Genomic DNA, 141,468 nt, shown 5'->3' on the forward strand with positions numbered 1-141,468 from the left:
ATATGAAACTCGGACTGCAATTAAAGCCCAGTGCCTCGCCGACTTCATTGCAGAATACGCAGGTGAACAAGAGGAAAAACCGACTACATGGGAACTCTATGTAGACGGATCCTCCAACAAAACAGGAAGCGGCGCAGGCATAATATTAGTAGATAAAAAAGGAACCCAGGTAGAGGTTTCCTTAAAATTTGAATTTCCGGCTTCAAACAATCAGGCAGAATATGAAGCCTTGATTGCCGGATTAAAGTTAGCAGAAGAAGTTGGCGCTACAAAGGTGATGATCTACAGCGATTCACAAGTGGTGACTTCCCAAATAAGTGGAGAATATCAGGCGAAGGACCCCAATATGAAGAAATACTTGGAAAAAACCTTGGAACATCTGGGGTACTTTGCGGAAACCGAGGTCAGGCACATAACTCGGGATCTAAATAGCAGAGCTGACGCCCTATCCAAGTTAGCAAGTACCAAACCCGGAGGGAACAATAGAAGCCTGATCCAAGAAACCCTCCAAGAGCCCTCGGTATCAAAAACAGGAGAGGAACAAGAGATACTTGAGGTAGTCGGCCTAGACCTCGGATGGATGAGCCCCTTAGTCGAATACCTGAAATTCGACATCCTCCCTAAAGAGGAGAAAGAAGCTAAAAAGATCCGAAGGGAAGCACAACATTATACTTTGGTGAGAAATGTCCTTTACAGAAGAGGGATATCAACGCCATTGCTGAAGTGCGTACCGACCTCAAGAACCACCGAGGTGTTGGAGGAAGTACATAGTGGGATCTGCGGAAACCATCTTGGAGCAAGGTCGCTGGCCAGAAAAATAATCCGAGCAGGGTTCTACTGGCCGACCTTGCAGAAAGACGCAACAGACTTTGTGAAAAAATGCCAGCCATGCCAGATGCATGCAAATTTCCACGTGGCTCCACCAGAAGAGCTCATCAGTATAACGTCCCCCTGGCCTTTCGCAAAATGGGGAATGGATTTGTTAGGTCCTTTTCCCCAAGCACCAGGGCAAGTCAAATACTTGATCGTGGGAATAGACTACTTCACGAAGTGGATAGAAGTAGAACCATTAGCCACTATCACCGCTCAAAGAAGTCGCAGGTTCCTCTACAAAAACATCATCACAAGGTATGGAATACCTTATTCCATCACCACGGATAATGGAACCCAATTCACTGACGCCACCTTCAGAAGTCTGGTAGCCAGTATGAAAATCAAGCACCAGTTCACCTCGGTAGAACACCCACAAGCCAATGGGCAAGCTGAGGCAGCTAACAAAGTTATACTGGCAGGATTGAAGAAGAGATTACAGGAAGCAAAGGGAGCTTGGGCGGAAGAGCTCCCCCAAGTGCTTTGGGCTTATAGGACGACCCCCCAATCCGCCACAGGAGAAACACCCTTCCGACTAGTCTACGGCGTAGAAGCCATGATTCCTATCGAAATCAGTGAGCAAAGCCCAAGGGTAATTCTCCATGATGAGATCGGAAATGTACAGGGGCACAAAGAGGAGCTCGACTTGCTCCCCGAAGTCCGAGAGAACGCCCAGATAAGAGAAGCGGCATTAAACCAAAGGATGACTACCAGATACAACAAGAAAGTCATTCGAAGAACATTCACCGTAGATGACCTGGTCCTAATTAGAAACGACATTGGGGTCAACAAATCAGGAGATGGAAAGCTAGCCGCAAATTGGAAAGGGCCATACAAAATCAAGGAAGTGTTAGGGAAAGGTTATTATAAAGTAACCGACCTGGAGGGCACTGAGTTACCAAGGTCGTGGCATGCTTGTAATATGAAAAGGTACTACAGTTAGAAGCAAACTCTACTCCCTGATGTACTCTTTTCCCAACTTCATGATTTTTTCCCAAAAGAAAAGGGTTTTTTCTGGAGAAGGGTTTTTAACGAGGCATCATAGTAGAGGCTAAGGGAAAATATACTGTCAAGACCCTTAGTAGCAAAAAGGTACCTTCCCGATTAATAAAGATCTTTTTTCATTCATAATATCTCTTATAATATCCTCCTTTATTTTTCTAAGTCTTTCTACGAAACGCGCCGACTTAAGCTCGACAAAGCGTGAAAATCCCATGAACCGACCTAGATGGTCGTCAGGATAAAACGACGAGGTACAAGTCGGTGTAAAGAGGTTATATAAGTCGATCGTAAAAAACTCGGGAACCAACCCGACTCATAAGTCGGAAAGTGATCCCGAGTAGGGAAACTTGGAAAACTTCGATCCACAGATCGGAGTATAACACCGAGTAGAAGAAAAACGCATCGCAAAAATAACCTAAGTCATAAAAACTCACTAAAGCAAAGTCGAGTATAAAGGATAACAAAAGAGATATGACAACCTGAAAAATTTAAAGCTTGCATACAAGCCTTTTCGCGAAAAAGGCTCGAGAAAATAATACAAGCTAGCAAAAAAGTTTTTTCGAAAAGATCAAACATATTTCAAAATAGAAAAGCATGTGCACGCGCAAAGTAACTTAAACCCTTATCCAAAAAAGGGCACCTACTTCGATTAGGGAAAAACGCTTTGCTAGGTTTTCTAATCGAAGTAGGTGCCCTTTTTTGGATAAGGGTTTAAGTTACTTTGCGCGTGCACATGCTTTTCTATTTTGAAATATGTTTGATCTTTTCGAAAAAACTTTTTTGCTAGCTTGTATTATTTTCTCGAGCCTTTTTCGCGAAAAGGCTTGTATGCAAGCTTTAAATTTTTCAGGTTGTCATATCTCTTTTGTTATCCTTTATACTCGACTTTGCTTTAGTGAGTTTTTATGACTTAGGTTATTTTTGCGATGCGTTTTTCTTCTACTCGGTGTTATACTCCGATCTGTGGATCGAAGTTTTCCAAGTTTCCCTACTCGGGATCACTTTTCGACTTATGAGTCGGGTTGGTTCCCGAGTTTTTTACGATCGACTTATATAACCTCTTTACACCGACTTGTACCTCGTCGTTTTATCCTGACGACCATCTAGGTCGGTTCATGGGATTTTCACGCTTTGTCGAGCTTAAGTCGGCGCGTTTCATAGAAAGACTTAGAAAAATAAAGGAGGATATTATAAGAGATATTATGAATGAAAAAAGATCTTTATTAATCGGGAAGGTACCTTTTTGCTACTAAGGGTCTTGACAGTATATTTTCCCTTAGCCTCTACTATGATGCCTCGTTAAAAACCCTTCTCCAGAAAAAACCCTTTTCTTTTGGGAAAAAATCATGAAGTTGGGAAAAGAGTACATCAGGGAGTAGAGTTCGCTTCTAACTGTAGTACCTTTTCATATTACAAGCATGCCACGACCTTGGTAACTCAGTGCCCTCCAGGTCGGTTACTTTATAATAACCTTTCCCTAACACTTCCTTGATTTTGTATGGCCCTTTCCAATTTGCGGCTAGCTTTCCATCTCCTGATTTGTTGACCCCAATGTCGTTTCTAATTAGGACCAGGTCATCTACGGCGAATGTTCTTCGAATGACTTTCTTGTTGTATCTGGTAGTCATCCTTTGCTTTAATGCCGCTTCTCTTATCTGGGCGTTCTCTCGGACTTCGGGGAGCAAGTCGAGCTCCTCTTTGTGCCCCTGTACATTTCCGATCTCATCATGGAGAATTACCCTTGGGCTTTGCTCACTGATTTCTATAGGAATCATGGCTTCTACGCCGTAGACTAGTTGGAAGGGTGTTTCTCCTGTGGCGGATTGGGGGGTCGTCCTATAAGCCCAAAGCACTTGGGGGAGCTCTTCCGCCCAAGCTCCCTTTGCTTCCTGTAATCTCTTCTTCAATCCTGCCAGTATAACTTTGTTAGCTGCCTCAGCTTGCCCATTGGCTTGTGGGTGTTCTACCGAGGTGAACTGGTGCTTGATTTTCATACTGGCTACCAGACTTCTGAAGGTGGCGTCAGTGAATTGGGTTCCATTATCCGTGGTGATGGAATAAGGTATTCCATACCTTGTGATGATGTTTTTGTAGAGGAACCTGCGACTTCTTTGAGCGGTGATAGTGGCTAATGGTTCTGCTTCTATCCACTTCGTGAAGTAGTCTATTCCCACGATCAAGTATTTGACTTGCCCTGGTGCTTGGGGAAAAGGACCTAACAAATCCATTCCCCATTTTGCGAAAGGCTAGGGGGACGTTATACTGATGAGCTCTTCTGGTGGAGCCACGTGGAAATTTGCATGCATCTGGCATGGCTGGCATTTTTTCACAAAGTCTGTTGCGTCTTTCTGCAAGGTCGGCCAGTAGAACCCTGCTCGGATTATTTTTCTGGCCAGCGACCTTGCTCCAAGATGGTTTCCGCAGATCCCACTATGTACTTCCTCCAACACCTCGGTGGTTCTTGAGGTCGGTACGCACTTCAGCAATGGCGTTGATATCCCTCTTCTGTAAAGGACATTTCTCACCAAAGTATAATGTTGTGCTTCCCTTCGGATCTTTTTAGCTTCTTTCTCCTCTTTAGGGAGGATGTCGAATTTCAGGTATTCGACTAAGGGGCTCATCCATCCGAGGTCTAGGCCGACTACCTCAAGTATCTCTTGTTCCTCTCCTGTTTTTGATACCGAGGGCTCTTGGAGGGTTTCTTGGATCAGGCTTCTATTGTTCCCTCCGGGTTTGGTACTTGCTAACTTGGATAGGGCGTCAGCTCTGCTATTTAGATCCCGAGTTATGTGCCTGACCTCGGTTTCCGCAAAGTGCCCCAGATGTTCCAAGGTTTTTTCCAAGTATTTCTTCATATTGGGGTCCTTCGCCTGATATTCTCCACTTATTTGGGAAGTCACCACTTGTGAATCGCTGTAGATCATCACCTTTGTAGCGCCAACTTCTTCTGCTAACTTTAATCCGGCAATCAAGGCTTCATATTCTGCCTGATTGTTTGAAGCCGGAAATTCAAATTTTAAGGAAACCTCTACCTGGGTTCCTTTTTCATCTACTAATATTATGCATGCGCCGCTTCCTGTTTTGTTGGAGGATCCGTCTACATAGAGTTCCCATGTAGTCGGTTTTTCCTCTTGTTCACCTGCGTATTCTGCAATGAAGTCGGCGAGGCACTGGGCTTTAATTGCAGTCCGAGTTTCATATCTCAAATCGAACTCGGAGAGCTCTGTCGCCCATTGAACCATTCTCCCTGCAACATCCGTTTTTTGAAGGATTTGCTTCATGGGCTGGTTTGTACGGACTCTTATTGTGTGAGTCTGGAAGTAGGGTCGTAGCCTTCGTGAGGCTATTACTAAGGAGTAAACAAACTTCTCTAGTTTGTGGTACCTTAGCTCAGGACCTTGTAGAACCTTACTGGTGAAATAGACCGGGTGTTGCCCGACCTCGTCTTCTCTGATCAGGGCTGATGAGACAGCCCTGTTTGCGACGGATAGGTATATGACGAGGTCCTCTCCCGGTACTGGTCGAGTTAATATAGGAGGTTGGCTTAAGAATTTTTTGAACTCTTGGAATGCCTCCTCACATTCCGGAGTCCATTCAAACTGGCATCCCTTCCTTAATAAGGAGAATAGTGGAAGGGATTTTAGTGCCGATCCTGCCAAAAATCTGGAGAGGGCTGCAAGTCGGCCATTGAGCTGTTGAACCTCTCTTAAACAAGTCGGGCTCTTCATTTCTAGGATGGCTCTGCATTTTTCGGGATTGGCCTCAATCCCTCTTTGTGTTAGCATGAAGCCTAGAAATTTTCCTGCTTCTACTGCGAAGGTGCATTTTGCGGGATTTAGTCTCATCCCATGCAACCTTATAGTGTTGAAGACTTGTGAGAGGTCGGTTAAGAGGTCGACTTCTTGCTTGGTTTTTACTAACATGTCGTCGACGTATACCTCCATTAAGTTCCCTAAATGGGGGGAAAACACTTTGTTCATCAGCCTTTGGTACGTGGCTCCTGCATTCTTCAGTCCGAATGGCATGACCACGTAGCAATAGTTGGCTTTTGGTGTGATGAACGATGTTTTCTCCTGGCCGGGTTCATGCATCGGGATTTGGTTATATCCCGAGTAGGCGTCCATGAATGATAGGTATTGGTACCCTGAGCTGGAGTCTACCAGGGCATCAATACTTGGTAGAGGATAAGGGTCCTTAGGACATGCCTTATTCAAGTCGGTATAGTCGACGCACATTCTCCATTTACCATTCTGTTTTTTGACTAGCACTACATTGGCTAGCCATGTTGGGTATTTGACCTCTCTGATAAAGCCGGCTTCCAGGAGCGCCTGTACTTGCTCTTCTACTATGGAGGTCCTCTCTGGGCCGAGCTTGCGTCTTCTTTGCTGTACAGGTCGGGACCCTGGGTAAACCGAGAGCCTATGGGACATGAGCTCGGGATCAATCCCGGGCATGTCGGAAGCCTTCCAAGCGAAGAGGTCGGAATTAGCTCTTAGGAGTTCACCCAACCTTTGTTTCAGGGCTTCCCCCAGGTTGGCTCCTATGTAGGTGTTTTTTCCTTCCTCCTCACCGACTTGTATCTCCTCGGTTTTTCCACCCGGCTGGGGTCGTAGCTCTTCTCTGGTCCTTGTGCCGCCCAGTTCTATGGTGTGGACTTCTTTGCCCTTTCCTCTCAGATTTAGGCTTTCGTTATAGCACTTCCTTGCCAATTTTTGATCTCCTCTCACCGTTGCTATTCCTCCTGGAGTCGGGAATTTCATGCAGAGGTGAGGAGTTGATACCACTGCTCCGAGTCGATTAAGGGTAGTCCTGCCAATTAAGGCATTGTAGGCTGACCCTTCATCGATGACTATGAAATCTATGCTCAAAGTCCTCGATTTTTCCCCTTTTCCGAAAGTTGTGTGAAGGGGCAAAAATCCCAGTGGCTTTATTGGCGTATCCCCTAACCCGTATAGAGTGTCGGGGTAAGCTCTCAACTCTTTTTCATCTAACCCTAGCTTGTCGAAGGCGGGCTTGAAAAGGATGTCCGCCGAGCTTCCCTGGTCTACTAGGGTTCTGTGGAGATGGGCGTTGGCTAGGATCATAGTTATCACCACAGGATCGTCATGCCCGGGGATTATCCCTTGCCCATCCTCCTTTGTGAATGATATAGTGGGGAGGTCGGGTGTCTCATCCCCGACCTGATAGACTCTTTTGAGATGTCTTTTGCGAGAAGATTTGGTGATTCCTCCTCCCGCAAATCCTCCTGAGATCATGTGGATGTGCCTCTCAGGGGTCTGGGGTGGAGGATCTCTCCTGTCCATATCATCTCGCTTTCTCTTTCCATGGGTGTCCGACCTCTCCATGAGATATCTATCAAGCCGACCTTCTCTAGCCAGCTTTTCTATCACATTTTTGAGGTCGTAACATTCGTTGGTGGAGTGACCATATATTTTATGGTACTCGCAATACTCGCTGCGACTTCCCCCTTTTTTATTTTTAATGGGTCTTGGGGGTGGCAGCCTTTCAGTGTTGCAAATCTCTCTGTATACGTCCACTATAGAGGTCTTTAGAGGAGTATAAGAGTGATATTTCCTGGGCCTCTCGAGACTGGGTTCTTCCTTCTTCCTGACTTCCCTTTCCCTCTCCTTAGAGGAGGAAGTAGGTCCCGGTCGTGAACTCAGGTCTCTAAGTTTTGCGTTCTCTTCCATGTTGATGTACTTCTCGGCCCTTTCTTGTACATCACTTAGAGAAACGGGGTGTCTTTTAGATATGGACTGTGAGAAAGGGCCTTCTCTGAGTCCGTTGACTAACCCCATTATCACTGCCTCTGTGGGCAGGTCTTGGATCTCTAAACATGCCTTGTTGAACCTTTCCATATAGGCTCGTAAAGATTCTCCGACCTCCTGTTTTATTCCCAGGAGGCTCGGTGCATGTTTTACCTTATCTTTTTGGATTGAGAACCTCATCAAGAATTTCCTCGAGAGGTCTTCAAAACTAGTGATGGATCTTGGGGGAAGGCTATCAAACCACTTCATCGCTGCTTTCGATAAAGTGGTCGGGAAAGCCTTGCATCTCGTAGCATCGGAGGCGTCAGCCAGATACATCCGACTTTTAAAATTGCTAAGATGATGCTTTGGATCCGTAGTTCTATCATAGAGGTCCATATCAGGGCTTTTGAAGTTCCTTGGAACTTTTGCCCTCATTATGTCCTCGCTGAAGGGATCTTCTCCGCCTGGGAGTTGATCTTCTCCTTCATCGCGGGAGTTCTTGAGAGAGGATTCTAGCTGCAAGAGTTTTCTTTCTAACTCTTTTCGCCGTTCCATCTCTTCTTTAAGGTACCTTTCGGTTTCCTTTTGCCTCTCCCGTTCTTGTTCCAATTGCTCCAGGCGGCTATGGACCAATCCCATTAGTTCAGCTACGTGAGCTAGTCCGCCCTTTTCTGATTCACGCCCATCTGAGGAATTTACCTTCGGATTCTTTACTCCGGAGGTACCCTCTCTGTGTTGATCATTGTCTTGATGTTGGGCTGTGTCTTCATTGTCATTGCCCATGTCTAGATTCTCTTGCTCAGAGTCCGTTTCGACATGGCCTTCTTCATGGGATCTTTCTGCCATCGAGGGATGATCTAGCGGGTCCCCGGCAACGGCGCCAATGTTACGGTAGGTAACCGGAGATTAGCCCAATGGATAGCGTTTGGCGGCCCAAGTGTGTGATGGAGGAGAACTCCGGGTAGGTCCGCAACTCGGGAGGCTCCGTCCGACTTGTGCTCGCGTGAGAATGGGGGGTGGTACCTGCAAAGACACTCCGATGCCTAAGTTAGCAAAGATGTAAGCAGGTCTTAGAGAGTATTGGACTTAGTGATACCTGAGGGGTGTCAGTGTATTTATAGTGGTGAGCCAATAACCACCGTTGGAGTAGTGCCGTATCTTTAGGATGGTAACCGTCCCATTATCTTAGGGAGGTTAAGATACGGCTTTATGAAGTGGTTAGAGAGATTTTAGGGGCGGTTACTCATTTGAATGAGTATTTATCTACCAGCTAATCTCACAACCGACTTCTTCGTACCAAGTCGGGGTTGTCACCGACCTCTTGAGTGGAGGTGGGCGCTTTGCTAGGTTTAATCTATTGGATCAGGCCTTTCGATTGGACCTGGGCCCTTAGCATTGGGCCAGGGTATGAACAGTTATATATTTTAATGTCCATCAAATCGTATTTTTATCGATAATTTTTTATATAATACAATAATACAAAAAAAAAGAAATATTTAAAAATAATGAAAATAATGAAAATATAGGTATTTTGTAGGAAATAATTTTAAGAAAATCAAGGTAAAATAATGAAAATATTTAATTGTATTTATCCGATTATAGGTTGTAGATGGGGTATTTTATTTATACAGAAAAGAGGGGCAATTACGATAAATTATGTCTATGGATTTAAAAAAAATCAACACTAAATTGTCGATTTTACAAATTAGAAAAAATATAGGTAAATAATGAAAATATTAAATAATGTGAATAATGGATATATTGGATGTTTATTTTATTAGATGTATGGATGGTTATTCTAATATTAAGATTTAGGTGGATAATTTTAAAGTGTAGTATGTTTTAATTTGATTGGTGGTTATCTAACATTACTCTACAAATTACTGAGTTTTTGAGATTAGTATTTAATCAATAAAATAATTTTGATTAATAATATCTAGGGGTGGAAACAGGTTACGCGAGGTCAGATTTTGCTTTTAACAAGCTTGATTTGTCATGCAGTTAATTGGTTTGAATTGCTATAGATTTTTTTTAAAGTATTAAGTCTGGCCTGTTATTCCGACTAACCTGACTTAAAGTCTGTTAAAAGGTCTGATAATTTTTTTTTTTACAAAAATAAAAATATTATTTAAAAAATTATTTTTTAATAAACATATTTATATATAATATGTCATATTTAATATTTATAAAAAAATTATTTATATATGTAATTATGTATTAACAAGTCTAGGCAAGTTTGACAGGCTAATAAGGCTAATTAATTAATTTAGATCTGGCCTATTAACACAATAAATCTTTTATAAGAGTTTAAACTTGTGCCTATTTTATAATAAGTTAGACCAGACCAAACAAAGGTCAGACTACAGTAATCTTTTTCCACCCCTAATAATATCAAATGCTTTTATATGGATGGTGTATTAACTTTGTCTTTGATCTCAAAGTTAATTGAAAAGTTTTAAAAGTTATTTTTTGAGGCTTTTACTTATGAAAAGTATTAATATTAATATCTGGTATAACTTTTAAAATTAAATTGTAGTTTTTTAAAAAATTATTTAAATATTTATACAAAAATTAAAAAAATAACTTCTCTTATAATAAATTTTTTTATTATATTTTTTTTAAAATAAATATTTTTAAAATTAAAAAATTAAATAATTTATTTATAAATTTATTTTAATAAAAATATTTATTATTTAAATTATTTTTTTAAAATCAATTTAATTAAGCTATTTTACGAAATTGGCTCTATCTAATGTTAATTAACTTTTCACTTTTTGCCAATCTCTTACAGAAAAATTGGGCCTACGTAATCTTTACCTGGAGATATTGGCACTTGATGAGTTGCCCCTATATTTTATTTTATTTTATTTTATTTTTTTCCTTTTTTAAAAATTATTAACATGCCCTTCTTTTGAGTGAGAGCAATGGCATTTTTAAATAAGTAATAAAAGTGCGAAATGCTATTCAACGCGGAAGTAGAGATTTCAATGGTTGGTAGATTAATTCTCTATCAAAGACCAATTAAGCAAGAACACACCGGATGTAACATCAACCCCAGGTCTACTTAATTTGTAAGGTAATCTAGAACTATATAATTAATTAACAATTGGAGGAAAAGTCCATGTATGGCGTTACCCAAATTTAAGTAATATATATTTGGTAGTTACAAAGAATTTGCAATCCACTTTCCAGCCAGGTTCCAGCGTAACGACGGAGTTTCTCGACTTACATTTTTCAAATATGTGAATCTACTCAATCTAGAATTCCTCCTGTTTTTTATTTTATGCTGTTGGCGCCAAATCATGACTCTCATAGTAAGTACTATTGAAATGTATTATTTGTATTTTGGGTTACCGAGTTAATATATGCCCTGCTCAATTTAACGATAAAATCATAAAATAGAGTATTTAAAATTTTAAATTGTATACAATAACTATTATAACAACAAAGTTTTGTATCACTGAGTGAGGTAGGTGGGGTTAGATATATGAATTATACGATGTCATTGAATTTTATCATATATTATGTCTATATTGACTGTTTATATGTAAATCTTGTTTGACCATTTCATGGATAATCTTCTTAGTCTTCATCTGTCTTTTATCCTTTGTCTATATTCCATCTCATCCCTCCTGACTAAGTGATCTGTCGGTCCCTTTCTCACATGTTCAAACCACCTTATAGCATCTTTTTCATAATAAATGCTATTCCAACTCTCTCTTATATTTTCGTTCTTTTTCGTATGATCACTCATTCATCTCAACATCCTTATCAAAGCCACACTTAACTTATGTTCGTGCTTTTTGGCCGCCCAATACTTTGTACCATAAAGTATAGTTAGTCTGGTAGTAGTATGATAGAATTTATTTTTTTAAGTTTTAAAGGTATTTTTTTATCACATACAAAACCAGACATACTCCACTATTTTAACCAACTTGCTTGAATCCTATAATTTACATACTTAAAGCATTTAATTTTTTATAGGATATTTTCTCCAATTTTTACTAAAAATTTTAAATTGTATATAAAGTAAAAATTATATATATTTCACAAATAACAATCTTGTTAGTAAAATTTAAACAGAGATGAGTAAAAGATATAATTTTTAACAAAAAAAATATGATTAAGATAACTGGATGGGAAGGTAAAATAAAAGAAATTATAAACTATATTAAGTATTTCATAATGATAGATAAATTTGTTGGTTATCATAAAAATAGATTTGCATCTTTTAAATTTTGAATTTTATTTTTTCATGTGAAATTCAAAAATTAGAGGATTTAAATTCATAAAAATATATTGACATAAAAACAATTAAAAAAGATAACATATAATATAACGTTTAAATTTAATTAAGATGAAAACTCATATGCAGTTAAATTTACAAAAAAATAATAATTAAGAATCGCTAAATAACTTAACATATTTAACTAAATTATCAATTTTGGAGAGAGTTTTCACCCATAATTAAACATATAATCATATTATAAAATGAAATGAAGGGCCTTACCGTCTGCTGGTGATTGGTTGACGGGTTGACTGACTTTGGAGTCTACTCTGGAAAAGTCCCCAAAAAATTATGTAAAGTAAGTTGTAACTCCCAAACCCACGTCGATGGCAAAGCCTAATAATATATAAACAGAGAGATGGCCACAACCACAACGCACTTCATAGCACGATGGAGTATCCAAACCCGAGAGGCAAGATAATGATGATGAAGCCTCTGCTTTCTTTTTGTCTTGTCAGTCTTTTGCTTTCCTTGCTTCTCTTCATCTTCTACTCCTTGAAGCCCTTCCTCCTCCAGCAGTTCTCCAAGACCTGCATCTTCCTTCTCTGCAATGGACTCATGTTCTTCATAGCCATCAACTCTGGTCTCAATGCATCCCCGCCAGAAGAAGAAAACACTTTGATGATAGTGGAACGTGAGAATTCATTGCAAGACACTCTTGAACAAGAAGACTTCGAAGACAAGATTGTAACCATGGTAGAACAACAAGTTGAGAGAGAGGGAGAGCCAAATAATTCTATAGTGATCGTTGATGGACATGGTGCAGTGGACACAGAGGAGTTAAACAAGAAATGCGAAGAATTCATTAAGAAGATGAAAGCAGCATTCAACTCTGAAGCAAGAGATAACCGGTGGCTGGTCCCTGCATATTATCCTCCTCTTTCTCTTCTAACTTAAAAAAAACTGATAAGGTGTCATAGTTGTAGAAATTTTTGGTCACTTTTTTTTTTTTGCATGTTTGCGGCTGCTTCTGCCAGAGTATGTATTATTAATCTCTTCTCTCCTGTTCTATGGATCATGTCATGAATGAAGATGTTAACTCTCCTTAATTAGTATTGTTTCTGAAATGTTTACCTTCCATAATGGAAGCAGCATTCACTGAACATCCTTAGGATCATCAATGCGATTCTGGATTTCTATCACGTCATAGGAAGGATTTGTTTTGTTTCCGAACAACCAACTATTCAGCATTTATTTTGTTCTAATTTAGCAAAGTATAGCGTTTGTTTGACTTGTCATAGGATCCCCAACGGAGCTTAATGCAATAAACATAATTTACTTTGTTTGACTTGTCACGCAAGGAGTGTTCAGAGCGTAAGCAAGGTTGGAAAAGCAAAAAGACAAAACAGGATATTTAATCATCATTGAATTAAAATAATAAAATCATACATATTATTTGAATTTTTTTACCAATATCTTGGATATAGACTTCTAGAGATTTTTTCGCCCTACAAAAGGGTTCTGGTTCTGCCTTTACCAATACCAAAAATGTGTTAACACTTAACACACGATTTGAAATGTCTTGTGCAATTCTAACTGGATCAAAATCAAACGAACAATCATTGCTTTGTTTGCTTTGTCACTTGTATATATGTTCAGAAAGTAAAAGAAGGCATATTATAATATTGCAAACATGGAATAGAATGAAGAGTCCTGCCTTGTAGCTTCCTTTATCAAAATTCAAGAGTAAATATATTAATATATATAAGGTTGAAATATTCGTCGCGGAGTCACGTGGCATCTTCCTTTCTGTTCGCAATGGGACATACGAAGCAACTACGTATTGACCAGGTCACCACACACAGACGCACTGGACGAATGTGTGGGCCTACACTCTGTCCATTTTCCTCCTTGACACGAACAGGAACATATAAGTAAGAATCGCTTTCAGGGCAGAAGTTGATTATCCTTCAAAGGACGGCGACATCCAACAACTTTGATTTCTAGGCCTTATTATTCCCATGCATATCCAACAATCATAGTGTTTCCCAATAATCAAAATCAAATTATATTATTAACTCTCTAACTTAAATTGTTAGCGAATAACATTTTTATTTTGGACTCATGGTCCCTACCCCACAAACAGATTGGTGTAAGCAAATTAGATATAGAAACTGAAAGCATAACCTGTTAACTGTCCTTGAGGACACTCTCCTTTCTTATTACTCAGTTTCCGAAAATGGCATCTTATTGCCTATTTCTATATTTCTTAAAGCAGTGTGACAATCCCCACAAACCCAAAGGTTCTTGATTATCCTGAATTACTGATTGGTAGTTCAGAGTTTCAAGTGAGAACAAAAGCAATTGCCAACTTTTCACTATGATAGCTCAGTAGCTCTTGTTTGTTTTCAAGTTCAAGATCATAGAGTGCGTATTTGCTTTCAGGCACATATCCAGCATTCCTTATTTTTGAAAGTAGAACATAGTTCACACCATTCTGGGGCTCAATAAGCATCTTGGCAACATGCTCCTAAAACTGTTCTCCATCCATTGGCATTGTTTTGATAAAGTCATCTAGCTTGTTGACATCACCCGCTCGTCCAAGGAGGTCTGCCATACAAGACAAGTGCTCTATTCGAGTCTCTAGTCATACCTGATCTGGCAATTGCCCTTGACGTGTATAGCCTGATATCATTGAATTCCAAGAATACATGTTCCGCACATGATCCAACCCAAGCTTGCAGAAGAACTCAAAGTGCTAATAACTGAGAAATTTGAGGGCACCATTCCATGTCTCCTCATTGTATTAAAACAGGCAACTGCTTCCTCAAATTGTTCATTGTGGTCAAGGCCAGAGATCATAGAATTCCACGAGACAAGAACACGAGGAGCATCATCATACATGGGCATGTCTGAAGAGAATGGAGACTTAGAGGCATGAATATCCATGCCGAGTTTAAGCCTTCCGTCTTGGCAAGCTCGAAGAGCACTACCAATGGCATAGTGATTTGTGCATATCCTGAAATCAAACAAGACCAGGAAACAGTATTCCTTTGGGGCATTTCAGCAAACAGCTTCCGTGCGCTGATATAATACATCATCGTCTTTGGTATGTCAACAAACTCCTACCACTTGAGAACCCTTGGATTGCTTCCTAACCAATTGTAGCATGTAAAATTAACAAGGTATTTTCATTCCTTTCTTATTGTAACAGATGAATCATACAAAGTGTTTTGATGATGACACTTGATAGGTGTTTATGCAAGAGAGGAGTAGGCATTAGGCTGAACATCAGTGTATGTGCCGTTTAACCATTGCCAATTCTAGAACATGAGATGAATATATATTGTATTTGTGTATATAAATAAATAAATAATATTCCCTTCAGTTTTTAAGAGGGGAATACATTGCTGATTGCTGAATGCTCATTACCTACTGTACTACATTACTGACCTTAACAAACAAATAAATGGTCCCATCAGCCCAGCATAGTTCAAACACAATACACAAACTCAAAAATCTTTCATCATCTTTCCCTTGGAAGGGACTTGTACAACACCATGCTAACATATTTCTGTCCAAACTTCTCCGTCGAACGCAGGGCGGCGAAGTCACCCCCATCGGTTTTGTGGATGTATAGATGATTGAGTTCCAGATGGGAGGGTCTAGGGACAACCGTGGATGAAGAAGAAGGGTCATCTCTTGTTGTGAGTGGTAGTTGTGGTGGTAACTCGGGCGGAGGCCTGCCAAACTCATCGTCGTTTAAGAGCATGTTATCATAAGTCCATGGTGGGGATGGAGGATCTTGGGCATCACCTAACCTTGCAGCCGTTTCTGGAATATAATCCTGCAAATATGGTTAAGCATTAGGTAGATATTAGAGGAAAAGTAGTCCAACAAGTGTACAAGAATTGGAAAGAAAAGAAGTACCTGCAAATCCAAGATGTTGTAGGGGAAACCAGAATGATCAAAAGCCCAGGGGAATTCTGGAGCATGGGTGAGATATCCATCTACAATGAAACGGTAATGATAGATACCTGTTGGGAGTGCTTTAACAATGGCATAAGCATGAGGATGAGGGGGAGACTGCAAGTGCAGGGTGTCTCTGGTTTCCCAGTTGTCCCATGATCCTATAACAGCAACATCCCTGCTTACTGGATGGTTCCAAGTAATATTCACACGTTTCAATCTCTGATGTACCACTCTTTCTACATATCCATCTTGCATTTGCCGCTGGGCCATGCACCACCAGTTACACTAGCTTAGCTTTGCTTTTTAATTTCATTTTTTCATACATTAACTAACAATCACAAAATTAAATGCAACATACACTTGAGCAAGCAGTATCCCTTTGTCCTGTCACAAAACACAATAACAAGAGCTGACACAGATTTAAAAGGGATCATCTGACCTGTGGTGCTGCTGCTGTTGGGGTATGGAATCTCAATTGTGGTTCATACTTGTCATCATCTTTAAGTCCAGAAGTGCCTTCGCCGTCTTTTCCTTTGCCGTGACTTCCCATCACCCAAAACGGAACAAGTTGATTGCAATCAAAGTGATGTAAACAAGATGATCAAGGGAAGCTACAGCTGCCAGCGACACAGCACGAATCGAATCCATTAGATACATCACAGCATACATGATACAACAAACAAACAAACAATAAGAAAGCAATATATAGTCACTTTCACACCCATTTCCCTACAGTCTACATAACATACAACAAACCCTTTCAAGAAGCAACCCAACCTCCCTAACTGCCATTCTTCCTACACAACATACATACCCACTTTTCTTTTGAATCTTTGATCATCAACCTCTCTCTCTCCCTCTATAGACAAGGTCTATGTTATGTAATGTTATATTCTCCAACGAGTTTGGAAGATTCTGCTCAGGACTGTGACCCGGTTTAAGGGGGAGAATGTTCCCCTGCCATCAGGAACAACTTAACAACCACACACTGTACTGTGTCATCAACTGTGCACATCATTCGTTTTTGTAAAGAAAAATCAAAGGGTACAAATAAAACTGGTTGAATTTATATACCATGATGATGGGGGTGCAGCAGGTGAGTGAAGTTGTTTTTCATCCAACAAGTGGAAGGTGAAGTCAAAAGGAAAAGCAAAGCGAGGTTGCTCTAAAAGGTGAGATCACACTAAAAAAAATAGCTATTACTCTAAAAATAACATTGTGGTTACACTCTACACAGGAAATCATGAGTTGTTAATTAGATTTTGACGCCTTCAACTTTGTCCTTACTCTCTCTCTCTTTTCTTCTTATTATTAAACTTTAATGATTTTCAATGCTACAGCACTTCTTTTACCAATAACAACACTGCTGCAATTCAACAACCAATAAATACTACCTAACAAAATTGTTATGTATTATAAATCCTAAGTTTTTTTTTTTTTTTTTGTCTGGTCATATAATTGAACTGTTGACATAATTGGAGTTCTATTATTAGGAATACATCTAATTTGGCCATTCATTAAAAGATGGTAATCAACAATTATTTCATTTTGAAACTTCAATTCCATTGCTTCTATATATAAAATAAATTCTTTGTTAGGCATATTTTGTGTTGAAATGAAAGGGACTGATACCTCTAAACCAAACAAGAAGCGGCACACTGCATCTCCTATTCAATAATATTCATGGCTGTAGGGTTTGGTTGAAATTAAATTAAAGCAGAGATTATTATTTAAATAAGTAGCATTTGATACCGGGCAATAACTTATACCAGCCTATACTATATTTTATGTTATCTTTGGCGTCATGTCAAATAAACAACAACACACCAAGAGGACTTTCTTTTGATACAAGACACTAGGTTCGTGTTATCGAATTAATCGAGGATTCTTTAATTTTTCTCTTATGCCTCTGCTCCCATGAAACCAACAAGAACTTGCGCCATCAGGTGGTGACAAAATCCCTTGTTGGATGTTATGGCTAATTTCGGTTACATTATAGTAGTTTAAAGAAAAAAGATTAGTTCCTTTGACACATTTTTATGTTCTAGAATTTCGTAGCTGTGCCAATTAATTATATAATTAAGATGACAAAGACACGCAACCAAAGAAATATTATCAGGATAGCTTTTAGTAATCCTATGTTATTTTGACAAATTTTTTAGTCTCGAATAATGTAATAAACGGCGTTATATCTCCGTCCTGAAGCAAGCATATAGGCATAATAATGAAGGTGGTGCCAAACTGAAATTAAAAAAAATTCTCCAACGACGAAAAGCAGAGATACTTATGGACCTTTTGAAGCATATATAAGATGCAAGAATTAATAGCATCCCAAGATTCCAAAACAAGCACGTGAAAAAGCAAAGAGTTAAAGCAAGATAGATTCTTGTTTAGGCCACATAAGTAGCTCCAAATAAGGCTTAATCAATTATTCGACCCAACTTTAGCATAAGCATAGCTCCCAAATAATAAAGATCTCTCTTTGTATGTTCAATGTTCCCATGTGGTTTGTTTTTTATATTTGTTGTGAAGGGGGGTCAGCAAGCATAATAGGTGCTACTTGAGCATTGTCTTATTAGTCCACTAAAGTTTGTGAGAGCAAATTATGGAGCAAGTGCGTGGGTATCTCCTTTTAAGCATCCAATCAATCATCACAACAGACCCTCAAAGTGATTCAGATGGTAGCCAGATTATGTTTTGCTAATCTCACGCTTCATTTCCTTCCTCTGCTAATAAATAAATAAATTTAATTATTCAAAGAGGCTAGGAATCACTACATATAGCCGTTGGTATATATAGGTGTTTGATGTATATGTTCTTTGTGTTAGTGTTGCAAGTGTGAGGAGTGTTGAAATTAGTCGCACATCAAAGAAAGTAAGAAAGAGTGAGGAATTTATAAGATAAGAGACCCATTAACTTGACACCTTAAAGTTTTGAGTTGGATGTGTTATCTTCTCATCTTATATTCTCTTACTTTTGTGTTATATTTTCTTGGGAAAAGCTTATGTATGTGGATGTAATAATATCCTTAATAATTTTTCTCTAAATCATGTTGAGGTAGTATAATAAGGAACCACCAAAGGGATCAGTGAAGAGTTATAATTTGGTTTTCTTCTCTAATTATATTTATATTATGGCTGATGATGCATGTTAGATAGTATAAGAAGATATAAAAATTAAAATAAAAAAGGGTAAAAATGGGGTAAGGCCATCACTATCTTAACTTAAGGAATAAGCAGCTTAATAAGTAGCTGTCAGTTTGCTGGCAAAGTGATGAAGGCTTTTGTTATTAAAATATTCTCCCTCCTCTTTTCGTTTATTGTTAAAGTCTTCAAAGCGCATTTGTATGGTAAAGAAAAAATATATATGGTAGAAATGTGACAGGAAATAAAATATGGTTTTGCTCCATGGGATGGGTCAAATAAAAGAAACCCACTGATTGCGATGGCCAAGACAAATATGAATATGAATAAGATGAAGAAGCAAGCAAGTTGAGAACCATACATATATATGCTTGTCTCGTAGCCCTCCCAAGGGTTATTTTATTATGTGTATAGTATTACTCTACCATTGGCTCTCCTATTTCTTCTTAGTATTTTCAACATTATTTATCACTTATTGGAAATAAGAATTAACCTCCAAATCAATGAAGAGTATGTTTCTTTACTTTGAATTTTCAGTCCATGTGTGAATGTAATATTGAGATGTGTGTATGTATAACTGTATATATACTTTTTTTTTCCCCTCTTAGAACGGTTGTATGGTTAGTGATCAGTTTTCTCTAACAATCTACTTCATTGTTATCTCCAAGGTAAACAATGCAGAATCATATTAGCTTATATATATGTGTGTGTTTTTCTTTTTCTGAAATAGAATTATTTATAGTAGAATTGAGGAATTGAGTTGAAGAGCCACTGATTATTAGTTATAATCTCTGACTCCAATGAGAGAAAAAGATATATTTATAGAAACTCTAAAATCTAAAAAAATACTGTGGTTAAGGTTAAAAATAACTTTGGAGGCTCTTACCGCACTATTTAATATTTATAGCCTAGAAGAAAATTGAGAAAATATAAGAAGTGAATGGAATATTTATACGATGTGTACAATGGAGGTTGAAAGTATTAGAGATATAACCATGCGTAGTGGTATCATGACATGGTATCAGATTTCTAGATTCCAAAATCAACTTAAGTTTTTGGGATGAGTGGTTTTATGGCATGAGATGTTTATTATCCTTAGTATTCAGATGGTTATTTTGGATATTATGAGTAATATTTATTTTGTAACTCATATAACCCATTATATATATTGTACAAATATTTCATTGGCTTCTTAGTAAGGCTCAAGAAAATTTTATCGTATCCTCCATTATTTATTTATTTATTTTGGTATTATCATTTCCTTTTTTTTTTTTGGGTAATTTCTCATATCCCCTTTTATTATTATGGGTTATGATTTGATTTTATTGGTGTGGCCCTTTGTTGGGCCAGTGTGATAGCTGGAGCTGGTCCGTATATATAGGACCCCCACCCACACAAACTATTACTGTAAAAAATATTCGCATAAAATAATGCTAAGATTACTACCAAAAAAAATGCTAACATTAGAGATCAGATATACATAAAAAGATTTTATTATATTATCAATCCTCTAAGCAATATAAATAAATAAAAGGATTCATAAAACTTTATCCAAGATGAACCGACTAAAGTTGTAGGAGACAAAAGCTAAAAAAATAGGATTTTTGTAGGTAAAAAATACTAAATAATAATTTTTAATTATTATTTTTATATGAAAGAATTTAATTTTTTATTCAAAATTAATTTTAATATTTATTATCTAAGTCTTGAAAAAATTTAATGTTTATATTTTTATATTTAATTAAATATTAATTATATTACATAAATAAAAATAATTAATTTTTATTCTTATTATTTAAAATATATATGTTCTCTTTGTTTATATATATATAGATTTTAGTATAAAAAAATTAATATTAATAGTTATAAAATTAATTTAAAATTAATTTTTTTGAAATAATTGAATCTTAATTTTAATTATTAATCACAATATTAGTATTCTCTCCAAATTATATGTAATAAATATTTGAAGGAAGAGAAGTGAAAATATAAATTAAAAAGATAAGTAATAAAAATTAAAAAATATGTATATAATAATATATTTTTTATGTAAAATAATATTATGAGATATTTTTTAATTATATTTAAATATAAATTTAATGTATTTTTTAGAATTTTATGAATTTATTTAAATTATATTATTTTATTTTTGATATAACAAAAATGTAGAGAGAGATAGAAAATGAGAGAGAAAAGAGAGAGAGAAAGATAAAGAAAAAGAAGAAGAGCGAGAGAGAGAATTTGTTAATTTTAGAGAGAAATATTTTATTTTAATTCTAATAAAAAATATTTCGTGACATATTTTAGTTTATTAAATTATAAGTTATATATAGAGTGAGAAGGATAGAGAAAAATAGAGAATGGAAGAGAGTTGAGGTAGATAAAATGACGGATAAAGAAAGTTTATTGGTTTTGGAAAAAAATATTTCAACTTTTTAATAAGAGATCAGATTGTCATATAACATATCTTGATTATTAATTAAATTAATGATATAATATAATTGTATTGCAATTTTAATTTTAAATATTTTAATTTTAATTTTAATTACCATAAGAAAATGTCATGTTACATATTTTAATTGTTAAATTTATAATTATTAATTAGCTATTAATAATGATATATAAGAGAGTTAGAGTAGGTAAAAGAACGAGAGAGATAGAAAAGGAGAGAGAGGAAGAGAGAAATTATTAATTTTTCAAAAAAAAATTTAATTTTAATTGCAATGAAAGAATAATATATGATATATTTTGGTTGTAAAATTAATAATATATAATAGATATATTTTAGAAGTAGCAAGTGTTAACACAAAGAGTTATGCTAGATAACCAATGACTTTTTTGAATAATATGAATAACTATCAATCAAATCAAAACACATTATACCTCTAAATTACCTACCTAAATCTTAATATTAGAATAATCATTCGCATACCTAGTAAAATAAACATCCGATATATTTATTATTTACATTGTTTAATATTTTTATTGTTCACCTATACTTTTCCTAACAAATATAATTTACCTCTTGCAAGAAGAAGAGAGCAACAGCCATATATAGCATATTCTATAGTATATACTAATATACATGATGAGTATAGTCCTAATAAGTATTTATAAAGGTTGGCAGAGAAATATATATATGAACAGTATATTAACTTGCATTGCTCTCTTCCGATCCACTGTTTCCACTGCAGTACTGTCATTATAATTGCAAATGCTAAAAAAGGAAGATATATGGTTGTTATCGATTTTATTATATAGGATTACATGTGTCAGCTCTGAATTCAAAAACGAGTATTAGAGGGAAGGGTGAAAGGAAACGTTGATCAATGCAGAGAGGCATGGAGCATTATTATTATTATTATTGTGATTATAGTATGGTCCCCTCACATATATAAGCTAAGCTTGTAATGAATGGAATTGAAAGTCACAATGAATTACTAGGAAACATTCCCTAGCCAGTCTACTTGCAATCTCTTGCCTTTTCCAAGAATAATGAATAAACCTATCTCATCGAATTATTCATTAAGCAAGTAGCTAGCTGTATGTACGTAGTACTTATAAATCATTTATGTATTTTCTACTTTAGTCACTCCTAAATGTTTGGATATATGGTCCAATTCCAGGAAAGCATTTGATGTAATATTGAGTAGGGAGTGGACAAAAACTCGCATTTATTTATAGGAGGAGGCAAGGTCCCCGTAAAAAAAACATTTTTTATTTTGTGGTGCCATCCAAAGCGGAGGTTGCTGGTTGTACTATGCTGCAATAAAGAGAAGCATTAGTACTATAGCTATGCTTCAACTTTCATTAACTATCCAATCATCAACTAAACCCTAAACATTTTAAATCCATTTCTGTTTGTATGATGGACGATGAAACTAATAATGCAAAAATATCAATAAAACTTGTTTTTAATATCTTGGGAAAAAGAAGAAGTATATATTCCCTTACTTGATGGAAATTGAAGAGACGACAGAGAGTATTGGAGATGCAACTATGTCACCATTTGCAACCCTTATAATAGTAATTTCTAGCTAGCTAGCTAATTGGGTTACAGAAGATTAGGTTACATTTTAATTTGTAGCATTGGAATATGGAGAAGAGATGCCATGTGGTGAGCTCAGATGTTAGCACATGGCTTCTCACATTCCAACCTCCTAAACACCAATACAATATTGCTTAGTATTTCAGTATTAGTAGATGTGCTTAATTAGCCCTCTTTTGTGTTTCTCATCCTCAGCTTTGAATTCCATATTCAATTCTATACAACATACACTAAGTGCAGTGTTTGGTAGCCCTAGCTATGTCCATAGCATCAGTTTGGAAGATCAAATAGAGTAGTGTAAAGTAGATAGATCATTCCAACTAGTAGCTAGCAAGTACCCTAATGAGGCCATGCTTGATGTTCAGGAACATTTAATAGGACAGTTATACTTCTCTATCTTTTGATCTGATCCCACTGATTAATCTTAGTTCATTAAAGTTCCTTTATCTTTAAAGAGTAATAGGCTTTTTGTGCATCATATAAGCAATCAAATGCTATCTTCTTGTTGCTCTATACTCAACAAGAGTAGTACTACTGCTCCCTCATGGATGGCGATCCTTATTGCTTTTTCGCTGCTTTTTTCCAGCTATCTGTTGGTACTGCTGTCATTTGGATATTTTTCTATCCTCTACACATCTCTAGTACTGCTTTTCTCTTCTACTCTTTTCTACACTCTACTATTCTCAAGGCATAAACCAGTAGTAGTGGAAGAAAAGGTTCTTATTAGTCCTCCTCCTGAAGAAGATGCTGATGAGATACAAGAACAAGAGGTGCCAACTTGTGAGGACTCTGAAGAAGTGGATTGGTGCTCAGATGGATCAATCTCTGATGAGGACAGCCTCATAGAAATTGCGCTTCACAAAGAAGAACCACTGTACAGGAACTACTACAGTTTGCAGCAGAAGAGGAGGGAGCTATCAGCAGCTGAGGCCCTTTTCAGCCATCATCAGAGTCTAATGGAGTTCTTATCTGAACTTAATAATGACGTGAGTGAGGAAGAAAACTTGATAGAGATTGACATATCCATGGGTTCCATTAAGTACTCCTCCAGGTTTGAAATTAAAGCCTGATCAAGTTTAATATACTCTTCAAACTTGAATAGCTGTTTTTACTACTACTTTTTCTTTTTCTTTTTTTATATATTCACCTGGTGGATATATTTGGTTCCATTTGCAGTGTAATACTTACTATACTATATATAAGTTTTAATGTTGTTATATATATACACAACTGTGAGCTACTTTTGCGCCACACAAAACTTGGATACGAATTAAATTAAAGCACGGTCTTAATTAGCTTGTTAATAATGGCAAGTAATTATAGTAATAACTGAAAGAGGCAATGTATGTTGTGAATGAATGAATTCAATGAGTTTGTGAATGACAGATATACAGCAAGAATCAGATACCACATATGTATGAGATGCAAGCACATAGATGAGTTAGAGAGCATATCATGAAATTTCTATTTGAAACATTCTAGACGTACGTACTTGTAAGCTTCTCCCTGTATCACTGCAAGAAAAAGGGGAAATCCTCAAAAGGAGTAAGTGCTCAGACCCGGCCCCATCACTTGCTTCTTCTCATACTCTTTTTTCCTTTTCAATCATCAATTTCGTTTCCTAAACATATTTACTCCCTAAATTAGTGCTACAGTAACAAATCGCTCCCATAAAACTCATGTATTGATTAAAACAATAAATATCCGCTTTTAAAACTTAGCACAACCAGATTATTCATGCCTTTTATCTACTTGGCTTGGCTTAGCTGTTAAGTTATTTGCACCCAAGAAAGGAAAGGAAACAGATACAGTTACAGATACTCCCTAACCCAGCACGTGTCGTGCCCTCAAAACCAACGCGCAATATGAACATCATGATGATGGGCCACTATGCTAACCAAGCTGCTCCTGCTGGCCAAGTTTATCCAACTAATCATCATCATCATGCATGATGCCGGTACCTAATCCTGGATTTGGTTGATGATTTAGTTAGTTAATTAGTTAATTATTTCCTGTTATTTAATTAATAAGTTACGATATATATGTTGGATTTTGGAGGGAAACATTAAATCCGGGTACTTGAGACTTTTGATGAGATGGTTTTACACTTACACTTGTCACAATGATGGTGTGAAAACTGAAAACACCACAACTATGTCTAAATTTAAAGTAGTTCCCATATATATATCTGATCGACAATCTTCTCAGCATTTGACCACCTTGCAGCTTTTCTCTAAATTATATTCTAAAAGGATTTACAAATAGGTTAATACTACTCCTCTTACAAACTTGCCTTTACCTATGGATTCACCCTTTTCTAGCTTAAATTCATATATTCATTCATCTACTCAAAACCCTAATTCTTACTACTTGTCTTCCTCACGTGCACATATAAAACGGTTAATGGAGGGATAGCTAGAGTATATTTACCAAATAAAAATACCACTTTTGGAGGTCTTTTAAAATAATATTTGTATACAAGCATAAACAATCTATATAATATATTTAGGTATCGCAACATTACTCGAACCCGCGGGTACTTACCCCACCCCTACTCGTTCGAGGCGGGTAATTACCCGCCCCGCATCGGAGGCGGGTTTTGAGTGAGGCGGGTTTTCAGGAAGGACGAGACCGGTCAGGTTTAGGTAATACCCTCTCTACCTGTCCCGTCATATATATAATATATGTAAAATAATTAATAAATGATTAATAATATTGTATTATATTTAAATTTTTACTTTAATTTATGTTATGTATGTGAGGATAGTTATATAAATTTTGAAAATAAATTTTATTTATTGAATTTTAATAATTATAGAGGCGGGTAGGAGCGAAGCGGGTACCCGCCGGTTATGGTTCAACGTTTTACTACTCGCGGGTAGAAGCGGAGCGGGTTCTATGCGAGTTGTTGTACGACGGGGCGAAATCGAATAGAGCAAAAAACCCGTCCCTACCCATCCCGTTGCCACCCCTAAATATATTTTTCATAGAATACTATTTTTTAAGCTACAATATAAATCAACATTAACCAATAGGACGTAGCTGAAAAAAATGATTTTTTTTATTTGTGTGCTTTTTTTTTTTATGGACTGGGATGTGGGTGCTTAACCCATGTAAAAATAATATATTAGTGAAACAATGAACTACAAGCCCAAATTATGTAAGCTTATGTACCGAACCAATCGGGCCGGTGCTTTTAAATTCTAATTTTGCCATTGCCGGCCCACTTTGGTCTTACATCGAAAAGTGCGTTATGAACCAAAAAAAAAATAAACAAAATACTTCGTTACATAGAAAAATCGTGCTTCCAGGCTTCGGTCAAGGCTTTGGTCCCCTGACAAAAAAAAAGGCTTTAGTCAAATTCAATTTATGTAACAATGTCCAAAAAAACATAAAAGGATCCCTTTATTCAGATAATGTGAAAGCAAGTTAAGTGCATTTTGCAAAGTGATGAAAGCTAGATAGATGTAGGTCACAAGTTTCATGTGTATTTTAGTGAGAGGCAGTTGCCTTGTTGCAGTCATCAAACTTTATTAAATCCTAACCACCTTATCTCTTTTGGCTGACATTGTTGCAGTTGCAGCACCTCATTTTACATTTCATTATTTATCCCAAAACCCTAAACAAAGAAACGCATCGTCTATCTATCTGATCTACATCACTTGTTCTTGCCTTGGGTTAAGCTTTTTGCTACTTTCTTGGGTCATACTCTGTTTAAGTGTTTACTCTATTGCTCACTATTGAATAGTCTGAGACACCAGTACAATTATGGGGGTCCCACACTCGTGCCATTGGATGGTTTTGTATTCCACATGTGGTGGCTCCATGACCATGACAACCATGCATCAACCAACTTAATTATCTCTCTATATATATATTTGAACAATTATTGATGCTGTCCATCTCATTCACTCAAGTTTAGTCTTTTATTTATTATTATTCATCAAATTTGACCCAAACTTATCCCAGCTGGCAAAAGATGTCGGTCCCCGGAGATGATTTTGTCGCCAACACAACATGAGTATAAATGCTTTTAACATGTTCAACACATAATTAACTGAATCTCCACAAATGCATGTTACATTCATTTTAACAGCTGCAAGTTGAAAATGTTCTATCCGATTCTCTCTCATAAAACTTTCCCTTTTGTTTTATCACAAACTTCAAATGTATTATTATGATCCCCTTGCTAATAGTATAACATAATATTAGGCCTGAACAAGAATGATAAATCTCTTTCTGCTGTGTACGTTTGAACTACTTCGTTAAAGTCCATAGGAAAAATCAAAAAACATAATTGATTCATTTGTCATAATCTATAACAAATAGTAACTGGTTGGTTGGTTGGCTGGGTGCAATAATAATAAGAGCAATGCTAGGGGCCAGCAATTTTTGTGATTGTTAGCCATCAACTAGCCATCAATGATGATTTGATGGTGTGAAATTGGTGTGAGATTTCATCCAATAGCTCACCTTCTTCTGCTGGTTACATGCTGGCCAAAATTCAACAAAACTGCTAGTCCCCTAGACTTTTCCTAATAATAAATAGGTCAGGACTCACGAGCTAGTTTGTGGTCTAAAATCGAAATTACTAAAAATCTCAAGATGAAAATGAAAACCCTGAGAATACTTGCAGCAAATATAATAAAATTCTGAAAGGTACAGAAAACCATGCATGGTTCGGTAATTGTAGCTAAGCTAAGGAGTAAAAGAATTATATTAATAAGGTTGGTTGGTTACAAATTGAATAATGCAGGCAAAACAAAGAAAAAGAATATGTCACAGCTAGATGCTGCTATCTAGAGCATTATGCGGGCCGGGTGTGGGGTAGGTGTCTAAGAGCGTCGGTGGAGGGAACGTTAGTTAGTTCTTCTTCTCCATTTTCATTCATCTATCAATTCTATATTTAAATCTAAAAGTTTTTAAATGATATATATTGAATTATTGATTTTATGATTAGCGAAATACATACCACACGTAAAATGTGAGAGGCTAGACACGTCATTATTTGGTAATGGTAATTAGAAGAAGGGTGCAATTTGAATGTGAAGCATGTCCATGTAGGACCTAATTAATGGCAAGCTGGCAATGCTTGTCAGTACATACTCACTCACTCATCAGTCGTCACTAATCTTAGCTTCTTTATTTCTTATATACACCACACACCACTTCAATTCCTGAATCTTCTTCACTTCAAAAATGGAGAAGCAAGGAAGGGTGTTGTTCTTCTCCCTCACAGTCACAGTGCTGCTCTTCTCACTGCTTTCTTCGACGGCCAATGGCCACAACATCACACGCATTCTGGCATCCCACCCCAGCCTCTCCACATTTAACCACTACCTCACACTCACACACCTCGCCGCCGAGATCAACCGCCGCCAGACCATCACCGTCCTCGCCCTCGACAATTCCGCCATGTCCTCCCTCCTCGACAAGCACCTCTCCATCGGCACCCTCAAGAATGTCCTCTCCCTCCACGTCCTCGTCGACTACTTCGGCGCCAAGAAGCTCCACCAGATCACCAACGGCACCACCCTCGTCTCCTCCATGTTCCAGGCCACTGGCACTGCCGCCGGAACTGCCGGCTACGTCAACATCACCAACCTCAAGGGCGGTAAAGTAGGCTTCGCCTCCGAAGACAACGACGGACTCCACTCCTTCTACGTCAAGTCCGTCCAAGAAATCCCCTACAACATCTCCATCCTCGAAATCAGCAGCGCGTTGAGCTCCGCCGAAGCAGAAGCACCCACCGCCGCCCCCAGCCAGATCAACATCATCAACATCATGTCCAAGCAAGGTTGCAAGTCATTCGCAGACTTGCTCAGACCTTCCAAGGCTCTTCCAACTTTTCAGGACAGCGTGGACGGTGGCTTGACCGTGTTCTGCCCCACGGACACCGCCGTCAGCGGTTTCATGCCCAAGTACAAGAACCTCACGGACGCGCAGAAGATATCGGTGCTGCTGTACCACGGAGTTCCCGTGTACCAGTCGCTGCAGATGCTCAAGTCAAACAACGGGGTTATGAACACTTTGGCGACAGAAAGAGCGAACAAGTTCGACTTCACGGTGCAGAATGACGGGGAAGATGTGAAGCTTGAGACCAAGGTTGATACGGCGAGCATAGTAGGGACACTGATTGACCAAGATCCCTTTGTTGCGTACAAGATCAGCAAGGTTCTGATGCCGAGGGAACTCTTCAAGGGGATTCAGGAGGAGGAGAGCGATGCGCCGGCAGAGTCCCCTAAGGCCTCCAAGAAGGGCAAGAAGAAGAAGGCGTCGCCGGCGGCTGATGCCCCGGCAGATGGGCCAGAGTCCGATTCGGAAGATCAGAAGGCTGCCGATGATAACGCTGCTGACAGCAATGCTGCCAGATTCGGCATGCTGTTTTTCAGTTTAATTATTGCAAATTTGGTTCTATAGTTAATTAATTAATTATTATTTGCATTTTGCATAATGGAGTGTCGGCAGCTTCCAAGCCCCCATGTCAATGTGAGAAAGATTCTTTTCTTTTCCTTTTTCCTTTTTTTAATTTTATATTATTTGTGAAGGAAATAAAACAGTGATACCCACATGTTTGAGAGGCACTGTCCTTTTCCTTTTCTTTCTTCTTCTTTTTTTTCTTAGGTTTATATTTGTTTGTTTTTATGATTTTTATTTAATTGGTCCTTTTGTGTGTGGGTAGATCCAGTTTGTGCTAGCTGCCAGCTGGGATGTATGAATATAAACATTTACAAAGTTTTTTTTATTTTAATTTTTAATGCCTTTTACCTGTTGCCTTTGCACACACCACTAACTTCTAGCTTTGCCATAAATTCATTCTAATATAGTCAAAAGACATCGTCATAGTATACCAATACGCCATGCATTATATTCTACCATTTCATAACAAAAGGAGAAAAATAATATGGAGTAAAGAAATAGAAAAGCAGAGTAGTTAATTAAACGCTATAAAAAAAATGTCAAATTATTAGGTGATTATGTCGTTTTAGATACACCAAGCAATCATCATTATTAGGATCTCCCATGCTTTTGACTTTGGAGACTCCAGCTATGTTAAAGTAATCATCACGATTATTGATTAACAAGTCTTCTTTTTTTTAAAAAGAAATTCAAAAATATATTCTACTAGAACTTAAGAATTTGCTATCATTATTGGAAGGGGTTATTATTGTAGTCACTTTCCATGGCCTCTCATGCATTTGAACTTTGGGGTCTCTTTTAGTTTTAGACTTTTAAGTGACTTTAACTGCATCATAATTAATCAAAGCATTGATAAACAATATAGAAGGTAAATAAAGACAAAAGTACATAAGAATGATAACTGAATGGTGTGAACCTTTTAGGCTCTAGCCAGTTCAAATAACGAAAGTGATCTATTAGGCAGGAAGAAAACAAAAAAAATAGGGAGATGACTGGGACTGTATCCAATGTTGTTCCAAGAACGCGAACATGAGTTGAGGCAAGCAATAATCTTGATAAGGTAGCCTCCATGTATTACTGCAGCATTCTGTTATGTTCTGTGCCTAGCATATTCAATTCTACCTGCCGTACTTGTACTGCTTTTTTGTTGCAGGGTAGAAATCTTAGAATTGTGTTGTGTTGTGATGCAACATAAAAATACCGGAAAGTTTTCAAGTATACTGATACACTGAGTACTTTTTAACCGTTGATCTTAATTATATATATTATATATATTTTTTATAATTAAGATCAACAGTTAAAAATAACTGAAACACCGGTATACCAATACACTTGAAAATTTTTCAAAAATACTTATTTTTTCATCTCTCTTTAAGATTACCAATTTTATTAATTTGAATGTATTGTATATTTGAAGTTCTATTTATGTGCATAATTGGCCTTGCAATGAATTTTCTTTAGTATTAATTAGCTCTTGGCTATAATAACATGCATTCAATTATAAAAATCCCAAGTTGTACGTAAAAGGTTGCCACTTCAATTATTTGTTTCTTTATCTAAGAAGTAAACAAACAAATCAATCCTCCACAGACCATAAACAATAATGCAGAGAAAGTAACGTGAAAGAATATAGATTGATGGACAAATGATAATTTTGAATATGATGACTAAAGCTAGATTTGAACATTCAGAAAGTCTGCATTGTAAGTATCAGGCACGTCTCTAGCTCGAAGTAAAAGGTCACTAATAAGTGAAGGCTAAAGTCATTATGTGAGAGTAATTTGGAGCTAATCAAGCTTGCTGATTCTTGGAATCTACCAAGTTGCTAGCATCATGGCCATTGAAGTACAGATAGGTATTTTTACCGGAAGATGTAGTAGTAAGCAGGTTAGAGAAACCAGTGTACTTTCCATCCAACTTTGATAAACATATCTCTGCAATAAAGCGAAAGAGATCATGTTCTTGCACAAAAGACTGGGCTGCATATTCTTCAATAGGCATCCACTGAATTCAAAGAAAGAAAAGTAACATTAGAATGTTTGAATTGTGAACTCCACTGAAAATGAATTTCATTTCAATTGACCAAAGCATATATATACCTTAGATGCCACAATTTCTGAATCCTGACTATGGATGTCAAAGGAGAGAGGACGTAACATGGAAACAAAGAACATATCTGACTTTTGGAAGAACGATTTGTGGCTTTGCCTGGTAATCATTCCAAAAAGAAAAACACAGTGAATAAGAAGGCCGCCATACATATTATCAAATTAAGTTTTTGGACAGCAAAATGGTATGAACATGCAGATGCTGGTTGATGAAGTCTAATTTTCTTACCTGAATGCTAAGATTTCGACAAATTCTGTCTCTATCTGAAAGGATGATAAAAATCAGTGGCATTAGGATTCCATTGAAGTTTGTCAACATGGACATGGTAAGCAAAAGCAAGCCTCATAGTTTTTGTATGCTAGTAAACCACATTAAATTACTGAATAGTGAGTACTTTTGTTTCTTGTTAGCGTATAATTAGGATCCGTTAGTATCACTTATATTTTTTTTGGTGACTACTTATATTTATATAGCATATTTGTGTATTTATTGTAGGATTTTGTTCGGAAAGGTACAATGTACAAGGGTGTATATAAGTGCTAGAGAATCAAAATAATAAAAACGTAATATTTTATAATAAATATTTAGATATGCTAAATAATGCTAATTGATCCTAATTATAAGCTAACATTTCTCAAATTTAATTTGTGTGCTATGTTGCTTACCCCTGTCTCTTCTTTCACTTCTCTAATTGCAGCTGCACATATGTCCTCACCCTGCAAATAAAATTAAAATGTATTAAGAAAAGTACAAACACACTTTAAAAAATTTCATGATTACATGAATAATCATTTTGTTTTACTTCATTAACAGTTCCTGTAGGCATCTTCCATATACCGGTGCCTTTGAATCTGCCACCAGTTTCTTGAACCACAAGCATCTATTCAAACGAAACAGGACAATTTATTCAGAAAATAAAGTACAACATATATAGGTTACCACTTCAAATACAAGACTTAGATAGACCCTGCCGCATAATTTTGACAAGTACACACGCTTACGTGTCAGCTTGTAGTGACATAATTGAAAGGAGAAGGACCAACATAATTTATGGTCTTTTAGATAGAAGTTTGAAGTTTGAATGGACTAAGTCAAGAGGAATCCAGAAAATGCAAAAGTGGAAAAGAAAGATAAAGAAAGATTGTTAGTACCTCCCTGTTGTTGTTGATGACAAAAGCACCAATACCAACACGGTGTGAAGCATTCTGTGGGAGGGTATCAGGAGAATGAGGAATCCAGAATACAAGCATGAGGTGATCTGGTTCAGCATGGTGGTATCTGAATCCAGCCTTCACCGCAGTGTCAACAAGATTTGAATGTTTTATGGGAAGCTTAACCCACACGCCCTTCTTTCCCTGTTGGCTCCAATTTGAGATTGAAGCTTGCAACCAAGAACCAAAATTCAGAGGCTCTATAGGGTCCTCCACTTCCACGTTGACAACAACTCCGCCGTGTTTATCCTCTTCTGCTTTAAGCAATTCAATGCCTCCCTCTCCCATTTTCTGAGATTGTGTTGTTGGAATGAACACACCTTAAATGCAAAATTACCTTTTTATATACGATGAAGAATAACGGGAAATGAAGACCGTTGACATGACTGTTGAATAAGACTAACCTGCTCCGGGGGCTGGTGGTTGAGTTTCAGAGCCAAGAAGGTTCCTCGGTGGAAGAATTGAAGGCGCGGTGAAAAAGCACTGAAGTTGCTGAAAAAATGAATATTATTATTATAAGATGACATAGTCATATAAGGAAAGGGTAATTTGGTGAAAAACCTGTGTATCTACGTGTAAATGAAATTGAAGATTAGAATGAAGGCGAGAGGGAGAGAAGGACACGTTTTGGTTAACAGATGAAGATGAAACAGCGTCGAAATGAATGACCACCAACCACAATATTAAAAGAGCTACCATCATCAATGAAAATGAATGCCTTTTCCCGTTTCATTTAAGCTGCTTCTTTCTTTCTTTCTTAAATAATCTCAAGCTTCATACAACACCCCAATACTCCCGCGTTTTATTCTATTATTTTATGAATACTATCACATCCACCTCCAATCAAATTTCTATGCATTTTCAGTTTTTAAATGGCTTCCCTCACGTTACATTTTTTACCAAATCAATATATATATTACATTTGTGTCTTGTACACCATTTTCATCTAAAATGAGAATTTCGCAAGAATTACTCCTTTACTATTGAATCAATAAATTTAAAATAAAGGTTGTGTGGGTTGTTCCAAGTTACCTATAATTTAATTAAAATATTTTAAGTTTAAATTTAAAAATAAAAATATATTTTTTAAAAATTATATATAATAAATAATATTTTAAAAATAAAAGTGTTTATTAATTTTATTTATTTTTATATTTTTATATAATTAATAATGTTCGACAAAATTTATTTTAGTGTATATATTTTTGTCCTCACTCTTAAAAAATTAAAATTTTTTTTGTTCCGTCACTTTTCATAACCTCAAATCTAGGATTTTTCATTTTGTTGAAGCGCTCCAAAAAAAATATTAATTAAAATACAAAAATATAAGTCTTTTTTTTGGCAGTAGTAACTAGTATTCAAAATTTGTGGTTTCTTTAACTCAAAGACTATTTATGGTAAATTATTAAAAAAAATACTTGAGAACACAAAACAGTACCTGAATTTGTGAGTATAATCGAGAGAATTTGGTTCTTTAATTTTCTTTAACCAAAATCTTCTATATTCTTGATAAGGATGGAAAAAGAGTTACGGAGGCGGCTTTGATGTGTTAAACACTAAAGCCTTAAAGTTATTATTTATATTTGAGTGTGGCACCCATTAAACTCTAAAACCCAAATAAAATAGTATCTCTAAATTTATTTTCATTTAATTTCAAATCAAAAATAATAATGACTTCTTTAACTACAATAATTAAGAGCACCGTTATATAAGTCATATGATGTGAAATAGTAAATATATAAGTCATACGTTGATTATCACGAGTAAAGATGATCTGTGAGTGCTATTGTAAGATCACGGATAAATGTGGTATATAGAGAAGTTTTTGAGAACTTATAATGAAAAGGTAATAACGAAATCTCTTAATTAAATTTATTAATTTATTAAAATTTATTATTATCAATTTAAAAAATTGACAAATTCTAGATGCTAATGGATAATGCATTCTTATTGTACATTTATAACTTGAAAATATTAGAATTATCATGAAAATTCGTATTATTTTATTTTCCTAATAAACAATTTTATAATTACGTTAATTATATAATTTTGTATACTAACATTGATATAGTATTGTTTCGAATATATATTTTGCAGGTATCAAATGATAGTGTTGAGCTGTTATTTAATGGGTTTAATTAAATTATTTATTGTTTATTGAAGAACTTTCTGTATTAGAATTCTCTAATAATTTGTTGTTTATTTTCAGCTGATTTTGATATGTTCTTCCTTCTTATACATATAACAATTTGTTGGTAGATTTAAGTATTACTAGATTATTTATGGTTACATACAATATATATGTCTGATTTATTGAAAAAAGTAGATTAGTAAAACCGATTAATAACTATTTTAGAGTTAATACAATTAACACTAAATTAAGAAAAAACAAACAATGCATAACTCATTACTTTTTTTATTAGTCAAAATATTATAATTTAAATTAATTTTAACAAAACAACTTAAAATTATAATTTTAATTTTATCATGCACGGATAATTACACTTATTTATTTATCTAAATGTAAAATCTATAACACACCTAGCTTATACCACTTTTTATTTTTGAAATTGGAGGTTCCATTTTTGATAGTACAGAAATATGAAAGTTCAAATTTTGTAGGTACATAAATCAGACTATTCGACTTTTGAAATCAGACTATCTAATTTTTATTTTTAAAAAATTAAAAAATTTAAGGTATAGAAATCAAATTCTTTAAATTTGTGTACTTTTCACAATTTTAAAAAGAGAGCCACTCAAATAAAGATGTTTAAAACGTCTTTTTTAAAGATATTTTATAGTAATTAAAATTTAACACATATAATCCAATTAATTCATGTTATTTTTGACAAAATTAGGCAAAACAAATTAATTTAACCGAAAAGATAATAAATCAAATCTTAAACGGATCTGAATTAATATTTTTTATAGAAAATTACTACAATACCCTTATTATAAAAAATAACTAAAATACTCTTATTATATATATATATATATATATATATATATATATATATATATTAATTTTAAGAATCTTAAATTCTAGTCCTTTACTTCTCTGTCATTATAGAGTTAGAATTTAAAATTTTTAAAATTTATATATATATATATATATATATATATATATATATATATATATATATATATATCATTGGAGTATTTTAGTAATTTTTTATAATAAGGACATTGTAATCATTCTTTATAAAAAAGATAATATTAATTTAAATCGGTTCAAAATTTGATTCACCATTTTTTCGATCAAATTAATTTTTGTGTCATAATTTTAATAAAAATAATACAATTTAATCGATTATATGTATTAAATTTTAATTAATAAAAATATATTTAAAAAAAAACGTTTTCAATATTTTTATCTAAGTGATTCCTCCTAAAAATACCAAAAATTATAATGTTCGAGTACATCTCTTATCCCACTTCCATAGAAAAAAAAAATAGCCAGCTTACACACCATTTTTTTGTACCGTAGCTTCTTTTCAAGAAAATATAATGGTAAATGTTTGTGTGTGGGTACCTTCAAATCCATTGTATCTATTGTATTATACTAATTTACAACTAAAATGCGTCATATAGTGTTCTTTTATCATAAGGACAGAAGTAAAAATACTAGTTAATTATAAGGAGCAAACGGTTTAATAATCTTACATACACACTGTTTGATGGATGATACATGGTAATCAAATTCGTCATTTCTTAATGCAGCATCGGAACTACATAATTCCCCAATTGTTTAGAGGAAAGGTTTTCAACAAAACAAAAGCAATATATGTTATTGCTTCCGAACAATGATTATACATTATCACTGACCAATCTGCTTCTTAAGTTGTACTATGTTTACATCCAAAAAAAAAGCCAAAAGAGCTTTGTAAACACAATATTACATTTCTGACCAAGCAATAGCAGAAAACTCAATCACAAAAACAAACCAAATTCAAGTGAGGAAGCCTAACATTGCTGCACCTTGTCAAACTTGTAGCTGTTTGAATATATACATCAAGAATAGGTCAACAATTACAGACCATTGATCATATTCCATAGCCTGCTTGTGCTTGAATGGGAACATTTGACACTGCAAGTAAAGGATTCATTCACCCTGCTTCATCAAAGTGGTATAAGATATAGAGAACTAAAGAACTAACATGATTGTTCTTTAGCAGAGATTTCAGTTACATGTCTCAAGCAAGGGAAGAACATACCTTTGGAAAAATTATTTGGAAAGGAAGGATCTGGAACTGAGTCCATTTGGAAACTTGCATGAAGTGAACGCTTCTCTGACCTTTTCAAATATGCCAATACTTCCAAAACCACAATTGCAATGATTATGATACTAACAAGGAATCCATAACCTATCTTCCAATCACTCCCTGCCCCAGCCGCTTGCATTCCCAGTACTATGTTCAAGGATGCAAAGAAAAGTGCCATTCTTCCAGACCAACTGTGGTACAAATTCCAAAGGTTCCGATACTTGGAATCCTTGTTTGGCCTCAAGAAGAATGCCAGTATCTGAACTCACATAGCAATTAGTAACAGTAATAGATACAGAGGACTAAACATTGAGTATTATTGTGTATGAGTAGCAGACCTGAAGAATAGTTAGCACAAGGACAAAGATGCCTATGCCTCTGTGAGCTGGTATGTGAGCATGCATGTTGTTGTAGAGCTGTATTCCAAGAAGGACTGTGCCTAGTGTAAATGCAAATCCAACAAACTGAATAACTGAATGGAGATAAAACCAAAGGGGATCTTTGTGCCTCAAGTATCTGGCAACAATTGCCCCTACTGGAAGGATTAGTCCCCATCCTATTATTCCCACTATTCCATGGTTCCTCCTCATCTGAATCAACCCATCTGATGCTGGATCTTGTGGACCTGCCACTAGTATATATAGTTTCTGATCAAGTTTCTACTTCAAAGTTATTGCACAGGATATGCTACACAATTTTATAGGTCATATCAAGATAGTGGCTAATTCACTTCTATGTCAAATAGTTTTTCACTATGATTCCTAATGTATGATTATCTGGTAGAGTGAAAGAGAAATGTATTGCACCTGAAGAAAAATCAAATATGATGGATGTTCTGTCATCATGGTTTGAGAGGTGGTGATTTTGTGGAGTCTTAGTGCTAAAGGCCAATAAAATCGGCTGCTTTCTATATGGAATCTCCGTTTTGAGCTGAAATGCCAAATAAATTTCAGCTCCATTTGTGGCAACAGCAGGAGACACAGTATTTAGAGGTAGTTCGCCTTTGCCTGCTATAACTTCTGATTGCTTCTTACCCTTTAGATAAAACTGCTTGATTTTAGTGTGACCATGCTTGTTAATCCATCCCACCATTGCGCTTGAACCAACCATGGAACTATTTCTGGAAAATGCAATTCCCACCCACCCAACGGTGTAGGGAGCAGATAGTATGATAGTTGTGATATCACCATTCTTGGTGTACTGTATAACCAAGTCAACATTTAAATGAAACAAATTATTGCTACATTCTGAAATCAGGTAAAAAGAATTGGCTCATCATGAATCACTGCTAAGGTGTAAAATAAACGAGTATATATACTTGGTTAGATGAAAAAGAAAGAAAAAAAATTAAAATTGGAATGGAAGATGAACTGACCCTCATTTCATAGGTATTCCAAACAGGCTTGCATATGGTAGAGGATATATTTTGGTATGGTGGAGGGAGGAAAATCTGATAATTTGTATTCTGGCAGGTAGTTTCTGCATTGTTTTGAGCAAGGGCTGTGATGGGGAAGAGAAGGGAAAGAGTGAGAAAAGATGGGGAGAGCATTGGCATGTTGAAAGAGTATGGGGTGAAAGAATGAGAAAGGAAAGGAGGATTTGGAAGGGGTAAGAAGAGAAAAGAAGCAGGTGAGAGGTATCAGTCTCTTGCGTTTGAAGGGTATGGAATTTGGTGGTGGTTGCTGGTGGGGAATAGTAGTGGTTGGTGCAGCAGTGGTAATCATGGTTGAGTCCTGAGAGCTCTACACCAACAGCATTGAGTCAGAGAGTTTCCAATTGCATACCATTCATAACATGAGACTAATGCTCAGGACTCAGGACTCAGGACTATCTATCTTCACAACACAATGAACACATTCTAGTATTCTTCTACACAATACTCATACTAATCATTTTAAGCCGCACGTGGATTTCTGGAATCTGGAGTTTACAACCACTTCCCATTGCATATCAGCCATATTTTTATTCTCTTTTCACTTTTTAAAGCCCAAGCCCATGATTCGGCCCTGCTAGACCTAGTAGTCAGTAGAATGTCATAGTAATACCCTGACAAACAAAAATATCTTAGATTCCTAGTACTACTACATACTAGATAATTGTTTCCTATGTTTTCTGTTTCTCTTAACTTCTTACCTCCTGTTTGGATTTGCTTCAATCTCTGATTAACTGCAGGCCACGTAGTACAAAAAAAAAGGAACATTTTTTAAATAATCAATTAATATTTACTTTTTATTTATTTATTATTTTATTGACAGATTGTTAATTAAAAAAAAAGGTTTCTAACAAAACCATATAAATAAGGTGAATGAAACAAAAAAACTGAGCTGATATTGTTTCTGAGTCAATAAAAGAAAATAGAATAATTTGGCAAAAGAGTGGCTAGATTTGCACGAAAGACGGTGGAAGGAAATGGTGTAAGAGTTTTACACGCAGCAAGGGTCATGACTGGTAGTAGTTGAGACCCCACCTTTCCTCTTTGTCGTTACCACTCACCACCGAAATTTGAGAAAAAATAATATCAGTTCCCCCCACTTCTTGTTGCTGGCGTTGAAACTTTGAAGCAACAACTTCCTAGTAATTGTCACTGTTTCTTCTTCGTCTGCCTCTGCCCACGAATATAGCAGTCAACACAAATGATCAAGTTTCAGTGCCATTCTGCAAATTGAGCAACCTTTTCCTTTCTGCACCTGCCTGTTAAGCCCGTCTTCACTCAGATCCAAAGGCTGTTCTGGTAAACATCATTGCTTGGTTCTAAATTAATCAATATCTGTTATGTATCATGTTATTAAGATGTGGACACATGTATCCTATGTTAACATTTTAGTCAACGTGAGTAACCTTATTAATATTATTATTATCAAATAGTAATGGTATATTAGTTAATTAGTTTAGTTAAGTAATAAGTGAGTTTTTATTTTTAGTTATTTGATTACATGTTCTATCTTATAACCCCAAAATCATGTCCACCCCAATTAAATTGTACAAAGCTTGTTGCTGCGACACTGAATAAAAATATGCTATAAAAATTCAGCTAATGATAAATTCTGTCTTGTTAAATTATTTTGGATTTGGATTTTGATTTTGATGCATTCACCTAATCATCCTTTAAGTCTTGTTTGTTTATGCTGATGCTTCTTGAAGGGTTAATTCATCAATAAGAATGGCTTTGCATGGTTGCTATTGTCACCATATAAAGTTGACAAATCATAGAAGAACACCAGACTCCTTCAGCTTCTCATCCTCCATTTCGAATCCCAAGCTTCCAAAGAATAAAAGGGCACAGCGTGATTCATCAGAGAATGATGCATATCCCAGGTTCCTGGTTGTAATGCGTCAGACAGAATTGCCTGCATCAAATTCAAAGTATGGTACCAATGGAAAAGCTGTTAGAATGGTACCCTCAAGTGAGGTAATGAAGAGAAGCACACTGTCAGATAATAAGGTGAAGACAGTGAATGGTGCAAAACAAAAAGTTAATGGAGCAGCAACTATTGTAAAAAGAGATGTTAGCCCACCCTTGACCAAGGCAGTGAAATCAAGAACCTCTCAAGAACTTCCACCCCTGGAGGAGCTCAAGGTTTTGCCCTCGGACGAAGGCTTCAGTTGGGCTAATGAGAATTACAGTTCTTGGCAGAGATCTATTGATGTTTGGTCTTTTGTGCTTTCTTTGCGTATTCGGGTTCTATTGGACAATGCAAAATGGGCATATGTGGGAGGCTTCACAGAAGATAAACAGGTTGGTTCTTACACTTCATTAATCAGTGCTGCTAGAAAACCAATTTTAACTTTCTTGCAGCACTCAGATTCAGACATAAGACTGTTTTACTTGTGTTTGTTTTTTGCTGATTGGAATTTGTTTGGTTACATTTTTATTTAGAAAAGCAGAAGGCGGAAAACAGCGTCGTGGTTAAGGGAGCGTGTGTTGCAGCTTGGTCCAACTTTCATCAAGCTTGGGCAGTTATCATCAACAAGGTCAGATCTATTTCCACGTGAATTTGTGGATGAGCTAGCAAAGTTGCAGGTATAGATTCTTTGACATGAAATGGTAAGTGTTGATGCTTAGATCAATGTATTCTGAATATAAGATTGTTCTTGACAGGACAAGGTCCCTGCCTTCTCTCCAAAGAAAGCAAAAATCTTCATTGAGAGTGAATTGGGAGCTCCCATTAGCTTACTGTTTAGGGAGTTTGAAGATCGGCCAATAGCCGCTGCTAGTCTTGGTCAGGTAGCATAAGATCAGCCTGCTGCTTACTTTCTCTGAGGATTGATATGAACCAGTAATGATCTTAATGCTGTTTAGGTTCATCGTGCTATCCTGCATAATGGAGAAAAAGTAGTCATCAAAGTTCAAAGGCCTGGTCTGAAGAAGCTTTTCGACATTGATTTGCGTAAGTTGTCCTGATTTTAATTGTTTGTACAATGTCAATTGGTGTAAAACACAGTAATGGAGTATCTACTCTCTAGTGCATTGCTTAGTTTGCTATTTTGATAAGTTCTCTTGTTCTGTTCAGAAAATTTGAAGCTGATAGCAGAGTATTTTCAGAGAAGTGAGACTCTAGGGGGTCCAACTAGAGATTGGGTTGGTATATATGAAGAATGTTCAACGTAAGTAATAATCTTGGAGGGACAGATATTATTATCAACAATATTTCATCTAGAACAACAAATACTCAGCTTGAATTACAGAAGAAGCATCACTTTATGTAATGCATATAATGTGTAGAACATGTTACTTTGCAGTATTCTGTATCAAGAAATTGATTACATAAACGAAGGGAAGAATGCAGACAAGTTCCGCAGAGATTTTCGGAACGTGAAGTGGGTTCGAGTACCTGTATGTTTCTTGCAGCAACACTAAAGACTTAAAAATAACTTGTAATCAAATTCTTTTAACTTGACCACGTTTCTCCTTTGTAGTTGGTATATTGGGATTACACTGCCAAAAAGGTGCTGACACTGGAGTATGTACCAGGTTTTTATCTTGACCTCTGCCTTCTTTTCTTTAAGTCAAATGAAATTGGTTTTTATGACACTGTTACTTGTGGGATAGGCATCAAGATAAATCAAGTGGATGTGTTAACTTCGCGTGGCTGTGATCCGATAAGGATCTCATCACGTGCTATTGAGGCATACTTGATTCAGGTTCATAATCTTCACCCTTTTTCTAAACTGGCTTTGATTAATGAGAGAATGAATCATCAGTTTTGTGTTGCAGATACTGAAGACTGGTTTTTTCCATGCGGATCCTCATCCTGGAAATCTGGCTATTGATGTGGATGAAGCACTTATTTATTATGATTTTGGGATGATGGGGGAGATAAAATCTTTTACTCGAGAGAGACTGCTAGAACTTTTCTATGCAGTTTACGAAAAAGATGCCAAAAAGGTCTTGAACTCTTGTACTTGTTGTCCGGTGATGCTCTTTCTTCACCAAGAAGAAAATAGAATCTGACATATATGTGATGCAGGTAATGCAAAGCCTCATAGACCTAGGAGCACTTCAACCTACAGGGGACTTATCATCAGTAAGAACCTTAAGTTGATTATTTAGTTTAACAAGCAATTGAGGTGTACGTTATGGTTCATATAATTGCATTTGGCTTGCAGGTAAGAAGATCTGTCCAGTTTTTCTTGAACAATCTGCTTAACCAGACACCAGATCAGGCACAGACATTTTCTGCCATTGGTGAGGTTTGTATCTCAATATTATATTATTCCTTCAGCTGATTGTTTTATTGATGCGAAAATAATTGTTCTTACTCGGTTATTCGAAATCAAAATTTTATTTCTGTGGCAGGATCTATTTGCTATAGCACAAGATCAGCCATTCCGTTTTCCATCTACCTTCACCTTTGTTCTCAGGGCCTTTTCAACACTTGAAGGTTTTTTTTTTTTCCTTTGTTTTATAATCATACATCTCTTAGGCGGTTTGGAAAACTTTAGAAGTAATTTTTTTTAACTTTTGACTTATGAAAAGTAGTATTATTAATGTCTGGTACAAATTTTCAAAACCAAATTGCGACTTTCTAAGAAGCTATTTAGGAGTTTATAGAGAAGTTAAAAAAATGACTTCTCTCATAATACTTCTACTTTTCATCACATTTCTATAAAATAAGCACTTTAAAAATCTAAACACAAAATAACTTATTTATAAGTTACTTTTAACAGAGTCATTTATTGTTTAAGTTATTTTATCAAAAGGAGTTTAATTAAGTTGGTTATCCAAACTGGACCTTAGTGAATGATAGCTTTGATTTTTTTAAATAGTTAGTTAACTTTGGAAGTTTGTGACAGGCATAGGGTACACACTGAATCCAGATTTCTCCTTTGCAAAGATTGCTGCACCCTATGCACAGGAACTTCTAGATTTAAGGCAGAGGCGGCAAACCGGGCCGCAAATCGTGGAGCAGATAAGGAAGCAAGCAGATGATGTATCACATCTTACTTGCAACCACTCTCATATGATGTGAAGCATTTTAATTTATAATGCCATTGTTCATCAGTTTTAAATTGACAATGATGAGGCTTTTGAAATATCTGCAGGCAAGATCCTACACCATGTCAATGCCATACAGAGTTCAAAAAATAGAAGAGTTTACAAACCAACTTGAGACTGGGGATCTCAAACTGCGAGTGCGGGTGCTCGAGGTCAGCAAATTAATGACACAGTTTGAAGAAGTATTTGTAATTAGCAGGTAGACGGTTATGCTGATTTCTTAAACTTGATATGGCAGTCTGAAAGAGCAGCTAGGAAAGCAACAATTTTACAAATGGCTACTATGTATACTGTATTTGGAGGTACACTGCTCAACCTTGGAGTCACTTTAAGCAGCCAAGGCAATGGGGCTATTGCAAATGGATCATTCATTGGTGCAGGTCACTTTCATTGTATATTATACATTATTGTCTAAATCACCAAATCAATCATGTGTCTGATTCGTATCAACTTTCTCATATTATGCAGGTGTTTTCATGACACTATTTCTGAGATCCATGCAAAGGGTGAAGAAGCTTGAAAAGTTTGAGAAAATGATATGATTACTGCTTCCTATTTTACCACACATTCCATTCTTTGGGCTAATGCAAAGTTTGCTTGGTCTCCATTTTCTTATATACAACATTCAATTTTTTTCAACTTTCAAATAAATTTTACACACGCATGCCTGCCAAGCTATATAACACGAACCATGACAAATAGTCTTTGTATAACAAACATATTGTTGATAAGGTTCAATCTTTGACTTTCAAATTTCCAGCCATTTGGTTGGAACTTGGAACTCACAACCTAAGCATTTTAAGAAATAAGAGCAGGGGATCATTGACAACTTGGCAGTAGAGCTTCATAATAAAAGCTTCATCAAGCAAAAGAGCTTCTATATACTTTTGCTTTTTGGAAAGAAAACGTGTACGAAATTCATACTTGTCATGACGATATACGGAAATATTAACGTTGATTAAAGGTAATCACTATAAATTAAAAGAACCTTATTAACTACAAAAGTAATCACTATTGAATATAATTTTAAATATCAATTGTAAAATCATCTAATAATAATAATATTAAATTCAAGGACATATAGAAAAAATAGTCTAATGCACAAGTATATTTTGTGGTAAAACAAAATCTAAAAAGAATTGCATTTAATATAATATAAATAATTTAATCTGATAATTGTATTAAATAGACAAAAATATACATAAAAAGTTTTTGCAATGCATAAAAATATACATCAAAATTCATAGATATCAAAGTAGAGTCCAAAGATTAATTTTAATGAACAAAAGTATAATTTAAACCTTGCAAACTCACTAATAGTGTGCATAATATTCTTGTTCATTAAAAACAATCTTTCTTATATATTTTGATATTTACAATCTTTCATTCTTTTGTAGATATTGTTGTATACAACAAACTCTTATATGTATAATTTTGTCCATTTACTCTGAACAAAAATATATATATATCTAAAACTGGTAAGACACTCTTACATACATTCAAGAAGGATTTAATGGGTATCTTTCCCTCTTTAAATTTAACATTAACCAACTCATCCAAAGGCACCCGATATACCTGTCCTTCCACCATCATTCCTCTCCTTCTGTAATCATTCATCAATAATAATGTTCGACCATCTCATTATTATATTCATTATTTACTAGTCCAAAGCAATAATAAATATAATAATGTTACTTATATTATTTTTTTATTAATTTAATATTGATGATAATTAATTATAATAAAAATATATAAGAAATACATCAGATTAACCACAAAATATTTTTTTTCAGTTTTTTATTTTTATTTATTTAAAATTTTAAAAATAAAAAGAACCAATTTTAATTTTACTAAAAAATATTTTGTAATTAACCTGATATACTCTTTATATATTCTACTATAATTAATTATTATCATTATTAAATTAATAAAAAAATAATTTAAATAATAAATAATATCAATATTTTTCACTTTACTAATACATTATGTGTCATTCAAAATCAAAACACGCAAAAATAATTAGTAACTAAGTAAATAAATAAATGATTCAATGAAAAAAGGCATCATCTAATGATTTAATTCAATTGAAATGTATTAATGACTTTCCTCAAATGACCTACTCCTTATCTTACTTGATATTTGTAGGTAAAGTTAACATAGCATAAACTTTTTGTACAAAATCCAAAACACACATAAACTACGACACCTTTATGGTGGTGTTCATACCCTGGCCCAATGTTAAGGGCCCAGGTCCAACCGAAAGGCCTGATCCAATAGATTAAGCCTAGCGAAGCACCGACCTCCACTTAAGAAGTCGGTGTCAAACACGACTTAGTATGAAGAAGTCGGTTATGAGATTAGCTGGCAGATAAACACTCATTCAAATGAGTAACCGCCCCTGAAATCTCTCTAACCACTTCATAAAGCCATATCTTAACCTCCCTAAGATAATGGGACGGTTACTATCCTAAAGATACGGCATTACTCCAACGGTGGTTATGGGCTCACCACTATAAATACACTGACACCCCTCAGGTATCTCTAAGTCCAATACTCTCTAGACCTGCTTACACCCTTGCTAACTTAGGCATCGGAGTGTCTTTGCAGGTACCACCCCCATTCACTCGCGAGCACGAGTCGGACGGAGCCTCCCGAGTTGCAGATCCACCCGGAGTTCTCCTCCTTCATACACTTGGGCCGCCGAACGCCATCCGTTGTGTTAATCTCCGGTTACCTACCGTAACATTGGCGCCGTTGCCGGGGACCCGCGAGATCATCCCTCGATGGCAGATAGATCCCACGAAGAAGGCCATGCCGAAACAGATTCTGAACAAGAGAATCTTGACATGGGTAATGACAATGAAGACATGGCCCAGCACCAAGACAATGACCAACACAAAGAGGGTACCTCCGGAGTAAAGAATCCGAAGGTAAATTCCTCAGATGGGCGTGAATCAGAAAAAGGCGGACCACCCCATGTAGCTGAGTTAATGGGATTGGTCCATAGCCGCTTGGAACAATTGGAGCAAGAGCGGGAGAAACAGAAGGAAACCGAAAGGTACCTCAAAGAGGAGATGGAACGGCGAAAAGAGTTAGAAAGAAAACTCTTACAGCTAGAATCCTCCCTCAAAAACTCCCGCGACGAACAAGAAGACCAACTCCTGGGCGGAGAAGATCCGTTCAGTGAGGACATAATGAGGGCAAAGGTTCCGAGGAACTTCAAAAGCCCTGATATGGACCTCTACGATGGAAACACGGATCCGAAGCATCATCTAAGCAACTTCAAAAGTCGGATGTATCTCGCTGATGCTTCCGACGCTACGAGATGCAAGGCTTTCCCGACCACTTTATCGAAAGCAGCGATGAAGTGGTTCGATAGCCTTCCCCCGAGATCCATCACTAGCTTTGAAGACCTCTCAAGGAAGTTCTTGATGAGGTTCTCAATCCAAAAAGACAAGGTAAAACATGCACCGAGCCTCCTGGGAATAAAACAGGAGGTCGGAGAGTCTCTGCGAGCCTATATGGAAAGGTTCAATAAAGCATGTTTAGAGATCCAAGACCTGCCCACAGAGGCAGTCATAATGGGGTTAGTCAATGGACTTAGAGAAGGTCCCTTCTCACAGTCTATATCTAAAAGACACCCCGTTTCACTAAGTGATGTACAAGAAAGGGCTGAAAAGTACATCAACATGGAAGAGAATGCAAAATTAAGAGACCTGAGTTGGCGACCTGGACCCACTTCCTCATCTAAGGAGAGGGAAAGGGAAGTCAAAAAGAAGGAAGAAATCGGTCTCGAGAGGCCCAGGAAATATCACTCTTATACTCCACTAAAAACTTCTATAGTGGATGTATACAGAGAGATTTGTCACACTGAAAGGCTGCCACCCCCAAGACCTATCAAAAATAAAAAAGGGGGAAGCCGCAGTGAATATTGCGAGTACCATAAAATATATGGTCACTCCACCAACGACTGTTACGATCTCAAAAATGTGATAGAAAAGCTGGCTAGAGAAGGTCGGCTTGATAGATATCTCATGGAAAGGTCGGATACCCATGGGAAGAGAAAGCGAGATGATATGGACAGGAGAGATCCGCCACCACAGACTCCAGAGAGACATATCCATATGATCTCAGGAGGATTTGCGGGAGGCGGGATCACCAAATCTTCTCGCAAAAGACATCTCAAAAGAGTCTACCAAGTCGAGGAAGAGACACCCGACTTCCCCACTATCTCATTCACAAAAGAAGATGGGCAAGGGATAATACCCGGGCATGATGATCCCGTGGTGATAACTATGATCCTAGCTAATGCCCATCTCCATAGAACCCTAGTAGACCAAGGAAGCTCGGCGGACATCCTTTTCAAGCCCGCCTTCGACAAGCTAGGGTTAGATGAAAAAGAATTGAGAGCCTACCCCGGCACCCTATATGGGTTAGGGGACACGCCAATAAAACCACTGGGATTTCTACCCCTTCACACCACTTTCGGAAAAGGGGAAAAATCAAGGACTTTGAGCATAGACTTCATAGTCATCGATGAAGGGTCAGCCTACAATGCCTTAATCGGCAGAACTACCCTTAATCGCCTGGGAGCAGTGGTATCGACTCCTCACCTTTGCATGAAATTCCCGACTTCAGGAGGAATAGCAACGGTGAGGGGAGATCAGAAATTGGCAAGGAAGTGCTATAACGAAAGCCTAAATCTGAGAGGAAGGGGCAAAGAAGTCCACACCATAGAGCTAGGCGGCACAAGGACCAGAGAAGAACTGCGACCCCAACCGGGGGGAAAAACCGAGGAGATACAAGTCGGTGAGGAGGAAGGAAAAAACACGTACATAGGAGCCAACCTAGGGGAAACCCTAAAACAAAGGTTGGGAGAGCTCCTAAGAGCTAATTCCGACCTCTTCGCATGGAAGGCTTCCGACATGCCCGGGATTGATCCCGAGCTCATGTCCCACAAGCTCTCGGTTTTCCCAGGGTCCCGACCTGTACAGCAAAGAAGACGCAAGCTCGGCCCAGAACGAGCCTCAATAGTAGAAGAACAAGTACAGGCGCTCTTGGAAGCCGGCTTTATTAGAGAGGTCAAATACCCAACGTGGCTAGCCAATGTAGTGCTAGTCAAGAAACAGAATGGTAAATGGAGAATGTGCGTCGACTATACCGACTTGAATAAGGCATGTCCTAAGGACCCTTATCCTCTACCGAGTATTGATACCCTGGTGGACTCCAGCTCGGGGTACCAATACCTATCATTCATGGATGCCTACTCGGGATATAACCAAATCCCGATGCATGAACCCGACCAGGAGAAAACATCGTTCATCACACCAAAAGCCAACTATTGCTACGTGGTCATGCCATTCGGACTGAAGAATGCAGGAGCCACGTATCAAAGGCTGATGAACAAAGTGTTTTCCCCCCCATCTAGGGAACCTAATGGAGGTATACGTCGACGACATGTTAGTAAAAACCAAGCAAGAAAACGACCTCTTAACCGACCTCTCACAAGTCTTCAACACTATAAGGTTGCATGGGATGAGACTAAATCCCGCAAAATGCGCCTTCGCAGTAGAAGCGGAGAAATTTCTAGGCTTCATGCTAACACAAAGAGGGATTGAGGCCAATCCCGACAAATGCAGAGCCATCCTAGAAATGAAAAGCCCGACTTGTTTGAGAGAGGTTCAACAGCTCAATGGCCGACTTGCAGCCCTCTCCAGATTTTTGGCGGGATCGGCACTGAAATCCCTTCCACTATTTTCTTTATTGAGGAAAGGATGCCAATTTGAATGGACTTCGGAATGCGAGGAGGCGTTCCAAGAGTTCAAAAGATTCCTAAGTCAACCTCCTATCTTAACACGACCAGTACCGGGAAAATACCTTGTCCTATACCTATCCGTGGTAAACAGGGCTGTCTCATCAGCTCTGATCAGAGAAGACAAGGTCGGGCAACACCCGGTTTACTTTACCAGTAAGGTCCTACAAGGCCCTGAACTAAGGTACCACAAACTAGAGAAGTTTGCCTACTCCTTAGTAATAGCCTCACGAAGGCTACGACCTTACTTTCAGGCTCACACAATAAGAGTCCGTACGAACCAACCCATGAAGCAAATCCTCCAAAAGACGGATGTTGCAGGGAGAATGGTTCAATGGGCGATAGAGCTCTCCGAGTTTGATTTGAGATATGAAACTCGGACAGCAATTAAAGCTCAATGCCTCGCCGACTTCGTCGCAGAATATGCAGGAGAACAAGAGGAAAAGCCGACTACATGGGAACTCTATGTAGACGGATCCTCCAACAAAGCAGGGAGCGGCGCAGGCATAATATTGGCAGATGAAAAAGGAACCCAGATAGAGGTCTCCTTAAAATTTGAATTTCCGGCTTCAAACAATCAGGCAGAATATGAAGCCTTGATCGCCGGATTAAAATTAGCAGAAGAAGTTGGTGCTACAAAGGTGATGATCTACAGCAACTCTCAGGTGGTAACCTCCCAAATAAGCGGAGAGTATCAGGCAAAGGACCCCAATATGAAAAGATACTTGGAAAAAACTCTGGAGCACCTTGGGCGCTTTGCAGAAACCGAGGTCAAACATATAACTCGGGATCTAAACAGCAGAGCGGACGCCCTATCTAAGTTAGCAAGTACCAAACCAGGAGGAAACAACAGAAGCCTGATTCAAGAAACTCTCCAAGAACCCTCAGTAGCAAAAACAGAGGATAAACAAGAGACACTTGAGGTAGTCGGTCTAAACCTCGGATGGATGAATCCCTTAGTCGAATACCTAAAATTCGACATCCTCCCTAAAGAGGAAAAAGAAGCCAAAAAGATCCGAAGGGAAGCACAGCATTATACTTTGGTGAGGAATGTCCTCTACCGAAGAGGGATATCAACACCGTTGTTAAAATGCGTACCGACCTCAAGAACCGCCGAGGTGTTGGAGGAAGTACATAGCGAGATCTGCGGAAATCATCTCGGAGCAAGGTCATTAGCCAGAAAAGTAATCCGAGCTGGATTCTACTGGCCAACCTTGCAGAAAGATGCCACAGAATTTGTGAAAAAATGCCAACCATGCCAGATGCACGCAAATTTCCACGTAGCTCCACCAGAAGAGCTCATCAGTATCACTTCTCCCTGGCCTTTTGCAAAATGGGGAATGGATTTGTTAGGTCCTTTTCCCCAAGCACCAGGACAAGTTAAATACTTAATCGTGGGAATAGATTACTTCACAAAGTGGATAGAAGCAGAACCGTTAGCCACCATCACCGCTCAAAGAAGTCGCAGGTTCCTCTACAAAAACATCATCACAAGGTATGGAATACCCTATTCCATCACTACAGACAACGGAACCCAATTCACCGATGCCACCTTCAGAAATCTAGTAGCCAGTCTGAAAATCAAGCACCAGTTCACCTCGGTAGAACACCCACAAGCCAATGGACAAGCCGAGGCAGCTAACAAAGTCATACTGGCAAGATTAAAGAAAAGACTACAGGAAGCAAAGGGAGCTTGGGCTGAAGAGCTCCCTCAAGTATTATGGGCTTATAGGACAACTCCCCAATCCGCCACAGGAGAAACGCCCTTCAGATTAGTCTATGGCGTAGAAGCCATGATTCCAATAGAAATCAGTGAGCAAAGCCCAAGGGTAATTCTCCACGACCAGGTCGGAAATATACAGGGGCACAAAGAGGAGCTCGACTTGCTCCCCGAAGTCCGAGAGGGGGCCCAGATAAGAGAAGCTGCACTGAAGCAAAGAATGACTACGAGGTACAACAAAAAAGTCATTCGAAGAACATTCGCTACAGATGACTTGGTCCTAATCAGAAATGACATCGGAGTCAACAAATCGGGAGAAGGAAAACTCGCCGCAAATTGGAAGGGACCATACAAAGTCAAAGAAGTCTTAGGAAAAGGTTATTATAAAGTAACCGACCTAAATGGCACTGAGCTACCAAGGTCGTGGCATGCTTGTAATATGAAAAGGTACTACAGTTAAAAGCGAACTCTACTCCCTGATGTACTCTTTTCCCAACTTCACGATTTTTTCCCAAAGAAAAGGGTTTTTTCTGGAGAAGGGTTTTTAACGAGGCATCATAGTAGGGGCTAAGGGAAAATAGGCTATCAAGACCCTTAGTAGCAAAAAAGGTACCTTCCCAATTAATAAAGATCTTTTTCATTTACTATATCTCTCTTAAATATCCTCCTTTATTTTTTATAAGTCTTTCTACGAAACGCGCCGACTTAAGCTCGACAAAACGTGAAAATCCCATGGACCGACCTAGATGGTCGTCAGGATAAAACGACGAGGTACAAGTCGGCGTAAAGAGGTTATATGAGTTGATCGTAAGAACTCAGGAATCATCCGACTCTCAAGTCGAAATGAAAATCCGAGTAAAACGAACTCGAAAGAGCTCCGAGTAAAAGAAAACCGAGCTCCGAGTAAAGGAAAAACGCATCACAAAAATAACCTAAGTCATAGAAGCTCACTAAAGCAAAGTTGAGTATAAAGGATAACAAAAGAGATAGGAAAACCTGGAAAAAGTTTAAAGGCTGCATAAAAGCCCTTGAACGAAAAAGGCTCGAGAAAACAACGCAAGCCAACAAAGAGGTTTCTTCAAAAAAAGATCAAAAAAAAAATATCAAAAACAGAAAAGCATGCACGCACGAGGTAACTTAGAACCCTTATCCAAAAAAGGGCATTTATTTTTCTACGCCCTTGTTCAAAAAAGGGCAATCGCCATAAATATTTTTGTTTACGGCCTTAAAAGGCCAAAAAGAAATTGTTCACAACCACCACTAGAGAAATAAAGTTTAAAAAAGATGGGGCCCACAGGCCGGGCCCCCATATAGCCATAAAAAATAAAAGTCATTTCTTCAAAGGAGTAGAGGAATCACCACCGCTAGGCTCAGGAGGGACGCCACCAGGACCGGTCGGAGGAACGGAGGAGGAACTCGGGGCATCCTTAGGACGAGGAGGAGACTCTATAATCCTCTGCCCCCGAGTCTTCAGGTCCGACTCAGAAACAACCTCGGGGACAGGAGGATCAACGATGGCGCCATCAATAACTACCTTGTCGGGATGTAAAGGAGAAAGGTCCAAGTCGGGAGCGATAACTCTGACTTGTTCCAAGAAAATTCTCCAAGACTCCTCGGCACCATCGGCGATAGAGTCCTCCAACTCGGCGTATGCGTTCCGAGAGTTCAGCAAGTCCTTCCTCACAGCAACAATATCTTGAAATAAACTGTGGTAGCTGTCTTGTGCTGTTTTCCTCAAATTCGCCTCCAAAGTGCATTGAGCTCGTAGCTTACCCACCTCCTCCCTAAGGTGATCCCTCTCCTTCCTCAATTTATCTCTCTCCTCCTTCAACTCTTTCTCATGTTTTTCAAAAAGAAGAAGCCTCCCCTCCAACTCCTCAACCTTTGAGGTTGCCCCCAAGGAGCTGAGAGGAGTCTTCTCGAAAATGTCCAAAAGTTTGCCACAAACGCCCGCTGTCCTAAAACTCTCCTCGGCCATGGTGGTAAGGTGGTTTCGAACAGAAACATCATCCATACTTATAAAAGGATAGATGTTCTTTCGGACGAATGCAAAAGCATCCGCCTTAACCCCACCATCGAAAGAAGAAGAGCCAGACTCTGAAGTCTTGCGCTTCTTCTTCTCTGACTCGGAGAGAATTTGAGCAGAAGGAGGTGGTCGAGACAAACTTGAAGAAATTATAAGAGGTTGAGAGGGAGTGCCAGTATTCTTGGGAGGAGGAGGAGGAGGAGGAGAAACGACTGCTTTAGCACTCCCGGACCTAGCCCGGGACTTCGCCTTGGCCTCCTGGACCCTTTGGTAGGCCTCCTGAGCGTTCCTTTTTGCCATATCTACAAAAGAAAACAAATAACAAAAATTACAAGTCGGTAGAATGCAAGTCGGCAGAAACAACTCGGAAATAAAGAATGCATGCACTACCTAGCTGAGATTGAACAAAAGTCGGTGTACCCTGGAGAATTTTCCTGGTATCCAAGTATGGGGCCCTCCCCCACGCTTCTCGGAAAAACCCCACAATAGCCGCCTCCACCTCGTCCAGGTCATCTGGACCATACTTTTCACAAGAGGAAGGCGGCGACCAATAAAGGGGGAAGCGGGGAGAGGAATGCTCATCCAGGAAAAAGGGGTGGTGACCCTCTACAGCTTGAAGTTTGAAAAAGAAGTTTTTGAAGTCGTGAAAAGATTCGTCAAAAAGGGTGAAAATCCTCCGACCTTGTATGGCTCGGAAGGATACCCATTGCTGTTTGTTGTTTAGCCCACTAAAGGGCTTAGTCATATGGAAGAGAAAGAAGAAAATCCTTAGAGAGGTCGGAAAGTCCAGAGCATGGCTTATAAACTGATAGATCTTCAAAAAACCCCAAGAATTGGGGTGAAGTTGAGTAGGGGCAACTCTACAGTGATGCAAAACAGATATCTCGAAATCTGAGAAAGGAAGAAAAACACCCAAACGGGTGATCATACACTCATACATAAGAAAAAATGAGGGGCCGCCTCATTTTCTCTCCCAAAACAGACCCGGTCTTCAGGACCCGGGATTATTAGTTCATATTTTGGCTCGTCCTCCTCCGAAGTACAGAGCCTGTGATGAGTACGAAGATGAGTGATGAACTCAGCATCGACCAACGGTTCCTCCCCAAGGACCGTAACGTCAACCCACTGAGAAAGAACATCTACGGAAGCCATTTTTTATATAAAGAAAAGTGGCAGAAACCTACAAAAAGGAAAAAGAAAAAGAAAAATAAAAAAACACGGCCCCTAAAGAGGAGAGATACGAAGCTAGAATCTACAGGCCAACCTATCCACTCACAAAACAAAACATGCAAACATAAGGCATGACATGGAAGAAATAAAACTAACCTTTATCCAAGAAATGAAGGTTGGAGAGAGCAGAAATTTTCGAACACAAGAATGCAGCACGAACAAGGGAAGAAGAAGTTTGAAAGTTTGCAGAAACGGAAAAACGAAAGAGAGGGAAAGCATTTATAAACACATTAAGGGGCATAATGGTAAAAACGAGGCAGTCATTAATGAGACTGCACCGTTACCAAAGCCCTCAATCCCTAAATGATCCCTCAACGGACACGACGCTTGAATTGACGTAACTGTCAGAAACAAAAGGTCGCGAAAATCACGTCGGTTTCAAAACCCGTGAAAGTCGGCTACGAACCCGAGTTAAATACTTGAACCCAAGCCTTAAAAGGATCTTGGGCTCAAGTAGGGGCACTGTTCATACCCTGGCCCAATGTTAAGGGCCCAGGTCCAACCAAAAGGCCTGATCCAATAGATTAAGCCTAGCGAAGCACCGACCTCCACTTAAGAAGTCGGTGTCAAACACGACTTAGTATGAAGAAGTCGGTTATGAGATTAGCTGGCAGATAAACACTCATTCAAATGAGTAACCGCCCCTGAAATCTCTCTAACCACTTCATAAAGCCATATCTTAACCTCCCTAAGATAATGGGACGGTTACTATCCTAAAGATACGGCACTACTCCAACGGTGGTTATGGGCTCACCACTATAAATACACTGACACCCCTCAGGTATCTCTAAGTCCAATACTCTCTAAACCTGCTTACACCCTTGCTAACTTAGGCATCGGAGTGTCTTTGCAGGTACCACCCCCCATTCACTCGCGAGCACGAGTCGGACGGAGCCTCCCGAGTTGCAGATCCACCCGGAGTTCTCCTCCTTTATACACTTGGGCCGCCGAACGCCATCCGTTGTGTTAATCTCCGGTTACCTACCGTAACAGGTGGATTATATGATGTTTTTTTATTTGAGCTCATTTGTAAACCACAAATCCTCTGTTGCAGATTACATTATTTATAAAAAAAATACATTTTAATATTTGTTTTGCAAAATGTATAATCTTATAAAATTAAAAGCCCACTTATTTATTTTAGTAAATTGTCCTCAAACTTACCTAAGAATCTTATACTCCTGTTGCTCACAGGACCAGTTAATAAATATAACCAATACCAAGTCTTTATCAGGTTTAATTAAATTAAATGTTTTGAAGATGTTGATACGTCCAACCATTTCCAACTACTTTTGCTTTAACTAATTCACTAAAAGCTAATAAATAAAGAGTTCATGGCTACGCATATGAATTAATATGACATGATATATATAACATAGTAGACCTCAAAGGAAGAGGACCATACTACATAGCAGCCGACTGGCCATATAAAGATTATTGCAAATTATTAAGAAAATAATCCCCTATTTCACGGGCTAGAAATAGTTAGATTAGATGTGTAAATCACAAATCGATTAGGATTATACTCTGCACATGACTTTGCATTCATTTATTTATTTACATGAAAAAGTATATTTCTCTGACTCTTCATCACAGTACCTTAGACCACTTGCTCAATGCTCATGTTCACCAAAGTCTAACCACTTTTATAAAAACGAATTAATATTCATTATGGCAAAATGTTCCTAATTATATGCCCAAGATTATACGACAAGAATGAATTATCTTTCTACTTGTCCAATTATATGTCCAATACTTCTGAATATTTTTTGTGTTTGTTCTGAGATTTTTACAATCCATAATGAAAAGACTAAAAGAAAGAGGTTAAAAAATTTACAAATGAAAGTGAAATGTGTGATATACTTTATCATTATAATTTTGAGTGTTTTTTAAAATTTTGGAATATACACAAATCGAAAGGTTTGATTTGTATTTAAAAATTTTAAAATTTTGGAGTACACAAATCGAACCCTCTAATTTGTGTTTAAAAAATTAAAAAAAATTGGAGTGCACAAATCGGAAGCTCCGATTTTTGTACTCCAAATTTTTTAAATTTTTTAAACACAAATCGGAGGATCCGATTTTAGCTTCTCATATCACAACTGCGTAAAATATCAATACACTCCATAACTACGTCCTATACCATTTTTCTTTTCATATCTAAATTAAAAAGTGAAAGAAAGAGAAAAAATTAGAAAATAAAACTTTCAATCATCGAAAAAAAGAAAAAAAAATAAAGAACGCTACCTGACTCTGATGAAGATTGAGAGTCTTTTTAATCTCAAACATATTACCACAGACACGGCACAAGACCTTATATGTCTTGTGCTTCTTTCGTGCATGGTCCTCTAATCTCATCTGGTAATTGTATACTGAGATACACTAAAAGAAAAAAATAAAATAAGAGAAGGGAAATGTTAGAACAAATTTTCGGATAGTAAGAAAAAGAAAATAAAAGAATTACCATTTGTGAAAAATGAGATCTTTTTTTTATCTGTCCATTGACTATAATTCGACTCAGATAAAACTATAAATCGAAATCTGATTAAAACTAAATACACACATGCTATATCAAGAGTACGTGGAGAGTACGTATTTAACCTTTTGGGTTTTGATTTGAAAAATTTTAGAAACATAGTGTATCCAAAAAACAATTAATCTAAAATAATCTACACTATTTTTTTAGTTTTTATTAATTAATTTTAATAATTAAAATATCTTTAACAACTAATAAATATTAAACAAGATAAATTTTTTTTTTTAGTCTTGATATAGTATTACTAGAAGAATTTAAGGTTCACTAAAACTGAAATATCAATTTATTAGGATAATGAATAGCAAAAAATTCAGAAATTTAAAGCAGATGTATAGCTTAGGAGAATAATAAAAAAAATTTTATACATATAGCAAAGCGTATAAAAAAATAATATGAAAATATTAAATATTAAATATTTTTCTATTATTCATTATAAATATTTATATATTGAAAAAAATTGATTATTAATTCATGTTTTATAAAATAAATATGATAATAATAATAACGTTAACAATAATAATATTAAACGAGATTAAACAAGATCATAAATATATTATTCTCTAAGCAATAATAAAGAAAGCGAAACATATATTTTGTCATAAATTATATATTATAAATGGTATTATAGAAAAAAATTTATAGACGAAATCTCTCATGTACGATAAATGATAATTCTGTTTTATTTTTTATTTTAATAAAATAACTATATTCTAAAGAGTGTTTAAAAAATGTAATTATGATTCAAATAAATAGATATTTTTTTTAGTAGTTTTTTATATAAACGTGATGTTGAATAATATAATGGTGACAATATTTGTTTAGTCAAATATAATTTTTAGATAGAGTTGTAAAATATAAATTATAAGTTTTTTTATATAAATAAAATAAACACACTTCCAAATATGTTAGTCGTTAATTTTATATCTTAAGACGATTTATGTGTAGCACTGTTTTCAAGAGTTACTCATAAATGATTCTATAATTGTGTGCTTTGTCAAATAAACGTACATCATTCTAGTATGTGTTGATTTACGAGTTAAACTTTAAAATGGTCTTTGTAATTGGTATCGTACACTAAAATCGTTTTTGAGATTGAAAAAAGTGCACCATATTAGTCTTTGAGCTATTTTCTATTAACGACGTGATGACATTGTATGATGACGTGGACTGTAAGTGACACATGTCACTTCATGATTTGGCCACGTGTAATAGTATGATGATGTGGTGACTAGTGACACGTGGCATGCTAACGTGGATGGTTGTGCCACGTGTCACAGTGTTATTTGGCCACAGGTTCGTTTATGTCACGTGTCGCAACAGTATTCGTCCATGTGTCATCCATTATGTTATCGTTGTAGATGCACCAAATTAGTCCCTCACTTTGCATTAAGTGACTTATTTTAATCCCTGAAATTGAATGTCGTGCACCAAACTAGTCCTTTCACCAATTTTTTCTCATTTTTTTCTATAAATTCAAAATTCTCAATATTTTTGAATGTATTAATTTCAATTCTATTTTTTCACATGTTCTTCAAATAAAAGTGCTTTTATAAAATATTTTTTCTCTTGCGAATACCCTAACCGCCGACTTGGAGTTGACGTGAAGGCATTTCAAGCACTTTCACTACCATCTCCGACCTCTTTCAATGCTTTTATAAAATATTTTTTTTCTTGCGGATATCCCTAACCGCCGTCTTGGAGTTGACGTGAAGGCATTTCAAACTTCTCTCATTACCATCTCCGACCTCTTTCGTCTAGAGTGTAGAGGTCGGAGATGGTAGTGAGAGTGCTTGAAATACATTCCATCTAACTCATTTAGACATAATGAAAATGTGTATTTCATAAGAAAAAAATATTTATTTTAATTATTAATTTCTTGTTAAAAATACATATTTTTTTTATAAAAAAAAATGTGTCTAATCAATCATATAATTATTTTTTTATAATAACATACTTATATATTATAAAACTTATCAATGTTAAATTATTAAAAAAATTATATAATTAAAATTAAAATAAAAAAGTTTTTATGAAAACACTTGTATTTAAACGATATATGAAAAAACAGAATTAAAATTAGTGTATCCAAGATATTAGAAATTTTAAATTTAAAAAAAATAAAAAAAATTGGTGAAGGGACTAGTTTGGTGCACGACATTCAATTTCAAGAACTAAAATGAGTCACTTAATGCAAAGTGAGTGACTAATTTGGTGCATATACAACAATGACATAATGGATGATACGTTGACGAATACTGTTGCGACATGTGGCACAAACAGATACGTGGCCAAATAACGTTGTAACACGTGGCACAACCATCCACGTCAGCATGCTACGTGTCACTGGTCACCACATCATCATACCATTACACGTGACCAAATCATGAAGTGACACGTGTCACTTACAGTTCACGTCATCATCTCATGTCATCGCGTCGTTAATAGAAAATGAGTCAAAGATTAATATAGTACACTTTTTTCAATCTCAGAGAGTAATTGATATAATTAGAATCTCAGAAACAATTTTAATGCACAGCGCCAGTCTCAGAACCGTTTTGGGTTTAACTCGTTGATTCACCCTTTTTACCTTTACAACACAAAACATTGGCACAATTCGTGTGCAAAAACTAACCCTCGACACTGCTCGACGGCTATACGGAAAGAGACGTGTACGAATTCATGGTTGTCCTGACGATATACGGAAATATTAACGTTGATTAAAGGATGAACAAATGGCATTACAAGACTCAAACTGGAGACTAAAATTGGGCATCACTTTAAAGGTCATTGGGCTTTTTGGAAATTGGAAGGATGCCAAATCAAGTTTGCCCTTCCAAAAAGGTTAAGATTTCGAAGTTTCCATTTGGTGCAACGAATATGGCCGTTTTCTTTTTCCATTTTATTTTATTTTATTTTATTTTATTCTTACTTGTATTATTTGTTTTTAACCTTAAAACTTACATAGAGTCTTATACTCCTGTTACTCACAGGATCAGTTCATATAACCAACACCAGGTCTTTATTAGGTTTAATTAGATTAAAACAACCGGATTAATTTTTTAATGATTAATGAAAAGTTAGTAAAGAATCATATAAAAATTAAGGTAATCATCAGAAACTTTTACAAAAACTTATACCACTAGGAAGCTTCGCCAAACATCAATTTTTAAGACGACCTAATAAATTGGTTAGAGTTAGAGAAAGTTCAAGTACTAGAGGTATTACCGTCGAAAGAGAAAGTAAAGAATGCAGTTTGGGAATATGAATCATCTAAGACTCCAAAGAAATAATGGATATAACATGAACTTCATAAAAAGGTGCTAGGAGGAGATTGGAGTGCAATTTACTAAAGCTTTGATGAGTTTTTTTGAGACAGCAAGGTTACCAACAGACTTCAATGTTACTTGGGTAGCAAAGTTTGTGGGCGCGAAGGAGATAAAGGATCTTAGACTAATCAGTATGGTTGGGTGCATCTACAAAATCATATCAAAAGTGTTGACAAGAAGGATGAGGCATGTAATGCCAGGGTTAGTTGGGGAATCACAGAGTGCATTTGTCAAAGAAAGAATGATACACGATGGAGCGCTAATAGCATGTGAGACTGTACAATGGCTAAAACTGAAGAAGAAGGCATTGGCAATCATCAAACTAGACTTCCAGAAAGCCTATGACAGAGTCAAATGGAACTTTGTTGATATGGTGCTAGAAAAGATGGGATTCGATACAAGATGGAGGGCATGGATTACTGAATGCATTAGATCAGCATCTATCTCCATAATGGTTAACGGGACACCATCAAAACCATTTAAGATGGAAAGGAGGCTCAGGCAAGGTGGCCCGTTATCACCATTTCTATTCATGCTGGTTCTAGACGTATTGAACAGGATGATCGGGGAGGCAGTAAGAAATAGGAGAATAACCCCTCTCTTAGTCGGTAAGGATAATATAGAGCTATCACACCTTCAATTTGCTGATGACACTATATTGTTCTGTCTGCCAGAGGAAGAGACAGTCAAAAATTACAAGAGACTGTTGATGTGCTTTGAAGTGATGTCCGGATTGAGTATTAACTTTGACAAGTCCAGTTTGATACCGGTGAATTGTAGTCAGGAGTGGGTGGGTCGAATGTGCAAATTATTAGGGTGCTAGGCGGCGAGTCTACCAGTGAAGTACCTGGACATTGAGCTAGGAGCAAACTTGAGGCTAGTTAAAACATGGAAGCCAGTAATAGATAAAGTAGAGGAGAAACTTAGTTTGTGGAAAGCAAAGGTGCTCAGCAAAGCAGGGAAGTTGGTCCTCATCAAGTCAATGATCAATAGTCTGCCTACTTACTATTTGAGTTTGTATAAAATGCCGACTGCGGTGGCAAAATAATAATTTCATTGCAAAGAAGGTTCTTTTGGGGGAAGGATGATGGGCGCCCTAGGCTGGCTCTTGTAAAGTGGGAGTTGATACAGGCACCAAAGAAATTAGGAGGGCTAGGTGTGGGAGATGCGATGATTCGTAATACCGCTTTATTATTTAAGTGATGGTGGAGATTTTCTAAGGAGGATTATCTTTTGTGGAAGAAGGTTGTGTGCTCTTGCAATAATCTGAATCCTGGACAGTTATTGTCTACTCAAACTATACCAGCAAAAAGAAGCCTGTGTAGAGATATTTGTCACTTGCAAATTAAAGAGCAACATGTCAAACAAAAGATGATTGACGGTCTGGCTATAGAAGTAGGTGATGGCAGATCAACCAGATTTTGAGAAGATATTTGGCTGCAGTCGGAAAAGTTGAAAGACTCCTTTCCGAGGCTCTACTTGATTTCAAATAACAAAGGATTCGTGATTGGGGACTGTGGATTTTAGGATGGGATAGAGTGGGTATGGAACTTTCAGTGGAGGAGAAAACTCCGCCAATGGAACACTGACAGTTTGAACCAACTTCTAGATATCTTGCAAGCTGTGAGATTGATAGAAGGCGCACAAGATAGAGTGGTGTGAAAATTTGATAAGAAAGGCGTTTATACTACTAACTCATTTGTGCAGGTGTTGCAGGTGCAAACTGTGACGGAAGATATTCTCAGCTACAAATTCACAAATAGAATATGGAAATGATTAGTGCCACTCGAGTAGAGTTGTTTACTTGGTTTGTACTTGTAGGTCGAGTTAATACAAAGGATCGATTGGGTAGATTGGGTATCATTGAACAAAGTGATAATATATGTATTATGTGTAAAAAGGAAATTGAAACTGTACAACATTTGTTTGTTACGTCTGAGTATGTATAGCAAGTGTGGTGCGCATGGATTATTTATATGGGTCGTGTATGGAGCATCCCAAGGTTCATAAAAGAGCACTTTGAGAGTTGGAGAATAATGCCCTTGAGGAAAGACACAGAAAATATGGTTAGTAGGATTTTTCTCAGTTATATGGAATATCTGGCTGTGTCGGAACGAATTAATTTTTCAGAACAAGTCAACAGATATAGTGGATTATGTTGCTAGATCGTTTTGTTATTCTAAGAAATAATGCAAAAACAAAAACAATTCATGTTGTTAATGGCTATGTTGGAAATAACATAAGTATTGCTTTAATTTTATATCTTATATGTTCTACTTAATGTGTTGAGCTTGTTTACTCTTAAAAAAAAAAGTTAGATTAAATGTTTTGAAAATATTGATACGTCAAACCATCCCCAACTACCTTTGCGTTAACTAATTCACTAAAAGCTAATAAACAAGAAGTAAATGGCTACGTATATAAATTAATACGACATGATATATAAACATAGCAGACCTCAAAAGAAAAGGATCATACTAAAGTCTAAATAGCAGCCGGCTGGTCATATAAAGATCATTGCGATCGTTGTAAATCACAAATCGATTGGGATTATGTTCGTGCATGCACATGACTTTGCATTATTTAATTATTTATATTTCTGTCTCTTTGTCACAGTACCCTAAACTACTTGCTCAATGCATATGTTCACCAAAGTTTAACCACTTTTATAAAACGAATTAGTATTCATTATGGTAAAATGTCCCTAATTATACGGGAATGTCAAAAAAAATAATCTAATTTACTAGTGATTGGGCATGAAAAGTGTGTGAATATAAAATGAAAAATGAAATAGAGGTAGGAATGTGCGTGTACCTCGTGCGGTGGCTGATACAGCTGAGGGAAGTGAGATGTATATATAATGAGAGAGAGAGAGAGAGAGCAGAATCCGGGACATGCTGTGCGCTGTGAACACTCGTCTGTTTCTTTCTTCCCCCTAACTGACTAAGGTAACCCATCCATCCATTCCTCTTTAGCTCAGATCAGATCGGATTAGATCTGCGCAAAACAAAAATTTATATTTATTTTCTCTTCTCTTTATGTTATCAGTTGCATATTTCAGTTCAATCAAAAATGGCTCCCGCATCTGCAGAGTCTATAAAGGCCAGAGGTCAGCCTCTGTTTAACTTGTATATTGATTTTGATAGATATAATGGAGAGATCTGAATTTGATTGAATATGGTTCCTCTGTGTAGATGTTTGCATTGTTGGTGTTGCTCGCACACCAATGGGCGCCTTTGTTGGTAACCTCTCTTCTTTCTCTGCCACCAAGCTTGGCTCGATTGCTATTCAAGGTAAGTAGCAAGGAAAACCTCTCTCTCTCTATATCTGTCTTGTTAGAAACTGAATTGGAACAACACATGTGTAGGTGCTCTGAAAAGGGCCAATGTTGATCCATCACTTGTGGAAGAAGTCTTCTTTGGGAATGTTATTAGTGCTAATGTGGGGCAAGCTCCTGCAAGACAAGCAGCCTTAGGAGCAGGAATACCCAATTCAGTTGTCTGCACCGCTGTCAACAAAGTTTGTGCCTCCGGAATGAAAGGTGCATGCATTCTGTTTGTTTCTTTGTCTCTGTGCTCTCCTTTCCTTGTCCAAACTACATGCAAAGACAATACAACATGGATATTAAAAAAATTCTTCTGCCTATTGCAGCTGTAATGCTTGCTGCACAGAGTATTCAATTAGGCTTAAACGATGTTGTTGTCGCTGGTGGTATGGAAAGCATGTCCAATGCACCTAAGTATTTGACAGAAGCAAGGTACTACCTATTGCCTTTTTATTTGAATTTTCTTGCCTCTGGATTCAACTGATTCAATACTGTAAATTCAGGAAAGGGTCCCGCCTTGGACATGATACAGTTGTTGACGGGATGATAAAGGATGGTTTATGGGATGTCTATAAGGATGTTCACATGGGATCCTGTGCCGAACTCTGTGCAGAGAACCATTCAATAACAAGAGAGGAAATGGTAATTTATAGCCGATCACTCTTCAGACAGGTTTCATCAGGTCATAATTATAGGAGCATTTTCTATTTGTTCTGATGGCTTTGTCTTTTCCTCAGGATAACCATGCAGTTCAGAGTTTTGAAAGGGCAATTGCTTCCCAACAAAGTGGTGCCTTTACATGGGAAATTGTTCCAGTTGAAGTCCCTGGTGGAAGGGGGAAACCATCAACCCTAGTCGATAAGGATGAAGGACCAGGAAAGGTAATTATCCAAATTACTTGAGCAATGGTAATATTCCTTGTATACTGATAGGAACTTATGAAATACATGTCTGTAGATATATTTGTATCTGCAAACATTTCTTATTTTCCTGTCATTAAAAGCTTGTTAGAAGAATATAGGGTTTCTAAGCAGAGTGATATGGATGTGAACAATTCATCAAGAGAAGTCGGGGTTGGAATTTGTAGTTTTGTTTTATCTCACATACAGAACACTTTCTGTCCATGATCATTCTAGCTGCTAATCTATTTAATTATCTAGTCATTAATTTTATCAATATTCATTTGAATGTAAACCAATATATCGTTATTTATTTCCTCTTATGATGCCAGTTTGATGCTGACAAGTTACGCAAACTCAGACCAAGTTTCAAGGAGAGTGGAGGTTCTGTTACCCCTGGAAATGCCTCCAGCATAAGGTTAATATTATTATCTGAATTCTTTTTTGAACTCTTTCCTGCTTCATTTCCTATACGTACTATGATTTGGGTTCCTTGCCAATTATATTTTGGGAAAAAATCCATTATCTTCAGGAAAGTTTACTGTAATGATTTGATTGCCATTTAGACTCAGGTGATATGGCAGGGAATATAAAGGAACCAGAAACTGATATAGACAATTTTTCTGCCTATTCATCTTTGAACCACAAGTTATTCCATTGGACACTACTGTTTGAAGCTTGAAGCCTGTTACAAAGTTGTAATACTGACTTGTTTAATATTATATGCTTCCTTGAGTATTAATCCGCTAAAGCTTGATTTTTTCCCTAGCTTAAGCTACCAGTTGCTATTTACTGTTTAACTGAAATATCACATACGTTTCTTGAAAGCTCTAGTATGATTTGAGCCTTGGTTCCTAATAAAAAAGCGATTGCTCTTGCTTACAGTGATGGTGCTGCTGCATTAGTTTTGGTTAGTGGAGAGAAGGCACTGAAGCTTGGACTTCAAGTTATTGCAAAGGTAGCCGGATATGCTGATGCTGCTCAGGTACATAAAAAAATATATTTGTAAATATGAACTAGACCTTTTGGCCAAAAACTTGTGGTATTTACTTTGTCTCTTGTTGTATTTTGTATATTACGAGTATAACTTAATGCTCATATGAGGTTGATCTGTGCAGGCACCAGAGTTGTTTACAACAGCTCCTGCCCTTGCAATTCCCAAAGCTATTTCAAGAGCGGGGTTGGAGGCATCACAAATTGATTTTTATGAAATCAATGAAGCCTTCTCGGTAGGATTTTCATGACTGTATTCAATCTTATTATGCTTACCAACTCTTGTTGCTTTAAATTTAATTCTTCACGTTGTTGGGTTTAGGTTGTGGCTCTTGCAAATCAGAAACTTCTTGGGATTCCTTCGGTGAGTTATTACTAATTACCCCTTGTTATAATGTTACGATAGTAATTCTTGCACGTCTTTGTAGCACACCCTTTTTACAGTGTCGAAGATGTTACATTGTAGTCCATAATTTGCCTTCATTGTAGCCAACTCTAAATGTTTCTTGCAGTCGCTCAAGTAACTATTATTTTGCAGGATAAGATAAATGTTCACGGTGGAGCTGTAGCTTTGGGTCATCCTCTAGGTTGCAGTGGTGCCCGTATTCTGGTGACACTTTTGGGGGTATGCTTCTGTTTATAACTTCATTTGATACTGTTTTTCAGAACAAAGTTGGTCTAAATGCACTCTGCATGCAGGTACTGAAGCAGAAAAATGGGAAATACGGAGTTGGTGGCATTTGCAATGGAGGTGGTGGTGGATCCGCCCTTGTTGTGGAGCTTCTATAAACCATTTTGCAGGTTCAGTATATGTCCTTTTAGAGCCAGCATTTGAGCACAGTTCTACAAACTATTACTTCCTCTTTAGCAAGGGTACACGCAAGTTTCAAACTGACCACCAGAACACAAAGCATAGAGTGGAGCGAAATTTAGCTAAAGAAACGTTTGTTTAGTGTGAAATTTAAGTTATGTTTGTGGCAAAGTAGAATAGGGAGCAACGTTATCTACATTTTTTGTTTTCCTGCAATAAGTTTCTGGTGTATCTTGCTTTAGGGTGATCATTCTTCATACCTAAGATTCAATGGATGCTTCTGCTTCTTATGAATGTGTTTGGAACTGAAATGGCTGATAAGTGTAGTAATTTGTTCTAGTTATCTACTATCATACTTGGTAACTAATGCTACTCGGAAACTAGTACGAAGCTCTAATATCAAAAGATATTCAAAATGATGTCCTGAACACGGGAACGGGATGGACATAACCACATAAATAAATGAGGGAGAAGAATTATAAATTCTTGATGGTTTATCTTAATTCTTAACCCTGAAAACTGTCGAGTCAAATCGCTTAGGCACGGGTGAGAAAGGGTTTCCTAAATAGTGGTAAAGTTTTCAGTCCATTTTAATTTCCAAGTAAACGTAGCAAATATGTGTAGTAAATATGCTTTTATTTTTATTGGTTTTAATCCTTTGGCTATGCCATTGGTGAAGAGAGAAAAAATATGGTTTATCTTGTATTTGAGCTGATGAAGTTAGCCCAAACAATATATTCCCCTTAAAAATTAAAAGTAATGTATACTTTAGTATTTAGAAAGATGTAAAAATTGAACTTTTGCATGTATCTAAGATAATTTAGGTTTAGGATATGAATATCGAGTTTAAAGATGAAAGAATATATTATGTTTAGTTTAAATCAAATTGAGAATTGAAAAAAGCTTGACGAGTCAATTTACATGAATTTTAAAATGTAAAGGCTAGTAGAGTTCACATGAACTATATAGTAGAGTAGTTCTGTTTCCGAAAATAAAAGAAAAGTAAATACTAAGTAGGATAGAAAATGATAAATGCAAGGGAATATGATTCGGTGCAGGTGGATGGTGGGGACAAAGAAGATGCGACCGTTAGAAACTTGAACGTTAAGGGGATCGATGCCAGCACGGCAGCACTTGTGTGGCTGAATAAATAGTAATACATACTCTTACTCTCAGTGCTCCATCCAGCTGTTGTTGAAGGAAGAAATAGTAACACAATGGGTATGGTGGTGGTGATATCTCTCCCTCTTATTCTGTTCTGCTTCATTCTTGGCTTTGGATGTTACTTCTTCGGAAGGCACAGGGGAAGGCGTGATGTCCAGACCAACCCTCAAGTCTATGGGATGCCTACTCCACCCCCCGGTGCCGCTGCCGGTGCAGTTCCTCCGCCTTACTTCAAGCCAGACAATGCTTCTGCCAACGTTTGAAATGCATTCTTTTCTTTGTGTTGTGCTTGCTTGTTAAGTTGCACACTCAAACTATTGGTTTTGGTGTAACTATTATTCATAATTGTACTTGTTTCTTGTATGTATGTTGTATTTTGAGATCCAATAACGTAACATCTCACATTCCTTTAATTATCTCTCTTTTCAATCAACTTTCATTTATGCAACGCTTTTGAACATCGGCCATAATTAAAATGAAAATCTTATCACATGGATCCGTCTCTCCCAATTCAATAACCGGTCAATGTCAATGTGGGGAACAAACCTCATTTCTGTTTAAGCAACGCATATGTTCCTTCCATCGCGAATCATCAAAACACCTTTTTAATTAAGCCAAACATCTTATCTTAAAATTTTATTGCTGGTTAAAATATCACATTTAATTTGATAGAGAAAATGAAATAAAATAAAAAGGGTGTTTAATAGCTGGAAAGTGTGTGGAGGGTATCCTAATAGTCTAATACTAATAGTATACGGTACCCACTATATCAAAAGGGTGTTCAATCTCCTCTTCTTCCTTCTCCTCTTCATCGGGTGCTGCAACTCCAGATATTTCACGCATGGCGGTACGCTATCCCTTTGATCTTATTATTGTGGTGTTGTTTTGATGATCCAATTGATAACATTTGATATCCAGGATTCAGAGGAAGGTGGAAGGGCATTGCCCAAGTTCGGAGAATGGGATGTGAACGACCCTGCATCTGCCGATGGTTTCACTGTTATCTTCAACAAAGCAAGGAACGAGAAGAAGGCTGCTTCTGCTCCCAAATCCCTCTCTTCTCCCAAACCCCCTCATCATGTTGTTCTTGGAAAGCCCCATCCTGTATGTTTTCTTCCCTGTCTATACTCTCATTCATCTCCTTTCTTTCATTAACTCTCACTTCTTTCAACTTTTTGTTTCCCCTTGCAGAATAGAAAATGGTTGTGCTGCATAAACTCTTCTGAATAAGGAACATGATCTCTGCATATTATGGTTGAGAGACAATACCAATAAAGAACAAATCAATAATATATCGTATCTGTTCAATACTTGGTGGTGTGTGTAACCTTATTTATTGAACCCTTCTGTTTTGTGTTTCATGTTTAGTTATCAATAAACCTCTCATCAGTTTCCATTTCCAATTGTTACACTACTTGTTGAATGTTATTCATTTGATTATTATTATTTCAATAACAATAATATCTGTTTCTGTATTAAAAAGGTTGAAAAGTATTTGATTACTAACACTAGTTTCAGGATGAAAATATCATTCTGAACAACTCGGAGAGAACAAATGTTCAAATAACTAACACCTCAAGACTGAAAGTGAGTAGCAAGTGATGAACAGAGATTAGAGTATTATTGTGTATTGGAAGGGAGCATCGATGATTGTCATTTGTAATTTTGCAAAGAATCTACTGTATTGATCAAAATAAATAACATGTTTCCAAAGTATTAAGAAGAAGTGAATATCTAGAAATAGAAATATCCATAAGATGGAACAAAATAAAAGGTGTTCATTTCTAATATTACAGGGTCCAAAACGATATATCCTATCTTAGTTTTAAACTCTGGAGGTTCCAAGCTTTCGTTCAAATAATCGCTGCAGAAGGTAGACTTGTAGTGCACTTGCCCCAATTAGTGCTGCTGATTCAAAAATTGCTTTGTGTACTGCTCTTCTGCTCATTGCATCATTCACTGCATTCCAATAAAAAACATCAGGGAACATGATATCTTGCACCAACATAATATTATTATCTTTCGCGATCACTTTCTAGTACATCGTTGAATCGATGCCATATGGATATAAACATAGGAGGGAACGGAAAGAGCAACACTAATGTGGTTCTCATTCATTCATTAGCCTAAATAACAATGTGGTCTATTCTATGGTTTGATTCAAGGTAGAGAAAATCGAGATGTTACGTGAAATCGAAAAAGTATATTAAGTACGTAAAACGTAAAGTCGTAAAATCTTAACAAGATTTAAATCGTAAAATCGTCAGACCTAGTACAAATTTTGTAAAATCAATTATCTCATTTAAAATAGTAATATCGAAAGATTTTAAGAGTTAAATTGAGATTCTAACTACTATAGTTTGATTGTTGAATGGAATTACAAAGCTTGTTATATACTGAAAATGAAAACAATACCTATTGCTTGGCGGTCAGTCTGTGCCTCCAACCAATGCTGTTCAAACTGAATGTTGTAAAGAGCTTCCTCCAACTTTTGTATCTGCTCCAGCAAAGGGTTGAAATGTTCTGCAAGGAATCACAGCAGTTTCCATGACAAATCCCTCGCTTTTAACTAGTGGCGTTTTACAACTAACAAGTAAAAATGAGTGAACCTAATAGCAGAGGCACTTACCATCCTTGGCATGTTGCTCAAAGTAAGAGAAGTGTCCGACATGTACATCGAAATCGATGGTTTCGTGATAAGGAGACTTGTTGTTGAAGCAGAATTTGTGGACACCTGATTTGTGAGCCACAAACTCAAACTTTTCACTGATCTTGTCACGGTAATCATGAATTTGTTCACCAGAAGGTCCCTTTATCTGAAAATTCAAACATTATGGTATATGTAACAAGATTCAAACCCTATAAAACATATATAGCTACCTCAATATACACCATCTAACATAAAAAATCCAACGCATAATGCTCTAAAGTATGCCTTATTTGCTTAATAAAAGTAAGTTAAAGTGTTTGAGTCCCTCAAAATCAACTGCTAACTAGGATCAACAGGCATAGTTAAGAGAAAGCATTAGTGATGAGTCACTATGTGTTCCAATAGAACCCTAAACTAGAGAGAATTCGAATGAGAAATTGATGCCTAAGAAACATTGAGGTAGTAAAAGAAACATACCACGAGATCAACACCGTCGTTACCGTAATGCCAGGGAGAATCAGCCTTAATAACAACGAAGGAAACATGAACGGTGTCACCCTCGTATTTGACATCATGGGAGAAGCACTCTTCCCTGTCTATAACGAATCGGATCCCTTCTGAACCCTTTAGGTTCCAAAACGCCATAATTAGCGCCAACACCATTACATGCCATAACCCCATCTGCATCCAACAATCAAGTTCCCCTTCAATCAGTTCATAATCCTAATTTGATTTCAAAAACACCAATCTACAATAAATATAAATAAATTTAACAGAGCGAGAGGGTTGAAAAAAGCGAGATACCTTAGAGAGAGAGAGAGAGAGAAGAAGAAGAAGAAGGATTTTAGTTTGTGTTTGAGAGAGGCAACAACGTTGAGCTTGCGATTCTACCTCGGAGTTGTGAAGTGTCGTGTTACTGTTAAGTTGAACTTAAAACGTCGTCGTTCAGCTAGTTTAGGTCTTTCTTATGTGTCACCCTTTCATTGGACGGTGCACCTCATCTCTCCAATTCTAAGTCCACACGTTGGATGGGTTCCTAGCACGGTATCATATGTACTTTCCTTTAAAATGATCTTTTTTTATTATTATTATACTTGGAAAATAACCGATCAAAATTTTATAACTAAAGTCTTTTGAATATATATATATATATATATATATATATATATATATATATATTTATCTTATCCTATTTTAGATTATTTTTATTGTTAACAAATTTGAATAATATCTATCTATCTATTCTATTATATAAAAATCAGATTTCTGCATTTAATGATAAAGCTGCATGCTTCTGAGAGTGTTTTCCAATTTATTTCTTTTAACTCATTAAATATAAATTATTACGATAAACTAATTATATCAACTAATTGATTTGATTAGATATTTAAATATTGTATAATTTATTATAATTTATATCAACTTGATTTAGTAGTCTTTTTTAATTTATTTATTTTAATATTTTGTTAGTATTTTTAATTATTTTTTTAATTTATTAAACTAAATTTATTGTGTGTACTAATTAATTAATTTGATTAATTTATTAATCAATAAAATAATAAATCTATGAATAAAATATACAATTGAGATATTTTCAACTAATAATCAAATCAAATTAAATCATATATATTGAGCTAAATTCAAATAATGTGAATTAAGGACTAAATTAAAATAAAATAATTTCTTAGTTATTCAAGTTGAGTGCAATAAATACAATTAATTTTATTAGATAATCATAGTTGTTTGGTCTACTATATATAGATGGCCACACAAAATTATAAAAATTGTGATTTGTATCGCTCTTGCTATTTCAACTCTTTTTTTTCTTCTTCTTTGTTTCTTTATGTATAATTTCTTTTATGTATAAATGTATCAAAATAAAAAAAGTACGGATGAGTGTGTTATTGATTGTTTGTATATCTCAATTTAGATATTCTACTACTGCGGATGAAAGTTGACCTGTAGTAGTTCAAAGTGCCCAGTGTATTTTTTCATAGCATTAGATAAAAGAATATTTGTTAAAATGAATATTTCCATTGTAATATTTTTTTTTCAATTGTTATACTTTTATGTTAGTCGTGTAAATTCTTTAAAGGTACAAGATAATAAAATAGGTTGACGTTAATATCATTAGAAGCTAAATTTAATGGTTCAAACAAGCACCACTAATTATGTTAAAAAGGTAATTTTGTAATAATAATGTGATTTACATATTAATTTTTTTGAGTAAATTCATTTTAAAATATAGAAATTAGACTCAATTACGCTAAAATTTTAAAGGTAATATAGAATTTGATAATAAAATTAACATTCATTAAGGAAATAAATTTATTTATGGCTATTTCCTAATTATAAATAATAACAAGACTTATGTAAAAATATTAATGTCATCATTCTTATTAATTAAATCATAATATTAAGGAGTTGATAGTTTTATAGGCAGAAATTATATATTAAGTAATTACGTAAAAATTAGCAACAAACAAGGAATAGGGATTCAGAAAAAATATATTATGTAATACCAATTTTATAATTAAAATATGTCACATATTATATTTTCATATATTCTATTTATTATTTATTCTTATATAAAAATCATATTTCTGCACTTAATGATGGAGTTGACGTGACATGCTTATGAAACTGTTTAGCGAATACAACTTATTATGATAAATTAACTATATCAACTAATTAATTTGATTAGATATTTAAATATCACATAATTTATTATAATTTATATCAATTTGATTTAGTAGTATTTTTTAATTTATTTCTTTTAATGTTCTCTTAGTATTTTTTAATTTATTTTTTTAATTTATTAAACTAAATTAATTATAATAATTATCTATATTAATTAATTAATTAGATTAATTAATCATTCAAATAATAAATCTATGAATAAAATAGGTTCTCAAAATTTTTTCACTAATAATTAAATCAAATTAAATAATATATATTGAGCTAAATTTAAATCATGTGAATTAAGGACCAAACTAAAATAAGATGATTTTTTACTTATTCAAATTAAATACAATAAATAAAATTAATTTTGGTAGACAATCATGGTCTTATGGTCTTCTTTAAATAGATAGTCACACAAAATTATAAAAATCATCATTTTTATCGCTTTTCCTATTTTAACTCTTTTTTTATTTATAAATATACTCAAAATGAGAAGGTATGGATGAGTGTTTCATTAAGTGTTTGTTTGACAAATATTATAGATTGAAGATGGCTCAATTTAGGCATTCTACCACTATCGATGGAAGTTGAACCTGTAATAATTCAGGGTGACCATGATATTTTTTATTATAGTATTACATAAAAAAATATTTTTTAAAATGAATATATCCATTATAATTAATTTTCTTTGCCAATTTGTTATCTTTGACATAACAAACAATATTCATATTGAATATATTATTTTTATCAGAAGTCATACATAATTGATTGATAATTCTATATATAAAAATACTCATGTGGTAACTAAATACCATATTGTTATTTTGCTAAAGTTAATTCTCCTATGATTATGTGAATGTATAGTACTATCAGATGAAAATTGATTGGATTACATTTATTTCTAACGAGGTATGTGATCTTTTAGGCCTAATCACGGTCAGAGTTGAGAAAGATTTGAAAGATGCTAATAATACAAATACTTTTTTTTAATATCCAATAATAAATATATAAATTAAAATTATTATTGTTTCGTACAAAATCATAAAATGTATAACATACTTAAAACATATCCAATCCGTATTAACTGTCATCGTTTATCAATTACATTATAACAAATCTGGTTATTAAAAAAGATTAAAATTAACTTAAATATACACAATATTATTTCATGCTTTTTATTTTTATTTTATTATCATAAAAAGTCAGACATATTATAAGAGAACCTCATTTTCTTATCAACGGTTCTTCCACTCAATGGTTTCTATAAAAATAAAGGCATAATAATATTGTATTTGGTAAGAATATATAGGATTTTAAAAGTTTGAAGCATAAATTTAGTCCTTAACATATTCGTAGATGAAGTGTAGAATAGATAAAAAAGTAGCCAATAAAAAGAATAAATGGTTAAAACTTTCTAAATACTAACAGTTGTAGTTTATAATAGGTGTTCTATAACTTTTTTGGATTTAATTATTTTTTTATTATTTTATGTTCTGTTTAATTTATAAAAGTTGTAGGTATTATATTTACTTTATATACTCTTAAATTTCATGTCCTTGATGGATATTTGTGACTGAGTAATTATTAAAAGAAATTGGTTTATATCTATTTTATATTCTATTTAAATTATAATAGTAAGTAAATATTTTTGTTCAAAATAAATAATGCAATTTTTTCATAAAAACAACGTTTAAATAATTGTGAAATTAGATTATACCACAAATAATGATAAATATCTTAATATTAGATCTGCTATAAAACAAATTTTTAAAAATCTTATGTTGTATTATATAATTTAGTTATATTTTTCTAATCTTCAATCTATATTATTTAGATTGTAATATTTCTAAAAAGGGTTATTCAATTTTTTTTAAATGATTAAATCAAATCAATTACAAACTAATTAATTAGGTTGATTAAATATCTAAATATCCTATAATTTAATATAATTTAATTTATATAGATACATGACTTTTACAGTTTTATTATTTATTGTAATAAATTATAGAGATAATTTTTGTAAGTTATAGTTTATTTTTTTATCTGCATATTCAACTTTTAAGAATAATTTTTTTTAATTTTGAATTTATAAATAAATTATTTTATACTTTAATATATAAATTTTTTATGAATTTTTTATTGCAAAATTCACTTTAACAAAAATAAATTAATTTATGAAAATTTAAACTTGAGCGCTTGCTCTGGTTAAACTCAAACTTTAATTTATTTTGTCATATTATTATATAAATATTAAGTTATTTGATTAAACACTTATTTGATTATGAAATGATATTATATGTTACTTTTATATTAGAAATTAAATTTCAGTTACTACACAAATATTATATTTTAGGTAATTGTATATTTTTTTTGTTTTTTGAAAATTATTATATAATTTTAAGATTATTTAATTATGTTTTTTTTTAAGCATTGTCATTATTAGAGAGTAATTAATATTTGTGATAGTCTAAAATTAAGAAATAAAAATACAAAATATTAATATACTGAATTTTCGAAGTATAAATCTTGAAGTAAATATATGCAATTATAATTAATGATCATAATTAAAAGTTTTTATTTTATTTCAATTTATTCAGGACATGTTTATCTTAAATTTTATTTCTTTATTAATTAGTATATTTTTGTATATTTAATTGACATTAATTTATATAAATTAAAATGTATAACTTAAAAGAATAGATACGTATCTAAAAAATGAAAAAAAAAGATATATTTTTTATTAGTAAAAAATTTATGTCGCTTTAACCATTTTTTTGGTATCATATCTTACATTTTTACTATAATTAAAAATTAGAAGTAAATTATTAAATATATATTAATAATAGAATAGATTCTTATAGAAATAGCAAACGGGCCGACATTCGTCAGGTTGGCCCGCATAATCAGCCAAAAAAAGGCGGCTTGGGCTGAAAATTTGAAACCGCCAAACTTAAAAAATCCGCCTACCCTACACCGCCTAATAAATGAGCTTTGGCGGGGCGGGGCAGACTTCTCCGCTGGGCCAAACTTTTATTTTGTTAGGACATTTTTTTTTATAAATTTCTATGATGTTATTGATCTACAAGAGGATAAAGATGATAATTGAAGACGTTCTAAGTTATATTTTGGATTATGTTTTATGGTTGATTGATTATAAACTTGAAGATGTTTAATTATATATTTTGGACAATATTTATTTTGTTTTGGACAATATTGATTTTATTATTTTATTTCAAAAAATTTAGTTTATAATTATGTTTATTACATATTTATAATTATAAAGACTTTAATGTGTGTGAATTTAAAAATTATAATTTTTTAATATTTTTAGAAATTATAAATTTATTGAAATTGTTGTGAAATTATATATACTATTTAATATTTAATGGTTTATAAAAAAATGGAGAATCCACCAACCCGTCAACCTACCATTAGGGGGAGTAGGAGAGAAATTCAAGATCGTCTTACTAGGTGGGGTGGGGTGGGGTGGGCCGACCTACCAGATGGTGGGTTTTTGGCAAGACAGGGTGGACTTTTTCGTTTGCCACCTCTAATGGAGACACGGACATAAGTATTCGCCCCATGAAACCTATTAAATATACGCGAATATAAAATTATTAATTTATCCTAATTTATTTATACATAAATCCATTTCTTGAATTTAGTAACCCTAATTTCTGCCTTCAATTCGAATTATTCCTTTTTCTTTCCAACTCATTCTCAACCTCTCAAGTTGTCACTACGTCGCTCAGTATCGTCCTAAAAAATTATGATATGTTATTATGTTGGAATATGTTTTTATGTTTTCTCCTTTTGAAATATTATTTTTCATAACGAATATGTTATAAATTATGTTAAATTATATTGATGAATTGATTATTTTATGATTATTATATTATGTCTTTTTGTGTTAATTTTTTTTAAATTTCAAAGAATATTTGTAGATACCCAAGGAGATCTGCATTTCCTAAGCGGTAATTAAATAGGAACTTGCAATGACGGAGAAAGAATGTGGATTTTTTTTTTAAATAGGAGTAAGAGATGGGAAGGGGGCTTCTCACTCTCCCCTAAGTACTCATTACCATATCTAACTAACAACGGAGATCCAATCTGAGCCGATTTAAGAAGGGACGCATGGACATCTGCATTCGGCCTTTAAGGTAATGCAACTAAGTCAGATTAGGCACCTTAACAATGAATTTTAGTTGATCTTGCTCGCATTGAGGTCTTATTAGGCCCAAATATATTTTAGATTAATATTTTGAGTCATTGTTATAGAAAATACTATACTATTTAATATTATAACACTTAATATATGTAAAAATTGGATATATTATAAGACATTTTTTAATTCAAATTAAAAAATTAATTATCTCTTTTTAGTTTTAAATATTATTTTCTAATGTAACGAAAAAGTGAAAATAACAATAATTACTCACATTATTAAAATAGATCATCTTAATATATATATATATATATATATATATATATATATATATATATATATATATATATATATATATATATAACACTATATATATCAAGGATTATTATATGATATATATTTTTTTCTTTTCTATAATGATTATTTATATAATTTATTGAATAATTTTTTCATCTTAATATTTAATAAATTTAACATACAAAATATAATTTAACATACAAAATAAATAACTTAAGTCATCATCTAGGACAATAAATATAATAGTACACACTTATTTATTTATTAGTAGTGAAAAATATATAAATAGTATAAATTAATATTTTTTAATATAAAAGCAATAATAAAAGATATTAATTAAGTTAATTACATAATTAAAAAATTATAAAGAATTTTTTAAATAATAATAAAAATAAGATCACTATTTTTACATAGTACAAAGTTTATAAAAAAAATTTGGATAATAAATCAATTCTCAATACATTATACATTAATTTTGTCAAAAAAAAATCAATACATTGGATATTAAGTTTATAATTGTTTTTAACCCAATTTTTTATAATTAAAATTTAAATGATTAAAATTATTAAATGATGAATATTTTGTATCTAACTAATTATTTTTTTATTGAAATTAAAAAAAGATGAGTTGTTAATCAAATTTAAATTTAAATTTAAATTTGAGTAAGAAAATAAAAAAATACTTTAAATTTTATCTCACTAACTAAAATTAATTTCAAGATAAGAAATTACTTTGTACATCATATATATTGTAGGATAGTATGGTCATTCGTTATTTTTTTAATGGTAAATATTGTCAAATAAAATTATGTAAGAAATTAGAAGAAAATGTATTTACAAGTTTAGGAAATATTAATTTATCTTTCAATAGAATAAATTATATATTGAATAACAAAAGTTGTTATTAATTTCTCTTCACACTAATTAATACTTAACGATGGTGTTTCGGTGCACCATGTTACCAAGAAATATTAATCGATCTAATAACTTTTGTAATGACATAGGTTTATAAATTTAAAAATTTAAAATTTATTTCATAAAATGTGAAGTTTTAACAAATATCAATGTTGATTATATTGTTTTGACTTCAAGAATGAATATGATACCAACAAATAAAATTGTCCCAAGTAAATTTTAACAAAGACAAAAGTCCATAAGTATTGTTATTAATGAAAAATTAATCTATTTTAAAGACAAATACAATTTTTTTCTACGGATTTTCTAACTCGGCAAATCGAGAACTAATTCACCACATATTAATGCTCTATTTATTACTAACTAATGAATTATTATACATACAAGACGAGATTCGAACTCTAGATACTTTTTTAAACGGATAAATAAGATGACCATTTTATCAATTCAAATTGATTAAAATAAATATTAATACTAATAATTAATATATATATAATTTTCATTTAAATTTTAATAAAAAAATTTATATAATTTTATATATTATCCCGTGCAGGATACAGGAACATACACTAGTTTTTATCAACAATTTGATAATTCAACGTAATTTTGGTGGTTTCCTCTTTTCTAAATTTCACACATGCTCGTCGAAACCTTATGCTATGTTTGTTTGAAGAGAAAATGAAAGAAAAGAAAAAGGAAGAAAGAAAAGAGAAAGAAAAATGATTATTTTTCATTGTTTGGTTGTGAAGAGAAATTAAAGAGGAAAAAAAAGGGATAGAAAAAAAACTGGTGGGACCTATCAATTTTTTTTCTCTCCAATGTTGGAAAGAAAAGAGAAGAAAAACTTTTGAGAAAAGGACAAATAGGTCACTGACCTTTTACCTTACAGACATTTTTGTCCTTGACCATTGAAAAATACTTTTAAGTCCCTGACCTTCACAAAACTTGGACGGATCAGTCCCTGACCGAGGCATTTGGACGGATCAGTCCCTGACGGAAGTATTTGGACGGAGGGACTGATCCGTCCAAATTTTGTGAAGGTCAAGGACTTAAAATTATTTTTTAATGGTCAGGGACGAAAATATCTGCGAGACAAAAAGTCAGGGACCTATTTGTCATTTTTTCACAACTTTTTTTCTCTCATCACTTCCAATATTACTTTTTTTATTTTTTAATGTATTTCATATTATAAGAGTAAAATTATTTTTTTATAATATTTTTTTCTTTTTATTTTTTTTCATCTAAATACATCTAAAAAAATAAAAATTCATTTAATTTCTTTTTTTTTTTCTTTTCTATTTCTTTCTTTCCAACTAAACATAGACTTAGTGTAGTGGCTTACTTGGTTGAAAAGAAAGAGAGATATCATAAGTTCATAATAGGTATGGAAAAGATGAGACGCTTGATGGGCTCGGCTATGCAATATTTGGGCTTAACTTGGGCTTAGCAAGTGCACGCTGTTATAGTTTTTGGTATCACGATTTTTGCTCTATGCTAAGTTGCTAACCGTGCTGTCGAACAAAAAGAGACGGAAATAAAGTCCAAAGTTAGTGTATGAAATATTAAATGGTGCATGCGATGTTCTTCGTATATACTCATCTAACTTATTAAAAAAAATAAAAATTAATATTTAAATTAAAAAATATAAAAATAAATAATTTTTTAATATTTAAAATTTATCATAAAAAATAAATTCGACAATTTTGACATTAAAACTATAGACACCACAAAATTTGCCATGCATATTAAATATGCATAGATTGAATTGAATAAATGTGGCCTATATGAATGAGTTTAATATGTAGTAGTGCTAAAGTATAACGATGTCCATGCATATGAAAAAGGCAAACAAACATGATGTGTATGAGAAGTAGCTGACTTTTAGGCTTAGGCAACTGGTTAAGGCTTAAACTTACTTCAATAATATAATATTAAATTATTAATATTGTGAGCACTAAGCACATCATACATGCGTTTCACTAAGTGAAATTTGAATTCAAAGGCGCATATATCTGACAAAAGCTAGTACACTTTAAGTAAAATAAGAAGTGTAGTACTCTTTAAAGTTAATTTATCATTAAAAGTTATCAAATAAATTAAATTTATTTATTACTGTTATTATTATTATTTTTTATCTTGGGCTGAACAAACAAATACTAACAAAAAAATTAATTCCCTTATTTAACATCTATGAAGCACGGATTCGCTCATGGTGCCAGCGTATCCGTGTCGGATGCGAATCTGATACCGACACGCGGTGGATACATCAAACAAGCGTATCAACGACGTGTCTTCTTGTGGTGCAGAATTTTGATAAAGCGGTCACGAATCTGAACAAATCCGACCCGATTTAGATGTTCATGAGACGAATCTTTTTGTTGGCTGCAAATCTGCAATTGATTTTGTGATTTTATGGCCCGATTAACTGATTTTCTGTTTTTAATTTTAAAATATTTTAAAATAAAACAAATCAAAATTTAAAAATAAAATAATTAAAAAATCAAAATCTAAATCTACTTATCGTTTGTCTTTGGTGGCTTATTTACTCACTAGCTTAGTCGTTCTTGGTTCTCTGCGTTATATTGAAGAAGAAGAATAAAGATACAGAGGATGATGGACTTGAAGCTATGGTGTTTGCGGATGATGGATTTGGAGGAGAAGAAATTGATACATTTTCTGTTAACGAGATGACAAGAATAAATTAAAATTTTTTTATTTTTTTAATAATTACATAATTTTCAGACTTTTTTATGCAACTATATTTACTCTTATATTTACAATATGATATTTTATTAATTTAATATATTATTTAAATTTTAATTCACAAAGTTATCACATAATTAGATAAGAGACTACCAAATCTATATTCTTAATAACAATTTATATTTTTCACCGTATCTCACATCCCAATAGGCTATCGAAATTTTGTTTAAAAATTTTTTATTAGCCAATAAATTACTGCATGCATAAGACGTGACTTAAACCCCAAACACTTAATTAAATGAACGTGTAAATTAATTACTCAACTAACTAAGTTTGTTTTTCGCAAAGAAATAAGTCTTGTTATAAAATTAGTCAATAAAAAATATGCTTCTTTCATTTTAAAACACAAGTTTGTCTTAATGGGAAAGATTTATATTTTGAAATATGGGGAGAAAGAAGAATAAAATAAATGAGAAGATAATTTTTCATAATATATAGAAGACATTTTGTGGCTAATCTAATTTGGTTGACTGAATGAGCGTTTTGTCCATGAATTCACGTTAATAGTTGTATGTTTGTTTCCTGTGTTTCTTCCAAAGACTAAGGAATAAATTATATAAGACGGTAATATTATTATTATAATACAAGCTGAAACCTAACTCAATGTATAATACAAAAATGTTATATGTGGAAATTAATGGGCATAGGACAAAAGAGATCCATGCATGCAATGAATGGAAACTACATATAAAAATACATAGCGTTATGGATGGGTTAGAAAATGATTTCATTTTAGTCTTTGAATGAGTCAAAGGAGAAAAAGAGTTGGAGTGAGAGTATCTATTCAATGCAATTTGTTTTGAAAAAAAAAAACATATAATGAATATGTATGACAAAAATTAAGCTTAAGAACTTTTTGGCTAATTATGTTTGGTTACCAAACATTTCTGTTTTACTAAATATACTTTTCTATCACAACTTTTGAATGACAGAAGAATCATGAGCACTACTACTCTACTAGTTAGATTGTAATTCCCCCTGAATTTTCGTCATTGTCAAGAAATTTCTAAGTTTTGGTATTTTGCACCCTTTTTCAATCAGTGATCAGCAGATTTCTCAAAAGTGGATTTAGACCTCATTGTATACTCTGCAACAAGTTGAGCAAAAGATGATGATCTATCCTCTAGCAATTTTGAAGGTGAATCATATTCCTCAATTAATCCTGCATCAAATTAATTTACAATGAAAAAAATCAGAAAATGGGGTAATCAATAAGATACAATAGAGTTTAATTATGAATAATTGGTATTTGTTAGTTCTTACCTTGATGAAGAAGCAAAAACATATCACTGTCAAGAACAGAAGTGATTCTATGTGCAATGGTTATGACTGTTGAGTCGGCGAAATGTAATCTAAGAGTTTGTTGTATCAAATTGTCTGTAGCAGTATCAATTGATGCAGTCGCTTCATCAAGCATCAATACTTTGCTCTTCTTATGCCTTAGAAAATGATTTATTTATTTATTTTCTATTTTTTAAAACAGATGTGAGTTATGACATGCTGCCACAAAGTGCTTAAATAGATCAAACCTTGGATTAGTGCACAAGAAACTGAGATGATAGGAATCAAGAACATCATAATTGCACGTGTGATGTATTTAACATTGGGCTTTTATGTCCAGTGTCCAATTTTATTAATTATAGTTATCGAGAAAGTAATAGTGATTAGTTGTACAATCTGAAATTCCATTTTTTAGATTCATGAAAATGAAAAATCTAGATGGATCAACATTAAATAAGAGTTCCAATCTATTTCTGTTTTATTTAAAAGTCAAGCACCCTCTTCTAAATCAATAAGAAGGCAGAACCTAGCTTTATTGCAAAAACTGCTTCTTACTTTGCTTTTTTCTTCAACTTCTCATCACTATAATATATCTGTTTTTATAACAATAATCTTCTCTGTTTTGAGTCTTTATGGCCAAGTTTAAATTCAACAGAGAAATAGATTTCTTAAGATATTGACAAATGTGCATTTCTTAAGATATTGACAAATGTGTGCTTGGTTAGAAGTTGGAACACTAACCAGTAGAATGAAGCAAAATCAATGAGTGTTGTTAGATATGCATGAAAAAAAGAAAAATATCATAATTTACTTGCAGCATCATATATATGTAACAATAGACTTAAAAATATAAAAAGACAGAAACAGAAACAACCAAATTAAAGCCTCAAACGAAATATAAAAAGACACAGCAGCATAGCATACAAACTTAATTATTGCACATTTATGTTACAACAAAAACCTGAAACAGATTTCTCATGCAGAAGTTGTGGCCACTAAGTTGTTCTTGCACGCCGGTTTCCACGGCTCCTCCTTTTAATTCTTTTGCCTCCAAAGATGATCACAAGCCATTGAGGTTTTCCAATTGAGAAAAACACAGCATCCCAAGCCAATTCCAAATACCATTCCACATGCATATCCTATTGCCACTGGTTTCCAACCAAATCCAAACTTGTCTTCAGCCTCAGAAGATGGATATTGCTGTTGAGGGACATTGTTGTTGCATTGAATTGACAATGGAAATCCACATAGCCCCATGTTTTCCTCATAGGAATCATTTGAAAATGTATCAAACTGTTTCCCTCGAGGTATTGTTCCCTCAAGATGGTTACTGGAAAGATTCAAGACTTCAAGAGAGATCAGATTGGTCAACTCATCAGGAATTTTCCCTGTAAGCATATTTGAGGAGAGGTCCAATGATTCGAGGTTTGACAAATTTCCCAGAGAGTGAGGAACAGGACCATTGAGATTGTTATGAGAAAGATTGAGGCCTATGAGTCGATGAAGCTCCCCAAAATCATCTGGAATCTCTCCTTCAAATCTGTTACTTGATAAATCAATACTTACAAGAAATTCTGGAATTTTCTCAAAATTGGTTCTAAGCCCTTTCATTGTTGCAGTCATAGACTCATGGTATTCTATCTCAATTTCCTTTGTTATAAAGACATAACTACTTTTGATGTAATAAAAACTTGTTTGCACTCCAACAACACTCTTCATAGCTTGAAAACTTTTTATGTAGACTTTTGGTAATTGACCACTAAAATGATTGGATGAGATATCAAAAATAAGTAAATGGGGAAACATATCTTTAGTTTTCAAGCTGACAATCGGCCCATACAATTTATTGGATTGTAAAACTAATATTTCCAAATACGGTAAACTTTGAAGCCAGTTTGGAAATGTATCCTCAATTTGATTGTTGCCAAGATTCAAATCTATCAAATCTTTGCAGTTGGATAGAGATCTAGGCAGATGTCCTTCCAATTGGTTCCCATTGGGATTTAATGAAATGAGATCCCTTGAAAATGTACTTGGTAAAGTACCATGAAATTTATTCATCGGTAAATCCAAATCCTGAAGATCTGGTGAATTGGCAAGGCATTGTGGAATGGTATCTTTAAACTTATTGTGTGACAGGTTGACAATCTGGAGAGAAGTTGCATTGCAGATAAAGGAAATATTGTCATCGGTTAGCAGATTGAAAAGATCAAGGTATTTAAGTTGATACCATGGGAATTGGCCTATTGATGACAATTGGTTTTGTGATAGTTTCAAACGCTCTAATGAATGTATATCATGTATCCATTTGGGCACATTTCCTTCAAGTTTGTTTTCTGACAAAACGAGAGTTTGCAACTTTGGAAATTTCCACAAGATTTTGGAAATATTAGTTAAATCAACCTGTAGCAACTGCAATGATAACAAGTTGGTGAACTGGTAACTTACATTGGTTTCAGAAGCTAATAACAATGAATTAAAACCTGAAAGAGAAAGAGCTTTAAGGTTTTGAAGCTTGGAGAAAAGTGAAAAGTAGAGGGAACCACTCCACTTGCTTGACAAACATAACTCTGTGAGGTTTACAAGGTTAAACATTGATTTTGGAACATTTCCTTGTAGCTTATTCCTGCATAAATCTAGATACTGTAAAGAATGGGATGAGATTGCACTTATATGCCCTGTAAACAGATTATCTGATAGATCTAAGAATGTTAAAAATGGTAAGGAGAAACACCAAGATGGAATTGTTTCATTCAACATGTTATCACTTAAAAGCAATCTAATCAAACTTGAAAAACCTATTATTTTGTTAGGTAGAGGCCCCTGAAACTTATTATCAGAAAATCCAAGTGGGAAATTTGAGTTAAGTTAGCTAGTGAAGATAACCGGGAGTCAAAACCAAACTTCTCCAATATAAACCAAAGAAAGTGCTATTCCACCCTATCATATGCCGTATTCATATCTAATTTTAGTGCCATTTCATTTTCGAGTCCCCTTTTTTTGTTCTTCAAGTAATGCATACACTCGTGAGTAATTAGGATATTATCAAAAATTAATCTGCCTTTAATAAAAGCACTCTGCGTATGGCTAATTAGTTTATTCATCATACCTTGAAGTCTATGTACAAATACTTTGGAGATAATCTTGTAAAAAATTGAAGATAGGCTTATTGGTCTTACCTGAGTCATATCTTTAGCATCAGAAATTTTGAGAATAAGACAGATCTGAGTGTGGTTAAAACCCTTCAAAATTCTGCTCCCTAAAAAGAAACTCTTAACTGCTCGAAACACATCATCACTAAGTATGTTCTAGAAATTTTGAAAAAATTTTGCTATCATACCATTATCTCCTGGAGCACTTTGAGGATGAATGTTAAATGTTGCACGTTTCACTTCCTCCATAGTCACTGGTCCTAGAAGCCTATGGTTCATGTGAGCTGTAACCTTAGGTTCAAAATCAGTAAACAGAGGTTCAGGGTTCTCATGACAAGTGGAGGAAAAGATATCCTTGAAATAAGATTCAGCCACAGAAGCAATACCAGCATTTGAAGTAGCCACTTCACCATCACTGCCAGTTAGTTGCCAAATTTTATTCCTTCGGGTTCGATTTCTAAATTTATGATGGAAGAAAGTTGTATTCTGATCATCGGATTTAAGCCATTTGACTCTAGACTTATCTTTCCAATAAGATTCCTCATTTTGCAATGCTTTTTTAAGTTTGTCCTCTATTTCTGAAATGATGTCGCCTCCATGATTAGAGTCTAAGAGAAGAGGGGAGTGATCTAAGCCTGATTCTAACAGTCTAAGAACCGTTGCATTGGGATAAAGTTGTTGCCAATCAACTTCTACCAGGAATTGGTCCAGTCTTTCCTGTATCAACTCATCACCCCTCCGTCTATTCGACCAAGTGAATGATCTTCCGATCATACCAATTTCAATCAGAAAATTATCATCAATAAAACTGTTAAAGATTTCAATAGAAGAAGGAGATTTAGCACCCCCACCTGCTTTCTTCAATTGATTAAAAATTGCATTAAAATCACCCAATAGAAGTTTTTAATTTCTTAATTTAATAAATATATAACAAATACATTGTAAACTTAAACTTTGTATATATTTTATAAAAAAATTTAATTGATAACTTTAAATGTGTACTTAGGACAAAACCCTTTAAAAAACACCAAATCTATTTCTTTCTTTTTCTCTTAACTATCTCACTCTAAATGGCTAATTTTGTTAGTTATGAAAGTAAAAGTAGTGATATACCTTAACATTGTAATTTTTGGTGTTTTTTAAAATTATGGAAAATACACAAATCGAAAAGTCCGATTTTTGTACCTCAAAATTTTTATTTTTTTTAACGCAAATCAGACATTCTGATTTGTGTACCTCTCACAAATTGAATGGTCCGATTTATGTACCTCTAGAAATCGAACGGTCCGATTTCTACTTTTCTAATTAAACAGTTTCACGTTTGAGAATAACACCCCAACAATTCACATTTTATAAAAAAACCATCACCACTCCAATATTAAAAATAAAAAGGCCACTCTAAATTTTCAAATTAAACTTTTAAAGTTGCACTCTTTAGAAATTTGCATTTTGTTTTTGGTCAGGAAGAAATTTGCATGTGTTGGGTAGATTAGATATGGGCCAAGAAATAGACAGCCCAATATATGACCCATTATAGGCCCATCAGAGCTTCATTACATCTAACATGAACTGTGTGCAAGTTATGAAACAAATTACATTAACTAAAAAACAACAACAACAACAAACCTTATCCCACTAGGTGGAGTTGGCTACATGAATCAAACGATTAATAGATTTCTCAAAAGAATTTTCCTTGATCAACAGATTTATCAAAACTTGACTTGGAATATTCTGCCACAAGTTGGGAAAAAGAAGAACACCTATCCTCTAGTAATTTTGAAGGTGACTCATACTCTTCAATAACTCCTGCATTATATAAATGGACAATGAAAAATCAGATAATGGAAGATAAAAAAAGAGTTTAATTAGGAACAATAGGCACTTTACAGTTCTTGCCTTGATGAAGAAGCAAGACCATATTGCTGTCAAGAACAGAAGTGATTCTATGCGCAATGGTTATGATTGTAGAGTCAGCAAAATGCAACTTAAGAGTTTGTTGAATCAAATTGTCCGTAGCAGTATCAACTAATGCAGTTGCTTCATCAAGAACCAATATCTTGCCCTTCTTTAGCAGCACCCTACCTAGGCACACCAATTGCCTCTGTCCCATGCTCCAATTTTCGCCCATTCTCGCTAACTGCACATTAACAATAAAGGGTTGAAGTAAAATATAGATGTAATCAAGCTCAAGAGATCACCTAAGCTATAAAAGTTAGGTAAATTTAAATCACCATGTTCAAGAGAACTTAAACACAAACCTGGAGAGTCCAACTTTCCTTCTTTCTTTCTAACTTCATCTCCAAGTTGACACTTATCTAAGGCCTACTCATTAAAGAATGTAAATGTGTGAATGCAATGACTCTATTCTTTGTATCTGTCACTTTGGATGAATGTACAATTATTAAGAAACTTGTAGTAAAACTAATTTATCTTTAATGAAAAGAGAAGACAATAGAATATTTTTTAACACTTTTATAGATTAAAAGGATAATTAATACTTTAATAACAAACTTTAAGTGTTTAACAAACTAAACCAACCTCCCAAATTTGTTCATCAGTGTACTCTTCAAGAGGGTCCAAATTGTTTCTAACTGTCCCTTCAAACATGGTTGGATCTTGAGGAATAATGCCAAGTCTAGACCTCAAATCATGAAGTCCTACTGAAGATATGTTGATGCCATCAATCATAACTCTCCCAGCAGCTGGTTCGACAATTCGGAATAGAGTTTGTATGAGAGTTGATTTACCACTTCCTGTCCTTCCAACAATCCCAGTTTTCAGTCCTCCATAAAATGTGCATGAGATTCCGCGCAACATTTCAAATATGGCACAATTTATAATGTTTTAGAAGCTAATTTCTAAGAGAAGTAACAATAACTTGTGTCGCAAGAAACAAAACAATTTCTTAAAATACCTGCAAGTTTTGTATATCAACCTCACCATATAATGGCCAAGAAGGATCTGGTCTATTTTCTTCTACAACAAGGGGAGGCTCACTAGGAACACAAGTATACTGCATAATCCTTTCGACCGATATGATCTTGTTCTCTAAGCGGCAAAGATTCCATACAACCCAAGCTTGCACCGTGTTTAAATTTAGTCCATAGGTAACAGCTAAACCAGCAATGCCTTCAATCACAAAATTAGATAAAAGTGAAAAAGGATACATAGAAGTTAAAGTTCTTCATTAATATGCAGAGTAACCTTTGAATTGTTTGCAAAATATCATAGTTATGTTGTTACATACTTGGATTTATGACTCCTTTTGGAATAGATACCAAGAATATCAAGGAAACTGCAAATGTGATTGAAGACAACATATCTAAGCGAAAGCACAACCATTCCATAGCACCAGTAACATCGAATTTCGGCTGAGAATATCCGTCTGAAAGTTCCATATTTGTCTCCTGAAATCTGGACTGCTGATCAAAGCTTCTAATTGTTGATGCACCAGAGATTGTTTCAGTAAAGTGTTGAATCACTGGCGCTTTGCATACTCCAACTAAGCGCGATAGTTCTCGCACTGCTGGTAAGTAATATTGCTGCAGAAAATTTAAGTTCAGCACTACATATGTTAGTTCAAGATCATCCATAATATCACATTGTAAAATCAAGTTTTTCTGCAAAATGATGTTACCTGGTACCATATGCTGGCTGCAATGACAGGTATGAATACAAAGAAAACTTGCCATGCAACTTGAGACATCACTGGCACTGCTATGATTCCAAGAAGCTGTATGAGAGTGAAGGCTACTGAACAAATTTGATTTGGAATGTCAGTATCAACAGCACTTTGGTCAGTAGAAGCCTGCATTAATAAATGTTGTATGAAATGTTATAATGAGATATAAGTACACAAATTATACCTCAAAAATTAACCATGGAAGGAAGAGAAAAAGATAAAGGGTCAAAAGAATGGAACATTACATACTCTATTGAGAATTCTACCACTTGGAGTAGAATCAAAGAATGACATCGGTGCGCAGAAAATGCAGAAGTGCATCTTATTGAATAGCAGTGTAGCAGTTTTGTAACCGGCAGTAACAAGAAGCATAGCTCTAGCAAGAATGCAGAAAGAACTTCCAATAGCCAAAGCAACATAAACAAGTATAAGAGTTGATCCTTCAACAGGTGATGGATCCACATCTTGTGAGATTGGTGTTGCCCAAGTCATCCAATAGTTGCTTCCAATTTGGAGAGTTTGGAACAGAATCTGAGCCAACAATATGAAAGGAACAAGAATCCCTCTATATTCTGTGGTGATGTATTTCCAATATATCAAAAACCCAACTTTACCTTTCTCTCTTTCTTCTTCTTGAACTAGCTGGCCTTTTGGCTCACTATTACCAATTTGATCATCTTTTCTTGCCTCTTTTTGTTTCATAACATGAGCATTAGAGACACTAATATGTTGTTCAAAGGTACTTGTTGAATCAAGTGTGGACAAAGCTTTTTTATGTGCACCAACAAGTTCCATAAAATTAGTTCCATTGTTAAGCAATTCAATATACTTTCCACATTGAGTAATTTTTCCATTTTTCATGACCTAACAACAAGGCATAACAACATCAAGGGTAGTAACTAATAAAAACCACTTTTTGAATAAATGGCAATAAAATTCCAGAATCAATTTCCAACCATGCTTTTTCACTTTCCTTCTATTCAATTAACTAGTAGCATAAAAATTGTCATACAATATTAAGTTCCTAGAAATTAATCTCATAAGATAAGATTATAAGAACATATACTCACCAATATAAGATCAGCAGCAGGTAAGAACTCTACTTGATGAGTAACATAAACTACTGTGTTTGAACTCAAATGGCCTAACAAACATTCCTTTCAATCTACAAATAAATTAGAAAAAGATTAGTTAAAAAAAGTTATTCATATTTTTAAATTATGCATAAGAGACCAGATCATAGTGACACGATAAATAACAGAAAAAGTGTTACTTTAAAGAGATGAGAACCTGTATGAGCATCAACAGCACTAAAAGGATCATCAAATAGATATATATCAGAATCTTGATATAAAGCACGAGCTATTTGAATCCTTTGTTTTTGTCCACCACTCAAATTTATCCCACGTTCACCTATACTTGTTTGGTCCCCAAATGACAAAGTCTCAAGATCCTTCTTCAAGGAACAAACTTCAAGAACCTACTCATACTTTTCCCTATCCATCTTCTTACCAAACAATATATTGTCTTCAATTTTCCCACTTTGTATCCATGGTGATTGAGCAACAGATGCTTTCTTACCACACACTTATAGAGTTCCTGAAACCTTTGGTACTTCTCCTAATATACAAGAGAGTAATGTAGATTTTCCTGATCCAACAGTGCCACAAACAGCAACTTTCATGCCATGAAAAACACTTAGATTTATGTTCTTCAATGTTGTAACTGAAGAAGATAAATCCCAAGAGAAGTTTCCATTAGTTACTTCAATAGCTTTATCAGAAGTACCTAATGGAAGCTTCTCTACAACATCGAATTGCAAGTCTTCGAGGCGAAGGAACGACGAAATCCTATCAAGAGAAACCTTAGTTTGTGCAATCATTGAAATTGTTTCTGGAAGATTGTATATAGGCTCTTGAAGAATTCTGAATGTAGCAAGTGCTGTTAAGATTTTCCCTGATTCAAGTGGAATCCCTACAAGCATGCAGGTGCCGAAAGTAACAACAGAAACAAATGTTGGAGCACCCCAAAACACACATGTGGTCATGGCTGAAGTGTAAACAAAGTTTTTTAGCCACATTTGTTCAGTTTTTCTGAGTTGAGTTATCTTAGATAGAAACTTCATTTCCCATCCTTGTAATTTGAGGATCCTCATGTTCCTAAGAACCTCTGATGTTGCCTTCATTCTTGTATCTTTTGATTCCATCAACTTTGTTTGGAACTTCTCTTGCAATGATCCTAAAGGGACATTTGCCAACATTACAAAAACTGTTGCAAAAAATGCAGCAATTGAAGCAATGCCAAGATTCTTATACAAAATCAACAATGCTAATGAAACTTGCAATACTACTAGCCATAAATCATGCATGTACCAACTGAAAACACCGATTCTTTCAGCATCAACCGCCATCAAGTTGATTGTCTCCCCTGAAGTATGTCCCTTTTTTGATTGACAAGAAAGGGTCAATGATTTGTTATAGATCATTGTCACAAGCAGTGCTCTGATTCGGATTCCGATTTGCTGCAACTTAAAGAACCAATGCCTTTGTGAAAGACATTCAACAATCTTTGCTACAAAAAATACAGAAACCAAAACATAGCCCTGATTTTCATAGAGTTGTTTTCCATCAAGAAACTTAACAAAAGCATCAATAAGATAAGGACCAACATAAGAAGCAAAAGTGTTCAACAATGCAAGAAATGCAGTGAACAGAATCTCTTTCCATGCTGAAACTATTAACAATTTCACAAGCTTAAGAGTGGTTATGTGGTTTGTTCCACCACAATCTGCTTCAACCTTTTCCTTGAAAGATGGAAAAGCTTCAACAACACTATCTCCGGAATCTAGTTGTGGAACATCCTCAAGGTCTAAGATTTTCTTATTACCAAGAGCTATAAGAGAACCAATCCAAGAGAATGTTACAATGCTGAAAATTCCAGCATTCGAATAAGGCGTAACGGTTTCTCCCCCTCTATTAGTCTCTTTTTTCTCCATGGAAGAAGCATGATCATCAGCATTCAATAGAGGTTCCTCGATGGTGCTGATATCTTCACACTCATCATTCTTCACAAAACACATAACATAACAGAAAAACAAGCCAACAAGAGTAGCTACCACATCAGAAACTATGCACTGAGGTGGTAAAGGAACATGTTTATTGTATAGAATAAGAACAATGGTGTCCACTAAATTCTGAATAGTAGTAAGGGAAATCTTCTATGATCATTATGCATGGAAATACCAAGAACACCCCAAGAAACGGTTTTGAGACCCAAATCCAAAAGGGTAAAAAGCTTTACTTGTGTCAAACTAGTTCTATACCAAATGAAGTGGTTGATGAGAGAGAGGAAAAGGTTGAAAGCTGAAAAACCAACAGAACAAAACAGAGTCTTTTGAAACAAAGCTTTATTATTATTATTAGTTTTCTTATCTTTGGATTCTACTGTGATGATTCTCTTACAAAGCAATGGCACCAAAACCATTGCCAACAATAGAAGATGGAAAAAGGAAGACAAGGCATGAAGGAAAATGGGTTTGAGTAGAAAACAAGTGGGAGAGTGCATGAGAGAAGAAAATAAAGATGAAACAAACCACATTGCTTAGTTGTATGAAGCAATCAAACACAAACAAGCAATGAGGCTTATTATGAGGAAAAATGAGAAACTCTAGAGGTATATAAAGGAGTTCTAACTTGTAAGAAATGTGAAACTCGTGTGAAATGAAAAGGTGAATTATAGAAGGGAAAAAGAAAGCAAAGAGAGTTAAAGGGTTAAAGGAGAAAAGGAGGGTGATAACTGATAAAGGTGTTGCCCCATGCATGGATAAAGCTATATATACGTCAAAGTTTCACATTGATTACAAGAACATATTAAATAAACATTTGTATAATAATTATAGGAGGTTCTTATAGTTTTTGGTTAAATATACTTTGTATATTATATAGTAGTAGTAATAATAAAAGTGACATAGTATAAAGAGGCTCAAGAGATTCTTTGCATGCTTTAGTTTAATTGGAAAAAAAGGGGGTTTCTTTGCATTGGTTGTCACCTAACGTTTTTGATTAAAAATGTTGGAGTTTTGACCCATTGCTTTTGTTAAAGGACAAAATGTTGTTTCAATATATCTATAGATTTGACAATGCTCTGAATATTCATAGACAAAAATAATTAATTTTATTTATTCATATGTAGATTAGTGGATCAAAATGAAAGTTTATTCATCTATAGTTTATTTTTAGGATTTAAGTTATTAATTTAAAAAAAAAACTTATAAAAAAATACAAAAGGTTAAATTTTTCAATATATTTGTATATACTTATTAAAAAATTAAAAACTTTTACTAACGATAACTTCAACATATATTTTTATATATTTTAAATGAATTAAATTTAATATAGACTCCACCTATTTTTTAAATGTGTCTATACAAATAAAAGAATATATCTGTATATAAATTTAAATTCACAATTACTTAGTCCGAAATTCACTTACTCGTAAACAATTCAGTATAATTTTTTTTGATATTTTTTTGGATGATAAGTCTAGGAGATCAACACTTTTATTAAAATTTGGTTGGTATTTAAATATTAAAAAAAAAGTGAATAATTTCACACCATTAAATATAATCTCACACTATTAAAAATAATAATAATAATTAATTAATGACTACAAATCACAAAATGTGCTGATTTTTTTTCGTTCATGGCACATTTTCTTTCATTGGACACTACACACAAGTACACATATATGTAATCTTAGTTGCTAAGTATGCTTATAGGTGGTGCATAACAAGAGCTGGTAGAGCCTTGCTTTATCAACTTAATTGCCAAGAATAATGCTTTATAAGGCGTGCATTAGTGAAGCTTAATAATAATAATAATAATGACAATAATAATAAATATTCTCCACATACAAGTTATTTATACATATAAATTTATACAAATCTCTTTAACTTAATTTACCTCACGCGTTATTATTTAACAAATTTTTTAGTCAATGCACGAATATATATGACTGTCTTTTTCAAAAGAATTTTGTTTCCTTTTTCGAATTTCCTCAGCATTTTCAATCTACGTTTTCTTCGCAATTTCTTTTTTCTCTGCGTTTTTAAAATCAAGCTCTAAAATCAGTTTTGAACAGTTATTTCGTTGTTGAAGATAATGAATTATTCAAGTTCAAATTATTAATTGAACCAGAGTGAAGTGGATTATTGTTTTAAATCCAATCAAGTGACTGAAGTGTGGTTCGATTCTAATTAATGTTTTTGTTAGTAATTTATAATTCTGTAAGTGAATAATGTTATTTTTTATTGTGAAAATTGCTATTCATCGTTGATGGTTTGAATTGAATGTAAAGGAAATTTTTTTGTGTATTTGTAGCAAATTTTAGTGTAAAACTAAGATATTTATATGTATTGTTTAAGGATTTTCAGTGTATGTGTACTGATAAATTCCGTATAATTCAAAATTCTTCTTCTTCCTCCTCATCTTTTGCTGCTTCTTCTTCTTTCTCATTATCATCATCTTCATATTTTTTTAATTCATCTTTTTTTTTTATTTTACCTTTTCAAGTTTCTTTTTGTTTTATTCTCTTAACAAGAATAAAAATAAAAAAAAATCAAACAAAGAAGAAGAAACACATAATGCTACAAAATTACTTTGAAGATGATGAACCTACATTCATTCAACTAAAAAAAAGAAAGAAATAAAAAACGAAGAAAAAAAATGTAATATTAAAGAAAACATTTTTATGTATTTGCAGCAAATTTCAGTGTAAAACTAAGATATTTATGTGCATTGTTTAAGAATTTTCGGTGTTTTTGTACTAATAAGTTCTGCATAATTCAAAAGTTTTTCTTTTTCTCCTTCTCATCTTCTGCTTCTTCTTCTTTATTTTCTTATTTTATTTTTTTATAATTCTTTTCGAATTCAACTTTGAAACTTCCTTCACTTTTCGCGACGATTTTGAGAGATTTTTGAAAAAATTTAATCCTTGTTTAAATTTTGAGAGTTACGTTTTTGATTGAGAAAGAAGAATTGTTTGCGCTATTCAAGAATTGTAGAAGTACGTGTTTACACTTAATCTAAACTGAGTTATTTTTGTTAAATTTAAACCAACTTGTATAAATTTATATGTCAAAAAGACTTATATATGTAGTAAATCTGTAATAATAATGTTATGGGTTGGAAGTTGTAAGATCCGAATCCTAACCCAAAACATATTTTGGCAAGTTTAAATTTATTATTTTATTCAATAATATTTTTTAGTTAGATTTTAATTATATTTTGAATCAATCGATTCACCTCAATAAAAATTATATTATATAATTAAAATATATATTTTATGATAAAATTAAAATAAAATATTATGTTTCATACTTTAATTAATATATTTTTATATATTATATAATATTATTTTATTTATTTATTTTAAAAATAAATAAAATAATTTATTTTAATATAAATACATATAATATTTATTAAATTTATTTTTTTAAATTATATTTTATTAATTTATTGTATAAAACTTAAAAAATCATATATATTTCGAATCAACTTAGTAAATTGAATATTTTAAATTAATTTAAAAAATAGATCCGATAAGATATTAGAATGAAATTCTGATCTAACCCGTCTTAATCCGAGCATGCACACCTCTGTTACGGGAATCTTTGAATTCAGTAATTCAGCCCCATCAAAACATATGACATACATAACATCACACTTCATGAAGAATTCGGCTGCTTGGAGTGGAATCAAAGAATGCCATTGGAGCGCGAAAAATGCAGAAGTGCATCTTATTGAAGATTATGGTAGCTGTGACATCTTGTGAGATTGGTGTTGCCCAACCCACTTCACAGAAACTAAACACATTAATTACTTAACAAAACAGCTGATATCCAAATCAAAAGCAAATCAATAACAATAACATTATAAAGTATTTAAATAAACCATTAAATCTTTTAATTTTTAAAAGGCACATAAAAGTAAAAATAGTAGCGCACAAATGTCTTACACATCTGATGGTTTGATTATCATCCCTAGTTAACTATATTTTTTTAAAACAAAACAAAAAGGAAAAAGAAAAAACGAAGACTTACAGTGGTATTTTTTTTTTTATAAGAAAGAAAAAAAAAGATATTAGTTACATTTAAAATGAAATAAATGGCAAGAGTTAACCAAAACATAAAAAAACGCGAACAGACTAATGCATGAGGGGGGGAAAAGAAGAAAAGAAATTATATTAAGTAGAAACCGCCAATTTTAAAGTGTGAGAGAGAGTTGCAGTAACCGCCAATTTTATAGATGTGTTCGTGATATGCCAGCTAACCAAAGTTTGTTAGAACTTCAGCTCTGTATAAAATACAGAGTAACAAACTCACAACTTCCTTTTCTTCACTTCTTCGAATTTCGAACTTCATTTTTCTTCTCCTTCAATCTCTCTGGATCTTTAGCTTCTGGTCGATCAGCTTTAATCACTGCACCATCAATCGGTAACTTTCTGAATTTCTCTCATTTGTGAAATGTTAGATTTGTGGCTCCAATTTAATCTTTTTCTGTTCAATCCATTCAAATTGAAGAACATCAAGTATGGAGGAAGAAGCACTGTATCCTTGTGTTAACTGTGAAGAGTCTTTTCCAAATAAAATCGAATTGGCTTCCCATTCGAAGCTGAAGCACAAAAAATGTGTTGTTGTTTGCGAACTTTGTGGGAACAGATTCAAAAATAGAAAGAACCTTACATTTCATCAAAATCAGGTAGAGTTCTTTTATTTTTACGTCATTACCTCTTATGAAATTTGACTTACTCTTCTATCTTCTCTGTTAGTGCGATTTTGTTCGAGAAGCCCGTTCAAGACCACTGCAAGAACGCTATATGTGCGTTCATTGCAAGAGAGGGGCGATTTTTGACCATCCGAAGGAAATGGAGATTCACGCTCGAAAGCACGGGAACTTCAAAGTTTCTTGCTGCTGTGGAAACCGATTTGAAAATAAGAAGATACGTGATCTCCATTATAGAGAGGTAAACTTTCTCAATGATCTTTTTTCTTTCTTTTTTTCCAAATTTTTTAGTTTGTGTCTTATTTGTTGCAGTGCGTCCATTATCAAAGGGAAAACCAAAGACACTAGAGGATAGTTTGGAGGTTATAAACAAATATGTGAGTATTTTTACTGATCAGAGGGCATATGTACAAACTCGCCTTTGCCTGGCGGTTATTCAAAATTAGGTGTAACCCTACCCTACTGCTGCCCCTTTCTTTGTATTTTCTAATTTTCTGCGTATCTTAGGCACTAGTTAGCCTATCCTGTTAATTCACTATCACACAATTCATGATGTCGTGCTCCGATACTCTGTACACACACACTAGTTCATGTGTAACAATACATATAGTCAACCTGAAATTTGCTCTTTGGCTCCTATCCCCCGTGCTTACCTGTAGTAACAGAAGTGACGTGAGATCATTAACATATTTGAATACTGCATATTCAGTTATTCACCAATAGCAGGAAGTTAGATTGCATATAGGTCTTCCATAATTCATCTAAGCATAAAAATTCCCATGATGACAATGCAGGTTGAGTTTTACTGCTAATTACACCATTTGCATACGTAACAAGTAGGTAATGTCAACCTTGACAAATACTGTAGTCATACCCTACAGGAAAAGTCATCAATACATAAGGCAACAGAGGATTAGACTGACCATGAATGCATGTGCTATATGCACACAGAACTCAACTGTAATCCCTATTGACATAACAAGGTTAACAACAGAAACCGCATTTAGTTGAATACCAAGAATCGCCATTACACCCTGCATATGTCAGAAAAAGGTAGAATGTTTAGCTTTTGCAAGGGTTGATAAATTAGAGACAAAAGTTCAGATTTTGCAAGAGATATTAGTTGCAAATAAAAATCAAGTGCAATTGAGTTTTACAAGAGAGATAAAAACAAATGAAGATGCAGCAAAATTCAGAATATTAGAGAAAAATTATACCATGATGTCCAAGACTATCATGACCAGAACAAGCAATATGATTGCTGAACTCCACAGGCTGCATTGGGATGCAACAGAAAAGAAAAAATTACATATAATACTGAAAAGGAATATACAACTTATCAATTATACGATGGGTCAATTTTAAATTTATTTATACCTGGATGTAATGACCAGACAAACCACAAAAACAGCACCTGTTAAACCAGCATCGTTATTGAATTACAAAAGAATTGGATTACAGAAAGACAACCTGATATTAGAAATTTAGACACCCAAAGAAGTAATAATTGGGAGTCCAAAGAGGAGCAAGGGGAAAATCCAAATAAGGTTGACATATATGATTCTGCCATACCCTGTGCATATAGAAGTTATTAGACTTCTTACGAACCTAGTGCTACAGCAAGGTTGATCAGCGCTATCTTCCATATGTCTAGGTATTGTTCAAAGAAGATATAAAACACAGAGTATGGAAATATATCCATCTGCATTAAAGAAGGTTGGTCAGCAAGAGTTTGAGATTTACAAAATAAATAACAAAGTCAGACACTAAGAAAGTTAGACAACATGTCATCCCATAAAAGAGTGCTTAATGAGAATGGAGGAAAAGCGGAAAGTATACCCATAATCATGCCACATATAATTTTGTCAGCATCAAGAGAGAGGTACACAACTTGGGGCTCAAAGGTCAAGTAAAAATAGGTCAACACAATAAAAACATTATATTGGTGAACTCCCCCCCCTTCTCCTTTTTTTTCCTAAAACAAACACACACACACACACACACAAAAAGGACATGGTTATGTAAAGCAATACAGAATTTTGTGATCCTTCTTGTTATAGTGAGTCTCAACAAAAGGAAAATAAAAATAATGTGAATGTTCAAAGAACTGATTCAACCTACATGCAGTTTATAATATAAAGGAAAGATATCAAAGTATGAGAACTATATTCAGGAAAATTCTTGAATCCCAAAAGTTGGGTCAACACAGGTAAAATTGCGAGATGGAATTTGAGTCTACACCTTCAAAGAAGCAGACATTCTTGAGCAAAAATCCCTTGCAGCTCGAAGTGCATTCACATGTGTAATTTTTTCCTTCTATATGTGCAAAAACGGTACGCGCCCTGAATTCCAATTGGCTGCCGAGGGAATTGAACAAGCACACGTAGCTGCAAAACTTTTCCAACAGGTTGGTAGGTCTACAGTAGTACCCTGCCATTCAATTTCATTTTTATCGTTGCTTTATGATTTGATCCGATTCTATTTCGAAAATTCCACACTACCCCATATGCATCAAGTTACAACTATTCTAACTTCTAAGTCTAATTCATGTGGACAGGAGCTGGAAGCAAATAATATACCACTTGCCAATGTACGCATTTGCTATTCTCCATTTTCAAGAACAAAACACACGGCTCAAGTTGTTGCAGCTGCGCTCAATCTTCCTTTTGAAGGCCCCCAGTGTAAGGTTAGCCACTCAGGTCCAATTTTTATCCCTCAGTTATAATCTTTCTTTTATTCTCTTTCACGTACATCTGTTTACTTGAAGTCCATTTTACTGTGCAGGTGGTGGAAGATCTCCGTGAGCGCTATTTTGGTCCTTCATTTGAACTTCTTTCACATGATAAGGTAAGTGAGACTTTTATATGCTCTGCTGATCACCCTGTACCACCATAGTAAAATTGCCAATTGAAGAAGATTTGTTCTATACTCTGCATCATGTTTCATCATTAGTATATACATTAGATGAAATATTCAGAACATGTCACGCAGCACCACCGTTTAGAACTCATTGATTACTTGTTTCCATCATCAATAGTATGCAGAGATTTGGGAAATGGATGAAAAGGATCCACTTGTTGGGCCAGAAGGAGGAGAAAGTGTCAAGGATGTTGCCTGTAGACTTACAAGAGCGGTGACAATTATGGAGTCAGAATATGAAGGGTAATGATTCTTATCTTTAATCTTCATTAGGAAATAGGAAGTCTTACACTATTCATGAATTTTGTAACTCATATAATATAAGTTCAACAACAAATCTATTGGATCCCTGAGCATATTCCCTAGTTGCTGCCAAAAGACTTAAGACACACTTTGAAATGCCAATACACTTAATTGTGATCTAAATGGACAGTTACAAACTAATACTTTGCTTCTCGAGAATTGTATATAGATGTGTTGTCCTCCTCCGTATTCTATCAGCTTTTACGTTTTCTTGCCATATCCTGCAGTTGTGCCATTTTGGTTGTGAGCCACGGGGATCCCCTGCAGATCTTGCAGACAATTCTGCTTGAATCTATACAACAACGGGAACACCCTAACAAGGACTTAGCATCAATTCTAAGTGCAGTTCAAGTAGCATCAATCTTATCCCAGCACCGTAAATATGCTCTGGTAACCGGAGAGCTCAGGCGAGTCGTTTGATAGGTTTGAAGTATAGGAGGAAGACATTACACTATTTTGGCTCAGGCTCAATTTAATCCCCCTATTGTTGCTAAAAGATAAAAAACACTTATCTCCAAAGTCTAGACTAGTTAGTGATAGCCTCGTAGACCTTGTAGAAAATAATGGGTTCGATTTTATTTACTTAGTTTTTAATATATGCATTACTTTTATATTTTTTTATACATTTATTTTTAGTATTTAAAGCGGTGACTGGAGAGTAAATAGTCAAATTCGTCTTTAAGAAATTATTTATTGTTTAAATTGATTTTCTAAAGATGTTTTAATTAATTTCGTTTTTCAAAAATTTTAAGTTAGTCACATTAATTCTTGTTATTTTTATTGCTTATGACTTCAAAATTTGCTAATGCCGCATATTAAATGATATCATATTGATCACAAGACACACTTAACAATTCTAATTGTTGCCAAGTTGATAAATTTATCCAATTAAATCAAATCAGTCTCAAATTAGAGAAATTTTGAGGAATTGAAATCTTTTAATTTTGTGTTAATTTCATCTAATTTTATAAATTTGTCATGCTAGCCATTAATTAGGATTGAAAGACTAATGTGATTAATTTAAAATTTTTGAAATACAAATTTGATTAAAAATTTTGTTCGAAAATTAATTTAAAGAACAAATATCTTTTATTCTTAAAGTGATTGATAAAAAAATAAAAGATAAAACATACATATTTATATTATTAAATTATCGTTATAATATATTATTATTCGCCTTAATTTTGTGAGTAAGTCATGAATAACTATTATTCTAGTACAAATCACTTTTAATGTTAGCTAAAATACAATTTTTTTATGAAATTAAAAAAATATTTATTATATAAGATTATATGATTTATCAATATAAAGTTATAAATTGATAAAGGATAAAAAGTAGAAAAATAACTATTAATAAATACATTTGATAAATTAAAAAATAATATCCAACCAAAAACTGTCTGTTAAAGCATGAAAAAGTTTAGACAATAAATTTTTTGTCATCTCTTCTATGTGGTATAAAAAAAATTATGATATGATTTTTGTCAAGAAGCCAATAAAAAATAGACAAACCTGACAAAATGAAACATGTTATGGGGCAGTCCAACTTTTATATGCTCTGCTAATCATCCTGTACCACCATAGTAAAATTGCCAATTGACTAAAAGAAATATTGTTGATAATCAAAGTATCCGAAAATGGCATTTTAAGTGAGTATTACATTTTTCTTTTTCTTTCTCCTTAGTCTATACCAACTACTTCTAAGCAACGCCCTATTTGTAGAACAATATCCATGTCCCCGCATATATATCACACCCATCCGATATGCATGTGCCTCTTAACCTTTATTCCATCCATTATTATATTGTTGGAATCATAATTTTCCTCTTTTTAAATATTTGCTACTTCAACTTTTTTTAATTATTAATATACTATAATTTTAATATTTTACATACAATGAAAGAAGGGGGATACTACGATGAAGTTGTCAATCTCATCTTTTTGTAAAAACTTTTTTTATTTTGTGGTTGTTATTGATTTAAAAGCGTATTGTTAAAAGTGTTGTTTAAAGAAAAAGTGTTACTTTTAATCGTTAACTTGGCTCTGATACCAATTTTTTAAATTCGACTTTTCTTTTAATTCTTCTTTTGAAATTTCTACTAACTCTTCATATTTTGTTTCGAATAAGTTTATAATTTGTCTTGGTGGTGCCCTATTCAAAGGATTTTGATAAAAATAATTTGCAACTTCATAATCTAAAGTATTGACCATTTCTACAATTTCTCTTGTATTTGTTATATGATTATTTATTACTAGTCCTTGATGTATATTTATAATTCTAATTTCATATTTATAATTTTTTAATTCTGTTCTAATTTCTATCATAATTATAATATTCTTTTTTACATGAATTATTATATGTAAAATCTTTTATCTGTTTGTCTTTTTCTTTTATATAATTTCTTAAATCCTCAAAGACTTCTTTTATTTCTACACTTTCTCTTACTTCTAAATATCTTCCTAATTTTTCAATTTCATTTTCCATCTTTTCTTTCAACAGCTTTAATTCCTTTAAATCGTAATATGATTTTCCGGACATTTATAAATTTTCTAAATTTAGTTCCAACTTGTTTATATTTATTCTTATTTCTATCTTTTTTATTATAAGATCATCAATTTTGACCTGAAGATTATTTAATTCTTTTTATACTCCTTTATTTTATTTTTTAATTTTTTCGTTCTTATCCTTTTTATTTTATTTTCTGGTTTCTTAGTCTTTTTATACTTCATAAATTAGGTAATCTTATTCTAAAAATAGTTTTGTTTAGCATTATTTATTTTAGAATTTCTGCAAATTCTATCATTGATTCGTGACTATTTTCTAGAGATTCTATTAATTTTTCTAGCTCTTCAACTTCTTTTTTCAGCTTGTTATAGATTATTTTTAGAGCCTTAAATGCTCTTTGATTTATTTCAGAAAACTGCAAATAATTCAAACGATTCTCTCTTTCAAAGAGCTCTTGTTTCTTATCTTGATAAGTTACATATATTTCTTCCTTATTTATTGTCATAATTTAATATTTAGAGTTTTATTTAATTTTTCGACCTTTTTTGTTAGTTCTTTTATTTCAGAGTCTTCTTCTTTAATTTTTAATTTAGATAAACTTAAGGGACTATTGATTTTAGATTCTCTTATTTGAAAATTTGATGAAACCGATCTTTTTGATGGTTCTTTTAATAATAGAACTGGATTTTCAATAGCTTTATATTTTGGTATTTCTGTTTTTACGATTTTTTGAAATAATTCATCAACATAAATTCTTTCTCTATTTTTAAATATTATACTATGATGGCTATTTGTTAAAGCATAATTTATTGCATATGTAATTGAAAATGGTTCATCATCTTGTTCCATTAAACGTTTTCTATGGAATTTATAAGCTAAACTTATAGATACCAAGATTTTCAGTTGATAAAGGTATAGCATTTCCAAGATGGGCATTAAATTTAACATTTACATTTGTCACAGATTGCTAAACTTATTGGTGAATTAATTCCTTTCATATATGTAGATTTGATTAAAATTTGTATGGTACTAATATGGATCCATCCAATTTTAGATCTTTTCTGTTGATTCTTAATTTTCTCAATTTGTTTTCTTAATTCTTCATTTTTATCAAAGCTATTTCAAGTTCTCCATTAGCAAATTTTATTTTTACAGGGGCTTCAAGTTGAATTTTTCCATAGTATATTATATTTTTTCTACTAAAAACTTCTTTTAACAGATTTTGTTTATTAAAATTTTCATTTGATTTGAGATTTAGTTCTGTTTTTAGAACAGCCTGTTTTTCATTATCTAATAAAGCAGTTAATCTATAATAATCAGATTCTTCCGTTAATTCTAAGCTTTCTAAATAATTCATAACTAAGAGATTAGGACAAAGACGTACCTTTTCTGGAGAAAAACTTCCTTTATTTAGTATATTTTACATAAGGTGTTTTTATCTCCAGAGGGGAGATTGTAAATATTAACTCCAGAGGGGAGTTTAAAACTATTTTTTCCTAAGAGAATTCTTTTGTCAGACTACAGAATCGCCTTGGCAGCTTCCTCCTTGCTCTCCTAGCATATGAGTACTCTTAGCTTTCTGCTTTCTGTTTTCTGATGCTTCTACATTTGCCTAAGCACTCTATTTATAATGGTTGGGTTTGATGGACAATTTCCATCCTTACCCTTCTTATGACGTCATTGCTTACGTCATTGTTTTTGCACCAGCTACATTGTTAGTGCTCTATGACCTAAGCGCTTACGTCATTATACAATAATGTTGAGGGATGCTTCAGATGCACTGTCCTCTTCTTTTATCATATGGGTGGATGTACTGTCCTCTTCTTTTATCATGTGGGTGGATGTGCTGTCCTCTTCTTTTATCATGTGGGTGGATTTTATTTCATTATTGCTTTCTTCAGATATTTCTGAGAAACATAGCTGGCACTTGTGGTCTTCTCTGTCTTTTATCAAATAGCAGAGATTCCTTTTTATCCCTTCAGGAAGCTTTTCTAAGAGCCCGGATAAATTGTAGATTGCAGATTCAAATTCTACCAAGAGTCTCATCTCTCTTTCTTCAATTTCATTTCTTTTACTGGACACAAGCAGAGTATTTCTGCTTTTATAATTAATTCTTGTGTGAGATTCCCTTGTTATTTTTTGAGTTCTTTCAAAGACCCTTGCTAATGTGCTGGCTAGTCTTCCTTCATGACTGTAGATTGGTAAATCTTGAATTTGATCAATTGTTGAAAGTTTCCTGGGAAGACAGACATAAATACCACTTGGTGTGCTGGAACTAAGCATTCTTCTTCTTCATTAAAAATAGGTTGACTATTTGTAAATTTTAGGGATATATCCCTTGGATTTACATTGTCAATCATATTTTTAAATCTCTTTACTGCATCAACAAATCCTGCAGGAAACTCATTAATAATTTTTAAATCATTAAAAATTAAAATTGTATCAATTAATCCATACTGAAAAAATTGATAAGTGTCAGATGGGGAAGCTTCTGGAAAAATAACCAGCTTTGTTAGCTGTTCTTTGGCAATAGGATAGTATCCCAAACTTGCCCTTTTTTCTTTAGTCCAATTCAGGACTATATTAAGGGTTTCTCTGAGATTTGATCTACAGACCCTTTTCTTTTCCTTGATTTCAGCCCTTGTAGGAATGCTTCTTATTATTCCTGTTCTCTGGGCTTGAATTGGAGCTTTATCTACTCTTTTTAGGGTTTGTTCTGGATGAAGAGCTTCATATTCCCTGAAGGATTCCTTTGCCTCTGCCAGTGTTAAAAATCCTCCTTTGTGAATTATCTTTGATTGATGTGTGAATGGTGCTGCTTTTTCCCAGGCATCATATACTCCTTTCATGGGGCCATTATAAATTACATAATATTTTTTATCTTGTGTGGATTTTTTAATAATTTCAGCAATTATTTTATTTTCTGAAATTTTTTCTTCACCTGATTTGTCCACCATGCTTAGCTGGCTGAACTCTGATGGTTTTGCTTGTTGTGTTGATTTCATTGTTTTAATGACCTTCTTGAGGGATTGGATCTGTGTCCTTATTTGCTGACAATGCTTGCATTCTTCAAGTTCTTGCTGATATTTTTGTATTTCTTGATTTAATGCGTTGTAAACGAACTCCATTCTCTTGTTAATGTATCTGCAATAACATTTTTGTTACCCTTAATATATTCAATTCTTATTGGATATTGTAACAAAAATAATTGCCATCTTGCCAGTCACCCATGATTATAATCAAATTTTAAATTGTATCGAATGAAACCTGTTAGGTAACTAGAATCTGTCCTTAATGTAAATTCTTTGGGTAGTAAATCAATTTTCCATTTCTTAAGAGATTTAATTGCTGCTAGAGTTTCCTTTTCATGAGTAGTATATCTATGCTCTGTTGGTGTAAAAATCCCTGAAATATACCTGCAAAGTAATTCCTTTGGAGAATATTTAGAATCTAGTGATTCTTTTTCTTGTTCCCAACTTTTTATAGCTTTCTTAGCTTTTAGACATCCTGACCAGGTTATGTCTGAAGCATCTGTTTCTACTATTAAGTAGTCGTTTTCTTCTGGAATATAAAGTTCCGGAAGCTTTTCACATAATTCTTTGACTCTTTGAATTTGCATACTATCTTTTTCTTCCCATTTCCATTCTTTTTTAGTACTTATTTTTGGAAATAAGTTTTTAGTGTATTCTGTTATATTCTTTAAAAATCCTTGATCAGAAATATAATTTATATATCCTAAAAATCTTTGTAATTATTTTCTATCTTCTATTTTATTAGGAAATAAATTTACCTTCTCTAAAATATTTGGTTGAAGTTTTAGCTTTCCTTGAGTGGATAAAATTAACCCAAGAAATTCTATTTCTTGTCTTGCTATTTTTGCTTTCTTTTTGCTAAGAACTAATCCTTTTTCTTTACATCTTTCTAAAACTATTAGTAATTTTCGAAGATGATCTTCTTTATTCTGTTTTGTAAAAATTAATATATCATCAATGTAAACTAAGATAAATTCATTCAACTCTTTTAGATTTTCTTCCATAAATCTTTGATAGATACTTGGGACTTATTTTAATCCGAATGGTAAAACATTCCATTCATAGAGCAACACACTTGTTGATTCTTTTGTTGGGCAAGTAAAAGCAGTTAATTTCTTTGTTTCTTCATCTAAACGAAGTTGCCAATATCCTGATTTTGCATCAAGAGATGAAAACCAAGTTGCTCCTTTGATTTTTTCTAAAATAGAATCTTTTCTTGGAAGTTTATGAGCATCACCAACAGTTGCTTCATTCATTTTCTTATAATTAATTACCATTCTTCGTTTTCCCCTTTTAATTTCATTATTGTTTTCAACATAAAAGGCTGGAGCCGCATGAGGACTTTTGCTTAATCTTAAATTCCTTTTTCTAAAAGATCTTTACATTCTAATGAGAACTTTTCTCTATCTCTTGCGGAATAAGAAATTTTATTTGGAACATTTATTTCTTTTGTAGGATCTTTTAATTTAATGCTTACTAATTCTTTATTTGTATTTTTAATATCTAAAGGATTTTCAGCGCAAATTTCATCCAAAAGTTCTTCTACTTTTATTTCAAGATTATTTTTTGGGATATTTATCTGAAAAAATATATTTAAATAACATGTTTCTAATATAGAAAATATTTTAAATTTTAAAATCTTATCTATGGTAGTAGTTGGTATCTTTATACGTTTTGATTTTTTATTTATTGAAGAATCGGGTGGAGCTTTTAAAACTATATATGTTAATTCTTGAATGAATGGATGATATAGCTTTAAGAAGGTATTTCCTATGATAAAATCCATCCCAGAATCTAACATATATATGGATGGAACAATGAATCTATAATTTTGAATAAATATTTCAACCATTTCTGCTTTTTGGTCAATTTTATGTACTGATTTGTCAGCTATTCTAACTCTTAATGGTTTCTTTAATTTTTTCCAATCAAGTTTTATATTTGTACTAGCAAAGCATTGTGTTGCTCCAGAATCTATGAAAGTATTTATAAACTTTTCTGTTATTTTTATAGTAATAAAAGTGGCATTATTACTCAGTCTCTGAGTCTGTTTCTGAGACATATTCAAAAATATAGTCTAAGTTATCATCTGATTCTTCTAATGGTTCCATGAAACAAGACTTAGCAATTTCTAATTGTTTGGTAAGATCTTTTTTATCCTTCTTTTTTGGACATTCATTTGCATAGTATCCTTCTTCCTGGCAATACCAACATTTACAATTTTCTTTTTTATTTGTGCAATAGTTATTTTTTTGTTTTTTGTTTTTATTGCTATTTCTTTTTCTAAAATACCTCTTTTTTCTCCAATTTGGATAGTATTTTTTTTCTAAATTGATATTTTCTTTTTCTTTGAAAATTTTTATTAAGACCATATTTTTGAGGTATTTCTTCATGATCCTGACAGCAAATTCTAATTATGTTTTCAAATCTTTTTTGAGTTGCTTCTTGCATACAACGTTCTTTTATTTCCTCTCTTATTGCAGAGGTTACTCCGCCAAAATTATTTTCAATTGTTCCTCTATTTATTTCTCTTATAAATCTTCCCATTATAAATTCATTAGCAGGGTATAGAAGTTTTGTTATATACATATTAAGATAATGGTTTTTATCTTCTTCTTTTAGTTTATAATAATGTATTCTATATTCACATATATAAGATTTCACGTTACATAAATCATGTATTTGAATATTAGCTAAATGATTTTTTGCTTCTTGATATTCTTTATTATAGACTTCTTGTCTATGATCTATAATATTTTTTCCAAAAAATTCTTTATACAGAATCATCATTATATGTAATATTTTATCATAAACTATTGTTTTTGTTGCTAATTCTTCTATTATTTAGTTTTCTATTGATGTCATAAAATCTCTTACAGTTCCTTTAGTATGAAACCCTATATAATTCCAGATATCTCCTCCAGATAATTCACTAAGTTTTGGATTAGTAAAGGCTTCTAATAAGAAGGAGTTCAACCAGTTCTCGAAAATTTCTTTTTCATTCTTTTTACAGTCTAAATCGAGCATTCTTTCTCCTTTCGTTTCCTGAATTTTAGGAACGTATTTTGATGGTATTTTTGTATATTTTGAATTTTTATTTATAAATCCCTTTTTAAAAGCATAATTTTCAAAACTTGTTTCCCATTTAAATTGAGATTGATTATCCTTAGATGTTCCAGCTTCATTTTTCACTTGTATTGGAATTGCTGGTTCTTCATCACTTGAATAGTCTAGGATATGTTCTTTATTTTCTATATTTTCAGAATTTACTAATTCTTCTTCTATTTGAAATTCTTGTTCCATAATGTTATTTTCTTGAGCCATTTTTAATTGTTTAAAAAGCATTGTAACTTCTTCTAATTTTTCTTCGATATTCATAATTTCAATGGTGGTTTTACTTTTAGTTTCGTTATGTTGACTATATTTTGAATGTTTTCTTCTTTGGGATTCTCTTTTTCCTTATTTCTTTGAAATTTTATGAATACTAAAATTTCTTCAAGCATATCTACTATAGAATTTAATTGTGGGTTAAAAGTGTGATAGAGATGTGGGGAATCATTTCCATGGTAGCATTTTTTAGAAATTCCATGTGAAGTATAAGTTTTTTCAGGTTTTTGAAGTCCTTCAATAAAACTTATAGTAAAATAAAGATTTTGAGAAAAATCATTTTGGATTGATTTTAAGAATTCGGTGTCATTACAATTAACATTAGTTAGAACTTAGAATCATTAGTTTTTGATCTATTAATTTTGATAAATTAATTATTTCTTCTCTTAAATCTTCTAATTTACTTTTTTCCATTAGGTGACGCTTTTTATGCTATGGTTTTAAGTGTTATGTAGTTAAAAGTGTGACTTTAGAATGTATGGCTTAGGTTTTGCCATGTAGGCATCTTTAGATAAAGTTGTTTTTAGGATCTTTATTTAAGTGGTGCCTATGAAAGAAATATACTATTTATGCGTGACAGGATACACTACTAGTTAAATATAATAGGAATGAGGTGGCAAAAAATTAATTATATTCCTTAACTTTTTCTCTATGTTTCGATGGGTCAATTTCATGTGTGCGCGTCGCTGCCATTTTCTTCAAAACTCCATTTTGTGCGTTCCTTCTATTTTTGCGTGTTTTCTTTCTGTCTTCTAAGCCATTCCTGCCCTATGAAACCTGAAATTACTTAACACACAGATCACGGCATCGAATGGTAATAAAGAATAATTAAGATAAAATTTTTTAAGGCATAGAAAACATGTTTTCACATATATCATAGAATAAGGAAGGAATTATAAAACCATGCAAATCTTATGAATAAGTGGGTGAAGAATTGATAAAAACACTCAATTGAGCACAAGATAAATCATAAAATAGTGGTTTATCACTCCTCATGGGTGATCAATATGTGGCTAGGAGTTATATAGGTATGTGGTTGTTTGGTTGTTTGCTCATGTTGTTGTTTTGTTTTGTTTTTTATTTTATTAACCGTTTTACCGACTAACAAGCTTTGGTGCGTTGTTTCAGTATCAATGGCTGGCGAGCAGGTTAAACTTGATGCTTTATTCAACACATTTCTGCTTGGGGGTAGCGATGATGACTCCGCCACCCGTACTAACGAGGTGCCTCCCCCTTCTGCTGTCGAGGCTGACGCCCAGTCTCAGCCTACACAAGGAGAGGTGGCTGGGACCAGCTCTGGTCTGAGTCCCCGACTAGAGGTTGAGACGGAGGGTGGAGGACCTGAGGTTATCGTCGTTGAGAATCCGAGGAAGAGGAAACCGTCCTCCAGCCCTGAGAGGGTCCTCACAGTGATGGAGAAGAACTTTGATGCAAGTAGCTTCATTGATTCCCATCTCCTACCTGGCACAGAGGACTTCTTCCTTGGGCGGGATCTTGCCTCTCAAGCTAAGTGGGTGTACCGCACCTTGCTCTGGGCAGCTGCTATAGCGAGGAAGGCGGAGCCTGTCTTGGCGGGAGCTCGGAATATGGAAAACAAGCTTCAATCATGTGTCAGCGTCAATGAGAAGTACAAACTTGAGGTGAAATCACTGCAGGCTCAGTTGGCTGCTTCCGAAGAGAAGGTTAAGACCTCCGATGAGATGGTTGTGTGGCTCACCGAGCGAGAGCTTACTCTGGAAAGCCAACTTAGTGCTGCTCAAGGTCGGGTGAAGAAACTCGAAAAAGAGCGTGATGAGGCCCTCTCGTCGGTGACCGCTGCCAAGACTGAGGCTGTTGAGCTAAAGAAAAAAGTATAAAGAAACTGTGAAGCAAGGTAAGAATGCCATTCTGGTGACCGAGGAAGCGATCAAGGCTCAAGTGAAGCTGTTAGCTCACGATTTTGATACCTCAGCTGTCAGCATTTTTAAAACCATTAAGGATGGTAAGATCGTCAATATCCCGAATAAGTGATGTAACCTCACTTGTTGTATTTTGTTTGGATTTTTGTAATTTGTGTAGATCTTTGAACACTTGAGTAGTTTTAGTGAACTTGTTTTACCGTTTTGTCGGTAGATAACAAATTGCTTGTTTACCATTTTAAGGATTTGCTGGCTGTGTTTGCTTACCATTTTATTGGTAATTAACTATTTGCTTGCACTTGTTTACCGTTTTGTTGGTAATTAACAAAGCCAGATTGTGGCTTTTTTGTTTGAGTGCTTGGAACTTGGCCTTATTTAACAGCCATTTGTTGTAGCGCTTACAACTTCAGTGGTTCCCGGGGTGATCAATCCCGGGATGCCGTGTCGTTATGGAATTGGTTACCTTTACTTGGTAAAGTAATTTGAATAATTTGAATAATATTGAAATATGAAATGAAAAAAAGGAGATAACTAGCGTAGCCTAAACACGATTATATCATGATGAAATGCAAATAAACATGAAATGAAACAACTAATGGGAGGTAATGCAACATGAAACGAAACGGGGCTTACTAAAACGGCACATCGCCTGCCCGTCGGGTGTACTTCGGCCTTTAGGAGTAGAACCTTCTTAGTTTTCTCGCGTTCCATGTTCTGGGAACCTCCTTGCCGTCCAGTCGTTCCAGCTTATAGGCCCCGCTGCCGACCACTTCCTTTATCATGTATGAGCCTTCCCAATTTCCCGCCAACTTTCTTTCCCCAAGTGTCGGGAGACCCACTCATTGCGTCGCAAGACTAGGTTGTTTGGCTCAAACTCTCTTTTTAATACTCTGGCATTGTAATGCAGGGCCATCCTTTGTTTCAACGTAGTCTCTGATAAGTGGGCCATTTCCCTAGTTTCATCTACCAAGTCCTTCTCCACGGCTTCGTTGACTCCTCCCAAGAGTAGTCGTGGATTCGGTTCCCCAATCTCTACTAGTATTATTGCGTCCACCCTGTAAGTGAGCCGGAAGGACGTCTCCCCAGTAGATGACTGCTGCATTGTGTGATAGGACCAGAGGACCGATGCTAGCTCGTCTGCCCAGGCTCCCTTCTTCTAGTCAAGTCACTTTTTGAGGCCTTGTAAGATGACCTTGTTGGCTGCCTCGACTTGGCCTGGGGGTGCTCAACGGACGAGAACTTCTGCTTTATGCCTAAGCCGGCAAGAAATTCTCCGAATTTTTTGTCAGCAAACTGTGTCCCGTTGTCCAAGATGATGACCTCTGGGATTCCAAACCTGGCTATTACTTGTCTCCACATGAACTTTCGGCAATTTTCCGAGAATATGCAGGCCAATGGCTCGGCTTCCACCCACTTGGTATAGTAGTCAATGGCGACAATGAGGTACTTGACCTGCCCAGGTCCGACCGGGAAAAGCCCTAACAGGTCAACTCCCCATTGAGAGAATGGTCGAGAGGCCATCAGTAGGCTCATTTCAGCCGCCGGTGCTTTATGAAAGTTGGCGTTCTCCTGGCATCTTCTGCATCTGGTGCGCGAAATTGTGAACAATACTTTTTCACAACTCTCATAATCCCCGGTCATGAACCCCAAAAACTTGGTAGCTCAATACCATGGCATTACACAACTTCGCACAACTAACCAGCAAGTGCACTGGGTCGTCCAAGTAATAAACCTTACGCGAGTAAGGGTCGATCCCACGGAGATTGTTAGTATGAAGCAAGCTATGGTCATCTTGTAAATCTTAGTCAGGCAGACTCAAATGGATATGGTGATGAACGAAAATAACACAAAGGTAAAGATAGAGATACTTATGTAATTCATTGGTAGGAACTTCAGATAAGCGCATGAAGATGCCTTCCCTTCCGTCTCTCTGCTTTCCTACTGTCTTCATCCAATCCTTCTTATTCCTTTCCATGGCAAGCTTGTGTAGGGTTTCACCGTTGTCAATGGCTACCTCCCATCCTCTCAGTGAAAACGATTGCAAATGCTCTGTCACAGCACGCGGAATTCAGCTGTCGGTTCTCGGTTAGGCCGGAATAGAATCCATCGATTCTTTTGCGTCTGTCACTAACGCCCCGCCTGCTAGGAGTTTGAAGCACGTCACAGTCATTCAATCATTGAATCCTACTCAGAATACCACAGACAAGGTTAGACCTTCCGGATTCTCTTGAATGCCGCCATCAGTTCTTGCCTATACCACGAAGATTCCGGTTAAAGAATCCAAGAGATATTCACTAGAGCCTTGATTGCTTGTAGAACAAAAGTGGTTGTCAGTCACCTTGTTCATGGGTGAGAATGATGATGAGTGTCACGGATCATCACATTCATCAAGTTGAAGAACAAGTGATATCTTAGAACAAGAACAAGCGGAATTGAATGGAAGAACAATAGTAATTGCATTAATACTCGAGGTACAGCAGAGCTCCACACCTTAATCTATGGTGTGTAGAAACTCCACCGTTGAAAATACATAAGAACAAGAGTGATCATTGGTTTCGGCCCCAGAGAGGGAACCAGAAGAACCAAGATGAAAATACAATAGTAAAAGGTCCTATATATAGAGAACTAGTAGCCTAGGGTGTACAGAGATGAGTAATTGACATAAAAATCCACTTCCGGGCCCACTTGGTGTGTGCTTGGGCTGAGCATTGAAGCATTTTCGTGTAGAGACTCTTCTTGGAGTTAAACGCCAGCTTTTATGCCAGTTTGGGCGTTTAACTCCCATTTTGGTGCCAGTTCCGGCGTTTAACGCTGGGAATTCTGAGGGTGACTTTGAATGCCGGTTTGGGCCATCAAATCTTGGGCAAAGTATGGACTATCATATATTGCTGGAAAGCCCAAGATGTCTACTTTCCAACGCCGTTGAGAGCGCGCCAATTGGGCTTCTGTAGCTCCAGAAAATCCACTTCGAATACAGGGAGGTCAGAATCCAACAGCATCTGCAGTCCTTTTCAGTCTCTGAATCAGATTTTTGCTCAGGTCCCTCAATTTTAGCCAGAAAATACCTGAAATCACAGAAAAACACACAAACTCATAGTAAAGTCCAGAAAAGTGAATTTTAACTAAAAACTAATAAAAATATACTAAAAACTAACTAAATCCTACTGAAAACATACTAAAAACAATGCCAAAAAGCGTATAAATTATCCGCTCATCACAACACCAAACTTAAATTGTTGCTTGTCCCCAAGCAACTGAAAATCAAATAAGATAAAAAGAAGAGAATATACTATAGACTCCAAATTATCAATGAAACTTAGCTCCAAATTAGATGAGCGGGACTAGTAGCTTTTTGCCTCCGAACAGTTTTGGCATCTCACTTTATCCTTTGAAATTCAGAATGATTGGCTTCTTTAGGAACTCAGAATCCAGATAGTGTTATTGATTCTCCTAGTTAAGTATGATGATTCTTGAACATAGCTACTTATTGAGTCTTGGCTGTGGCCCAAAGCACTCTGTCTTCCAGTATTACCACCGGATACATACATGCCACAGACACATAATTGGGTGAACCTTTTCAGATTGTGACTCAGCTTTGCTAAAGTCCCCAATTAGAGGTGTCTAGGGTTCTTAAGCACACTCTTATTTGCCTTGGATCACAACTCTTATTATATATTTTTTTCGTTTTTCTTTTTTCTTTTTCTCTCTTTTTTTTTTCTCGAATTATATTTTTTTTATTTATATAGAAATGCTTTTTCTTGCTTCAAGAATCATTTTAATGATTTTTCAGATCCTCAGTAACATGTCTCCTTTTTCATCATTCTTTCAAGAGCCAACAATTTTAACATTCATGAACAACAAATTCAAAAGACATATGCACTGTTTAAGCATACATTCAGAAAACAAAAAGTATTGTCACCACATCAAACTAATTAAGCTAGTTTTAAAGATGAATTCGAAATCCTGTACTTCTTGTTCTTTTGTGATAAAAACAGTTTTCATTTAAGAGAGGTGATGGATTCATAGGACATTCATAACTTTAAGGCATAGACACTAAGACACTAATGATCATAAGACACAAACATGGATAAACATAAGCATAAATTTTCGAAAAACAGAAGAATAAAGAACAAGGAGATTAAAGAACGGGTCCACCTTAGTGATGGCGGCTTGTTCTTCCTCTTGAAGGTCTTATAGAGTGCTTGAGCTCCTCAATGTCTCTTCCTTGTCTTTGTTGCTCCTCTCTCATGATTCCTTGATCTTCTCTAATCTCATAGAGGAGGATGGAATATTCTTGGTGCTCCACCCTTAGTTGTCCCATGTTGGAACTCAATTCTCCTAGGGAGGTGTTAATTTGCTCCCAATGGTCTTGTGGAGGAAAGTGCATCCCTTGAGGCATCTCAGGGATCCCATGATGAGAGGGGTCTCTTGTTTGCTCCATCCTTTTCTTAGTGATGGGCTTGAGGTCATGCCTTCTCAGTTGAACCGGCTTCCCTCTTGAATATCTCTTTCATTAGGTGCCCTCTTCACAAATGTCTGTGAGGACTTGGTCCAACCTTTGATCAAAGTTGACCCTTTTTGAGTTTGAAAGGGACCTCATGGATCACCTTATTCATGGCCACAACTTCATAGAAGTGGTCTTGATGCACCCTTGAGATGAATCTCTCCATCTCCCATGACTCGGAGGTGAAAGCTTTTGCCTTCCCTTTCCTCTTTCTAGAGGTTTCTCCGGCCTTGGATGCCATAAATGGTTATGGAAAAACGAAAAGCAACGCTTTTACCACACCAAACTTAAAAGGTTTGCTCATCCTCGAGCAAAAGAAGAAAGAAGAGAGTAGAAGAAGAAGAAATGGAGGAGAGGGAGATGGCTTTGTGGTTCGGCCAAAAGGGGAAAAAGTAGTGTTTAGGGTGTGTGAAAATGAAGGAGTGAAGATGATATTGGGATTTGATAGGTGGGGGGTTTTTGGGAGAGAGGTGTTGAGGTGATTGGTGAATGGGTGAAGAAGAGAGAGGGTGGTGGGGTTGGTGGGGATCCTGTGGGGTCCACAGATCCTTAGGTGTCAAGAAAAAGTCATCCCTGCACCAAATGGCATTCAAAAACACGTTTTGAGCCAATTCTTGCGTTAAACGCCGGGCTGGTGCCCATTTCTGGCGTTTAACGCCAGGTTCTTGCCCTTTCCTGGCGTTTAACGCCAGTCTGGTGCCCCTTTCTGGCGTTAAACGCCCAGATTGGTGCCAGACTGGGCGTTAAATGCCCAACTGCTAGCCTCACTGGCGTTTAAACGCCAGTGAGTTCTTCCTCCAGGGTGTGCTGTTTTTCTTCCTGTTTTTCATTTTGTTTTTGCTTTTTCAATTGATTTTGTGACTTCTCATGATCATCAACCTACAAAAAAGATAAAATAACAAAAGAAAATAGTTAATTATAAAACATTGGGTTGCCTCCCAACAAGCGCTTCTTTAATGTCATTAGCTTGACAGAGGACTCTCATGGAGCCTCACAGATACTCAGAGCTATGTTGGAACCTCTCAACACCAAACTTAGAGTTTGAATGTGGGGGTTCAACACCAAACTTAGAGTTTGGTTGTGGCCTCCCAACACCAAACTTAGAGTTTGACTGTGGGGGCTCTGTTTGACTCTGATTTGAGAGAAGCTCTTCATGCTTCCTCTCCATGGTGACAGAGGGATATCCTTGAGCCTTAAACACAAAGGATTCTTCATTCACTTAAATGATCAGTTCACCTCCATCAACATCAATCACAGCCTTTGCTGTGGCTAGGAAGGGTCTGCCAAGGATGATAAATTCATCCATGCACTTCCCAGTCTCTAGGACTATGAAATCAGTAGGGATGTAATGGTCTTCAATCTTTACCAAAACATCCTCTACAAGTCCATAAGCTTGTTTTCTTGAGTTGTCTGCCATCTCTAGTGAGATTCTTGCAGCTTGTACCTCAAAAATCCCTAGCTTCTCCATTACAGAGAGAGGCATGAGGTTCACACTTAACCCTAAGTCACACAGGACCTTCTTGAAGGTCATGGTGCCTATGGTACAAGGTATGAAAAACTTCCCAGGATCTTGTCTCTTTTGAGGTAATTTCTGCCTAGACAAGTCATCTAGTTCTTTGGTGAACAAAGGGGGTTCATCCTCCCAAGTCTCATTTCCAAATAACTTGTCATTTAGCTTCATGATTGCTCCAAGGTATTTAGCAACTTGCTCTTCAGTGACATACTCATCCTCTTCAGAGGAAGAATACTCATCAGAGCTCATGAATGGCAGAAGTAAGTCCAATGGAATCTCTATGGTCTCATTTTGAGCCTCAGATTCCCATGGTTCCTCATTGGGGAACTCATTGGAGGTCAGTGGACGCCCAGTGAGGTCTTCCTCAGTGGCGTTCACTGCCTCTTCTTCCTCCCAGAATTCGGCCATGTTAATGGCCTTGCACTCTCCTTTTGGATTTTCTTCAGTATTGCTTGGGAGAGTACTAGGAGGGAGTTCAGTAATTTTCTTGCTCAGCTGTCCCACTTGTCCTTCCAAATTCCTAATGGAGGACCTAGTTTCAGTCATGAAACTTTGTGTGGTTTTGATTAGATCAGAGACCATGGTTGCTAAGTCAGAGTTATTCTGCTTAGAATTCTCTGTCTGTTGCTGAGAAGATGATGGAAAAGGCTTGCTATTGCTAAACCTGTTTCTTCCACCATTATTGTTGTTGAAACCTTGTTGAGGTCTCTGTTGATCCTTCCATGAAAGATTTGGATGATTCCTCCATGAAGGATTATAGGTGTTTCCATAGGGTTCTCCCATGTAATTCACCTCTTCTATTGAAGGGTTCTCAAGATCATAAGCTTCTTCCTCAGATGAAGCTTCCTTAGTACTGCTTGGTGCATTTTGCATTCCAGACAGACTTTGAGAAATCATATTGACTTGTTGAGTCAATATTTTGTTCTGAGCCAAAATGGCATTCAGAGTGTCAATCTCAAGAACTCCTTTCTTCTGACTAGTCCCATTGTTCACAGGATTTCTTTCAGAAGTGTACATGAATTGGTTATTTGCAACCATTTCAATCAGTTCTTGAGCTTCAGTAGGCGTCTTATTCAAATGAAGAGATCCTCCAGCAGAGCTATCCAAAGACATCTTGGATAGTTCAGAGAGACCATCATAGAAAATACCTATGATGCTCCATTCAGAAAGCATGTCAGAGGGACACTTTCTGATCAATTGTTTGTATCTTTCCCAAGCTTCATAGAGGGATTCTCCTTCCTTCTGTCTGAAGGTTTGGACTTCCACTCTAAGCTTATTCAATTTTTGAGGTGGAAAGAACTTTGCCAAGAAGGCATTGACTAGCTTTTTCCAAGAGTCCAGGCTTTCTTTAGGTTGAGAGTCCAACCATGTCCTAGCTCTGTCTTACAGCAAAAGGGAATAGCATAAGTCTATAGACCTCAGGGTCTACCCCATTAGTCTTGACAGTGTCACAGATTTGCAAGAACTCAGCTAAAAACTGATGAGGATCTTCCAATGGAAGTCCATGGAACTTGCAATTCTGTTGCATTAGAGAAACTAGTTGAGGCTTAAGCTCAAAGTTGTTTGCTCTAATGGCAGGGATAGAGATGCTTCTCCCATAAAAGTCGGGAGTAGGTGCAGCAAAGTCACCCAGCACCTTCCTTGCATTGTTGGCATTGTTGTTGTTTTCGGCTGCCATGTGTTCATCTTCCTTGAAGAATTCGTTTAGGTCCTCTACAAAGAGTTGTGCCTTAGCTTCTCTTAGCTTTCGTTTCAAGGTCCTTTCAGGTTCAGGATCAGCTTCAACAAGAATGCCTTTGTCCTTGTTCCTGCTCATATGAAAGAGAAGAAAACAAGAAAATATGGAATCCTCTATGTCACAGTATAGAGATTCCTTGAGGTGTCAGAAGAAAAGAAAAATAGAAGACAGAAGGAGAAGAATTCAAACTTAATTAGATGGAGTTCGAATTGTGCATTGAGAAGGAGTGGTACTCCAATAATAGAAGGATGTGAGAAGAAGGGAAGTAATTTTCGAAAATTAAGTAAAAGATTTTGAAAATATTTTTGAAAAACTTTAATTGATTTTCGAAAATTAAAAGTGGAAAAGAAATCAAGTGATTTTTGAAAAAGATTTTGAAATTAGAAATCAAAAAGATTTGATTGAAAACTATTTTGAAAAAGATGTGATTAAAAAGATTTGATTGAAAAGTTATGGTTTTTAAAAAGATATGATTGAAAAGATATGATTTGAAAACAATTTTAAAAAGATTTGATTTTAAAAATTAATGACTTGCCTAACAAGAAAAGATATGATTCAAACATTAATCCTTTCTCAACAGAAAAGGCAACATACTTAAAATGTTCAATCAAATCATTAATTGTTAGTAAGTATCTTTGAAAAAGGAAAGAAATTGATTTTGAAAAAGATTTTGATTGAAAAATTGATTTGAAAAAGATTTGATTTTGAAAAGATTTTGAAAACTTAAAAAAATTTGATTTGAAAACAAAATCTTTCCCCTTTAGCCATCCTGGCGTTAAACGCCCAGAATGGTGCACATTCTGGCGTTTAACACCCAATGCACTACCTTTTTGGGCGTTAAACGCCCAACCAGGCACCCTGACTGGCGTTTAAACGCCAGTCTGTCCTTCTTCACTGGGCGTTTTGAACGCCCAGCTTTTTCTGTGTAATTCCTCTGCTGTATGTTATGAGTCTTCAATTCTCTGTATTATTGACTTGAAAAGACACAAATTAAAAATATTTTTGGATTTTTAATAATAAGGAATAATCAAAATGCAACTAAAATCAAATAACAATGCATGCAAGACACCAAACTTAGCAGTTTGTATACTACTGACACTTAATAAAATGTGAATGCATATGAGACACATAAACACTCAAGTCAAGAGAATTAAAAATCATAGTAATAAAATCATCAAGAACAACTTGAAGATTAATGAAGACACATGCATGAATGCAAAAAGAGCAGAAACATGCAATTGACACTAAACTTAAGATGAGACTCTAAACAAGAAATATTTTTGGATTTTATGATTTTATAATTTTTTTGTGTTTTTTTTTTCGAAAATTATGTAGAAAAAGAAAATAAAGGTATTAAAATTCTTAATGAGAATTCCAGGAATCATGCAATGTTAGTCTAAAGCTTTAGTCTAAAGAAATTAGACATGGCCGGCCAAGCTTCAGCAGGACATTGCATTCAAGAGCTAAATTGATGAGGATCAATCAGCTTTGGTGATGATAAGAACATCACCTTGAAACACTAGAATTCATTCTTAAGAACTCTGAAGAAAAATACCTAATCTAAGCAACAAGATGAACCGTCAGTTGTCCATACACAAACAATCCCCGGCAACGGCGCCAAAAACTTTGTGCGCGAAATTGTGAACAATACTTTTTCACAACTCTCATAATCCCCGATCATGAACCCCAAAAACTTGGTAGCTCAATACCATGGCATTACACAACTTCGCACAACTAACCAGCAAGTGCACTGGGTCGTCCAAGTAATAAACCTTACGCGAGTAAGGGTCGATCCCACGGAGATTGTTAGTATGAAGCAAGCTATGGTCATCTTGTAAATCTTAGTCAGGCAGACTCAAATGGATATGGTGATGAACGAAAATAACACAAAGGTAAAGATAGAGATACTTATGTAATTCATTGGTAGGAACTTCAGATAAGCGCATGAAGATGCCTTCCCTTCCGTCTCTCTGCTTTCCTACTGTCTTCATCCAATCCTTCTTATTCCTTTCCATGGCAAGCTTGTGTAGGGTTTCACCGTTGTCAATGGCTACCTCCCATCCTCTCAGTGAAAACGATTGCAAATGCTCTGTCACAGCACGCGGAATTCAGCTGTCGGTTCTCGGTTAGGCCGGAATAGAATCCATCGATTCTTTTGCGTCTGTCACTAACGCCCCGCCTGCTAGGAGTTTGAAGCACGTCACAGTCATTCAATCATTGAATCCTACTCAGAATACCACAGACAAGGTTAGACCTTCCGGATTCTCTTGAATGCCGCCATCAGTTCTTGCCTATACCACGAAGATTCCGGTTAAAGAATCCAAGAGATATTCACTAGAGCCTTGATTGCTTGTAGAACAAAAGTGGTTGTCAGTCACCTTGTTCATGGGTGAGAATGATGATGAGTGTCACGGATCATCACATTCATCAAGTTGAAGAACAAGTGATATCTTAGAACAAGAACAAGCGGAATTGAATGGAAGAACAATAGTAATTGCATTAATACTCGAGGTACAGCAGAGCTCCACACCTTAATCTATGGTGTGTAGAAACTCCACCGTTGAAAATACATAAGAACAACAGTGATCATTGGTTTCGGCCCCAGAGAGGGAACCAGAAGAACCAAGATGAAAATACAATAGTAAAAGGTCCTATATATAGAGAACTAGTAGCCTAGGGTGTACAGAGATGAGTAATTGACATAAAAATCCACTTCCGGGCCCACTTGGTGTGTGCTTGGGCTGAGCATTGAAGCATTTTCGTGTAGAGACTCTTCTTGGAGTTAAACGCCAGCTTTTATGCCAGTTTGGGCGTTTAACTCCCATTTTGGTGCCAGTTCCGGCGTTTAACGCTGGGAATTCTGAGGGTGACTTTGAATGCCGGTTTGGGCCATCAAATCTTGGGCAAAGTATGGACTATCATATATTGCTGGAAAGCCCAAGATGTCTACTTTCCAACGCCATTGAGAGCGCGCCAATTGGGCTTCTGTAGCTCCAGAAAATCCACTTCAAATGCAGGGAGGTCAGAATCCAACAGCATCTGCAGTCCTTTTCAGTCTCTGAATCAGATTTTTGCTCAGGCCCCTCAATTTCAGCCAGAAAATACCTGAAATCACAGGAAAACACACAAACTCATAGTAAAGTCCAGAAAAGTGAATTTTAACTAAAAAATAATAAAAATATACTAAAAACTAACTAAATCCTACTGAAAACATACTAAAAACAATGCCAAAAAGCGTATAAATTATCCGCTCATCAGCATCTCTTCACGAACTCTTTGGAATCTGCCATCATTGAGGGCCAGTAGTAACCGGCCCTGACGAGTTTTCGAGCCAAGGCTTTCCCTCCGATGTGGTGGCCGCAACACCCCTCGTGGACTTCGCTTAACACGTAGTCCGTTTGGTCGGGGCGTAGGCACTACAATAAAGGTTGGTTGAGCCTTTTCTTAAACAGATGGCCTTGTATTATTGTATACTTAGCCGCTTCCCTTCTCAGTGCCTTCGCCATCTTTTCATCACTAGGGAGTTTACCATTTTCCAGGAAGTCGCTGATCGGGTCCATCCATGAGGGGGAGTCATCCGCCCGGGTTATATACAATGTTACTGTGGGCTCTTTCACCAAACCTTGAATGAGAGATCGGTTACCCATTCCTGGCTTTGTGCTCGCCAGTTTTGATAGGAGATCAGCCCATGTGTTTCTCTCCATTGGAACGTGCTGTACCGTGACCTCGTCAAACTTCTCACTTACCTTTTTGACCTTCTCCAAGTATTTTTGAAGCAGCCAGTCCCTAGCTTAATATATTTTGTTAATCTGCAATGTGACGACCTGAGAGTCACTGCATACTTTTGCTCTAGTGGCCCCGACCTTCCTTGCCAAGAGTAGGCAGCCAAGGAAGGCCTCATACTTCGCCTGGTTTTTGGACACCGGGAACTCAAATTTGATTGTTTGCTCGTACACGACTCCGGTTGGGCTCTCCAGAATTATACCCACTTCTCCGAACGTTTGGTTGGAGGCTCCATCCACATGGAGCTTCCATCGAGTGTTTGGTGTCCCAGAGGGGTTTCCCGTCACTTCGACTGGAAAGTCGGCCATTGCTTGGGCTTTGATTGCATGTCCAGGATCCTACTGTAGATCATACTGAGACAGTTCGATTGCCCAGGTCATCATCCTGCACACTAGGTCGGGTTTTTTATAGTACCTGGCGGATCGCCTGGTCCGTCCTGACGATTATTTGGTGCCCTTGGAAGTATTGTCGTAGCCTGCGGAAGGAGGTCAGGAGCGCATACACCAGCTTCTCCAGCTTACTGTATCTCAACTCTGCTCCTTGTAGTGCCTTGCTCACAAAGTAGACTGGCTGCTGGATCTTCCCTTCTTCCCGTACCAGGACGATTTCCAGAGCCTCCTCGATTACTGCTAAGTACAAGTATAGTGCCTCTCCATTTCTGGGTTTGCTGACAGGTGGTGCTGAGATTATGTTTTTGAAGTGATTGAAGGCTTCCTCGCACGCTGGGGTCCATTCGAACACCATCCCTTTTTTATTAAGTTGAAGAACGGCAAAGCCCTGGTGGCCGATGCACTGAGGAAATGGGATAGTGCCGTGAGCCTTCCCGTTAGTCTCTGTACGTCCTTTACGCATCCCGGGCTCTTCATCTGCAAAATTGCTTCACATTTCTCCAGGTTGGCTTCCACTTCTCTCTGGGTTATCATGAAGCCTAAGAACTTCCTAGCTTCCATGGTGAATACGCATTTAAGAGGGTTGAGCCTCATTCTGTGTCACCGAAGAGAAGCGAACACGGTTTCCAAATCGCTAATGAGTGCTTTGGCCTGGGTGGTCTTCACCAAAATGTCATCTACGTATACTTCCACCATTTCGCCGATAAGATCACTAAACACCTTATTCATCAGCCTTTGATAAGTAGCTCCCGTGTTTTTCATTACAAACGGCATCACCCTATAGCAGTACGTACCCCCGGCATTATGAACACCGTTTTTTCCTCGTCTAGCCGGTGCATCATTATCTGGTTGTAGCTAGAGTATGCATCCATGAAACTCAGAAACTGATACCCCACGGCCGCGTCCACTAGGGCATCAATGTTGAGGAGGGGGAAGGAATCCGTGGGGTAGACTTTATTGAGATCGGAATAATCCACACACATTCTCCATTTCCCATTGGCTTTTTTGACGAGGACTACATTCCCCAGCCAAGTCGAGTAGTCCAATTCTTGGATGAACCCCGCTTCCAGTAGACTGGCCGTTTGCCTAGCGACCTCGTCAGCTTTTTCCTGGGATATTTTCCTCCTCCTTTGTGCCACTTGTTTAGCTTCTGCCTTCAAAACTAGGTGGTGAGACATGAATTGGGGGTCAATCCCTGGCATGTTGGCTGGTGTCCAGGTGAACAGGTCGCCATTTGCCCGGATCATCTCGACCACTTGTTCTTTCAAGTCATGAGGGAGGTTTTTGTTCACGAAGGTGAATTTTTCTTCCAAATCGCCAACCCTGAACTTCTTGAGGTCCCCTTCAGGTTCTGGCATGGGCTTGTCGTCGACCTTGGCGTCTAGATCGGCTAGGAAGACCCTGGATGCCTCTTTGGATTTCTTTCTTAGGGAGAAACTGGCGTTGTCGCACGCGACTGGCGTTTCCAAATCTCCCCTGATGGATCCAACTAACCCATCATCAGCAACAAACTTCATCATCAATAGCTTTGTACAAATCACTGCTCCGAACTCATTGATAGTTTTTCTTCCCAAGATGAGGTTGTAGGCCGTGGAGTCTCTTAGGACCACGAACTCCGCCTTTATTGACCTCTTCCCTCGTCCACCTCCTATGGATATTGGCAAGGAGACTATCCCATAAGGTTTGATAAAGTTATCACCTAACCCAACAACATCGTGTTAGTGGGTCTTTAGGTCGGTGTCACAGAGGCCCAAAGCATCAAACACATTACGGAACATGATGTTCGAATCAGCTCCAGTGTCTACCAGAAATTGCTTTACTAGGCCAGTTCCTACCCTGGCTATGATCACCATGGGAGGGTTCTCCGGCAAGTCATCAAACCATTGGTCATCAGGTCCGAATGATATTGACGGTACCCTCCTGGAGGGAGGCACGGAACTAGATGACGACACAGCAAAAAATTTGGCGTCTTTCCTACATGCCGACTTCGACCTGGGGGAACGTCTCTACCGACTACAATGTTTACAATAGTGAGGTCGCGCTCATTGTCCTCCTCGGGTTCCTGTCTCTGCCTCACAGCGCGGCTCCTGTCGTCGCCGAATCGGTCACGATCCCGCCTCCTGGGCTCCCTTATGAGGTGGGAAAATTCTGCCAGCTTACCTTCCCAGATTGCCTGCTCCAGAGCGTCTTTCAAATCAAAACAATCTTGGGACTTGTGATCGAAGCTCTTGTGGTAGTCGTAGTAGAGGTTTTTGTTCCCTCCAGTCCTATCTTTAAGTTGTCGGGGCTTCGACAGGATGCCTTTGTCGGCAATCTAATGGTAGACTTCGATGATCGGGGCTATCAGGGGAGTGTAGTTAGTAAACTTCCCCACCCGGGGGATCGGCTTGAAGGCTTTAGCTGGTGCCCCATCTTTGGACTGCTTTTTCGGCCTTTCCCCGCTACCGGGATGACGAGAATGGTTATAGGGGGCTGTCGCTTGTTGGCTGCCACAACTTGGCTAACTTCCTCAACATTGATATACTCCCTAGCCACATTTTGAATTTCTTGCATCATCCACACGGGCTTTGTGGTAAGGTGCTTTCTGAAATCTTCGTTCAGTAACCCATTTGTCAAACATAAACTGGCCACCGAGTCGGTTAGGCCGTCAATCTCCAAGCATTCATCATTGAACCTATCTAGATATTTCTTGGTCGGTTCCTGATGCGGTTTTTACAACCCACACTACTAACCGGCAAGTGCACCAGGTCGTACCAAGTAATACCTTACGTGAGTAAGGGTCGATCCCACGAGAATTAATGGATTAAGCAACAATAGTGTTTGATAGGGTTAGTTAGACAAACAGAAAATAATGTTTGTGCAGTAATAAAGACATTAAACAATATAAAGAATATTGAAGGAAGGCAAGTAAATAAATTGGGAAGAAAATATGGAAGAAAACAGTTAAGGTTTTAGAGTTATCTATTTTTTGGATTGACTTTTCTTACTAACTATTCTAATTATGCAAGATTTAATTTATGGCAAACTGTATGTGACTAGACCCTAATTCCTTAGACCTTTCTAGTCTCCTCTAAAATTCATTAACTACCAATTCCTTGGTCAATTAATTTCAATTAGAGGGTGATAATCAATTTCTAGTTTATATGCCACAAAAACTCTAATTACCCAAGAAATAAAAGGATTATATGTCATGTATCCTGTTAAATTCAGATAATTAAAATTTAAGAGAATATGTTTTCAAGTAAAGAGCTGTTCCAAGTTTTATAAGAACTCAAATAGAAAGAGGGTCATACTTCCGTTCCACCCAAATTCATAAGATGAAGAGCGAAAACAATTCTTAAATCATAAATCTATACATGAATTAAAATAGAAAAAGTAATAAAAATCAATCCATACAAATAGACAGAGCTCCTAACCTTAACAATGGAGGATTAGTTGCTCATGATTCAGAGTAGAAAATTAGGATTGTAAATTGGAATGGAATAATGTTGTTCTGGAATAACCCTGTTGGCATTCCTTTTATATTTAATCCTAATAAATTAAAAATCTAATTATCTAAAATTAAAAATAATCATCTCATTTCCTAAAAGATAATATTTGAATTTAAATTATAATTAATTAACAAGTCTTCAGTTGATGGGTGGAGACCACTTGTTCTGTCCATTCTACAACTTCTAATCTGTGTTTTCTGGGCTGAAAACTGAGTTAAAACAGCCCAGAAATTGCCCCCAGCGTTTTTCTGCATTTTCTGCACGTGGCGCATGTGACGCGTCCGCGTCGTCTACGCGTTCGCGTGGTTTGCGCAGATTCCAGTCTACGCGTTCGTGTCAGGCACGCGATCGCGTCATTGCGATCTCTCCATTCTGCGTGATCGCGTGAACCACGCGTCCGCGTCGATCTTCGCTGGTCATCTCTTTGGTTTCTTCTCTTTCTCTGCAGAAACTTCATCAAATCCATCCGAATGCTACCTAAAATAAATAAAATTGCACAAAACTCAAAATAGCATCCATAATGGCTAAAATCTAATTAATTCTGAATTAAACTCAACAAATTAGATGCAAATTCACTAGGAAAAGATAGACAAGATGTTCACGCATCACAACACCAAACTTGAACTGTTGCTTGTCCTCAAGCAACCAAAACTAATATAGGCTTAGGATGTGAATTTGCATGAGAATGAGAGTTCGATTAAGCTCGTGTCTCTTTTTATAGTGGGGTTTATAACTATAATCTTGAATAGTTTTGGCATCTCACTTTCCTTTGAATCAGAAGAATGTTACTGTCATTCGGAATTAGAATCCATATAATATTATAAATTTTCTGATCTTTTATTTTTCAGTTTAATCCTTGAACACAGCAAAATTTACTTTAATTTATTTTTCTTTAGTGCTTTGCACCTTGAGCCTAGGCGTGACTTTAAATGTTTTGTCTCAAGAGTGACTTGACACAGAAACACCACAAGCACTTAAATGGGGAACTCTCTTTGAGTTCTGATTTTTTCTTTCAGTTACTCCCAGATAGTGGTGCTCAAAGCCTTTGGCATACTCTTGTTGAATGCAATTGAGCTCGACTCTAGTGTTCTGTCTCAAGAATTACTTGACACAATCACACCACAAGCATATGACTAGGAAAACAACTCTTTGAGCTTTTAATCATGTCTGACCTCCCTAGTCATTGATGCTCAGAGCCTTGGACCTTGCTTTTATTTATTATATATATATATATATATATATATATATATATATATATTTGCTGTTTCTTTTTGCTTCAATGATTAAATTTTTGTTTATTTCAGAGAAGCCATAATAATTCTCTAAATTCCTGTTTCTTGTACCTCAACATTCTCTGATTCAAATTCAAATATGCACTGTTCATGTCATGCATTCAGAATTACAATTAATACCACCACATTTAAGTAAATAAGACTATTCTTAAAATTAACTCAATTTCCCATGCAATACATCACTTTTTTTTCTTTTCTTTTTTAGATTCAAGTTCAGTAAGTGGTACATGAAACATCTTTTCAGAATTAAAGCAATTAAAAGAAAACTAAACTAGTCCTAGGATTCTAACTAATAAAGGATCATGCAACAAACAAAGCAAAATAGCAGAAAACCAGAACATATCATATAAAAAGAGGGAAGGAATAAAAAATGAAAGGAACTCAACCACCTTAGTTATCCTAGCGGTTGGTGCACGAAATTGTGATCACTACAACTTCGCACAACTAACCAGCAAGTGCACTGGGTCGTCCAAGTAATACCTTACGTGAGTAAGGGTCGATCCCACGGAGATTGTTGGTATGAAGCAAGCTATGGTCACCTTGTAAATCTCAGTCAGGCAGACTCAATTGGGTATAGTGATAAACGAATAAAGCATAAATATAAAGATAGAGATACTTATGTAATTCATTGGTAGGAACTTCAGATAAGCGTATGAAGATACCTTCCCTTCCGTCTCTCTGCTTTCCTACTGTCTTCATCCAATCCTTCTTACTCCTTTCCATGGCAAGCTCGTGTAGGGTTTCACTGTTGTCAGCAGCTACCTCCCATCCTCTCAGTGAAAATACGTCCCTGATGCTCTGTCACAGCATAGGCTAATCATCTGTCGGTTCTCGTTCAGGCCGGAATAATATCCATTGATACTTTTGCGTCTGTCACTAACGCCCTAGCCTGCTAGGAGTTTGAAGCACGTCACAGTCATTCAGTCATTGAATCCTACTCAGAATACCACAGACAAGGTTTAGACCTTCCGGATTCTCTTGAATGCCGCCATCAAGTCCTGCCTATACCACGAAGATTCCGATTAAAGAATCCAAGAGATATTCACTAAGCCTTGGTTGCTTGTAGAACAAGAATGGTTGTCAGTCACCTTGTTCATAGGTGAGAATGATGATGAGTGTCACGGATCATCACATTCATCAAGTTGAAGAACAAGTGATATCTTAGAACAAGAATAAGCGGAATTGAATGGAAGAACAATAGTAATTGCATTAATACTCGAGGTACAGCAGAGCTCCACACCTTAATCTATGGTGTGTAGAAACTCCACCGTTGAAAATACATAAGAACAAGGTTTAGGCATGGCCGTGAGGCCAGCCCCCAAATGATCTAAGAACTAGATGTCCAGAGATGAGTAAATGACATAAAAATCCACTTCCGGGCCCACTTGGTGTGTGCTTGGGCTGAGCATTGAAGCATTTTTGTGTAGAGACTCTTCTTGGAGTTAAACGCCAGCTTTTATGCCAGTTTGGGCGTTTAACTCCCAATTAGGTGCCAGTTCCGGCGTTTAACGCTGGAATTTCTTGAGGTGACTTTGAACGCCGGTTTGGGCCATCAAATCTTGGGCAAAGTATGGACTATCATATATTGCTGGAAAGCCCAGGATGTCTACTTTCCAACGCCGTTGAGACCGCGCCAATTGGGCTTCTGTAGCTCCAGAAAATCCACTTCGAGTGCAGGGAGGTCAGAATCCAACAGCATCTGCAGTCCTTTTGAGTCTCTGGATCAGATTTTTGCTCAGATCCCTCAATTTCAGCCAGAAAATACCTGAAATCACAGAAAAACACACAAACTCATAGTAAAGTCCAGAAAAGTGAATTTTAACTAAAAACTAATAAAAATATAATAAAAACTCAACTAAAACTACCAAAAACATACTAAAAACAATGCCAAAAAGCGTACAAATTATCCGCTCATCACAACACCAAACTTAAATTGTTGCTTGTCCTCAAGCAACTGAAAATCAAATAAGATAAAAAGAAGAGAATATACTATAGACTCCAAATTATCAATGAAACTAAGCTCCAAATTAGATGAGCGGGACTAGTAGCTTTTTGCCTCCGAACAGTTTTGGCATCTCACTTTATCCTTTGAAATTCAGAATGATTGGCTTCTTTAGGAACTCCGAATCCAGATAGTGTTATTGATTCTCCTAGTTAAGTATGATGATTCTTGAACACAGCTACTTATTGAGTCTTGGCCGTGGCCCAAAGCACTCTGTCTTCCAGTATTACCACCGGATACATACATGCCACAGACACATAATTGGGTGAACCTTTTCAGATTGTGACTCAGCTTTGCTAAAGTCCCCAATTAGAGGTGTCCAGGGTTCTTAAGCACACTCTTATTGCCTTGGATCACAACTTTATTTCTTTCTTTTCTTTCTTTTTCTCTTTCTCCCCTTTTTTTTTCGTTTTTCTCCTTCTTTTTCTCTTTTTTTTTTGTATTCACTGCTTTTTCTTGCTTCAAGAATCATTTTTATGATTTTTCAGATCCTCAGTAACATGTCTCCTTTTTCATCATTCTTTCAAGAGCCAACAATTTTAACATTCATGAACCACAAATTCAAAAGACATATACACTGTTTAAGCATACATTCAGAAAACAACAAGTATTGTCACCACATCAAACTAATTAAGCTAGTTTTAAAGATGAATTTGAAATCCTGTACTTCTTGTTCTTTTGTGATAAAAACAGTTTTCATTTAAGAAAGGTGATGGATTCATATTCATAGCTTTAAGGCATAGACACTAAGACACTAATGATCATAAGACACAAACATGGATAAACATAAAGCACTAAAATTCGAAAAACAGAAAAATAAAGAACAAGGAGATTAAAGAACGGGTCCACCTTAGTGATGGCGGCTCTTTCTTTCTCTTGAAGATCCTATGGAGTGCTTGAGCTACTCAATGTCTCTTCCTTGTCTTTGTTGCTCCTCTCTCATGATCCTTTGATCTTCTCCAATTTCATGGAGGAGGATGGCATGTTCTTGGTGCTCCGCCCTTAGTTGTCCCATGTTGGAACTTAATTTTCCTAGGGAGGTGTTAATTTGCTCCCAGTAGTCTTGTGGAGGAGAGTGCATCCCTTGAGGTATCTCAGGGATTTCTTGATGAGAGGGGTCTCTTGTTTGCTCCATCTTCTTCTTAGTGATGGGCTTGAGGTCATGCCTTCTCAGTTGAACCGGCTTTGGATGCCATAAATGGTTATGAAAAAACAAAAAGCAATGCTTTTACCACACCAAACTTAAAAGGTTTGCTCGTCCTCGAGCAAAAGAAGAAAGAAGAGAGTAGAAGAAGAAGAAATGGAGGAGAGGGAGATGGCTTTGTGGTTAGGCCAAAAAGGGGAAGAAGTAGTGGTTTGAATTTGGATGGTGAGGTAAGTGGGATTTTATGGAGGTGAGTGGTGAAGAGAGAGATGGGATTTGATAGGTGAGGGGGTTGTGGGGATCCTGTGGGGTCCACAGATCCTTAGGTGTCAAGGAAAAAGTCATCCCTGCACCAAATGGCATCAAAAATCACGTTTTGAGCCAATTCTGGCGTTAAACGCCGGGCTGGTGCCCATTTCTGGCATTTAACGCCAGGTTCTTGCCCTTTTCTGGCGTTTAACGCCAGTCAGGTGCCCCTTTCTGGCGTTAAACGCCCAGAATGGTGCCAGACTGGGCGTTAAACGCCCAACTGCTAGCCTCACTGGCGTTTAAACGCCAGTGAGATCCTCCTCCAGGGTGTGCTATTTTTCTTCCTGTTTCTCATTCTGTTTTTGCTTTTTCAATGGATTTTGTGACTTCTTATGATCATCAACCTACAAAAAACATAAAATAACAAAGGGGAATATATAAAATATAATCATTGGGTTGCCTCCCAACAAGCGCTTCTTTAATGTCAGTAGCTTGACAGATGGCTCTCATGGAGCCTCACAAATGATCAGAGCAATGTTGGAACCTCCCAACACCAAACTTAGAGTTTGAATGTGGGGGTTCAACACCAAACTTAAAGTTTGGTTGTGGCCTCCCAACACCAAACTTAGAGTTTGACTGTGGGGGCTCTGTTTGTCTCTGATTTGAGAGAAGCTCTTCAAGCTTCCTCTCCATGGTGATAGAGGGATATCCTTGAGCCTTAAACACCAAGGATTTTTCATTCACTTGAATGATCAGTTCACCTCTATCAACATCAATCACAGCCTTTGCTGTGGCTAGGAAGGGTCTGCCAAGGATGATAGATTCATCCATGCATTTCCCAGTCTCTAGGACTATGAAATCAGTAGGGATGTAATGGTCTTCAATCTTCACTAAAACATTCTCTACAAGTCCATGAGCTTGTTTTCTTGAATTGTCTGCCATCTCTAATGAGATTCTTGCAGCTTGCACCTCAAAGATCCCTAATTTCTCCATTACAGAGAGGGGCATGATGTTTACACTTGACCCTAAGTCACACAAGGCCTTCTTGAAGGTCATGGTGCCTATGGTACAAGGTATAGAAAACTTCCCAGGATCCTGCCTCTTTTGAGGCAGTTTCTGCCTAGACAAGTCATCCAGTTCCGTGGTGAGCAAGGGAGGTTCATCTTCCCAAGTCTCATTTCCAAATAACTTGTCATTTAGCTTCATGATTGCTCCAAGGTATTTAGCAACTTGCTCTTCAGTGACATACTCATCCTCTCCAGAGGAAGAATACTCATCAGAGCTCATGAAAGGCAGAAGTAAGTCCAATGGAATCTCTATGGTCTCATTTTGAGCCTCAGATTCCCATGGTTCCTTATTGGGGAACTCAGAGGAAATTGGTGCACGCCCATTGAGGTCTTCCTCAGTGGCGTCCACTTCCTCTCTTCCCTCTCCAGATTCGACCATGGTTATGGCTTTGCACTCTCCTTTTGGATTTTCTTCTGTATTACTTGGGAGAGTACTAGGAGGGAGTTCAGTAGTTTTCTTGCTCAGCTGTCCCACTTGTGCCTCCAAATTCCTAATGGAGGACCTTGTTTCAGTCATGAAACTTTGAGTGGTCTTTATTAGATTAGAGACCATTGTTGCTAAGTCAGAAGTATTCTGTTTAGAACTCTCTGTCTGTTGCTGAGAAGATGATGGAAGAGGCTTGCCATTGCTAAACCTGTTTCTTCCACCATTATTATTGTTGAAACCTTGTTGAGGTCTCTCTTGATCCTTCCATGAGAAATTTGGGTGATTTCTCCATGAAGAATTATAGGTGTTTCCATAGGGTTCTCCTAGGTAATTCACCTCTTCCATTGAAGGGTTCTCAGGATCATAGGCTTCTTCTTCAGATGAAGCATCTTTAGTACTGCTTGGTGCATTTTGCATTCCAGACAGACTTTGAGAAATCAAATTGACATGTTGAGTCAATATTTTATTCTGAGCCAGTATGGCATTCAGAGCATCAATCTCAAGAACTCCTTTCTTCTGATTAGTCCCATTGTTCACAGGATTCCTTTCAGAAGTGTACATGAATTGGTTATTTGCAACCATTTCAATCAGCTCTTGAGCTTCTGTAGGCGTCTTCTTCAAATGAAGAGATCCTCCAGCAGAGCTATCCAAAGACATCTTGGATAGTTCAGAGAGACCATCATAGAAAATACCTATGATGCTCCATTCAGAAAGCATGTCAGAAGGACATTTTCTGATCAATTGTTTGTATCTTTCCCAAGCTTCATAGAGGGATTCTCCATCCTTCTGTCTGAAGGTTTGGACCTCCACTCTAAGCTTACTCAATCTTTGAGGTGGAAAGAACTTTGCCAAGAAGGCATTGACTAGCTTTTCCCAAGAGTCCAGGCTTTCTTTAGGTTGAGAATCCAACCATGTTCTAGCTCTGTCTCTTACAGCAAAAGGGAATAGCATAAGTCTATAGACCTCAGGGTCAACCCCATTAGTCTTGACTGTGTCACAGATTTGCAAGAACTCAGCTAAAAACTGATGAGGATCTTCCATTGGAAGTCCATGGAACTTGCAATTCTGTTGCATTAGAGAAACTAACTGAGGCTTAAGCTCAAAGTTGTTTGCTCCAATGGCAGGGATAGAGATGCTTCTCCCATAGAAATTGGGAGTAGGTGCAGTAAAGTCACCCAGCACCTTCCTTGCATTGTTGGCATTGTTGTTGTTTTCGGCTGCCATGGGTTCTTCTTCCTTGAAGAATTCGGTCAGGTCCTCAACAGAGAGTTGAGTCTTAGCTTCTCTTAGCTTTCGCTTCAAGGTCCTTTCAGGTTCAGGGTCAGCTTCAACAAGAATGCCTTTGTCTTTGTTCCTACTCATATGAAAGAGAAGAGAACAAGAAAATATGGAATCCTCTATGTCACAGTATAGAGATTCCTTGAGGTGTCAGAGGAAGAAGAGAAATAGAAGACAGAAGTAGAAAATTCGAACTTATCAAAGAAGATGGAGTTCGAATTTTTCATTAAGGGATAGTGTTAGTCCATAAACAGAAGGATGTGAGAAGAAGGGAAGTAATTTTCGAAAATTAAGTAAAAGATTTTGAAAAATTTTTGAAAAACACTAATTGATTTTCGAAAATAAGAGTGGGAAAGAAATCAAGTGATTTTTGAAAAAGATTTTGAAATTAGAAGTTAAGAAGATTTGATTGAAAACTATTTTGAAAAAGATGTGATTGAGAAAATATGATTTGAAAACAATTTTAAAAGATATGATTTGAAAACAATTTGAAAAGATATGATTTTAAAAATTAATGACTTGCCTAACAAGAAAAGATATGATTCAAACATAAAACCTTCCTCAACAGAAAAGGCAAAAAATGTTCAATCAAATCATTAATTGTTAGTAAGTATCTTTGAAAAAGGAAAGAAATTGATTTTGAAAAAGATTTGATTGAAAAGATTTGATTTGAAAAAGATTTGATTTTGAAAAACTTTGAAAACTTGAAAAAAATTTGATTTGAAAACAAAATCTTCCCCCTTGTGCCATCCTGGCGTTAAACGCCCAGAATGGTGCACATTCTGGCGTTTAACGCCCAAACTACTACCCTTTTGGGCGTTAAACGCCCAGCCAGGCACCCTGGCTGGCGTTTAAACGCCAGTCTGTCTTCTTCACTGGACATTTTTGAATGCCCAGCTTTTTCTGTGTGATTCCTCTGCAGTATGTTCTGAATCTTCAATTCTCTGTATTATTGACTTGAAAAGACACAAATTAAAAATATTTTTGGATTTTTAATAATGAGGAATAATCAAAATGCAACTAAAATCAAATAACAATGCATGCAAGACACCAAACTTAGCAGTTTGTATACTATTAACACTAACAAAATGAGAATGCACATGAGAAACAACAAAACACTCAAGTCAACAGAATTCAAAGATCAAAACAAGGGAATCATCAAGAACAACTTGAAGATCAATGAGGACACATGCATGAATGCAATAAGAACAGAAACATGCAATTGACACTAAACTTAAGATGAGACTCTAGACTCAAACAAGAAATATTTTTGGATTTTATGATTTTGCAATTTTTTTGTGCTTTTTCGAAAATTAAGTGAAAAGGAAAATAAAGGTATCAAAATTCTTAATTAGAATTCCAGGAATCATGCAATGTTAGTCTAAAGCTTTAGTCTAAAGGAATTAGACATAGCTAGCTAAGCTTCAGCAGGACATTGCATTCAAGAGCTCAATTGATGAGGATCAATCAGCTTTGGTGATGATAAGAACATCACCTTGAAACACTAGAATTCATTCTTAAGAACTCTGAAAAAAAAATACCTAATCTAAGCAACAAGATGAACCGTCAGTTGTCCATACACAAACAATCCCCGGCAACGGCGCCAAAAACTTGGTGCACGAAATTGTGATCACTACAACTTCGCACAACTAACCAGCAAGTGCACTGGGTCGTCCAAGTAATACCTTACGTGAGTAAGGGTCGATCCCACGGAGATTGTTGGTATGAAGCAAGCTATGGTCACCTTGTAAATCTCAGTCAGGCAGACTCAATTGGGTATAGTGATAAACGAATAAAGCATAAATATAAAGATAGAGATACTTATGTAATTCATTGGTAGGAACTTCAGATAAGCGTATGAAGATACCTTCCCTTCCGTCTCTCTGCTTTCCTACTGTCTTCATCCAATCCTTCTTACTCCTTTCCATGGCAAGCTCGTGTAGGGTTTCACTGTTGTCAGCAGCTACCTCCCATCCTCTCAGTGAAAATACGTCCCTGATGCTCTGTCACAGCATAGGCTAATCATCTGTCGGTTCTCGTTCAGGCCGGAATAATATCCATTGATACTTTTGCGTCTGTCACTAACGCCCTAGCCTGCTAGGAGTTTGAAGCACGTCACAGTCATTCAGTCATTGAATCCTACTCAGAATACCACAGACAAGGTTTAGACCTTCCGGATTCTCTTGAATGCCGCCATCAAGTCCTGCCTATACCACGAAGATTCCGATTAAAGAATCCAAGAGATATTCACTAAGCCTTGGTTGCTTGTAGAACAAGAATGGTTGTCAGTCACCTTGTTCATAGGTGAGAATGATGATGAGTGTCACGGATCATCACATTCATCAAGTTGAAGAACAAGTGATATCTTAGAACAAGAATAAGCGGAATTGAATGGAAGAACAATAGTAATTGCATTAATACTCGAGGTACAGCAGAGCTCCACACCTTAATCTATGGTGTGTAGAAACTCCACCGTTGAAAATACATAAGAACAAGGTTTAGACATGGCCGTGAGGCCAGCCCCCAAATGATCTAAGAACTAGATGTCCAGAGATGAGTAAATGACATAAAAATTCACTTCCGGGCCCACTTGGTGTGTGCTTGGGCTGAGCATTGAAGCATTTTTGTGTAGAGACTCTTCTTGGAGTTAAACGCCAGCTTTTATGCCAGTTTGGGCGTTTAACTCCCAATTAGGTGCCAGTTCCGGCGTTTAACGCTGGAATTTCTTGAGGTGACTTTGAACGCCGGTTTGGGCCATCAAATCTTGGGCAAAGTATGGACTATCATATATTGCTGGAAAGCCCAGGATGTCTAATTTCCAATGCCGTTGAGACCGCGCCAATTGGGCTTCTGTAGCTCCAGAAAATCCACTTCGAGTGCAGGGAGGTCAGAATCCAACAGCATCTGCAGTCCTTTTGAGTCTCTGGATCAGATTTTTGCTCAGATCCCTCAATTTCAGCCAGAAAATACCTGAAATCACAGAAAAACACACAAACTCATAGTAAAGTCCAGAAAAGTGAATTTTAACTAAAAACTAATAAAAATATAATAAAAACTCAACTAAAACTACCAAAAACATACTAAAAACAATGCCAAAAAGCGTACAAATTATCCGCTCATCAGCGGTCATTTTATTCTTCAGGCTGTACTCCTCAATGAAGATGATTTGCCTCCCTTTTGGTGCCATAGGAAGAAATAGAAAACCTTTAAGCGAAGCGTCAACACCAAACTCAAAGGTTTGCTTGTCCTTAAGCAAAGAAGAACTGAAAATAGAAAGATATAAGTTATTATGAAGAAAGAAAAAGAAGAGGATAAAATAATAAGAGAAAATTAGGAGTGGGAGAAAGAGAAAGAAAACTGGGCGGAACTAGTGTGGCGCAAGCGACGCGGACGCGTGGGTCACGCGTTTGCGCGGTTAGCGCGCTATTGAAGTGATGCGATCGCATCATGCACGCGTCCGCGTGCCCTATTTTTTGTGCAATTCGCGCGAAGGCAGCCACGTGCCAGCACGACTTTCTGGTTAAAAACCCAATCTGCCAAAATTGTGGGTGACGCGGTCGCGTGGATAGCCTATATTGAAAAACGACGCGGACGCGTGGAGTGAATTGTGCTCCTAGCATGGTTCCAGTGCTACTCCAGCTAAACTTACTGCCATACACCATTATTTACGTCGATTTTGAGGTCACGCGTTTGCGTGAGCGATGCGGACGCGTGGGAGGCAGTTTTCCTACATGACGCGGACGCGTCAGCGACGCGGTCGCGTGGATCAATTTGTGCCAAAGGCACTATTCCAGCGCCACTCCCTCGCAACTCTCTGTAATTTTAAATTTTTTTTAGGTTAGTATCCGGCTCCTGTTTTAAGATAGCTGCATGATCAGAAAATTAGCAAGAACTCAATGGAATCAAATAGGTAGGAAAACTACTACTACAAAAAATAACTAAGGATACGAAATTATCGGGTTGCCTCCCGACAAGCGGTTCTTTAACGTCACTAGATTGACGGTTAGTTCTGCTAGTTCAGCAGATGAGTGGACCTCTGGCGATCAATCTCGCCTCCAAGATAGTGCTTCAACTTCTGGCCATTCACTGTGAATTTCCTGTCATAATTCTCTTCCTGTATTTCCACATGACCATATGGTGAATCTCTGGTAACTACAAATGGTCCTGACCACCGAGATTTCAGCTTCCCGGGAAAGAATTTGAGCCTTGAATTATACAGAAGCACTCTCTGTCCTGGCTCAAAGACTCTAATGGCTATCTTCTTGTCATGCAATATCTTATTTCTCTCCTTATAGAGCTTGGCATTCTCATAGGCTGAGTATCTGAATTCATCAAGCTCATTCAACCGAAGCATTCGCTTAATTCCTGCAGCTTCTGAATCAAGGTTCAGGTACCTGATTGCCCAGTAAGCTTTATGCTCCATCTCAGCTGGCAAGTGACAGGCTTTGCCATAGACCAACTGGTAAGGGGACATGCCAATGGGAGTCTTATACGCTGTCCAGTATGCCCAGAGAGCATCATCAAGCTTCCTAGACCAGTCCTTTCTTGAAACACTGACGGTCTTCTCTAGAATCCTCTTAAGTTCCCTGTTGGAAACTTCAACCTGTCCACTTGTCTGAGGGTGATAGGGGGTTGCCACTTTATGACGGACTCCATATCTCTGCAAAAGAGAGTCCAGCTATCTGTTGCAGAAATGGCTTCCTCCATCACTAATGAGTGTCCTTGGGACACCAAACCGGCTAAAGATATATCTCTGAAGAAAGCTCATTACCACTTTGGTATCATTGGTGGGCAAAGCCACAGCTTCCACCCACTTGGACACATAGTCAACTGCCACTAGAATATAGTTGTTTGAATGTGAGGGTGGAAAAGGTCCCATGAAATCAACACCCCACACATCAAACAACTCAACCTCAAGAATCCCCTGTTGTGGCATTTTATGGTTTGCAGGAAGATTTGCAGCTTTTTCACATCTGCCACAGTGCTTCACAAATGCTCTTGAGTCCTTGAAGAGAGTCGGCTAGTAGAAACCCACTCTGAAGGACCTTTGTAGCTGTCCTTTCACCACCAAAGTGGCCTCCATACTCGGAACCATGACAGTGCCAAAGAATCTGCTATTTTTCTTCATCTGGGACACATCTTCGGATGATTCCATCTGAACACCTTTTAAAATGGTATGGTTTCTCCCAAATGTAGTACTTTGCATCAGTCAATAGCTTCTTCACTTGTTGCCTACTGTACTCCCTTGGGATAAAATTCATGGCCTTATAATTTGCAATGTCTGCAAACCATGGTGCCTGCTGAATGAGGAACAATTATTCGTCCGGAAATGTCTCAGTCACAGCTGCTGGTGGTTGTACTCCTGCTTTAGGCTCAATTCTGGAGAGATGGTCAGCTACTTGATTTTCTGACCCTTTCCTGTCTTTTATCTCAATATCAAACTCCTGAAGGAGCAACACCCATCTGATTAATCTTGGTTTAGAATCCTGTTTGGTTAGAAGATACTTCAAAGCAGCATGGTCAGTATAAATAATAACCTTAGGACCAAGTAAATAGGACCTAAACTTATCAACAGCATACACAACAGCTAATAATTCCTTTTCTTTAGTTGTGTAATTCTTTTGGACATCATTTAACACATGGCTGGCATAATAAATGACATGTACAAGCTTACTATGCCTCTGTCCTAAAACAGCTCCTATAGCAAAGTCACTAGCATCACACATTAATTCAAATGGTAGATCCCAGTCAGGGGGAGCTATAATGGGAGCAGAGGTAAGGTTTGATTTTAGAGTTTCAAAAGCATGCAAACAATCAGAATCAAAGACAAAAGGAATATCAGCAACCAACAGGTTGCTTAGAGGTTTAGCAATTTTTGAAAAATCTTTTATAAATCTTCTATAAAATCCTGCATGACCCAAGAAACTCCTGACTGCCTTAACATTAGTTGGTGGTGGTAATTTTTCAATTACCTCCACCTTTGCTCTATCAACCTCAATTCCCTTACTTGAGATCCAGTGTCCAAGAACAATACCTTCTATAACCATAAAATGACATTTTTCCCAATTTAAAATAAGGTTTGATTCTTGACACCGTTTCAAGACAAGAGATAAATGCTTAAGGCAGGATTCAAAAGAATTACCAAAAACAGAAAAGTCATCCATAAATACCTCGATAAACTTTTCAACCATATTAGAAAAAATTAAAAGCATACACCTTTGAAAAGTTGCTGGAGCATTGCAAAGTCCAAAAGGCATTCTTCTGTAGGCAAATACTCCAAAGGGGCATGTGAATGCTGTCTTCTCCTGATCTTGAGGGTCCACTGCAATTTGATTATATCCAGAATATCCATCTAGGAAACAATAAAATGCATGACTAGCTAACCTCTCAAGCATCTGATCAATGAAAGGCAGGGGAAATGATCCTTCCTTGTGGCAGTGTTGAGCCTTCTGTAGTCTATACACATTCTCCAGACTATGACTGTTCTTGTAAGAATAAGCTCATTCTTTTTATTCTTGATCACTGTCATCCCTCCTTTCTTGGGAACTACCTGCACAGGACTTACCCAAGGACTGTCAGAAATAGGGTAAATAATTCTTGCTTTCCATAGTTTCATTATCTCTTTTTGGACCACCTCTTTCATGGTTGGATTAAGTCTCCTTTGTGGTTGCACAACTGGTTTAGCATCATCTTTAAGGAGGATCTTGTGCATACACTTGGTTGGACTAATCCCCTTTAAGTCACTAATGGTCCACCCAAAAGCTGTTTTATAGATCCTGAGCTCTGAAATAAGCGCCTCTTCCTCTTCAGACTTCAGGGAAGAGCTAATAATCACTGGATATAAGTCATTCTCACCGAAGAACACATATTTCAGAGGAGGTAAGGATTTGAGCTCAATTTTGGGGGGTTCCTCCTCTGCTTTAGGCGTGTGAACCATATCCTTCTGGGATGGTGAATCATCAACTTCAACCAATTCATATTCAGAAGTGGGATCCAGAATGTCGTCCAGCACCTCAGCTTTCAGTACCTCTTGAACAAGTGGTTCAATAACATCTATTCTCATACACCCTTTAGAATCATTAGGGTGCTTGAGAGCTTCAAAATAATGAAGAACCACCTATTCTTCATTGACCCTCAGGGTTAATTCACCGTTTTGCACATCAATCAGAGTTCTACCTGTAGCTAAAAAGGATCTACCAAGTATAATAGAGGATTTTACCTCCTCTTCCATGTCTAATATAACAAAATCAATAGGGAAAATGAATGGTCCTACTTTAACAAGTAAATCCTCAACAACACCTACAGGTAATTTAATAGAAAGATCAGCAAGTTGAAGAGAAATACGAGTGGGTTTTACCTCCTCAATTTGAAGCTTTTTCATCACAGAAAGTGGCATTAAATTGATGCTAGCTCCAAGGTCACATAAAGCTCTCTGAATGGTGACATCACCAATGGTGCAAGGAATTACAAAGCTCCCTAGATCTGGCCTCTTCTCAGGAAGGTTGTGTTGAATAATGGCACTGCATTCCTTGGTTAACACCACTGTCTCTTGTTCCTTCCAATTCCTCTTGTGGGTCAACAATTCTTTCATAAATTTAGCATAGAGAGGCATTTGCTCAAGAGCCTTTGCAAAAGGAATGTTGATCTATAGCTTTTTGAAGACATCTAAAAATTTAGAAAATTGTTTTTCTTTGGAATCCTTCTGAAGCCTCTGAGGGTATGGCATTTTTGGCTTGTATTCAGGAGCCTTTGGCAAGGTAGGATAAGTGTCAAGAGAATCAGGGAAAGGGTTGTCTGCACGCTTAGGAGGTGTGTGCTCTACTTCT

General features: G+C 35.7%; 14 protein-coding genes, 1 non-coding gene and 1 pseudogene across 26 annotated transcripts; 9 read left to right on the forward strand and 7 right to left on the reverse strand.

Annotated features, from left to right (window-relative positions):
• Window positions 1-12,241: 12,241 nt before the first annotated feature.
• On the forward strand, window positions 12,242-13,086 carry LOC130940592 (uncharacterized). The gene has a single exon (XM_057868780.1). The coding sequence runs from the start codon at window positions 12,301-12,303 to the stop codon at window positions 12,805-12,807; it is 507 nt and encodes a 168-aa protein (XP_057724763.1). The 5' UTR covers window positions 12,242-12,300; the 3' UTR covers window positions 12,808-13,086.
• Window positions 13,087-13,961: 875 nt separating this feature from the next.
• On the reverse strand, window positions 13,962-17,138 carry LOC130940217 (SNF1-related protein kinase regulatory subunit beta-2-like). Of its 4 annotated transcripts, XM_057868296.1 has the most exons (5): window positions 16,897-17,107; window positions 16,637-16,795; window positions 16,262-16,439; window positions 15,781-16,083; window positions 13,966-15,697 (listed from the first exon to the last, which is right to left on the reverse strand). In XM_057868296.1, the coding sequence occupies exons 3-5, from the start codon at window positions 16,370-16,372 to the stop codon at window positions 15,377-15,379; spliced, it is 735 nt and encodes a 244-aa protein (XP_057724279.1). In that variant the 5' UTR covers window positions 16,373-16,439; window positions 16,637-16,795; window positions 16,897-17,107; the 3' UTR covers window positions 13,966-15,376. The 4 variants fall into 4 exon arrangements, with proteins under 4 accessions (XP_057724280.1, XP_057724279.1, XP_057724278.1 ...); XM_057868297.1 differs by having other exon boundaries at window positions 13,962-15,697; window positions 16,181-16,439; window positions 16,637-17,113; XM_057868295.1 differs by lacking the exon at window positions 16,637-16,795 and having other exon boundaries at window positions 16,897-17,138.
• Window positions 17,139-23,460: 6,322 nt separating this feature from the next.
• On the forward strand, window positions 23,461-24,083 carry LOC130940378 (uncharacterized). Its single transcript, XM_057868490.1, has one exon. The coding sequence runs from the start codon at window positions 23,505-23,507 to the stop codon at window positions 24,081-24,083; it is 579 nt and encodes a 192-aa protein (XP_057724473.1). The 5' UTR covers window positions 23,461-23,504.
• A 3,940-nt stretch (window positions 24,084-28,023) lies between these two features.
• LOC130941130 (fasciclin-like arabinogalactan protein 2) lies at window positions 28,024-29,764 on the forward strand. The gene has a single exon (XM_057869526.1). The coding sequence runs from the start codon at window positions 28,213-28,215 to the stop codon at window positions 29,431-29,433; it is 1,221 nt and encodes a 406-aa protein (XP_057725509.1). The 5' UTR covers window positions 28,024-28,212; the 3' UTR covers window positions 29,434-29,764.
• A 1,303-nt stretch (window positions 29,765-31,067) lies between these two features.
• Window positions 31,068-33,586, reverse strand: LOC130942173 (nudix hydrolase 2-like). Of its 3 annotated transcripts, none has more exons than XM_057870870.1 (8): window positions 33,378-33,586; window positions 33,158-33,245; window positions 32,694-33,073; window positions 32,345-32,422; window positions 32,208-32,258; window positions 31,771-31,805; window positions 31,533-31,641; window positions 31,068-31,437 (listed from the first exon to the last, which is right to left on the reverse strand). In XM_057870870.1, exons 1-8 carry the CDS (start codon window positions 33,453-33,455, stop codon window positions 31,225-31,227), a joined length of 1,032 nt encoding a protein of 343 aa, XP_057726853.1. In that variant the 5' UTR covers window positions 33,456-33,586; the 3' UTR covers window positions 31,068-31,224. The 3 variants fall into 3 exon arrangements, with proteins under 3 accessions (XP_057726853.1, XP_057726854.1, XP_057726852.1); XM_057870871.1 differs by having other exon boundaries at window positions 33,430-33,501; XM_057870869.1 differs by having other exon boundaries at window positions 33,315-33,490.
• A 2,856-nt stretch (window positions 33,587-36,442) lies between these two features.
• On the reverse strand, window positions 36,443-39,433 carry LOC130940931 (cytochrome b561 and DOMON domain-containing protein At3g61750-like). 3 transcript variants are annotated; one of them, XM_057869218.1, is made up of 5 exons: window positions 38,391-39,433; window positions 37,822-38,215; window positions 37,354-37,640; window positions 36,968-37,274; window positions 36,443-36,840 (listed from the first exon to the last, which is right to left on the reverse strand). In XM_057869218.1, exons 1-5 carry the CDS (start codon window positions 38,568-38,570, stop codon window positions 36,797-36,799), a joined length of 1,212 nt encoding a protein of 403 aa, XP_057725201.1. In that variant the 5' UTR covers window positions 38,571-39,433; the 3' UTR covers window positions 36,443-36,796. The 3 variants fall into 3 exon arrangements, with proteins under 3 accessions (XP_057725201.1, XP_057725200.1, XP_057725202.1); XM_057869217.1 differs by having other exon boundaries at window positions 37,354-37,646; XM_057869219.1 differs by having other exon boundaries at window positions 36,443-36,864; window positions 37,354-37,646.
• A 57-nt stretch (window positions 39,434-39,490) lies between these two features.
• LOC130940930 (protein ACTIVITY OF BC1 COMPLEX KINASE 7, chloroplastic) lies at window positions 39,491-44,249 on the forward strand. The gene is made up of 17 exons (XM_057869216.1): window positions 39,491-39,746; window positions 40,157-40,751; window positions 40,893-41,036; window positions 41,115-41,240; window positions 41,316-41,403; window positions 41,527-41,620; window positions 41,756-41,849; window positions 41,933-41,987; window positions 42,066-42,157; window positions 42,231-42,401; window positions 42,484-42,540; window positions 42,623-42,706; window positions 42,813-42,897; window positions 43,310-43,446; window positions 43,559-43,663; window positions 43,750-43,891; window positions 43,980-44,249. The coding sequence occupies exons 2-17, from the start codon at window positions 40,176-40,178 to the stop codon at window positions 44,051-44,053; spliced, it is 2,124 nt and encodes a 707-aa protein (XP_057725199.1). The 5' UTR covers window positions 39,491-39,746; window positions 40,157-40,175; the 3' UTR covers window positions 44,054-44,249.
• An 18,616-nt stretch (window positions 44,250-62,865) lies between these two features.
• LOC130941053 (acetyl-CoA acetyltransferase 2-like) lies at window positions 62,866-66,500 on the forward strand. Of its 2 annotated transcripts, none has more exons than XM_057869419.1 (13): window positions 62,866-63,109; window positions 63,210-63,270; window positions 63,356-63,454; window positions 63,529-63,702; window positions 63,813-63,918; window positions 63,990-64,128; window positions 64,224-64,367; window positions 64,718-64,803; window positions 65,271-65,370; window positions 65,504-65,614; window positions 65,701-65,742; window positions 65,917-66,003; window positions 66,078-66,500. In XM_057869419.1, exons 2-13 carry the CDS (start codon window positions 63,234-63,236, stop codon window positions 66,165-66,167), a joined length of 1,215 nt encoding a protein of 404 aa, XP_057725402.1. In that variant the 5' UTR covers window positions 62,866-63,109; window positions 63,210-63,233; the 3' UTR covers window positions 66,168-66,500. The 2 variants fall into 2 exon arrangements, with proteins under 2 accessions (XP_057725402.1, XP_057725403.1); XM_057869420.1 differs by having other exon boundaries at window positions 62,958-63,109; window positions 63,223-63,270.
• Window positions 66,501-67,351: 851 nt separating this feature from the next.
• On the forward strand, window positions 67,352-67,766 carry LOC130941055 (uncharacterized). The gene has a single exon (XM_057869421.1). The coding sequence runs from the start codon at window positions 67,407-67,409 to the stop codon at window positions 67,614-67,616; it is 210 nt and encodes a 69-aa protein (XP_057725404.1). The 5' UTR covers window positions 67,352-67,406; the 3' UTR covers window positions 67,617-67,766.
• A 215-nt stretch (window positions 67,767-67,981) lies between these two features.
• On the forward strand, window positions 67,982-68,749 carry LOC130940353 (protein NOI4-like). The gene is made up of 3 exons (XM_057868464.1): window positions 67,982-68,200; window positions 68,272-68,457; window positions 68,545-68,749. Exons 1-3 carry the CDS (start codon window positions 68,195-68,197, stop codon window positions 68,581-68,583), a joined length of 231 nt encoding a protein of 76 aa, XP_057724447.1. The 5' UTR covers window positions 67,982-68,194; the 3' UTR covers window positions 68,584-68,749.
• Window positions 68,750-68,963: 214 nt separating this feature from the next.
• Window positions 68,964-70,881, reverse strand: LOC130940352 (transmembrane emp24 domain-containing protein p24beta2). 2 transcript variants are annotated; one of them, XM_057868463.1, is made up of 5 exons: window positions 70,808-70,881; window positions 70,481-70,684; window positions 69,983-70,169; window positions 69,769-69,876; window positions 68,964-69,312 (listed from the first exon to the last, which is right to left on the reverse strand). In XM_057868463.1, the coding sequence occupies exons 2-5, from the start codon at window positions 70,682-70,684 to the stop codon at window positions 69,179-69,181; spliced, it is 633 nt and encodes a 210-aa protein (XP_057724446.1). In that variant the 5' UTR covers window positions 70,808-70,881; the 3' UTR covers window positions 68,964-69,178. The 2 variants fall into 2 exon arrangements, with proteins under 2 accessions (XP_057724446.1, XP_057724445.1); XM_057868462.1 differs by lacking the exon at window positions 70,808-70,881 and having other exon boundaries at window positions 68,965-69,312; window positions 70,481-70,690.
• A 12,259-nt stretch (window positions 70,882-83,140) lies between these two features.
• LOC130941106 (receptor-like protein 9DC3) lies at window positions 83,141-86,031 on the reverse strand. The gene is made up of 2 exons (XM_057869498.1): window positions 85,446-86,031; window positions 83,141-84,783 (listed from the first exon to the last, which is right to left on the reverse strand). The coding sequence occupies exons 1-2, from the start codon at window positions 86,029-86,031 to the stop codon at window positions 83,141-83,143; spliced, it is 2,229 nt and encodes a 742-aa protein (XP_057725481.1).
• LOC130941497 (ABC transporter C family member 3-like) lies at window positions 85,953-92,503 on the reverse strand (annotated as a pseudogene).
• Window positions 92,504-97,070: 4,567 nt separating this feature from the next.
• Window positions 97,071-99,280, reverse strand: LOC130941723 (uncharacterized). Of its 3 annotated transcripts, none has more exons than XM_057870298.1 (6): window positions 98,962-99,280; window positions 98,329-98,422; window positions 98,098-98,134; window positions 97,938-97,995; window positions 97,644-97,754; window positions 97,071-97,373 (listed from the first exon to the last, which is right to left on the reverse strand). In XM_057870298.1, the coding sequence occupies exons 1-6, from the start codon at window positions 98,977-98,979 to the stop codon at window positions 97,248-97,250; spliced, it is 444 nt and encodes a 147-aa protein (XP_057726281.1). In that variant the 5' UTR covers window positions 98,980-99,280; the 3' UTR covers window positions 97,071-97,247. The 3 variants fall into 3 exon arrangements, with proteins under 3 accessions (XP_057726281.1, XP_057726282.1, XP_057726283.1); XM_057870299.1 differs by lacking the exon at window positions 98,962-99,280 and adding an exon at window positions 98,560-98,928; XM_057870300.1 differs by having other exon boundaries at window positions 97,281-97,373; window positions 97,736-97,754.
• LOC130941107 (uncharacterized) lies at window positions 99,041-100,567 on the forward strand. The gene is made up of 5 exons (XM_057869499.1): window positions 99,041-99,127; window positions 99,278-99,406; window positions 99,505-99,567; window positions 99,758-99,882; window positions 100,170-100,567. The coding sequence occupies exons 1-5, from the start codon at window positions 99,041-99,043 to the stop codon at window positions 100,360-100,362; spliced, it is 597 nt and encodes a 198-aa protein (XP_057725482.1). The 3' UTR covers window positions 100,363-100,567.
• A 32,508-nt stretch (window positions 100,568-133,075) lies between these two features.
• On the forward strand, window positions 133,076-133,183 carry LOC130942654 (small nucleolar RNA R71). The gene has a single exon (XR_009071219.1). It is a non-coding gene; the product is annotated as a small nucleolar RNA R71 (small nucleolar RNA).
• Window positions 133,184-141,468: the final 8,285 nt, after the last annotated feature.

Source organism: Arachis stenosperma, chromosome 7, assembly GCF_014773155.1.
Source record: "Arachis stenosperma cultivar V10309 chromosome 7, arast.V10309.gnm1.PFL2, whole genome shotgun sequence".
Lineage (NCBI taxonomy): Eukaryota > Viridiplantae > Streptophyta > Magnoliopsida > Fabales > Fabaceae > Arachis > Arachis stenosperma.

Excerpts from the sequence above, each read along its gene's own strand:
- LOC130942173 (XM_057870869.1), bottom strand. The coding sequence starts at position 33,455 with ATGATGGTAGCTCTTTTAATATTGTGGTTGGTGGTCATTCATTTCGAC. Across the intron at positions 31,642-31,770 it reads GTCGAAATCTTAGCATTCAG|GCAAAGCCACAAATCGTTCT; the intron begins GTAAGAAAATTA and ends AATGATTACCAG. Across the intron at positions 31,438-31,532 it reads CAGAAATTGTGGCATCTAAG|TGGATGCCTATTGAAGAATA; the intron begins GTATATATATGC and ends CTTTGAATTCAG.
- LOC130941106 (XM_057869498.1), bottom strand. The coding sequence starts at position 86,031 with ATGATCGGAAGATCATTCACTTGGTCGAATAGACGGAGGGGTGATGAG. Across the intron at positions 84,784-85,445 it reads AAGTGCTCCAGGAGATAATG|GGCATATAAGTGCAATCTCA; the intron begins GTATGATAGCAA and ends ATCTGTTTACAG.
- LOC130940931 (XM_057869217.1), bottom strand. The coding sequence starts at position 38,570 with ATGCCAATGCTCTCCCCATCTTTTCTCACTCTTTCCCTTCTCTTCCCC. Across the intron at positions 37,647-37,821 it reads CATATTTGATTTTTCTTCAG|TGGCAGGTCCACAAGATCCA; the intron begins GTGCAATACATT and ends TATATATACTAG. Across the intron at positions 37,275-37,353 it reads TTGTGCTAACTATTCTTCAG|ATACTGGCATTCTTCTTGAG; the intron begins GTCTGCTACTCA and ends ATGTGAGTTCAG.
- LOC130941130 (XM_057869526.1), top strand. The coding sequence starts at position 28,213 with ATGGAGAAGCAAGGAAGGGTGTTGTTCTTCTCCCTCACAGTCACAGTG.
- LOC130941107 (XM_057869499.1), top strand. The coding sequence starts at position 99,041 with ATGTGCAAAAACGGTACGCGCCCTGAATTCCAATTGGCTGCCGAGGGA. Across the intron at positions 99,128-99,277 it reads CTGCAAAACTTTTCCAACAG|GAGCTGGAAGCAAATAATAT; the intron begins GTTGGTAGGTCT and ends TCATGTGGACAG. Across the intron at positions 99,568-99,757 it reads AACTTCTTTCACATGATAAG|TATGCAGAGATTTGGGAAAT; the intron begins GTAAGTGAGACT and ends CATCATCAATAG.
- LOC130940378 (XM_057868490.1), top strand. The coding sequence starts at position 23,505 with ATGCTATCTTCTTGTTGCTCTATACTCAACAAGAGTAGTACTACTGCT.
- LOC130941723 (XM_057870298.1), bottom strand. Across the intron at positions 98,135-98,328 it reads CAACCTTGCTGTAGCACTAG|GTGCTGTTTTTGTGGTTTGT; the intron begins GTTCGTAAGAAG and ends CTGGTTTAACAG. Across the intron at positions 97,374-97,643 it reads ATATAGCACATGCATTCATG|GTAAGCACGGGGGATAGGAG; the intron begins GTCAGTCTAATC and ends CTGTTACTACAG.
- LOC130940592 (XM_057868780.1), top strand. The coding sequence starts at position 12,301 with ATGGAGTATCCAAACCCGAGAGGCAAGATAATGATGATGAAGCCTCTG.
- LOC130941055 (XM_057869421.1), top strand. The coding sequence starts at position 67,407 with ATGGGTATGGTGGTGGTGATATCTCTCCCTCTTATTCTGTTCTGCTTC.
- LOC130940353 (XM_057868464.1), top strand. Across the intron at positions 68,458-68,544 it reads TTCTTGGAAAGCCCCATCCT|AATAGAAAATGGTTGTGCTG; the intron begins GTATGTTTTCTT and ends TTCCCCTTGCAG.
- LOC130940217 (XM_057868295.1), bottom strand. The coding sequence starts at position 16,372 with ATGGGAAGTCACGGCAAAGGAAAAGACGGCGAAGGCACTTCTGGACTT. Across the intron at positions 16,084-16,261 it reads CAACAGCAGCAGCACCACAG|CGGCAAATGCAAGATGGATA; the intron begins GTCAGATGATCC and ends TGCATGGCCCAG. Across the intron at positions 15,698-15,780 it reads ACAACATCTTGGATTTGCAG|GATTATATTCCAGAAACGGC; the intron begins GTACTTCTTTTC and ends CCATATTTGCAG.
- LOC130941053 (XM_057869419.1), top strand. The coding sequence starts at position 63,234 with ATGGCTCCCGCATCTGCAGAGTCTATAAAGGCCAGAG. Across the intron at positions 63,271-63,355 it reads AGAGTCTATAAAGGCCAGAG|ATGTTTGCATTGTTGGTGTT; the intron begins GTCAGCCTCTGT and ends TCCTCTGTGTAG. Across the intron at positions 64,368-64,717 it reads AGGATGAAGGACCAGGAAAG|TTTGATGCTGACAAGTTACG; the intron begins GTAATTATCCAA and ends TTATGATGCCAG.
- LOC130940930 (XM_057869216.1), top strand. The coding sequence starts at position 40,176 with ATGGCTTTGCATGGTTGCTATTGTCACCATATAAAGTTGACAAATCAT. Across the intron at positions 41,241-41,315 it reads CCGCTGCTAGTCTTGGTCAG|GTTCATCGTGCTATCCTGCA; the intron begins GTAGCATAAGAT and ends AATGCTGTTTAG. Across the intron at positions 43,892-43,979 it reads TGGATCATTCATTGGTGCAG|GTGTTTTCATGACACTATTT; the intron begins GTCACTTTCATT and ends CATATTATGCAG.
- LOC130940352 (XM_057868462.1), bottom strand. The coding sequence starts at position 70,690 with ATGCAGATGGGGTTATGGCATGTAATGGTGTTGGCGCTAATTATGGCG. Across the intron at positions 69,877-69,982 it reads TGAGCAACATGCCAAGGATG|AACATTTCAACCCTTTGCTG; the intron begins GTAAGTGCCTCT and ends GATTCCTTGCAG. Across the intron at positions 69,313-69,768 it reads GACTGACCGCCAAGCAATAG|TGAATGATGCAATGAGCAGA; the intron begins GTATTGTTTTCA and ends ATTGGAATGCAG.